The 144,179-nt window shown below is 40.0% G+C and overlaps 6 protein-coding genes and 1 pseudogene across 6 annotated transcripts; 2 read left to right on the top strand and 5 right to left on the bottom strand.

The window, feature by feature from the left end:
- Nucleotides 1-27,397: 27,397 nt before the first annotated feature.
- LOC139709121 (xaa-Pro aminopeptidase 1-like) lies at nucleotides 27,398-51,426 on the bottom strand. The gene is made up of 21 exons (XM_071621082.1): nucleotides 51,310-51,426; nucleotides 49,833-49,896; nucleotides 48,997-49,101; nucleotides 48,165-48,308; nucleotides 47,538-47,807; nucleotides 46,269-46,409; nucleotides 45,540-45,621; nucleotides 45,186-45,280; nucleotides 44,450-44,601; nucleotides 43,557-43,643; nucleotides 42,563-42,628; nucleotides 41,654-41,724; nucleotides 40,750-40,827; nucleotides 40,235-40,306; nucleotides 39,086-39,212; nucleotides 38,255-38,324; nucleotides 37,471-37,575; nucleotides 36,748-36,819; nucleotides 36,240-36,337; nucleotides 28,017-28,133; nucleotides 27,398-27,607 (listed from the first exon to the last, which is right to left on the bottom strand). Exons 1-21 carry the CDS (start codon nucleotides 51,367-51,369, stop codon nucleotides 27,398-27,400), a joined length of 2,286 nt encoding a protein of 761 aa, XP_071477183.1. The 5' UTR covers nucleotides 51,370-51,426.
- LOC139709142 (uncharacterized) lies at nucleotides 29,424-31,164 on the top strand. Its single transcript, XM_071621103.1, has one exon. The coding sequence runs from the start codon at nucleotides 29,623-29,625 to the stop codon at nucleotides 31,162-31,164; it is 1,542 nt and encodes a 513-aa protein (XP_071477204.1). The 5' UTR covers nucleotides 29,424-29,622.
- Nucleotides 51,427-63,345: 11,919 nt separating the features above from the next.
- LOC139709120 (ATP-dependent RNA helicase DDX18-like) lies at nucleotides 63,346-75,824 on the top strand. The gene is made up of 13 exons (XM_071621081.1): nucleotides 63,346-63,358; nucleotides 64,471-64,584; nucleotides 65,428-65,544; nucleotides 66,177-66,327; nucleotides 66,786-66,886; nucleotides 68,497-68,696; nucleotides 69,406-69,520; nucleotides 70,359-70,498; nucleotides 70,781-70,942; nucleotides 72,858-73,010; nucleotides 73,712-73,882; nucleotides 74,796-74,973; nucleotides 75,527-75,824. The coding sequence occupies exons 1-13, from the start codon at nucleotides 63,346-63,348 to the stop codon at nucleotides 75,667-75,669; spliced, it is 1,758 nt and encodes a 585-aa protein (XP_071477182.1). The 3' UTR covers nucleotides 75,670-75,824.
- Nucleotides 75,825-78,189: 2,365 nt separating this feature from the next.
- LOC139709140 (tubulin alpha-3 chain-like) lies at nucleotides 78,190-110,980 on the bottom strand. Its single transcript, XM_071621100.1, has 4 exons — nucleotides 110,807-110,980; nucleotides 87,599-87,821; nucleotides 81,212-81,360; nucleotides 78,190-81,030 (listed from the first exon to the last, which is right to left on the bottom strand). The coding sequence occupies exons 1-4, from the start codon at nucleotides 110,807-110,809 to the stop codon at nucleotides 80,047-80,049; spliced, it is 1,359 nt and encodes a 452-aa protein (XP_071477201.1). The 5' UTR covers nucleotides 110,810-110,980; the 3' UTR covers nucleotides 78,190-80,046.
- Nucleotides 110,981-116,640: 5,660 nt separating this feature from the next.
- On the bottom strand, nucleotides 116,641-125,493 carry LOC139709139 (tubulin alpha-1 chain-like). The gene is made up of 4 exons (XM_071621099.1): nucleotides 125,293-125,493; nucleotides 119,459-119,681; nucleotides 118,669-118,817; nucleotides 116,641-118,186 (listed from the first exon to the last, which is right to left on the bottom strand). The coding sequence occupies exons 1-4, from the start codon at nucleotides 125,293-125,295 to the stop codon at nucleotides 117,206-117,208; spliced, it is 1,356 nt and encodes a 451-aa protein (XP_071477200.1). The 5' UTR covers nucleotides 125,296-125,493; the 3' UTR covers nucleotides 116,641-117,205.
- Nucleotides 125,494-131,656: 6,163 nt separating this feature from the next.
- On the bottom strand, nucleotides 131,657-134,599 carry LOC139709154 (tubulin alpha-1A chain-like). Its single transcript, XM_071621111.1, has 3 exons — nucleotides 134,591-134,599; nucleotides 133,161-133,383; nucleotides 131,657-132,789 (listed from the first exon to the last, which is right to left on the bottom strand). The coding sequence occupies exons 1-3, from the start codon at nucleotides 134,597-134,599 to the stop codon at nucleotides 131,657-131,659; spliced, it is 1,365 nt and encodes a 454-aa protein (XP_071477212.1).
- Nucleotides 134,600-139,448: 4,849 nt separating this feature from the next.
- Nucleotides 139,449-141,229, bottom strand: LOC139709153 (tubulin alpha-1D chain-like; annotated as a pseudogene).
- Between the last annotated feature and the right edge of the window lie 2,950 nt (nucleotides 141,230-144,179).

The raw sequence follows: 144,179 nt of genomic DNA, 5'->3' as shown, positions 1-144,179 counted from the left end.
TCCAAGGACCTAGGGTTAGGGTCATAGGGTAGTTTGATGTGAGGATTAGGGTTAGGGTTAGTTTGTGGGTAGAATATATCTTCTATGTTCGGCTTAGCGCGTAAAATTTTCCTGAGTACAACTGCCGCAGGAATTAGGAACAACTTGAGGGATGTCATGGAACCGTCTCGGGAGCCAGCTAAAAAGATTTGGAATGAAATGCTTCTCATAGGATTGTGGCGTTTTCAGTGCTAAAAGAAATGAAAGAAAGCGTCATGTATCCCATGATATGGACAATCGACTAGCAGGTAGGTCTCCTCGTTGAAAAAAACAAAACAAACCAACACCAAAAAGCAAAAACACCCCACTTTATGCTTGTAGAATAGCGACGTTGACGGAAAAGTGACTTCGGGTTAACTGGGAAGGCTAAAATACTGTGCACAGATCACCCAGATGAACAAAGATAATGAAGAATCTGTAGCAAAGGCACTGGACGCCGCTCTTTTCGTTATACAGTCATTTCTTCTCTGTTGCTGCATTCACACTAATAACAAATCATTTGGAAAACCACAAACGGAAAGTGAGTGACCTAAATAAAACTGGCTTGTAAAAGTCATTCCCAGTGCGAGACATCTTTACAAACTTTTACTTGGCATTAAAAAAAAGCCCCAATAATGACATTTTCGAGAATTTTCGCATTTACACTGATTCAGGTCTATTGAATGCTGTGCACATGCTGGCACGATATTGGGAGTGAAGAACAGATGCCCTATGACGTGTGTGTCTTAACTGGTACAGGCACTCTTGATCAGACTTTTGTACTTCTGTAAACTCACATAAACAACACTTTCTATGGAGTGACCTTTTTCTCCATCGTGGGGTTGTATAGATAATCGAAAATCTGCATGAATGAAAGCTAGAACGAGGTCCTGCGTCTTATAGACGTATATAATATTTGTCGTATTTTTTAAATATTTGTAAATATTTTTCATTGATATTTTCAATTTTGTAACTTTTACAGTGCATGCTTTTATTGTGTATCATTGTATAATGTTTGGACTTTCACTGTGTATATCCGTTGTTACTCGATGTAATATCGATCTTATATAAGGTTCCTCTATAGTCTTTTCATTGTATAGTGTTTTGTTTACCTTATTCTCTGTTACCAAAGAAAGTTAAATGTATATGCTTTTGTCGAAAAATGAAAAAAAAAACTTTTAAGTTAAATCAAAACACAGCCTTGCTGAGAAACAACTTTCCAACTCAAATCTGACTTTTGCCCGTGTATCAAAACTTATGCAGCTCAACTCAACTCGACTCGATTCAACTCAACTCAACTCAATTCGATTCACTCAACTAAACACGACTCAACTCAACTCAACTCAACTCAACTCAACTCTTAAAACATCCGGGTCAGAACTGACCCGGAAAGGGTCCGCTGGGGTCACACCCCGTTCCGGGTCAGAAATGACAAGGAATTTGGTCAGATATGACCCCCATTCAGAGTCATGAATGAGGTCAGGGTGACCCCATTCCGGGTCTTCATGACCAAATTCCAAGTCATTTTTGACCGGGAACGGGGTGTGACCCCAACGGACCCGGTTCCGGGTCAGTTCTGACCCGGATATTTTTAGAGTGACCGATCTACTCAACTCTACTCAACTTAATTCAAGTCAACTCAATATCAATGAAAGCCATTACATGTCGCCAGTGAAATCAAGAGTCCAATACAAGCAATATGCAGAAACAAAAGAGAGATGTCTTTATTATTCCCATAAGTCATGTGTCACTTAGTACAATGTATACTGAATCAACCAAACTTAGCTTCAATTGAATTTCACTGTTGTGATATTCACGAAAATTGTACATGTTCTTTCTCTCACGTGATTTCTAACGCAATTAGCCAAAAAGGGAAAAATGTATTTGTTTCATTAATCAGTGTTGATAGCGCAAGAAACAAATCTTTGTATCGCTTATATACCTTTGATTTATTTCATTACGTAGTTGTGGAAGAAATGATTAATTGTTCAATTCAAGATTTAATTAGCCACTTTAATATCTGACCCTTTTATTAAAATTTGGCTGAAATTTGTATCACTTTTTGCGTGTGACTCACTTAATTGATTATGATAGCAATTAACATAATGTGCTACTGCACTTTTAGTGTACAATGTCGTTCAAGTAATCATAACCGGAACGATAAATGAGGAATACACAAGGACTTTTTAGTACATGTAAATACAAAATCTCTCTTTCTTCCACTGAGAGTAACAGCAGTGTGCAATAATTTAACATTTCGAGTATAATGTACCAAAAAGTACACAAAACAGTCTTTCACAGAGGTGAATTAGATACATCAAATAGCATGAATCAATGATGATAAGTGATACATATAGTCGTTCTTAAAATTGGATTAATCAATGCGACAGATGTAGGAAATGCATGCATCGCACTTACATCTATAATAACATCCAGGGGTATCTGCCAAATGGATTTATACTGCTTTGCAAGTCACGAGCTCTATACCCATGAGTCCTACGGCCCACGAACTAGACACTACGTAAACGGGACCCACGAGGTAGACAGTCACGTAAAGCAGGCCTACGAACTGTGCGTTCCACTAGCTATAGACACTACGCAAATTAGGCCCATGGGAGCCGACACTATAGGCAAGAAGGCCCACGAACTCGACATTATGCACCTACATTGTTAAAGGCAAATAGGCCAACAAGCAAGCTCAACACATTAATATACAGCGCCCTCTATACTCCGATAAGTGCGTACATGTATGTGTACAGGTGCACGTGATGTCGTCACGAGCCGACACCCACGAGTCATACGGCCCACGAGTTATACAGCCCACAAGTCATACAGCCCACTAGTTATACAGCCCACGAGTTCGATACTAAGTGAACAAAACCCACGAGTTCGACATCAAGTGAAATAAGCCCACGAGTTATACTGACGTCATTATGGCAAAAGGGACATCTAAGTTCCGCACGGGGAGGAATATAATCGAGAAAATTCGCTCTTACAGTTTGGACATTTACTCTTGCTCTAGAAGCCATATAGATAGATGCTTGATGATGGAGTTTGTTCTAGGTTTCTGGGGGGGGGGGGGTTTTGGATGCTTCAAAGATTTTTTTTTTTTTTTTTACATTTCTTATCTTTATAAAGTCTTCATCACGCCAGAATTGGAGACAGTTTAATCTAGATACGCCTTTCTGCCAATACAGTCTAGACAGTGTCGCAGCAGTCTTTACTTGGCAAAAAGGTGTATCTAAAGATACACTACACAAATCCCTTCTCTCGCCAGCTTCCCATATGGCAAAATGGTGTGTCTAGAGATACACTTTTGCCAACAGAATCCAGCGAGTGTTGTATTGGTTCTAATATGGCAAAAGGGTGTATCTATTGAGAGATACACTATACCAATTTATTCCATCTATGGCAAAAAGGTGTATCTACAGCCAGATTAACAAGAGACTCAGACAACCCTCATTTTGTCGCGTGACAGCTTTCATCGTGCGGCGTCTGACTGTATCCGTAGCGTAGCAGCACGCATTGATGCAAACCACTAGTGTCAGCATGCAGTACGCAGTGCTATCATAGTAGACAGAGTGGACATAGCGTGGGCTGCTGGACCGGAGGTATTCGTAATTAGATTAGATTTGATTTGATTTGATTTGATTTTATGTGTCCACGTAAAAATCAAAACAGTCATTCTTCTTCCTTTGCAATGGTACAGTTTGAGGAAAATTATGAACAAAAACCACAAATCGACGATGCATCGATGCTATATCAAACGCTTTCGTCTAATGACAACATTTTAAATCATAGTTTCAGAGATGATTGCAAACAATGTATCTAATCACATCGTTCTTTTAATTCTTGACAGTCGGATATAGGATAACCTGAATAATGATCATACTGTAATAACTAGTGAAGCGATGGAGAAGCTGAGGAAAAAAAAAATCTGGCGTAGGCTAATTATCTTCTATCTGGAAAGGTGGCAAGCCTTAACAGCACTATGTATTATTGAAGACCCGCATTTGAAACCCTATAATTTAATCGACATCGACGGTAGAGGGCGTTAGGCTACGAGGGGCACAATATTGGGTCACAATCTTGCGAGCGTAAGCGTGACGAAACGGAACCTCGATTTATTTGTTCTTTCCTCATGCCATTATTGTGGCACCCTGTGCAAAAACCTACTTATAGTTAGCGCAGACGACGCTGTTCATCTTGTCGATCTTGTGGGCCTTTTTTGCCGAGTGTTGAGCTCATGGACCTTTATTTCGCCTATTGTCGAGCTCGTGATCCTGATTGTGTGTAGTTCGTGGACCTGCTTATGTGGTATCGATCTCGTGGGCCGTGTGGCTCGTGAGTGTCACGCTCTTGGGATGTTTGATATATCATTGACTGCTCGAGACAGAAAAGGATAAAGGGAAAATATCTCGATTGTCAATGCTCTTACTACACTATATTCATACTAGACTACTACTACTACTACAAGACTAATAATTACAACTATTTACAAGTATTAGACAATGATTGATATAACGCTTCAGGATCTACAACCAAAAAGACGTATCATAAATGGCCGATACACACGTAGCCATACGAATTTTCACAAACTATGCGTTGACATGAATGATATCGTCTTCCAAAGAATGCCCATAATTAATAGCTTTCCCATTCAGATATATCAACTTTTCATGATAAGATAGTCCACCTCTTTCTTATCATTAACAATTGATTAAGGCTTCAACAGAAAACTTCATTAGCAATATTAGGCTGATAATGGAAATGTCGTTTAAAGAAAAAAAAAAGACGACAGATGAGATTAAGCTTTGACTGCAATACAACGTCTGTCCAGCAAATTAACCCAAAGGTCATGATACATGAGCGAAGAACTCACATACCTGGCGGGGCCACTAACCTTGGGGTGTTTCATCAACGTTTGTCAGCACTGACAAGTTGTCAGCGCTGACAATTTCAGCAAAATCCTTGGTTTTTATTGGCTGGCATTCTCTGGTCACTGACTGTTACTATGGTGATTGTCAGCAATGACAAACGTTGCTGAAACACCCCCTGGACTCCGATTCAATGATCGCCACAAATACAAATAAAATACAAATAAAATTGCAAGCGCTGGCGATACACTGCCCCAAAATTGACACAATATGCATTGATAAATGTAATCTCCGAAATATTCCGTGCATCATTTTTTTCTTTGACTTGCTGTGACAACTAATCTAGGTTTTGTGAAATGTTGACCTTAAATAAGTAGTGAAAAAGACCTCAAAAACAGCAAAATTTCTTTCCATCTTTGTTTCAGCTAAAAACAATATAATTTGAGCCTCTTTTGTCACGATGCGATACTGGAAATCAAAGGGTATACTGCCCAACTTTCTAGACAGTTAAACATACAATTTATCATTCACATGAGGGGATTATGAAAGCGTTTTTGGACCCGTCTAATAACACTCTGGCGCTACCAAATGCTCTCATGCCTCCTCGGTATGGTGTCCTCCCAATCAAGTCGTCATCGGCCAAACTCCCAATCAAGTCGTCATCGGCCAAACCACCGATGAACCGCGTGTAGCATGAGGCAGACAGGTCGGCCGGATACGCGATGTGCTGGAGAATAACTGTGCCGAACCACGATAACCTTGTTGTCTTGATGCGCATGGTTTCGTTACGAAAGGCAGGAGCCATGAAGAAGAACAAATGCACTGAATGGGGTGTCACAAAGCGGAAACAATAATTACGTTATTGACAATAATTATGACAAAAACACAATTATTACTCACAAGTACACACATACGCACACTCACAAGTAAATACATACGCACACACACACGCACGTACACGCGACAAAAACAACATTATAAACAAACACTACACATATAGTTTACCTTCCTAACAATATTCCACGTACACACACACTTGCACACGCACACACATACACAGTACTGCGAGTCGACCTCTATACCATGTTCGAAGTTTGATCGAAATAAAGCAGACGAAACTTTTTCCGGATGATTTTCTGATTTTTACATTGGAACAACTATCAATTAGTTATACTGAGGACAGAGTTTCAGAATTTGTTATAATTGGAATGGAAAATAAGAATATTTTTACATTTTAGAACGACTTGCAATGAACAAGGATGATGACATGGCAGAGTCACCATAAGAATGCCTGAGGTGGGGCTCAAGGAAGCAAAACAAAAGAAGAAGGCATGCATAGATCATACACATGTGAACTCACAAGCAAGCGGTATTGTAATGGAATTACACTGCTACATTATTCTGAAATATGTAAACCTCCAATGTCATCACCCTTGTTCAGTATAATTTGTTTAAGGTTTTCAAAGTATTGTTTCTCTGCTCAAGAAACACAATAAATTCCACAAATCTATACATGGAGTTGTCGATTTATGTACTACATGATGTGAAATTATGAAAATCGTCTGGAATGTCCCTTTAAGTTGAGGAGTGGTACAGTACGGATTTGACATAGTGGTGTACGGTTGTTGATGTTGCTATTTGGCACCTCAAATGAAGAATTAATCTAAAACGATGCTCGATTCTAGTGACAAGCGAAAATTCTTTGACTCGGATTCTGAACGAACAACGTACATCCGTCCTGGTGGTAATATAAGTGCCAATCATGAAAGGATTCGGTTTGTACCACAACTGAGCGGGGAGAATCACGCTAGTCAGAGTGAGTTGAAGAATTTTCAATCTCCTTTCATGTTCGGATTAATTAACTGCATTTCATTTACGGATTAAAAACATCTGTGAACGCATACGGAAATTATGTATTTTGGAAAATCCAACCTTCGGAAAATGATCCTTGTTTCATTTTCCAGAGTAATATCGAGTATTCCCTGATTTTCATACCTCCAAACCTCCTTCATACCTTCGCGTTCAGTGCCGATGCTTCTGAATCGAAACGAATTCGAGGGACCCTTTATCCCGAACTCGGATGAGGTGTCATCTTGACGAAACATTGCCTCAAGTTGTGACCAGTAGATGTACCTGTGAAGCGGAAGATAAATCCAAATTTATATGATTATATAACACAACCTTTCACCAACATACAGGTCGGTGATCCGGAAAATTCCTCGACGTACAGACAACAAACATGACAAAGGCAGTATAACATCGCCTATTCACCCATCACCGGTGAATGCTCGCCATACAGCCAGGCAGAGCTGAAGAATTAAAGCGACTCGGACGAGTCACGAAACTGTTCTCTCCGTGATTGTCGCAAGTATGTCCTGTCGAACAGATTCCATTCACGCGCTTCTTTTCATTGTTACTAACAATACTTCAGGTATTATAAAACCGTGGAGAAATTATGCAGGTAACATAAAGCTACAATGTAGAATGGAGAAGCTATACTAACTCGTACCTTTCATCGCCGTCAACTGTAATGCTCCTGGGCTCCAGAAGAGTGAAGTTCCGAACATAAGCGAAAGTGACGGTCACGATAGGAAAAATGTCACTTGGGAAAGAAGTATGCATAAAGGTGACATAAGTGTGGTAAGTAATGTGAAGTTTATATCCGCCGCCATCTGGGTAGAGGGAGAGAGAGGGAGAGAGAGAGAGAGAGAGGGTCACATATGGTGAAAGACAGTGAATATAATTGCTGACTTCTCGCGCACCTTGCATTTGCTCATTTTTAAGTGAAATCTCTCACCATGCTGCAGTTTAACATTAATAGTAAACCCAAACACCAATCGAATGAAATGAAACGTTTCACCACAACTGGGCTTAAATGAAATTCCATATTCTGATAATACCTCCCCTCCCCCCCCCCAAAAAAAAAAGAAATTAAAAGAAAAGAAAACACGATATCGGTTCCCGCCACACGTGCTCTTTGGTTTAAGATTGTCCTTTAAAAAAATCATGAGATCATTAGCTCATGTTGCACTTTTCACGATGTTGATACAAACTCCACTTTATTTCAACATAGCATACTGATCTAAGTATTCTTTGATACGCGATATCGTCTCATGAATATGTCGGAGATTTATAGATATAATCTTTAACAGCATGATAAATATGTTATAACTTTTAAAACTAGAGACAGTGGGTTACTGAAGCCCTCATTACAGTTGAAGTCGATCGGACCAACTGGTAACCATGGTAATGGTATACGAATGCGGATTCCACAACATCTGAAGTTGACTTTATAGAACAAAATCTGCGTGAGAGAACGGGAAAAGTTGCACTTCTGAATTCTCCTATCAGACATAAATACAATTATACATTGTAGGCTACTCTCAAAATTAGCAGCTGCATCCTCTCTCCAGCTAATTGTCATTGTCGATAGGTCATTTTTAAGACATTACGAATTGAAACAGATGATGCATGTCATACTTTTTTTTTTCTAAGTGAATTAACCATACGGAAATGTAGGGACGATTTCTGTTACACCAGCAAATATAAGACAACCGTTTATTCATGGAAACATGTCAAATTTTACTTACGAACAGGGGCAGCTCCTTAAGAAAGAATGATTAAACAATCATAGGTTCGTCCTGAGTAATCTGATAGCTTTTTATGGTGTGGGTAATAACAAAACATAAAAAAAAATAACGCACGTTCTGTCACCTCAAGTCCTGTTATTGTCATGGCAAGTCATGTTCTGTCTTAGAGTGCAATGTTATGGTATGTTGTGTTAGGAAATACCTTTTGGCTTTTTCCCTTTGGGCCGGCAAGTGACAAGTTGAAGAAAGGGCGGGACAGTCATGCGCTTTATGACAGGTTCCATACTACTACAGTCTGCGCACATCACAGCTTGGCATGAAACAGAAGTCGCAACGGGATACCGCACACTCGCTGTGTATCCAAAATCATGTGGATCATTGACAGTGGAAAGAAAGAAAAAATCAACATACAGTCAATCAAAGAAACGAGAGCGCTTACCCTTAACTCGACCTTTGGGATGAATTCGAAGTTTGTGCCTCGTTTCGTCACGAGACCGATACCCACGAGTCAAGCAGCCCACGAATTCGTGGAAAAAAAAGAAGGTAAATGAGCATTACAGCCCACGAGTGTGGCACTAGGTATACAAGGCCCATGAGATCAGGAACAGAAACAGCCCATTCGACATCGCAACACGGGGCCTATGTGTTGGTCTCATGGGCCTTGTTTGCATAGAGTCGAACTCATTGGTTGTGACTCGTATGCCTACAGCTCGTGGGCTGTATATCTAACTTGTGGGCCGTATGACTCACTGGCTGTATGACTCACGGATGTCGGTCGCGTAACGTGCACCCTCTGTTACTGGTAGACCTATATAGGTATTTTCAGCATCTCTGCACATATCAACATTTACCAACGTAAGTCTGTTTGTGTGTACAGTGCATGAATCATTCAATTGGTAGAGATATGAGGTAATGGCAGAGTAAGCTTTTACGTGAGAAAAAAACGTCATTACCAGATAATTAGTGTTTATCCTAGCAGTGCCTGGCAGGTGATCCTACAATCATGTCCTTAGACATGCCAGGGAGGTGAGATGAAATGCCTACTTGTAGGAGTTGTTCCTTTCTCCTGCCCTGACATGGCAATCTTCAGTAAGGATTTTTTTTTTTTTAAAAAGATGCACCACAATTAATCTTATATCACAAAAAATTGTTAGTACCAAGTGGCATGGAGAGCCATCGTGCTATCGAGGAGTTTATCATGTAGGCCTACAGTTTTACTCTACTCATTCTTAGCGATCGCAGCAAGTGTTATTTGAATTGTTGTTAATTCATTTATTTGAGGGGTGAACCGTGGGCCCAAACGAAATCTTACATAATGTTAATAAAGGGGTGGTACAGTAGTGGTGGAGGTGTAGTGAGGATTAGGCTTTTAACTTTTTGCGAGATGACAAGAAACCACCTATGAAATAGCACAAAGCATAACATTCTAAGAGGAATTCAAAGTTTATTTGAAGAAAATCGATTTTTGAATTGCTGAGACATCACTTAACAAAGTAAAACAAAGCGATCATAATAAAAGGTGGATCCCACCTTTTATTAGTATCACTCTGATGTTTTGGATATCTCAGCCATTACAAAACCATTCTTCATCAAATAAACGCTGAATTCCACTTAAAATTAGACGGTCTTTCATATTTCATAAGCGGTTTCTCATTATCTCACCAAAAAAATGTTCAAACCTGAAGTTACGTACGTCTCAACCAAAACTGTATGACCCCTTTTAATCTATTGAAAATTGACACGGGTCCTAAACACCAGACGTGCCAGAGGAATATAATGTGTTGCTCATGAAACATGTTGTTACACCTGTATAAGCTGAATAATAAACAAATAGCACTCTGGATAGAATGTACTGAGATTACATGTATGTCCCTAACGGCGTTGATTTGTTTGTTGTCTAGTTGCTAAATAATTCAATAAGTTGTGGACAAACTTGAATGAAACTTGAATTGATTCAAAATTCAAAATTCATTCTTTATGAAAATGAAAAATTCCATCAACTTGATACTGACATAATTTATGTTCAGGGTAGCAATCATTCCCCCTGTTTTCTGAAAGCGGTTATTCAAGCGCTTTTTCATTATGCCAGAAAAGTGAGCTTTTGTGGAATTCCCATTATATTTTCTTTATATTGTAGTCCACACATACGTCATAACCTCTAGTAGTCTCCCCATCCAGTGGTTCGAACACCAAAACTTTAAAAATTCATAACTTCTGCATCGATTGTCCAATTTTCCTCAAACTTTCACTGATATATTCTACTAATGTTGCTGCTTTCACTCAATCCACATTGCTCTTTGGGGTTGGGTTCCCTTTAAAGGCACCCCGCACTATACGACTTTTGGTCGCACGACTGAGCGACTTTGGATCTGAAATAAACATCATAATGAGGCTATTAAGATTTATTTCGGATCCAAAGTCTGTCAGTCGTGTGACCAAAAGTCGTATAGTGAATTTGCGGTGGCCTTAACGCCCGCCGCACATTATACGACTCACGACTACTTCAGTATACGACCATAAGACCCAGTCGAACGACCTGCCAACGCACACATTATGACCTGACCTTACGAGTAGGCTTACGACTGTTCTGTCTTCAGTACATATCAATGAGTATTAAAGCGCACAGCGTGCGCTTGCATTTTACTGTATGTTGATTGGCTGACGCCCACGACCGGTCGTGGAAATTCAACATGTCAAATCTCTACGACTGGCGTTATGACCCAGTCGTACGACTGGAAACTGGCACGGCTGGTGACGTCACACTTCCGGTCTTAAGGTCGTACGTCCGGTCGGATCGTATTGTGTGCGGCGGGCTTAAGACAACTGGATTATGATTAAGGGGAGGGGTGACAGGGAGGGGTGGAGCTATAGGAACTCACCCAAGATGCAGATCATCACAAGATAGATTGTCGATCTCATGGTTGAGCTGGTCGTGACATAAACCGGCACACTGTTAAAATGGGAAAACAAGTAACATTTCAACTAATATATCTCACCATGATTCCGTACATCGAGTAACGTATTAGAAGGAGAGATGGTGCCTTTTCGATCAATTTATTAACATCCTTGATAAAGTTATATCCACAAACGTTAATACTGTATTTAGTAAGTCGCTACTTTTACTACTGCTTTCTTTCTCTATCTCTCTCTATTTTTTTTTGTCGAATGTCGGTAAAAAATTATTGAAGTTGGTTAACGATATACAAAAAGAAACGATGAAAAACTATTCATGGAGAAACTATTACCTCAGCGTTGGCATATAATGGCACAGACGTTATTCCCTGCTTGAGTTAAAAACAACAACAACAGCAACAACAGTAGCAACAACACTAACAATAGCAACACTGACATATATACTTTTGCATAGCAAAAACATTCAACATTTTGTAAGCCAAACATGAAACGAGTTCTAATCAAAAGGAAGACATTTCGGAGTGCATTTATCCAACTTACTCAAAGTGAATTTTGCGTCAAATAAAACAAAGAAATCCACAATAAGTTTGATCAGAATTTTAGGACATCAGTTGATGGTAGCTTTACAAGCATCCTCCACCGTGGATGAATATATCGAGATTAGATCTAAGAAAAAAAAACAATCATGTTGAGCTCATTTGGACCAAAACTCATAGAATCCTGTACTTATCTTGGAAGTCTCATATTTATGCATGATAACCAGCAGGGCACTGAGCTCAATTACCGAGATTTTTTAAAGCATGTAACCTGAAGGGGGTAGAACCGAAACATAATCATTAATATATATCAAATTAATCATTACTGTCACAATGTAAACGTGACATCAATCCATACCTTTCCCGGTAATGAGAGCTACGTCAGGTTGTATGATATTATGGGAAATATTCCCTTCCCTATAGTTGAGGCTAATTTTCCATCCAACGGATACAATTTTTTTCGGGAGAATAGGATTTTTTTTTTTTTCTTGTCAAGGAGACAACCTACCTATGAGCTGATTGCAGTCATCGGCGCTTTCCTTCGACACTGATCGCAAAATTTCCTGCCAGACTTTAAATGCACTCGATGCCCTGAGCTACTTGCCAACAGTTCCAATGCCATGTTTTTTTATTATTTGTTTCGTTTCGTTTTGTTTAATTTTCGTAGTATAAATTTGCTTGCCCGTTACGACAACACAATTTCGTTGTGCATATTTTTATATTCATAATATGCCATTAGCGGCCTACCGATAGACCAGACATTCTTTACTAATATATGTGTACGTGCCTTAATCACCGTTTACGATGACCACGTCTTGGTTTTCATAATTATTTTTACATTCGCGTCCGGCCTGCTGTCGCCAGGCACTTCTCATGAGCATTTCATGAGGTCAAAAGTTTATATACGTTACGAGATTCTTTGATGGTAAAGGCCGTGTCACACCATAACGCGGGCTTGTGGCGAGGAGGTAGTTTTCAGCACGTAGAAGATTTTCAGCGGGCGAACAAGAATGTTTGCAATTTTCATTCATGCCTTGTCATACCGTACGGGGGAACTTCTGCGGCTTGACTTGCGGGGAAACAAATTTACTCCAAGGAGCGCTCCGCAGTTGGTCCGCACCTGACAGTATCTAGCGCGTAGTTGCCCGGAGGTGCTCACGCAAGTCCGATTTAACCGCAGCCAAGTTTTGAGCATGACCAAAACTTTTTCCGGGTGAGTCGCGGGAATGCCCGTAGAGGTCCACGCAGAACGCCAGCAGGAGACCCTTAGCGGCAGTACTTCCCAGGCAATTCCCAGGCAGGTACTTCGCAGTCCCGTATGCAGCCAAGATAATAAAATTCTGTGAGAGTTCAGCCATTCCATTAGAGGAATTGTTCTTTGCAAGTCGCACGCAAGGCTGGTGTGACACTACCTTTAAGGCCGTGTCACATCAGCCTTGCGTGCGACTTGCAAAGAACAATTTTGACTACCCGGAGGTCCCGTAGATATCCGCACATGACAGTACCTAGCATGTATCTCAAAAGTAGTCGCCCGGAGGTGCGCACGCATATTTTTTTTACCCGCAACCGTGTTTAGGCCCTGTCACACCTTTCCGGGCAAGCTACTCGGGCTTGTTGCGTGTAGGGATTTTCTAGCATACCGGACATTCCTGAGGGCGGAAAAGGATTTGTGCGAGTCAGCGCATGTGTCTTACTTGCTGGACGCGTTATACTTGCGAGTACCTGTATACTGTGTGACCTTTGTACCAGTCGCGTGGGGGCTGACAACTTAGTGAAGAAATTCCTCTAATGGAATGGCTGAAATCTTACAGAATTTCATTATCTTGGCTGCATACGGGACTGCGAAGTACCTGCGTGGGAATTGCCTGGGAAGTACTGCCGCTAAGGGTCTCCTACTGGCGTTCTACGTGGACCTCTACGGGCATTCCCGCGACTCACCCGGAAAAAGTTTTGGTCATGCTCAAAACTTGGCTGCGGTTAAATCGGACTTGCGTGAGCACCTCCGGGCAACTACGCGCTAGATACTGTCAGGTGCGGACCAACTGCGGAGAGCTCCTTGGAGTAAATTTGTTTCCCCGGAAGTCAAGCCGCAGAAGTTCCCCCGTTACGTACGGTTTGACAAGGCATGAATGAAAATTGCAAACATTCTTGTTCGCCCGCTGAAAATCCTCTACGTGCTGGAAACTACCTCCTCGCCACAAGCCCGCGTTATGGTGTGACACGGCCTTTAGGAAAGGACTTTTGGAGTTTTCTTGCGCATTTTGTTAAAGGTGTGTTTGTTCATTTTTATTTTGCTAGCATTCCGTGCGGAGAAATCCTAAACATGACAGGTATTTAATACCATAAAATGGCGTTTGGATCTATAATTCAGATTATTCTAGACATTTACCAGCATTTTTTCCAAGATGATTCTTTGTAGTTTGAGAACACATATCAATAGCGTACTTACGGAAATCCGCAGTACTCGTATCAAGTTTAAAGCGTCGGTTAATGCATGACATGCATGAGTTACACCACAACCGACTTCTCCCGAATAAATTTGTCAATTTGTACCGATTCTGCCCGAATATGGCCTGAAGCGGATGGATTCGGAACCTATTCGTCTCTGATTCGGGGAGCTCCCCGAATCAGAGAGGAATAGGTTCTGAATAGGTCTCGAATCAGAGCAGAATCGCCAAAAATTAATTGACCCGAATCAATAAATGGGCATCCCGAATAAAGCCGAAGGCCAACCAGAATAGCGGCCAGAATCGAGTCAAATGTGGCCAAAATCGAGCCGAATAACACGAATAAAGCCGAATCTGCCCAGAATGCCCCGAATACCTTCCCGAATTCATCGGAATCATTACCCGAATACAGAGCCGAATAGGTCATGATACGGCCGAATAGCAGCCGAATAGGTCGAATTCATGAGCGGACAGAATGACCCGAATAGCCTCGCTAATATAGCCAGATTGGCTATACGAGTGCAGGGAGGCCCCTGCTTCATTCCGCCTGTAGTACCCGACGGGGAAATTCGTTGGCGTATTCGGCGCATTTGGCCATATTCGTCCCGATTCTGGTCGGCATTTGGGCTACATTAATTTTGGCTCGGTTCTTGCCACTATTTTGGTTGGCATTCGGCTTTATTTGGTATGCCCAAAATTGATTCGGGTCAATTCTTGGCGATTCTCCTCTGATTCGGGACCTATTTGAAACATATTCGTCTCTGATTCGGAATGCCCCTGAATACCTCAGTGAACTCATCAAGCCATATCATTCAGATCGTAATCAACGTTCAGAATTAAAGAATCTCCTGTACGTCTGAAATAAGTGTCAAACCTAAACATTTTGTAGGCCCTATTGTGATAGCGTGGGCCGCTTTCGGGATTTTGGCGGATCGGTGTTTACGACGCCGCTGGTGGAGGTGGTGGTATCGTAATGTCGTCGGGATCTGGGGGTGTTTCATCAATTTTGTCAGCGCTGACAAGTTGTCAGTCTCTGACAATAACCATAGTAACAGTCAGTGACCAGAGCAACTCAGCCAATCAAAACCAAGGATTTTGCTGAAAATTGTCAGAGACTGACAACTTGTCAGCGCTGACTAAATTGATGAAACATCCCCAGGCGACGGATTCTCGACGGATTCCGCGGATTCTTCGCATCAGATGACAGAGTCGTTCATGTCTCCTTCTGCAACAGGCCTCCCAGCTGTCCACGAGTCAAAGAGGGAATCACGAGGACGATCGAGGGAGGAATGCTTTTCACAAGTTCGAAGAACGTGTGGAAAACGTTCCTCGATGCCGACCTGCTCCGCCACACGGTTTCTGCGAGGTGGGTCTCAAAGTTGGTCATGCTGGTACCATATCCTCTTGAAATGGACCTTTGCATGCTTCCACGCCCCCTCTAGATCCTGTTCGTATGCACCTTGAGCACTTCGCCGCTTAGTATTATTGCTGGTTGGGTGTCCAATACATCGACACCTTAATGTTTTTCTATGGAAATATCTCACGATTTGCCTGAAATTGTACTCACGTGTAAAGAAAATACTCTGAATTCACAAGCGCGTATTAACAATACGATTTGCGGTACACGCTCCAAGACAGAACTGCTTCGAACGCGTGGGCCGGGGTGTTATTTTGACGCACTCATTGCGCCGTAATTTTGAAACCGACACGGTCCCTCTATTGACAATACGTGTGAAATGCACGTGATGCCTTTCCAATATGCATTCATATTCAACGGTATCATTATTTTGCTGATGATCTTGTTTATTATCGTATTTTTCAGTAATATTTGGACATCTTCAAAAGCCAGAATCGGAGTTCTCGGCCCCTTTTGAAAATGCATCTCCTACCAAAGAAGCTTTCCTCCAACTCGATCTCTCCACGGAATTTCTCAATCTCTGTGTAATACAGATCATGAACAATTAAACTGTTTGCAGAGGTCTCTCATGTTGTTCGCCCAATTTATAGATGACACCGAATATCCCACTCCCGACATGTTTCAGACTTGCCTCAGGTTGGGATGAAAATAGCGACAACCCGGTGAACAGGAGGATGTCTCGAACGTCGAAGTGAGTGTGAGTGTGTTCGAAGAATGAGTTCTTCGTAACGCAGTATCAAACATGAGTATGGTAGGTGTCCAACACTGGAAACCGACACCCCTCTATTGCGCGTACGCGAAGAACGAAAATGCATGTATGAGACAACGCCAGCGCAGTCGTTAATTGATCCATTCTTCACTGGGGATATGAAAATATCCAAATATTAGGTTCCTCCCGCAGAAAAAAAAAACCGTTAATAAACCATAACAACAGCCGACATGGTATCATTGTTTTGCTGTAAAACAATGATTCCATTTCATATTATGAATACACGATGGAAAAGCATTATACGTGCACTTCACACGTATTGGCAATTTAGAGGGTAGGGGTGTCGGCTTCAAAGTATGGCGTAATCGAGTGCGGGAAAATGACACCCCACTCGTTCTAGCGCGCGCATCTCTAATCGCATTTTCAACACGCGTTCGTGAATTCGAAATATTTTCTCCACGTGATTAAAAGTTCAGGCAAATTGTGTGATTTTTTTTTAAATAGAAAAACTTAAGGGTGTCGATGTATAAGACACCCAACCCTACATTTTTGCCCAAAAACTTCTCAGATCAATATTGACCGCACTACAAGGCCTTATATCCCTTAGCCACTCCCATATCTGTCCCTCTTCTAACAAGCCAAATAGGCCTAATCCAAAGAAATTCCATGGATTTGAAAAATCCGAAAATGTGGTGGTATAGGCATATAGAAGGATCACCCAACCGCGTACTGAAACCGTTGTTAGGGAGTAAGTCAACTCAGTTGAAAGAATAAACGAATGTAAAATGCAATACAATTTTCGAATAACTATACAAAATAAATCACTACCAACCCTTCGATATTTGCGTCATTAAGGGGCAAGACGGATCTCATCACGAACGCATGGTCTTCATCTCATGAACGCATCGTTTCGATAGCGCATCTTCATGTCTTCCAAACGCACTGGGTCTTGCTTTCTCAGTGCAGCTTGGTGAACAAAACTAGGTATCGCGCATTCATCGGTGTCCTTGGTAGCTTAACCAGTCTCTCTTTTATTATCATGCTCATACTTTATGTCCCCCTCCCCTCCCACGTATATTAGTGCAGTAATCAGCACGTATTCATAAGCCCCGTTTCCTCTTCTTTTCTATTCAAGCCGCACTATAAACCATCTGCCTATACGAATTCAGCTTGATAAATATCATCGTCTCTCTCATTTACTTTATGTCCCTCCTCCATACTGTATAATAATGCGGTAATCATCATCATCATCGTCATCATCTTCTTCTTCTTCTGGTTAAAAGCATGCCTTTGCAATAAGCTCTTGCAGACTGTAATAAGCACGTATAATTCATAAACCCCGTTTCCCCCTGTTTTTTTTCCAATTCAAGCCGCACTAACCATCTTCCTAAAGAAGAGGTTAATTAACCTTGACAGATATCTTTGTCTCGTCTCTCTTAGTCTTACTTTATATCTTCACCTCCTCGGCCTCCCAGATCAAAGACGATTTGTAGGGCACGTACCGCGCACTTAATCTTTAATATTGGAAGCTAAAAAAGACCTTTGTCTGCACGTATCCTTGATAATAGCCTCATCTCTTTTATGGTCATACTTTATGCTTGCCCCCCCCCCCCCCCCCCAAAAAAAAAAAAAAAAAAAAAAAAAGATCAGGAGACTTTTCCTTGGTGTTACATGCCGGAACTATTTTCCCACAACCACATCAGCAAGGACATTTTTTGTATTTCATGTTTATTTTTTATTATCATTATTTTCTTTGTCGTTCGGGGGAACATAAAGTATGAGAACGCCGGATTGATATCTATTCAGAAGTACATGCAAAGCGAAAGATAGAGTGCATATGTCAGTTTTGTAATGGCTACAAAATGTATTTACATACAGTAATCATCAGTAGGGCACCTACATTATTCTCCTCTTACATGTCCGTCAGTGTTGTTTATTCTAATTACTTGGCGTATACAGTTCGACCTCGATTATCCGGCCATGCCGGGACCGGCACTCATCCAGATAAGCGAATTGGCCGGATATGGGAGACACAATAGTTACGTTCAGACGGTAGGCCCTAACCTCGAGGTTAGGAAACCTCGAGGTTTAGCTCTTGCCCCCTAACTACGACGTGTGTCCACACGACGAATCGCAACCTCGAGGTTACGAAACTTCGAGGTTAAGCTTCTGCCCCCCGTAACTACGAGTGGGTCCCACTCGATGTTAAAACCACAAAACCGGAAGTTTAAGCCCACATTGCTAACAAGGCGTCTATTTATTCTTTAGTCCAACCCTGTCGGACTCGCTTACAGGTACTCTTTTTCTCTGTCATGATATGCAGAGATAGCACTGCACTGATGACTTTATGCCTTTATGAAGATATTCGTCGAAAACATTTCTTTTTTAGCGTCGGAGAAGAATATAGAATACAGTAGCGAGTTCGACATGTTCAGTTTCAGAGATCAAGCGCATGGGAAGAAAAGATGATGTTGTTGTGTCGTGCGTCATAGGTTTTTCACGTGTAGTGTATTTGTGGTGTACGTTTGGGAGGTTGACCCGGAAGCAGAGGGAAATTGTGGGGGGGGGGGCTGGAGTTTACGGCGAGGTCACTCTTAACTTCGAGTTCGTTGTTTTTTGTGTCCACACGGTGCTTAACTACGAGTGGGGACCCCCCGCGGCTCGTGGTTAGAGCGCTAACCATAAGATTTCTCGTGGCTCGAAACATCGAGCAAACCTCGAGGTTTGCTAACTACGAGTGCGTCTTCACGGTCCCTAACTACAAGCTCTAACCTCGAAGTTTCCTAACTTCGAGGTTAAGGGCTCCCGTCTGAACGTAACTAATGTTAATGTATATAGCTGCCGTCCAAGCTACCGTCCCAGTGCACTGGCACCTAGGCAGGTAGCGTACCCCGCAACGGTGGTGTAATCTATGCCAGCCTGCGCAAAATTGTAGTCCCTTCTTCACAAAAATAAAGTATATCTTTATGTGAAATTCATACATGTTTTACCTCATTTCTGTCGGGAATATTGTAGGTAAATCGTCTGAGTTTTTTTAGAAATTTTAATTGAGTTTAAAGTCACTGTTTTTTCTCAATTTTTGGATGAAAAAAAAAGGTCCTTCACTGCGTGAACGCGTCCGGATAATAGAGATTTCCGGATAAAAGGACGCCGGATAATCGAGGTCGAACTGTATTGATTGATTTTGCAGCGTTGATTCTAGTCTGGTAGATTTTACTCACTCTGAGTTTGAAATTATTGTGATGAGCTTTGTGGGTTTGTTCAGTGCAGCCTACAGCGACGTGTATGAAAGTTTCGTGATTGAGATTAGATAGTAGAACTCTCTCTCTCTCTCTCTCTCTCTCTCTCTCTATATATATATATATATATATATATATATATAGGCCTATAGGTTCTAATGTAGACCCAAACTTTAGTCTCAACTCCTGTGAAAGTTCGGATGACAAAAATCATTTCTACCATAATCTTTTTTTTTTTTAGATGATGTTAGATTGTATTTTAGTGTTGAATGAAATGATTGATTTATAAAGGTAATACTTCGAAATATTGGAATTATACGACATTGCGATATACATCATATGCCATTTAGACGATACTATTGTTCTGTTGGTAGATCCTGATGAAGACTTGATGACAGGCCGAAGGTTCGATTAAAAGGGAGAACAAGATCGAGAACAACATCCGCCTCAAGTCTGATTTCTTTCACTACATATATATGTAGCCCACCTCTCGCTCATTCGCACTCGTAGACCTTAGATGGAGAGAGAGAGATGGCAGACTTCTTGTGGTGAAAAGCAAGTCTTGAATCTTTTATTCCGTTAGTAACCAGATGAATACTCAAATGATAAAACACAAAACAATTTATAACAAAATCATGTACAACAATTCCGGCTCTATGTCAGCACACCGTGTTTACACAACATCTGCTTAGTGCTACCAGCCTGTAATTACGAATGATAACTGCTCACTCTGTGTGAAACAAAACAACCTAATGTGATATACTCTGTTATTTGTCTGCCTACCCTATCCCCAGCTGTAAACAACTGAATTAATACACCCTTCTTTATTTAGCTGTAAAGCGGTTACTCATTAGGTATATGATTTCCAACACAATCTCTCACTGATCCCTTTCCTATCTCTATTACCGATTACATCCCATAGAGCTGTGCGATAGGTAAGAATGCAGTCCTATGTTACATCCATATCAATGCTTATAATTCATTGGCACTACAAATAAACAAATCATGATTAGTCATAAAATTACAACTCACTTAATCTAACTTCAACATTATTCCTATCAATTTATCCTGCCAACTCATTATGTAACTAATTAAAAAAATGTTTGTTCTTTTGCCTAAGCCATTCTGTTCCAAAACAAATAAAAATCCATATGGAAATAGCCCTTAAACTTATTCCTTCTCACTTCAAAACAATTCGATGACTCAAATGACTGGATTCTTTCAGGCTACGTATATTATAATAACACTGACATTTGTTGTAAATTTCTACTACCAATCTGCATTGACTGGTTCTTTTCTAACTTGTCTTCCTGAACTAAAATAAAATAAAACACCTCCTCTCTTTTCCCCAGCACTCTTCGAGATGGCTCCTCAAAAGGAGGAGATAAACTCTCTCACTTTCCCAAGTGGTGTCCAAAACTTAAAACAAAGACTTTGTTTAGGCAGGGGGAAGAAAGTAGCAAGCTATCTACACTGCCGAGGTACAGAGTTATCTCAACCTTGGCGAGAGGCAGGAGAGGAGTGACCACATCACATCAACATCCGACCACAGGGCTGGAGTGAGAACCACTGGCTCGCTGGTGTGCATACCGGTGGTTTTCACTCCGGCAGTGGGAGGAGTGTTCACACTCTAATTCTAGTTCCGTCTCCCCCATCAAATTTGTATACCTAATGATAACCCTACTTATTCCTACTGACACCTACAACACACAACTCAATTTCATTAGCGAAAATACAATCCTGTATTATCATATACTGTAACACTTCAAAACTTTAAAAGGAGGGGTATCTAACTTAGAATTGTATGAGACAGTCACCTATTACTCATCCCTCAACATGGATTGTCAAATTATGGCACACGGTATCTACACTACACACAATTATAACATTCAACACCAGTCTCAACGTATTCCCTCGAGGGACATTCCGCATACGCTGTCTCGTGTGGTGTATTAGTCTTCCCATGTGAAAGTACCCCTAGCCCATCAGACTGTTATCTTTTCCACTGCGTATCTTTCTTTGGAGACCACTGAGGTTTCTTTGTCTTGATGGAGTCTGTTAGAATGAAGCGTACACTGACTTTTGTTCATTGCAGTGTCTAATTCTACAATCTTATATGCCCTGACATTGCAATGCACATTGAGCCACATTATTACACTAGCCACATGCATACCATCACTGCATGCACAGACACACATAACAACTCGCAATATTTTCTAGAATAATTATTGAACAGGCCCACATTATATACCTTCCTGTACGCCTCATGAAGTACTGTATTTTTTAATGACAATATACAACACTATATACCCGGTAGTTTTAGTTTTACTGAGTTATAGGATAATTTGTGAAACATATTTGATAACTGACATAATTATCCCGTTTCCTTCGTCAATTTACAGAGTATACAATATAACCAAGGATATTATTTTCATGAGACAATCGCAAGACACGTAAAGCTTAACTGACCAAATGGTACATTTTTAAAGCAATTAATCTACTGGCTATTCACAATGAAACTATATTAGTAATGGCCAGCTCGGCTGCATTTATCAAATTTGTAGAATTTCTCAGGCTTGCCATTTATGTCTCAACTTTTGTAACCTGGGTAGAGAGCTATCTTGGAATCTATTCTTTTACACTCAACAGCATCTACTCCCGATAAAATGCCTACTTCTGATGATATTAGTTGCTCACTATCCCATTCTTTGCCAAGTAACTGTAGCAAATATACCATAAAATGTTTGAACTCACCTTAGATGGAGAGAGAGAGATGGCAGACTTCTTGTGGTGAAAAGCAAGTCTTGAATGCTTTCACCCCGCAGAGGAGATAACAACCCCAAAGAAAGTGTTGGACTCTTCCATTCGAAGATGGGGTGCCGGGGTCAATCTCTGGAGGGGTTACCTCTTGCTAATATTTTAGCAATATGTGGGCTTGCCCACATATATATATATATATATATATATATATATATATATATATACATATATATATATATATATATATATATATATATATATATCAATTAATCTACTTTGCCTTTTTGCCCTTGGTATAGAAAAATTTGTAACTAATTTGTTACTATAATATGTACTTCAAATTTGATGTGAAAGCTTAGCATTTTTGTTTGATTCGTCACGGTTGACTGCTCACATGAAAATGACCCCGTTGCGCGATGGGATAAAGACCAAGCTCGACAGAGTTATTCCAAAATACCCCCCCCCCCCCACAAGTCATGCGGTCATTCGACAATTAGATAGCGATTTATTAAGCTGATTAGGGATGCAGCCTTGAATTAAAAATAAATAAATTTAAGACACGAACATCATTAGCGGGAACATTTCATTGAATTTATTTACTCTTAAAACAGTACAGCAACCAGTACATTGAATTCAAAATGACGCATAAGCTTGTGCTCCTTCAAATGGAAAGAAAAAACAACAACAACAAAGAATACCCTGGAGAGCCACTGTGAAACAAAAGATGTCGCGCGTTCTGCACTTAATCAAGTAATGTGAACTTACTTACGTCGATCAGCATCATTCTGTCTATGGTATTGAACATTCAACGGTTGACGCAAGTAATGCTCGTATTCTTCCAATATTTTCTGCCGTCACTTAAAATTCCCAGCACCCTGCTATGACTCACTGTCATATTTCCTGGAGATCGGCCATACCTTCTTCAACAAAACTCGTAGTTGACCAAATTAAAATGCACCGTCTACGTAGAAGAAATACCTATAAGATGATAAAGAGTCCAAAAGAGTCGCACATGGGACTTTCATCTACCATTGATTATAATAACCTTTTGACGACACAATTGCAATGCATGTCGATGTCAACCGTAGAAACAATGATGCTATCGATACGAAGGATTAGAGGCTGCGATTGTAAGTAAGCAAATTCACAACGATGAATTTGTCAATGCAATCTTGGGCAGGCAAGCGCGCGTCTTTACCAACCAATAACTTATTAAGCAAGTTGTTTTATAAATCTGTTGGTCTGTGTTGTATATGTCTTTTTTTTTGTATACATGAATACATGATTTTGCGTTTATTTTGGAACTGAAATGCAGAAATCAAACCATATCAAAGCAAATCAAATCAATATTTAAGACAATTGAATAACATTTCCCTCAGTCTACAGGTTACGACATCATACCGTATTAATGCCGATACACACGTAGAAAAAAGTACTGTACTGGTTAATTGACAAGACATAATTATACTACATGAAAAATAGAGTAACTGCATTATCACCCTTGAGCATCGTAAGAAGCTTTAGATCTGCGATGCGAACGCTAAGACGCCGCTATTGGGCAAAAAATGGTGTTCTGCACATGCGCGAAACAGCTGTTTCCATTGTCCAACCTGGAAGGAGCGTCGTGAACAACAGCGTCGCAGATCAAACGCTCGCTGATGTTGCTGCTGTGAACACAGCTGTCTTTGAATGCGTACGCAATAGTAGGCAATTAAATGCATTAAAAAAAATCACACACGTTGTCATCATTTTTGTTAAATTAGCCACAAACAAAATGAGACATAAGATTGAACATTTTGATTTATGATAATATGAGATGACAGATGAGGGGAACCATATTATCTGGTCATTAATAAATGATAAGTCTTGAAACAAGACCACGAGGTTGATAATTCATCATTAGTTCCATACAAACTAGACCTTGTACGTATTACTGACAGGCAGAGCCACAAAGAAGTACTAGAAGCTTCGAGGCACTAAAAAAGACGATCACACATCCGAAAGCAGACTGGTCACATGTACATTCACGTGTTGTTATGTACTTATTGAAAATCAAGTAATGTACTCACAGCACAATCAGCTTCAACAGTAAGACGTTTACATTTCTTTTTATGTCTCAAAGATCTCGGAGGAAATTAAATAACAGGGGTATATCTTGCCAACCAATAAAGGAAAATTCAGCGCACGACATGCACACTTCCCTGTTAGAAATTCTCACACGCACTCAACGCACACGCACTCAACGCACACGCACTCACACACAAGCCCCCCGTACATATGAATATACAAACATACACACACGTATGCACAAATACATAAAATGTAGTGACCTATACATTGGCACAATTGCTTGAAGAGTAAGAATAAGTATATTGATATAGGAAAGTAAAAACTTCTCACGTTTTTGGGACAAACAAAGAATCATTGGTATAGTGACGTCTATGACCACAAATATTATAATACCGACAGCACAGAGTATTCTAGTACATGTACTGTTTTTGTTACACAAAATCAATGAGTTTCAAATCAATTTCTGAAATAAATCCGAACACAATTACTTTTGTATCTAACATGGAACATCAAAACCAATAAATGGCGAGGTATCATTGGCACAGTATACCATTAGCATAAAATTATGACTTGTATTCCTCTGTGACTCCAAACATGGTGAGCACGGAAACCTCGGAAGCACTTGTCAATATCCATGGTGACGTGATTATTTCAGTGTTATGAACATCAAATCAGTCGCCAAATACTCGTGATTTTGTTTCATAGTTCTTGGGTGAACGGAGGAAGGAAAACCTCGAAAGAACGAAAAGTTAACGTAAAATGTCTTCAGTCAGAATGTAAGTGGCACTAAAATATCGAATCCATTCGAATCAATTTGCTAAGGCAAGATGACACAACCACACACGTGCCCGAAACAGAAAATAATCTGTGAATTTAAAAAAAGGTAATGGAAGTCCATGCATTCCATAGATTAAATCCAACTAAATAGATTAAATCATGACATAAAAAGAAAATCACAACCTGTCGCAGTTCAACTAATGGTCACTTTGTTATCATGAAAAGGGGGAGCATTTTCAGATACATTTGAAAAGGCAAACCAGGAATGTTTTGTCTGTAACAAAAATCGTAAAAATTTCACAGAACAAAAAAATTAATAAAAAGCACGCGATCAAGATTCCTCAACCAACAGCAACTTCACAGTGGCCTTGAAGAAAAGCATTTTGAATGTAATGACATCTAAACATGAATACGTAAAAACCTGCGATTCAGCCTAGTTTCAATAGATCACATTTCCTAAATGAATACGGTTGCCATCGAATAAACACTAATATTAATCTAACAATCATTCAATTGTGACTCCTTCTCTACAAGATTCCTACTAGATCACTGAATGAGCACCATAGATATGATCGCATCTAACCGGAATCCATGGTACACATTCGAAAAAATGAAATTAACCACGCTTTTTTCCCTCTTTTCAAAAGGCTAATGCTACAGGCCAGGAAATACACCCTGTGCGTGTTTGAATCAAATCTAATGATTTAGCAGCATCATAGCAAAATTCAACAGTGTTCATAACAAGGTTAACTATTATTATGACCTTGTATCGTTTTCCTTATTGTTCCCCCTACCAATTTGCAGCATGGCTTTGATGTAAGGCTATTATGTGCGCACGCATTCAATAGGGAGTACTCGCAGGTGGAATACCAACCTAGCCCGTGGATCCTGGTCCGTCAGACAATTTTACCATGAACTACAATAACTGCACTTCCATGGTAAAAGCTGAGCAACGACGAATCAGCTCTGAGAATTTCAAGTCTTCATTGAGGTAATTTCATTAATCATCTATTAAACAAATACTGAAGCTAACAGCTAAGCTGAACACAGAGTTGAATATAATTCACGACAATAGGAGAAGAATGTGATATTATCATTACGGCAACCACAGAAGTCTTTGGTCATCAAAAATGCACCCCGCGAGATGTTTTTGTTCTACCATAGGCAAGGGCGGATCCATGAATTCCGTAAAGAGGGTTCGCCTTTACAAAATTAAAGGGGGCGCACGCATCCCCATTTTTTTCTTTTTATTTCTTTTGTTTAAAAAAAAAGGCCAGGTGCACCCTCTGGATCCGCCACTGATATGAAACAAGTCTGATTACAGACATTGTGAGCTCACAGCTACAAGCATAAAAAGAACGAACTTACTTTGTATTCAAAATACCTCTACGGATTCACATGAACCTAAAGAGTGCAATAGTACATCACATTCGATCACATCATAAAAACAACAGTCTGTATCTTCTTTATACAGAAAGCTAAACGATGTAAGTCAAAGATTATTCACGACAATAAGAATTTCACTATACGATGAGAAAAATCTGACAAGAGTCAGGACCTACTATTTTGTTCAAACTCTCTCTCTGAATAACCAGTTGAAGATGTAAAAAAAGGCACAGCCTTTTTACGTGTACATGACAAGGCCATGATGCAGATTTAGCATCAGAAAACTACAGGCCTGCAAGAATTTATATATATATATAAAGAAATCAACCGGCGTATACGTGTGAAAGTACTGAGAAATCATTACTACAGTGCACATCAATTTTCTGTCCAATAAAGCACATTGGTCCCATAAGACTGACTTTAAAAAGTATAATGCCTCATGGAATAATGGGAAAGACAGACAGGTGCATAATATACAAATCATACCATTTTCCATGTCACTAAAAATCTCATTATTCTAAGAGGGGACAGCCACCTTGATTTTGTAGCCTTTTTTTTTTTCTGGCTGTGTTAGATTTATCTTCTGTAGGACCATGGCTCGGTGATTTAAAGACATTACGTAAGAAAGTGTATGAAATATGCAGCCAAATAGAGATTACTAAATTCTTGACACAAGAGACGCTATGATAGAGCAGATGGTCACGATAATTGCAGTCGTTGCCATGGAGACGGATGGGGCGCCCCCAATGTACTCCCACCTGTATTTCTGGAAGCGTGTTCTCCGCTCCAGCCACCGCCGCGCTGTGCCTGAGAGACGATTGCCCAACTCGTTATTAATCTTCTTGTTGTATTCGTTGTACCACGTCAACTGCAGAGAGAATAGACACAAGGAAAGGAGACGAATGCACACGAATTCAATGACGGAAGTTTAAAGAAACTGTTGCTTGAAGCAATCGAGAACCCCCCCCCCCCCCCGACAAAGAGTCTTAAATTTTCACCCTTGGTGGGTAGAATTAAACATCAGGAAATGACGGATTACTGTCAGATTACACCACTGTAGGATAGAGACTACAAATTGACTAATCGATCGACTGATTGATTCATTCATTATTGACTGAAATTTCATTGGTTCCATCTATTTCCATTTTTCCATTTTACGGGTCATGCAGTTCGTGTGCTTATGAACAGCAAATATGCCACAAGCAAGCACTCATTTTTATTAAGAACATGCTCTTGCTTATAAGTGTATGATAAAAGCACGACGTTTTCCTCCTTACCTGTTTTCGAGTAAAGTACTCGAACTTGATCAGCCTTGGCTCAAAGGGGACCAGGGAGACGGTCTCGAACTTGAGGTACTGCACGTCATCATCCTCGTCTTCATTCAGCTCTTCGTACTGAATGGAATATAGAAATGGCAACACCCTTAACATGATTATCCAACTCTTTCAAGGGTGATGTAATTTTACACGTTGGTTTCAAAGGCTGGAGCAAAGCATCTATATGATTTGTGTACACACACAAAAAAAACCCCAACAACTCTTTGTTCCATTACAGTGAATACAGAGAGAGAGAGAGAGAGAGAGAGAGAGAAACATACACGCAGCTAATCACTTCTCCATCTTCACCTAGAAATAACTTTATAAGGTCGAAGTCAAACCCGAAGCAGAATTCGTGGGGCTTGAGTGGATGTAATGATCTTTCAAAAAGGCGAGTCATAAGTGCAAGCTCATCGCAAATTACAGTCAGAATTTTAAATCTAAATTCGACGCGGCAAATAACATTAACGACTGGAAGGAAGACACTGTTAATTTGGAATTTAGAAGGGTTTCCATCCGATCCTCTTGGCAAGACTACGAAGACAGGATACTGTATAAGGTGGAACAATGCCGTTCTCGTATACCACATGTCATTAAGCCGTTGAAGACTAGCCCTGAGTAAAACTCGGGAAGGTGTCTGCATATGGGAAATGTGTGCTGTTCGCGCTGAATTTGTTTTTGCAATTTCGGCTTCTCATACGTAGGCTAGTGTTAGCACATCAAACATAGCGATGATTGTGTGTTAAATGTATGCGCGCGCGCAATATATAGTAGTGTGATTTTCGGCCTTCCATAATGGGCTAGAAAGATGGCGCACGAACCGACGGTTTGCTGGTTCGTGAGTCTAGCAAAAATGCAGAAAATGTGCAAGATTATCACACGATAATCACAGAATCCCGGATGGAAGTCTTGCATCTGATGGTTCTGCGTAAGTTTACGATTATTACGTTGTTCACAGTTCTTGATAAAAGAGAATTTAAATGCCTTTTGTGTGTCCGGATATCATGAACAGTCTAGCGTAAGTGACGCTAGTGTAGGTTATGTACGGTGCATATTGATATAGCGTAGGATTGACAGCTTCGCATTGTGCATTGTACGTTGCGGGTAGAGTTACTGTAGTTGTAGCGTCGTATAGATTCGCATTGGCTCTTTGTGTTATCACTTGGCCGTGAGCTGATATGATGTGTAGAGCAGTATTCACAACTTGATTTATATGGTGGTAATACATTCAGAATTAATTCACAACTTCTGTAAAGATAGAGTTTGATTTATACAGTTGAGCAACTCAGTTTGTTGAGTAGGACTTCCAGGTGAAGATTTAAAAGTAGATATGAGGTTGGATTCGATATTATTTTTCGTAATCTCCGTTGTTCGTTAATATGAGATCCCACTCGTACGCATGCGCAGTCAATTCATTCGTAGCGTGTGTTTCTTAGCGGTCAAGTCGCCATTTTGAGCTCTAAATTTCGCCGATTTTCTTTCACTTTGCGATCTTTCGCGTTCTAGTTTTCGGGGTTTCATAGGTTATTTTACCTCCCCGATCGTTTGGTAGTATTTTTGGAGAGTGATGGAAGCGATTTCGGGTTCTTCCACGAAGCCGAATTTCCCGCACGAGAAGCTGGTTCGCGATGCGGGTTCCACCAGCATCGCCAGCGGACCGCGAGCGGGTCCCTCCCCCGGCAGCGATCCGGGGGGAAAGGGTAAGACGGCAGCGGCGAGCTCGGCTAGCCGCGGTGGTAAAGGCACGGGGAAAGCCAAAGGCAAAGCACCGGCGAAGATTACTTCTCCTCCTCCCGTGATTGCACGGAAGTTCGCCAAGTCGGCTGCTACCTCTGAGGTCTCAGACCTTTTGATTAAGAAGCCCTCGATCATGAATGACTCTGAGATATTAGCCAAAGATTCTCGGGCTGTCCAGGACTGCATTCGTGCAGATCCTATTTCAAAGAAGGACAGTCAGGCCTGCATTCGTGCAGAGCCTCCACAGACCACGACCTCGAAGTCGGGACCAAGCACTAGTGTTGGTGGCTCAAAATTTGAACATCGTCTGAATAAACTGGAAGAGATGCTGGGAAAATTGGTGGATCATTTGCCACTTTCTCATCCACAGACTCGTAGTAGTCATGACACGAGAAGTCTCGGAGATGAGGATGATAATCTCCTTTTATCTGACTATGAGTATGACTGCGATCAAGATGATGGGCCTTTTGGCTGTAAACTTACACCAGCGTCTGACTCACAGACTTCTGATTTCAGTGCTGAAACAAGCACTGAAGATAGTAATGCTACTCCTGCCTCTGGCAAGAATGTAGCCATCCCAGCTATCGCAGCAAAATTCGCAGTGCCTCTCAGCGTGGGGAAACCCTTAGATGAGGATATTGCTGGGTCGGTATCGTACCTTGTCAGCCACACTCTTGAACAGGCTGCCCTAGAGGAGACTGGTAAGAAGTACACTAGCCCAGAAAACTGTCCACTACTTGACGTGCCCAAAGTCAACTTGACAATTTGGGAGAATCTCAACCCTACTACCCGGGCTAGGGACCTGAAGCTACAGCGTATTCAGAGCGCTCTTGTAAAAGGCATCACTGCTTTTGCGCAGACCCTTTCTGCTTCGGAGCTGTCAGAAAAACAGCAGGACGCTCTCGGACTCTTGTGTAGCTCTAATTTTGAGCTGAACGCCTTGAGGAAGGACCTCATTAAACCTGGCTTGAATGCAAAATTTGCACACTTGTGCAAGCCTCAGAACCCTGTGACCAAACAGCTGTTTGGTGATGACTTAGGAAAGAAAGTCAAAGACATCCAGGAAGAACAAAGAGCAGCAGCCGGTGTTGTGAAAGGCTCAAAACCTTTCTCAACAGGTAACTCCCGTCAGCGTCCATTTTCGCAGTCACAGTCTCATTATCACCCTTACCGCCGACAGACGGAAGCTTATTACCGTAGAATGAGATCAGCGGGGTGGACCACGCCAACCGTACAGGCTGGGTCGGTACAGCGGCCTTTTTTAGGCCAGCGTTCGTGGAAGCCACACACTGCCACCCCGATGACCAGACCCAACAAGGGCAGCGGCCGACAGAGCCCTCAATACCGGGGGTTTGCGGGGGCCCGCAAGTAACTGAGCATGTTAAACCAACAGTCTCCTCATCCTCTGCAGAGGTGAGTACACGCCCTCTCATAAATCTTGCTTGTTCAATGGTGGGTGGACGACTGAAAAATTTCTATGACAAATGGAGAAGCCTGACTTCAGATCCATACATTTTGAATGCTGTCAAAGGATACAAACTCGAATTTGATCCTAATGAATTCCCTACTGTAAGAGGGAAAGAGTTGTATAACTTATCTCGCAGTTCAGAGCTTAACAGTCAAATAGAGGAAGAGATTTCTCGCCTGTTAGCTAAAAATGTGATTGAACTTTGCGAACATGAGAATGGAGAATTCATCTCCAATATTTTCACGAGACCCAAAAAGAATGGTTCCTTACGAGTTATCCTTGATCTTTCTGATCTTAATACAGGCATCCTTTATCAGCATTTCAAAATGGACAACATACATACAGCCTTGTCACTGCTCAGCCCAAATTGCTACATTGCATCTATTGATTTACAAGATGCATACTATTCAGTTCCCGTCCATCCATCATCGAGAAAGTATTTGCGTTTCTATTGGCAAAGTAAACTGTACCAATACAAGGCCTTACCTAATGGTCTCAGCTCGGCTCCCAGACTGTTTACAAAAATGCTGAAGCCAGTGTTTGCCCAGCTTAGAACAGAAGGACATGTAGTTATGGGTTATCTTGATGACACTTTGATAATTGGGAAATCTAAGGATGCTACCCAAAGGGCTGTTTCAGCTACCACTAAGCTTCTAACAGAGCTGGGGTTCTTAATTCATCCTGAGAAGTCAGTACTTAGCCCAGGCCTAGACCTAGAGTTCCTTGGGTTTCATTTGAATACTAGGTCAATGCACATTACTTTGCCAAGGGGAAAAACAAGATGACATTTATGAGGTTTGCACCTCCCTCTTATCCCTTGCCACCCCATCCATTCGAAAGGTTGCTAGGGTCATTGGGAAAATAGTTGCCACGTTCCCTGCAGTACAGTATGGCCCACTGCATTACAGATATCTAGAGAGAGACAAGGTACAGGCCCTTAAGGCAGCTTGTGGTCATTTTGATAGGCTTATGACTCTTTCCATGGAGGCACGACATGAATTGATATGGTGGAAAGAACATATTCATGAGTCATTTAATCATGTTGTCAGACAGAAGGTCAATTTGGAGCTACGTACAGATGCCAGTGCAGAGGGATGGGGTGCTACAGACTTAACCTCTCACACAGGTGGCAGGTGGACCACAGAGGAAGTACAGTCAGCTCAAACATCGGGTATTAATTACCTAGAAACACTGGCAGCTGGACTGGCTCTGAAATCCTGTGCAGATAAGAGAAATGTACATGTCCTATTGAGGATTGATAACACTACGGCTGTTGCCTACCTTAATAACATGGGAGGGCTGAAATCAGAAACGTGCAATCAAGTAGTGTTAGACATCTGACATTGGTGTATAGAACGCAATATATGGCTGTCAGCAGCTCACTTACCTGGGTGCCAGAACAACGAGGCAGACTTCATGTCTAGACACTTTAATGACAGAACAGAGTGGATGCTAGATAAGAATAGCTTTGAGAAGATTGTGGCTAAGTATGGTACACCAGTAATTGATTTGTTTGCATCCAGACTAAATGCTCAGCTACCTAGGTACGTTTCATGGTTGCCAGATCCCAATGCAGAGTCAGTTGATGCTTTCACACTAGACTGGGGAAAATTTGCACTCTTTTATGCCTTCCCTCCTTTCTGTTTGGTAGCAAAATGCCTACAGAAAATACAAGAAGACAATGCACATGGCCTGCTTGTGGTACCAAATTGGCCTACACAGGCCTGGTTCCCTCTCTTGACAAGTATGATGAGTGAAGAACCTTTGATCTTGAAAAGAAGCAAATCCTTGCTGACACAACCAGTATCTAAGGCTACCCACCCACTCTGTACTAAACTCGATCTTCTTTGTTGCAGGATTGGCGTTCACAGTTCGAGATAAAGGGACTACAGGACAGGACTGTGGACGTGTTGTGTGCATCTTGGAGACTGTCTACACGCACACAATATGGAACTTACATTAAGAAATGGCAAGAGTATTGCAGACAGGAAACTTTGAACAGTCACTGCACTGCTGTAGAAAGTGTTATAGAATTTTTGAGTTATCTGTTTCATGTACATAAGTTGAGTTACAGTGCTATTAACTGTGCCAGAAGTGCTTTGGCCTCAGTGGTGCTGTTGGAGAACAGCAACTGTACAATTAGTACACATCCTTTGGTGACAAGATTCATGAAAGGTGTATTTCATTTACGAACTCCGCTGCCACGGTACAACCATATCTGGGACGTTAAAATCGTGTTAGATCATCTCCGCAAAATGTCACCAGCCAGTAAGCTATCTTTGTGTGAACTTACTCATAAGCTGTGTATGTTGCTCGCACTCACTTCGGCACAAAGGGCACAGACTTTGTTCTACATTCATATTGATGGCATGGTTTGGAAGTATAATAGCGTAGAGATTCATGTCAGTGACTTGGTAAAACAGAACAAGACCTCCGACAGAGTAGGGAGTACGACTACAATTGAAGAGTATCCTTCAGAGAAGAGACTCTGTGTGGTACGCTACCTGAAAAAGTACATTGAGCGTACAAAAGTGATGAGGGATACGGAAAGGCACCTGTTCATATGTCATAGGAAACCTCACAAACGAGCCAGTAAGCAAACCATCTCCAGGTGGATAAAGGAGACAATGAGTGCGGCGGGTATCGACACTAGAATTTTCAAACCGCATTCTACAAGGGCTGCAGCAGTCTCTACTGCAAAGACAGCAGATGTGCCCATAGCGGACATTCTGAAACAGGCCGGATGGTCTAATGAGGAAACCTTCAACAGGTTCTATGATAAGCCGTCGATCAGGGCAGGACCTACATGTAGGTTCTCCATGGCGGTACTGGATAATCATTGAAGAGAAAGAGTATTATTGGTGAGCTACTATGTCATTCTTATCACCATACATTGCTTGGTTTTTGCAGAAATGCGACCACTTGCTTCAAAATCTCATATTAACGAACAACGGAGATTACGAAAAATAATAAATAAATTAAACGAGAACTTACCTGTTTGAAGTTTGATTTTTATTATTTGAGTAATAGGAGTGTGAGTTAATATGCCCTCCACTCCCACCCTCAATTCAAACTTCAAGGTAATGTTCTTACTCCGTCAATTTACAGTGTATTTCCAGATTGTGGGATTGTGACAGTGGTCGCATTTCCTCATGGATCAGGCAAATCTCACTTGACCCAGTTGGGTCTTTGGTTCAGTTCTCTCACCTAAGTTGACATTATGTATTAGACGTCGGAAGACAGTCCGATTTCTTAGGTGGAGATTTGCCTGGGCGACGAATATTGACTGCGCATGCGTACGAGTGGGATCTCATATTAACTCACACTCCTATTACTCAAATAATAAAAATCAAACTTCAAACAGGTAAGTTCTCGTTTAATTTATTTATTAGTAATGATGAAGATTAGTGATAATTTTGCTGTGTGGACAGTTTCAGTCTAAATAATGCATTTAGACGTCAGGATGAATAAAAGACTGTCTTTTGTGTTTCGACATACGTGCTTTACGTATTCATTCATAAATATGTGGTTTGATGTATGGTAGCGTACAGGCTGAAATATTGTCACATTTTTATGTGATATGAAGTGTAGGTTATCAAGGCATCTTAAGCAGCTCTGGCTTAAGGGAAATTATCATTTACCTTGCTTAAATGTACGAAGGCAAGCGTAGTGCCACACATGTAGGCATATAATGTGTGATGTAAGTTATTTTACATTTTCCATACAATCCTTTGCAACTTACTGTATTATTTCACAGCTTGGGACAGGATCGCAATCAGAATGCATCCAGAAGGGCTAAGCTTCTAGGCTTGGAAGATCACAAGTCTGTAAGTCTGGTTGAGGGTCTTTACATGCATATCACGGCCTCTAAATATTATTTTTCTTGTAGACATTGCAATAGAACATGAATATTGCTACAGTGTCACCTATAAAGTGTAATAACATTGATACAGTGTGACAGTGGATGGATAATGACATTATAAAGCTGCCATTTCATGATGTGTAGTGAATGCATGCATGCCGATACAAAATGTGTATGTATAATGATGCAGTACAAGATAGTGTACTATTGTTTGTTCAGAAGAAGCAAACCTTTTTGTGTGTTAATGGAGAATTATATCCATATACATTCAATTTATTGTGATCCAAGAAATGTATATTTGATATATTCATACAGTGTATCATTCATTGTTTCACTCACAGTTTTACCGTTTCACATACATGCGCACACGCACTTGGGCTTGCGCATAGACAGCAAGGAGGAGAATTGATTAAAGACAAGAGTGCAACGTTCGACTCGACTGTCTTCGATTTTATTCTTGTTGTGCATGTGTATACGGTTAGCTGACTGGATAGGATCTAGTGCTACCGGTACCTAGAAATCCGAGGCCAGCATAAAATGCATGTTCATTCGTAGCAAAAATCAGCTCGTCCTCAACAGGTTAAGGAATAAGATTATTGGAAATTCTTACTAAGTGACTGACAAAGAAGGCGACCTCTTGCAAAATGTTATGCTGCAACATAGAGGTGTATATTCTTGGTATATTAGCTTCTTTGTGGAGCTATACAAAACCTGAAGTTCTACAGAAAACTTTAAGTGTTACAACGTGGTTTATTTGTATGTAAAACAATTTATATTTTTCTGCATGAAATAAAAAGAAATCAGTAGATTTTCGCCAATTATATCAATTTATTTGAAGAGCAAGCGAAGAAGGTATGCTAGACGAATTTATGTATGAAAACACTAAAGGTTTTGTATCTAATACTAATTGGAATCGTATTCATATCTATATATTTATAGATTATACATATTTAGACGTTTTGCAGCTGCCTGTCAAATTGTATTGTCTTTATGTATCTCATTATGCGACTTCTATTTTGTACCTGAATGTTATGTGAATAACATTTCTTTGTGGAAAAAAAAAATCCTTCTTTGTGGTGTAACAATCACTACAGAGTACACAGAGCATAACACCTACCTGAGGATCTATTCTCACGACCTGTAGCACGTTGGTAACTCGAACGCCGAAGTCGTTCTCTCGATTGCCGTCGGGGTCGCGGTAGTAATATCCGGGACCTGAGCGAGAGGGGAGCAGGATATAACAAAAAATTATAACGTAATAATGCATGCGTCTCGATAGCAAAATGAGTGAAGTTCAAACTGAGGTTCCACGGAATATAGAAATCAATAGGTATCGTAAAAGGGAATTAACACACGGAAAGAAATTAAAAACTCTCCAAAACTTTCTTATTTCATGCTTGGTTTCGATAAAACATCTAACATGTTGTACCGTTGATCTGATTATTTCTATCAACTTCAATAGTGCATTGGCATTAAACTCTAACTGCCAAAACTCATGACGCTGGTTAGGCTAGGTCACACATGAAGGCCTTTTCATTGTTTTCATCCTTTTTGAAACTTCCTTTCTTTAAACCAGTACTCTTGACTTTCCTCCTTAAGACAGAATAGATGGGAGTGACACGTACCGACAGACACAAACATGCTCCGGTTGAATGGTTGCTCGTCCAGTGTGTACCCCATATCGATAAAGACCGGACCTGCGGGAAAAAGACAATGGTGGTTTAGAGAACTTATTTACACGTTATACCTGTGTACATCACTCCGACAAAATTAAATGATTCTGAGTATATATCATTTCTGGAAAGATTAATTCATTATGAAGGGAAGACGTGCAGTACAAGCAACTGTTAGAAAAGAAAATTTCTGATGAATTTACAGAAATAATAATGAGGCGTCCAACATTGTCAAATGATAGCGTCTTGCCAAGGGTGCCACAAGGGGCGTGGAGGGGATCAAACCCAGGTCCGTCCCGTTGACAGCGTAGTATTTAGTCCCCTAGACCACAGCATCTTCATCGGAACATGTCAGAGAAGAGCATTCTACTTCAATGATTTAACGTATGTTATCAAATTCTAAATGATTTGTTTTATATAACAATGAAACAAAGATCATTCCTGAATGCTAGACAAGTTTGTCAAGCAGTATTAAAAGTTTTGAAATTAAACGGGAGCAGAATGATGCCTGGGACAGTTCCATTCTAGGGCCTGAATGAAAATAAACGTCCATAAATTGCAAAACTAAACAGGGCTATTCATATGAGTGCAAAATGGCAGAAGGTCGTTACTTGCCCCAAAATGCGAACGAGAAGTAACTAATATGCATTTACTCTAAAGTAAGGTATTTAATACCTTCGTGAACGTTGAGGTACTGCCCGACGCCGTACCCAGTCGGGTGGAAATAGTCGAGGCCAACCTGCCAGAGATACTGGCGCGCCACAGCGTCCAAATCCCGTCCTAGTAAGTCATGGTAGAACGGGAGAAACAGAAGGACGATAATGCTAGTTTTCAGAGAAAAACCTTGTTAATTAGTCGTATCTTCTGCCATCCTTCGTGTGGGGAATAATCTTAAAAATACACTTGTATCGGTATATAAAAGTGGTTTAGGCACAGAGATACATAATACGAGATGCACAGTACGAAAAGTAATCAGGCGAAAAACAGGACACATGGCTTTCAACATCAGTCACTATTGCTAACTTATTATTTACGAGATGTGAAACAGGCGATTTACATTTTACTCGATAATATATTCGTCTGCATGTGAAATCATGTACAAATTGGAAAAAAACATTAAACAAGAGGGCATCGATCATTACCCTAATTTGAGTTGCAAAAGGCAATAAGTCTTGTACTGACATGGCAGCGGCATTTTGGTACTAAAATGACCGAGTGTATAATTCAACTTCAGAAATTTTGTGAAAGTGGATGTGTTGATGCATATTTATTTATTGCACGCATGGGATATTCCTCAAGTCATATCTCCTTTTCATGTTGACAAATGTGCTGTACAAGAAGTCAGTCTTCACAAATACTTTGACTACATGTACAAGTAAGAACGATAACAGTCAATAAAATATTGAAAGAAAACGATAAAGAGGACAAATATGTCAGTGTAAATTGACTTGGCCATTACCGTAGACATTTGACTGGAAAGTAGTGTTGGACAGATCAATCAGCCCCATCACAACTCGAGTGTAGACTTCCTGTGGGGGCACAGAAGAGAGAAAGATGGGGGGGGGGGAGACAAAAAGAAGCATGAGGGCAGTGCAATGATTGGGTAAAAGAAGGTGAATAAACACACACACACACACGGACGAGTCGTAACCAGGTACGACAAGACGGAGGGGGAAATATGAGGATCGACATAAATATATCATGATCTAGAAGGACAACATTGCAAAATTACGTAATCGAGCTCAAATTCAATCGCCTTTACGATATCATGTGTGTGTTAGTGTTTTTATTTAGTAAATCGTCATTTTTTATTTCCTGTAATTTTGACTGCCTGGTTATCGGCACAGCGTTAATCATCTTCTTGGCAACATTACCATCAAAGGCTCAAAGCAAGACATCTCAAATCTCAAATTATTCCAAAATATTACCATCGATCGAGGTGATATGAGCTGATTGGAATCAAATAATATTTTGCTTCATATAGATATACGCTATGACTTTATTGCAGTGGATGAAACAATCGTTGTTCACCCCCTCCCAACCACACGCTCCACAAACACGACGGCAGCATTAACACTCAATCTTTCTTTAAACTCATTCCCTGAAATGTCAGACAAGCTGCAGTCAAGACATTTCAAAAGAAAACAAGCAATATGCAATTCAATGCACTCTCTCTGCTTTTTGTTACTCATGGCAATAACACTATTGTTTGCGTGGTGTCATCCCGGGTGTCATCTTTTATCATGATTGCGATCGATGTACGACTTTCCCTAATATCTCGATTTCTTACCTTTTGGAAATCTGTGGGAATGGAGGGATCGTAGGCTCGGTCGTAGTTATATCGATTTTCGTTCTCATTATCGCGATACTTTTCGATGGCGAAGTAGAACGTTCTGGAAAGTGTTGTTGTTCCTTCCCTGAAATAGAAGGGTAAAAAACGAGTTTCAAGTAATCACGTTGTATGCTTTGGCGGCGTGTTTGAATTATTAGCTCACTCTATATGCAGCATTCCATTAATTCGTGAGAGTTTCTTCACATGCAGCCGAAACATGTGGGTTGGAAGCATCAATTTCCTCGATGCAGAAATGTGAAAATAGAAAGAACTCCTTAATCAGAAAAATATAATCTCTCATAAAGATGAGAGCGAGTGTAAAGCTTTCGTATCCTCCACGAGATATATTACCACCTATACTTCTTTGACCTCTGCTTGTTAAATCTTATACCACTACATCAGCACCCCCTTCTACTCTTGTTAACACTTATTACCATCACTATTTCTTCTACTTAAAGGACAGGTTCACCTTCATAAACATAAGGATTGAGAAAATGCAGCAATATAAGTAGAACACATCAGTGAAAGTTTGAGGAAAATTGGACAATCGATGCAAAAGTTATGAATTTTTAAAATTTTTGTGTTGGAACCGCTGGATGAGGAGACTACCGCAGCTTGTGAGTCATATGCGTACAACAGTATAAAGAAAATGTAAAGAAAATTCAACATATTTTCACTTTTTTCGCATAATAAAAGACCACTTGACTTGTCTCTTTCTAAAGGCAGGGGGAATAATATTACCCATAACATATGTCGGTAACGTGTCAAGGGAATGTGTACTTTTTTTTTTCAAAAGATGAAATTTTGTGAAATTCTCTTTATATTTTCTTTATATTGTTGTACGCATGTGACATCTGAGTTATTCATACACTGCAGTAGTCTTCTCATCCAGCGGTTACTGCACAAAAACTTCAAAAATTCATAACTTTTGAACGGATTGTCCAATTTTCCTCAAACTTTCAATGATGTGTTCTACTAATATTGCTACAATCGCTCAATCCTTATGTTTATGAAGGTGAACTTGTCCTTTAATCCCCATTACTTTCTCATTATCCATCATAAAATGGCACAAACTGATTATCATAAACGAAAGAATGTATCACATACCTGTACTGCCCTCCGATGTCGTAAAGAAACATCTTGCCGGTGGGCACGGCTACGCGTGCTTCCTCTATGGGACTGAGAGAAGGAAATGCAGCGAAATAAGAAATAGAACAGTTTTTCACCTAGCATTTACCTTCCCTTTATGTATCACAGTCAGTACATCGTATTGTATACAAAGGATAATTGCAGTCGAAGATTATGCATCAAGAAATGAGGGGTTATCAAGCAGATACTTAAATGAAATGGATAATTCGAGGGCATATATAAACAAATTGCAATCTATAGGCTAAGATTGCGATCTAAAAAAATAAACATATTGCTGTTTGGATCTCTAGTAGCAGGTGCTTTCTACATCCTTTATTTGAGTACAATGACACGCATCAAAATAGTATTATCAAAGATCATATATGCAGATTATCAGTCTACATAATGGACACACATCCTGCCTGACACCATCCGATGTAGACTACTTGTTATAAGGACAAGAGAGGACCTGTTGCCAATGACACGAAACTTACTGGTAGTAGTAGTCGGCACTGTTTGGTCCAACGGCTGAAATAGTCTCGTAGCTGGGATATTGGTAGGTCGTGTGTCCTCTACATGATGGAACGAAAAGACATAGGAGACAATTAAGATGGCAATACGAGGTTAAAATCAGCTATAATCAGTGATGATGGAGCTGACGGCTGGTATTGCGATTAACACAGAGCCAATTAAAGTCGTCTGTATCCCCCTGTCTCCCCTACTCCTCGACAGAAAGATCCCATAAGAACGTAATTCCTCTATGAAGATTCTTGTTTGCGGCTAATCGCATGACAAATTACATTTTGACAGGATATTTGGGGTTCTGTTTCCTGAATTTACTCGTCATTTGAGTTCACTATACATCAAAACCACTGACATTTCGCGTTGTTTTGGTCATTTCATTTTTGCTGTAACAATAAAACATACCAGTGGATCTTTTGAAATATTACGCTTGAGATTAATTGACAAAAAAAATAATAAAAATAAAAATCACAGAAACCACAATGGTTGAGCGAGAATGAACATCATTTCGAACGCGTCCCTCCACTCACCCCTACCCCTTCTTATTCATCCCATCAAGGACCATACAAATGGTATTTCCTATCACAGCATTTTCACGACAAATAATGATAATAAAAACAGCTATATTCATGTGGTCCTTCTACCCTGTCCTTTGTCTCTCTCTCTTTTTTTTGCATCACGTGATTTTGCTTTTGATGTCAACCTAACGAGCTTATTGAGGCGAATAATAATAATAATAATATTAATATTAATAATAATAATAATAATAATAATAATAATAATAAGAAGAAGAAGAAGAAGAAGAAGAAGAAGAAGAGAAAGAAGAAGAAGAAATGAATAATCAAGATAGTACTGATCAGATGATGAGGGTCTCACTCTCGGAATGTTTCTGTCTTCTCGGCTACCATCCACTCGGTCAGTGACCTTTCATCCCCAACCTTGGGATCCTGGGAATGACAAAGTACAAGAATAAAGATGAATTATATTCTATAATGGCAAAGTCAAATCCATTAGCCCTTTTAGTATTAACGTTTAGCTCTCATCATTCAGATAGATACGATTTTCATTAATACATTCGAGAGAATGTTTAAATAAACTGAATCGTAGCTGACGCAAATGAAATGTTGAAAGCACGACTTAAGAAAGAATCCATAGTAGTACAACTGCAATCTAAAAACTCGCCTTCTTCAGTCCTTTCAAGGTAAGCACCGTTCGTGTTTGTTTTATCCGGTATACATAATCAACGCATTTCTTGGCAGAGGAGATAATATACGTAGATGTCCGTGCTCTGTTCAAGCTTGAACTGGCATAACGTCCGACACGTCTAGTCTATAATGTAGTTATGAGGGTTGCACGTCACGAGACCGACATCCACGAGTCATGCAGCCCACGAGTCATACAGCCCACGAGTCATACAGCCCATGAGTCATACAGTCCAAGAGTTATACAGCTCACGAGTCATACAGCCCATGAGTCATACAGTCCACGAGTTATACAGCTCACGAGTCATACAGCCCATGAGTACGACACGAAGCTAGCAAGGCCCACGAGACCGACACATTAAGCCCCGTGTAATATCTGTCGAACTCTTGGGCTGTTTTTATCTAGTGTCGAACTCGTGGGTTTTATTTGCCTGTATAGTGTCGAACATATGGACTGTATGACTCGTGAGCTGTATGACCCATGGACCTGTTTTCAATGTCGAACTCGTGGGCTGTATGACTCGTGGATATCGGTCTCGTGGGATGACCCCGTTTATGATATTTATCCTCCGCGGCCACTCACAATTTGATTTTGAAGAATGTCATCCATCCAGGCGCCAACCTCTATCGCTGTTACAGAATCGGCGATCTGACGAGGAATTAATATGGCGGGAAATTGAGATTTGTGATAACGCTAGTAAAAATGATGATAACAAAAAAAAAAAAAACCGAACGACAAGGACAACAACAACAATAATCATAACAACAGTATAACCAACAACGATAACATCAGCAGCCGCAAACACAACTGCAATGCTACTATTTGTATTGGTAATAATAATGATGATGATGATAGTAATAACACTGATGATGACAATATTAAAAATAATCAAACAACAATGATACTAATATAATAACAGTAACAATAATACATTTCAATTCTCATAGCACGATATCATAAAGAAAAGATTGACTCTATTGAGAATTACCAGAGTCTTCGTCACACGCATGTTAAATTGTTCCTTTAACAAATATACGCCCACAGCCCTGTTGCGAAGGAAAATTCAAGTGATCGTTAAAAAAAAAATAAAATAACACCTCATCTCTTCTGCTGGTTACTTGCAAAATATACCCTCTGCTTATTTCCGGGGTAATTTTCACTTTTCTTTATATCTTGAGCTGAATCGAAATCCTTATCACATCCAAAGCGTCCCACCAGTGTAGGTTATTGAGCGGCATGGAAGTTATATGCAAAACTACAAATATAAGATGATATGGATGATAATATGCTAGTAAATGTCCCTTCTTTCTAAGCATATCATGCCCTTGATTTGAGTCTTATATACTCACTAAGAAAAAATCTCTCTCATATCTACCACAGCTATGTAATCTCGTCTGTTAGATGTGATTTGCGTTATCAAAACAAAATGATAAACATTCACTCCAAAGGTATATATTTTGTTAAAAACCAAACTAACAATCCAGCAAACTCTATATACTTTCACTGTCTAGTGCTTCCAACGTATTGGGAACGCAAAGTGTATCTAGCTTGAAGAGCTTTTTCATCGCAGACTTACGAAAGCTTTCTTCATGGCTGCAATCTCTACGTCATTCTTCACTGCTTTCATGAGCAGGATTGGGGAAGGTTCAATCAGGTACCGCCGCTGCAGAAATGAAAATGTAATAATATGATTATGCTCCTATAATTGCAGAAATACTCTCTAAAAAAATCGAGTGAAAATTTTCACTCTAAAAAGAGTGAATACAAAAAAGAGTGAATTTCGAGTGAAATTGGAGTGAATTTTGAGTGAAAATGCTCATTTTCACTCATTTTGGAGTGACGTCAGGGATCACTCAAAGATTTTGGAGTGATCCCTGACGTCACTCCAAAATGAGTGAAAATGAACATTTTCACTCAAAATTCACTCCAATTTCACTCGAAATTCACTCTTTTTTGTATTCACTCTTTTTAGAGTGAAAATTTTCACTCGATTTTTTTAGAGAGTATATTAGTATTCAGCCGTGTTTTCTTCAGCATTAGGTTATAATTGAGTGACACGACATTTGCTCCTGCGACAATTGCTCTGGTCTTTTTTTTCTTCAAGGACCAAGAGTCGGGGTTAGGGTTGTGATAGGTTTGTAGGTTTAGTTCATGTGCGGATTAGGATGAGGGTAAGGATTATGTTTGAGGGTAGAATTTATATATGTTTTGCTTAGCGTGCAGACTTGTCATGGGAGCATTGTCGTAGGAACAAATGTCATGGAACCTATAGTTGTGCTCAATTCGCTCGAATTCTGTATGTCAGAAGCCCAGACGAAAAGGGGGACTTTCATTCCTTCATAGTTGCAAATAAGAAAAACAAATGTGTCGATAACAGTCATTAGGAAAGGGCGTCATCGAAAGAGGCGGATGAAGAGAATAATGAGGTAAGACGTGGCTTTTTCTTTTTCATCGTTCTCCCACTCTTACCCTGTCGCCGTTGACACGGGTGACGACGGCGTCGTAGACGTAGTAGTTGGTGGAGTTGCTGAACCAGATTTTGGAGCTGGAGTGAAGAGTCTTGAGGTCCTGTGCGAAGGAGGAGATGTCCCGGGCTGTCACACAGCTGGTCGGTGACGAGGCTGCAATGGGGGTAGGAGAAAGGGATTGTATCGCATTAAACAGAAAGGAAGACTACTACTTTCCTTTTCTATTTTGTCAGGGAATGAAAAGGTCTCAAAATGAATGGTATAGTTTCGGTTGAGATGGGGGCTTCAGGGTTCCAACTTTATTGTGACATATAGCGAGAAGCCTCGTATGAAATACCTTTAGGAAAGATCTCACAATTTTAAGAGAAATTTTAAGTTTATTCGATGAAATTTGGTTTTGAAATGGCTGGGATATCCAAAAACAAAGAGATCCCAATAAAAATGGGACCCATTTTTTTTTAATATTTGCACATCGTTGTTTACAACAGTCCAAAATAACTGGCATGGAAAAGGTTGAAATTTCGTTCAACAACATTTGCTCCATAAAGTTTCAACCAGTCGGGCAAGTTAGCAAAGACCCCAATGCTGGCGAGAACATAACCTCCTGATCGGAGGTGTACTCAAAGACAGTTAGGCAGGAACGCTTGTTACAAGGAGCACACCAGCGCATAAATTGAATGTCAAAACGAAAACTATAACTTGTAAAGTCATTTCAAGACATCGGTATGAATACGTACCTCCTTGACACCGCGAACTCTCTAACTCGAGGTGTTCCCTGATATGTGGATACCGTTCTGCGTCAAGGCGACGGTTGGCCTCGTACAGATACAGACTGCGAGAATGGCAAACATGGAGAAATGTGCATGAAACAAAAAAAAAGCAACAACAGTTAATTCGAAGTTATTGAAGTTTATGCTTTGTTATTTTTTCTGATAAAACACCACACACACACGAAAAAAAAAAATATAATCTCCTTTCTGTGTATGGATTTATTTTACATTGATTGCATTGCATAATACACAATATTACACAATAGGTTCGCAGGATGTACGGACCTCTTTCAAATCTTTTGACCTTTATATCGAACTCACTTGATGTAGGTTGTTCCGATGATCGCGTACGAGATGAATAATGGGTTGTACGGGATATCTTCGCCACGCAGGTTGAATAGCCCTGGACAGCAACATTGTTGAAAACACAAAAACACATTTTTAGGTAAATCAATGGTTCTCTTTCATTTTCATATAATTATAATGTCTCTCCTACATATCTCACTATCGATTTTCGGTTAAAGAAAAGTAAAAAAAAAGAAGAAGATATAATTCAAAATAAATAAATCAATAAATTTGTAACAAGGTAAACAGTATAAGACCACGCAGTATCATAAACCCCAACCAACTATACTGTTGTCTCTTTCGTGTGGAACATTCATCTTAATTTGGCTCGGGGATAAAGCTCAATTGGTGGTATAATGATAGATATGGACAATACTAGAAGATAGTCGTTTCATTGAGGCATATGGTGACGTGTAATATTTTCATAGGGCCTACTGTTCTCAAGTTTGATGTTCAACAGGTCTGGTTATAATTTCACAGTTGTCAAAACAAAAAATGAGTTTGTGTCGATCTCAGAATAGATGTTGCGATGAATTTTAGGGAAAGAAGAAATATATCAGGGTCGAATGATTATGTTAAAAGCAGCAAACATGCTAATCTCAGCCCAGATGTGGACAGGTTTGTGCTCGCCGCACTGTGAAGACAAGTGCGATCGACAGTCGTGATTTCTAATACAAAGTAATGGGATAAATACGTTGAACTTACACGCTATCTCGTCGAGCTTGGTGATTACCAACATATCGACGTCTTTCTCAGACATGATTTCTCGCAGAGTTTTGAAGTACAGGATGGGACTTGTCACGGAAGTCTGTCGTCTCCTGAAAATCTTGTCCTGCCAGTAGTACCCTGAGGTGGAAACAATATTCATAACTCCAGGTAAACGTGTCGTTGTTTTCTTTTAATTTAATAGTCTTATCGTTTGTTTTCTTCCACAAAAGCTTGACGATTATGACTAAGTGATATAATATGTCATGGTGAAACATCACATCTCCAAAAGTTCCATTACAGGGACGGATCCAGGAATACTGTAAAGGGGGGGGGGGGGCGTGACTTATATTTCTGGTGCCACTTCCGGGTTTCATTTCATCTTTTTCTTTTTATTTCTTTTGTTTTTAACGAAAAATAAGGGGGGGGGCGTGCGCCGATTGCGCCCCCCTCTGGATCCGCCACTGCATTAGAATTCTTTTGCTATGCCCAACAAAAGAGTGTCAAGAACGATTCGAATGAAAAAAGTAACGTCATATATTTGTTCTCTTTTGTATATCCTACGGAATAAACATTGTTCACAACAGAAGTCAAATAGGGTTTATTGCACGCTGATGATTCTCGTGTGAAATTAGAATATCCTATACGGTAATAGTGTTCAAGAGCCCCCATCATACGCGGTAATGTGCACAACAAAGCACGTCGATGACAATAATAATATTAATGCAAAAATGCATGTCTTTGCATTGCCAGTAATCCTCTAAACCTGCTGGCCACACCATTTAAATTTTCATTCCACTGCGGTTTGTTGTTCTCTACAGCCTAGCCCTGTATGATACTATAATTTTGCCGGCAAAGTCAAAAAATCATTTACGGAACTTAATTAAAACAATTTCAAAACACACACTCAAGTAAACAAATATCAAGGAAACAATGAACATCTGACTAGCTTACATTGTTCTATTAACTGTGGTGAATATCATTACCATTTCAACCTCTGTTTAATATTTCGCCCCAAACATAAATTCATGCGACCATTTTAATGCCCTTCCTATGCTGTTGATACCCTGTTATTTGTTCTTGAACGGAATAGTAACGCAGATTTTGTTTTCTGCTAATCAAAATATCTGAAATATAATTATAAGATTGTCGATCTACTTCTGTGTAAAGAAAAAAAATCAAAAGAAATCAAAAGATTTAAAGTTTTAGAGGAGGATGCCTAGAAAAACAAAAGGATGACAACCAACAACGACAACATCCTACACACACCGGCATATAATTCTCTGTCTTGGATGAAGAGTTCGACTCCAGGGTATTGCAGACCGTACGGGTCTCGCGGATTGTTCCCGAAGGTTTCGTCCGTGTTGGAGGGATCGGTCTGCAACCTTCCGGCCAGCTCTATCCGAGTCCTGTCCACTAGGTTGTACTGCAACTGGTCACTGGTCAGCGTCTGAGACTCGGGGTTAGGCACAGGCGTCGCGGAGAGATCGATGGTTCGGGGTTCTAGAATGTTCGTTTCCTGTAGCTCATACCAGTAGCCTGGAGTGGTAAGAGAATGGACTTGCCTTTTTAAACATCTGTGCAATTTTCGACTTCTTCAAACTTTTAGAATTTCATTTCTGTAAACACAATTGTGATTGAGGAATGCGTTAACATGTACACAATCAAGTACAAAGTCAGTGATAAATTTGTTGATAAGCACGTTCATAAACACAAATGCAAAACGAAATAGTTGAAGTTCCAATCCGAGCAAACAGTTGCAGACACTTAGATGTGTCTCAACATCCAACGTTAGAAAGAATAATTGACAGTAACAGCGAACCATGGATATATATATAAATCATCTATTTAATCAAACAACTATTTAGAGAGATTATTGTGGTAACCATGACATACCGTAAGGCATAAGCAGCGGGTCGAATCCGACACGAGCGCCGTTCTCGAGTCCGGCTCCCCGGAGCTCTCCCGCCAACAGCTCCTGTTGATCGAGGTCGTACTCCCTGAGAAGCCATTGCCATGGCGTCAAGTAGTCATTGTCGTCTGCGTGGAAGACAGTGAATAGACAGGCCATGAAAATGGTGATAAGTTGGAATATTGGGGTTGATTTAAGGGTCCCAAGCAAGTAGAGCTGCATTTTATTAAAGTGGCTGAATATGGGAGAATGATTGGGTGCACGTCATAAGCTCGACACCCACGAGTCATACTGTCCACGTAGCTCATGAGCTTGACAATGGGTTTAAAACAATGGCCATGAGATCGACACTGGGCAAAAAAGGCCCAGCACGATCTCGACACAATGATGATAATAACAGAAAATATATTCTAGACGAGCTCGACACAACATCACGGGGGGTTAATGTAATATATGCATTGTCCAGCTCATGGCTCATGAGCCTAATTTTTTATTATTTATTTTGAAATAACACGTAACGCAGACCTATGAATTTGAAAATTAATTGTGTGGTATATTGATTCCTTCAGCCATCTGACAAGTTTCTCGTGTCGCCTATCCGTTTCGATCTAACCACTCACTTTCATTGAGTTCGGAAGCAAATATCTCTTTCTGAAAGTGTCGACGACACTGTGTTGTCCTTGTTTCCTTTTTTTCTCATACAGTAGATGTTCAATCTTTGCTCAAATCTTGATTTTTCAAACAAAGAGAAATATCATCATTAGCTATGTCATATAAGTGAATAATATATTTAGTTTTCTGCTGTGTTATACCTACCTAAAACCATGACGTCCCAGTTACAGTCGATCTGCTGTTTGGCCAAGAGCTCGAATCTCTTCTCTGTCCAGACGGCAGCTCTTTCCATGGTAACTATGGCAACGCCTGATGAGAATCACACGATATATAAATTACACAATGATTATCTGCAGTTTGCTCGTGAAATCACAGAATTTGATACGGTGCCACCAGGCGGTCTAGTGAAACAAAGCATGATATATTATTCGCTGGTTGCCATTTCATATTTTGCGGATCGATGATTATTCCCGATGAATAACTGATGTCCCATTTGTATATCGTCGATGTTACATATCACCCCGTTAACACATGCTTTTTATTCATGCGAAATCATCACTATACATTATGATAGAACATTATGAATTAATCAAAAAAGTTGTTCCCTGCGAAAATTAAGTGTTCTGTCTCAGGGAGATGCTATCATTTTATAGTGGCTATAATGCTTTATTAAGTGATAGCATTTTGTCCATTAGATACATGTAGCCTATCACATATAATTAATGATAATTAGTTTCAACACACATGCTCTTTATTTTCGATGACAAAAAAGATCTGTCTATGTCAATGCGTAGCCGTCTCAATAAAAGAGAGAACCCAGGAAGCTCAACACTATACGTTAGAATTGATTTCTACACTCAGAATAATCGGAAAAGCAAACCGAACTGAAAATGCTTCTTCATAATTGGACGCCGAAAAAAATGGCAAAGAGGGCGCCCCACACTATCACCTACATTGAAGTTTAATGAAAGAGCAATAAAGTAAACATAACTGAATGGGCTTCTGGTCGGACACCGAATAAAAGAACTGTGATGACATACCTCCTGTTCCGTTGAAGCCAGTCATGTACCAGATCCGTTTATCAGGGTCAGCTGGATACTCACTCTGAAATTATGAGATATAAGCATAGAATTCACAGACGTATCTAGGCAGTCCAATGTTACTATATATCAAACTCTGATTAATTCATCTGCAACATCAGCTTACCACAATAAGTATGATGTTAAGGAATTATGGCAACATATTTGTCCAGGGTAGCATTTTTCGTGTTGTCACTGTAACAACCAGAGGACCTTGTCATTTTCATCCAATTTACGTTGTACAGTACATACATACAAATTAGTATAGCAGCTAATACTCGTACATATGCAAATAATCATTGGTACAATATATCAACATCGTTGACATCGTTTACATTCATAGTAGGATGAAAATCGTCCATGCACAACTGATATCGAAGAATTCATTAATTTTTCACCGCAGTCATTCTTCATCGTCATAGGAAACGCCTTGCAACATGAACAGCAGAAGCAAAACAAACGTCGTCTTTATCAACGCCATCATCATCAACACATCACATCAGCATCATCGTCGACACCAAAACCATTGTCGTCATCATCACCGTCAATGTTACTACAGGAACAGATTTACTGTTGTCAACACCAATGACATATTCAACCTCACTGACGACATTACGAAGTCGTCGTCATCATAGTTTTTCACATCACATTTACTGACCTCTTGGTCCTCGTCATCTTCATCACCACCAAACGTCTACTATATAATTACCACCACCATCACCATCATCACCTTCACCACGCAACTACCATCATCATCACCATCACCACCACACCACCATCACCATCACCATCACCATCACCATCACCATCAACATCAACATCACCATCACCATCACCATCACCATCACCATCACCATCACCATCACCATCACCATCACCATCACCATCACCATCACCATCACCATCACCATCACCATCACCATCCCCGTCACCGTCACCGTCACCGTCACCGTCACCATCACCATCACCATCATTAACACCATCATCACAAGCAACACCTCTACAATCACCACTAATACAACCATCACCACCTCACAGCCACCACATCACCTCCACCATCATCACTTACCGCAGCACCACCATCTCCCCACTACCGCACCATCGACACTATTATACCACCGCCACTACTGCTACCACCACCTCACCGCCAAGACCATCACTATTAATTCAGCACCACCACCTCCCCACTACCTCACCATCAACACTATACCACCACCACCACCACCACCACCACCATCCATCCATCCATCTATCCATCCATCCATCCATCCATCCATCCATCCATCTATCCATCCATCACCATTATCACGTTATAAGGTTACCACCATCTCTTAGATCATCTAATCAACATTCTCGTCGCCATCATCAAAATAACCATCCCTCTACAACAAGGACAACATCTTTATGCTTCTCATTCTCTGCCATACAGCCAGCTTACCCCGTGTGAGTCGTAACCTGGGATGATGTAGGCCTGATAGTTGAATCGGCCGTTTCTCATCTGTCTCCTCAGCTCTGTGATCCGCACATCGGAGAGGAAAGTGGTTCCTGGGTAGTCCTGCACGAGGTGGCAGGAGGATGTGACGGCATAGATTAGTGATAATGATTATTTTTTAACGATGGAAGTCGACTTTAGCTATAGTCTCTGTGCATACATGTGAACACTTTTCTTTTCGAAACCTTTCGTAATTTTAAGCCATAATTATGTTGTAAGTGTACTCAATGTAATTAACAAGTGATCAAAACGATTTACAGTGTACGTTTCAAATGCAAGTAAGTACCAATCAGATAAGATACAACTCGCATCAATACCAGAAGTTACCAAGTATACCTAGTTGTACAGTACATTATAATCTGGTATTATTCTGTATCAAACATAATGGCTTCATGATAATGAACCAAGCCTAGGTCCCAAAAATAGCAAAGCTCTACATCGACTGAGAAAACATCATTCGCTTGATAAGCAGAAGGCACACAAATAGTGAAAAGTACATGCTCCAATATAATAACGACACTCACTTCATCTGGGGTGTCGCAATGAAGGACATGCTAATTCACAATGATGGAAGCAATCGGGGGAGGGGGAGGGGCCAATAAGAGTTTGTGATTGACAGAACAGCGGGGTAAATAAGAAACAACTATGTAGAAATGCGATTTGAACAAAATCTGACGAGACATCATGCAGGAAAGAAACAAGTAGGCCCTAATTGTAAATTATATGATGAGTCTTTGTTGACAAGGCTTTTATTATCAGGTCTGAGAAAAACAACAACAACGAAAACAAAAACATAGAAATGACCGATTTGTCATGTTAAAATTATAGGGGTACAAAAAAAAAACCCAACAACAACAAAGTAAAAATTTCACACAGTTGGCAATTTCATCGCATCGAAATATTCAGAGTTCGATACCGCACTCACCGGGGGGTAAACTTCGCAGTTTCTGACGGTCAAGGTGGAAGCCGTCTGCCGCTTGGACCTTGATTCCGCATGGGCTGCTGACACATATTGCACGGCGACTGGTTGGAATACAACAAGGATAACGAAAATTATCGTACACTCACTTTTTAAACCTTTAAGTCAGTCTTTTCATGCCAATTCTAACTATGCAGAGGTAGGCCGTCTACTACATAAGTTTGTACTTCTCTGTCTCAAAGTTATTGGCAGACATTTTTATTTTGTAATTCATCTAATTAGGCAATGATAGGAACATAAACAGTACAGTTGTCTACACTGTGAAAGGGCAAATCATTTTGACGAGTTCTAAAACACAAATCCGTGCCAAAGGATATGTCTGATTTGTAATGGAAATATACCGGTGTATACAGTACATGTACTACCGGATGGCGCCATTTTCATACTGTTGTACACCGACCTGTGAGAGCATAACGGCACAAATAACAAAGCCACTTGTATAGTGATCTCCAGCTGTAATAATAACACTCTGCACTCTAATGATAATTGTTACATCTACACGGTCAGGACTGACTGGGTAGAAGGCATTTTTGTAACAAAAAAAATGCGGGTTTTCATATCGTACTTACTGTATATATCACACTGTAAACATACAGACCAATTGCAACATATTTAATCTACAATTTTGCGAAAAGCTATTCGTGTGTGCGTGGTGGTGCTGGTGTGAGGGTGTATAGGGATTGCGATTTGTAGACTGTAAGCTCAAATGCTGATGTTACAGTGTATCTTTTCCATGTTGTTTTGTGTGTTTTTTTGTAATTCTATATTTCATTTTTTTATGATTTTAATTGTGTTATGTTCCTGTTACATGTTTCTGCACCATGTGTGTATCCAACTGTTTTTCAAGACGCACGGATCCTTGTGGAAGAACAACCTGAGGCTGAAGCAAGTACCCACATGGAAATGAAATTAATAAATGAATGAAAGAATGAACAATGTATGCGTAAATATAATGCAGGTTTCAAGTCCGACATGAAACATTATGATGCATGTCAGTCCTTCATAAGCCTTTCGTATTTTGTAGATCATGTAAACTCTGAGTGTGCAGTAAAATTACAACCATAATGAAGCTAAATTTAAGAAAATGTTTCATTGTGATACATAGAATCCTACAGCACATGTTCAAACTGTAAATGCAACAAAAATACAATATAATACTGTACACTGCTTACTACAATTATATCAACATACAGTGTACAAACCATGGAAGGTACATGTAGTTACCCTGGTGTCTCCATAGGTTGAGAGTTGTTATGTTTATAATTATCCCAAATGTTTCTCTTGTCTTTTTTCAAATTGTTGCCAATTGTGTGTAAATAATGTGATTTTAATTTGATTTAATAAAACATATAAATAGAAAAAAAAAACCATACTGTGTACAAAAACGTACTGGTGTCAATTTACTAGTTATGAAATAAGACTGTCTTTAACCCTCTGCATGGGTTTATATCTTCTCCATGGTTATACTGTATGTGCGTGAAATTTCTGCACATTGACTCAATTGGCACAGAAAGGATTAGACCTTTATTTTTGTGTTTATTTCCCCTTTTGTTCTGGTGAGTACAACCTGCAGTACACTCTATTTACATTGTAACTGTATGATACGTATTTCTGTTACACAAAATGTCAGTATGCTCCTACTGTAACACGGGCATGTCTTCATCGGCGTAAACATCATTCCAGTATATATGATATGTATTACACCGTATATTTCATGATTAGGTGCACTGCAAACACAACACATGTATTTCATATCATTATGCGGTATGCCATTACAATACTATACAATATGCAGAAGTGTCTGACTCATTCTACGTGGAATTACAGTGGTATATACATGTACATTGTATGTACACTTGACATTGCATCATATCGTTTTAAACAAAGTCAAAATAACTGATGAATCATATACATTATGAATTCATACTAAAATAAATAAATCAAAATAAAAAAAGAAAAGAAAATAGAAATGTGTGATATAATTGGACATACAAAATAATGTACACAGTGGTGGCTTGGTCGGTATGAGAAATTTCCTGATCAAAATGCGTTGCAAACGCAGCACTTGCAGAGGAAATGTCGACAAAAGGCTCAACCTGTTGGTATGATTGCAAAATAATGATTGCCGCCTTCTGACTAACATTTTTATATACAACGGAATAACGGATATTCAGTATAAATGATGATGCTACCAGAAATGTGCCTTTTAAGTTGTATCATATACATGTACATTTGATATCAAATAAACAGAAGGTTGCAGGCTATAAATGGATAACTTTCCTTTCCGACACTGTTGCCGACACTTGATAGATAACGTCGTGGCAAACGAGTACACTCTGTAGATTATATAAAACTCAGAGTCAGGACTGTAATAGTGCGATATATCTAAATACACGCAAATCACTCACCTGCTTTCACCTACTGTATTTTGTATAATATGCACCTATAAGATATACTGTACATACGACGTGTATTCGGTATGGCAGGTTTCTACCATAAACAATTGCAATTTGAGTGACTGAATGATAAAATCCTCCTTCCCTCCAACATGTCTGAATGATGCGGAACCAGTCTTACCAATCAAAATCCCGACCAGAACGCCGGCGTAGTAGATGATCCTTGCCATCGCCATAGTTTATACTCCGCCGACGAAGCCGACTCGGAACAAAATGGCGATCCAAAACCCACCTATGAGGGTTGTGAATACTGCAAAAATGCGAACTTTTCTCGAGCAATGTTCTTGCAGAATACAAGCTCTCCTCACGAAAATATATCGCCAAGGCAACTGAAGCCAGAGTCTAAGGTCAAGACGCCGAACTCGAAACGGATATTCTGCATTCGACAGTCAGGGTTTCGCCCATTACACGGAGAACCAAGTTGACGTGCGGCAGATTATTTCACCAGAGTATAACGCAAGTACCGATAATTCACGTACGCATGAATCAACGGTTAGCCAGCATCAATTCTTCTCGCTGAGGCATTGATTTTAACAAAAGGCTTTTCAATTCTGTGCCCCTCTCTGTTATGGGGGATGGTGGGGCGGTTCGTGAGCCCTGCTCACTGAAGCCTAAAATCAAAGACTATCAAGCGAAGCCCGTGTCAGGTACGACTTCTCGCTCGGGAGTGGTGAATCATCGGTCTCATTCTTTTAGCATGATTGGTAAGACTATACCATAAGAAGAATAGAAAAACACCAAGTTTGACACAACAATTTGGCTCTTATACCATCGATACAGAGACAGGCCACTCGGACAAGTTCGGTTTTTATCTAATAATGAGGAAAATAACAAAATGTACTAACTTTTTATCCCCCTTTCCAAGTCTCTCGAGTTATGAAGGCAAATATGTAAATGTTTGCCATTCGCGAGTCAGTATGTATTCCCCAAAAATCTTTTGTCAGTGAGAGAGAAATTCATATTTGCATTATGTTTCGTTTCGTGGTGCGCAAATAAAGACGTGAGAGTTGGGCAATGGAACACCTTGTAATACCAATAGAAACGTTGCTTTGGACCAAGGAGGAATTGTCAGGAAAATAATAACCCGACAGCTGCTATCATTATTTTCATTTTTTTTTTTTTTTAAATGGAATATGCATGCTGGTCGCGCGTATATGGTTATGATATATGTATATTTTCGGGAAATGTTTTGATCTGCTTGCGTCCCCATTTCATTACACTCATCCTGGTAAGTTCGACGTCCACAAAATACATCTGATGTATTTTGTGGACCTCGAATCTTATGATTCATTAAATATTTGCAGGGGCGGGTGGTTCTTGCAGACCGACAGCAATTTACAACAACGAATACTGATGGGGAACATGCATTACTTTGTAGGCTTTTGATTTCGTTTGATCGTTACATACAGAACATCACATATGTTGCAGAAAGACATTACGCACTGCGGAAAGTCTACTACTTTAATGTCTTGATTTGATTTTTATTTGATTTATTTATTCTCCGTATGGCATCATTTACATTTTTTATCAAGATAATCAAACATAATATATACAAATATGATACTCATTATAACTAGTTTCTACAATTTAAATAATTTTGATTATACATACTGTACATCTGTGACATATAATTACAGTACATGTGTTATGAATTACCATACAGAACGGTCGCCAATAATAAGCTATAAGCTTGACCCTTTGGCAACCGATGATACAATACGTTAATGAAGTAAGAGAAGGGGGGTCCAACATGATGCTCGTGAATCATAAGGGGGGGGGGGTAATATGGTAATGTGAGAGACAGTTTTGTCTTGTTTAAGTTTGTGGGTTTTTTTTTTTCATCAGTACTCCGGATCGGGATCCATCCATCAGAGGTATTATAATCTTTGTCCAAGGAAATAGCATAAAATAAGTGATTTATATCTTCCTATACGAAAGTCACAGTAGTTCTTGGATGCCTACGTTTCCTTAATCTCTTTATAGGCTGTTGTCTTCGATTTGTCCCCCCACCATATCCATGGCTTGCCTATTAGAGTTCCGTCATTGCAATCGTGTATTGTATCCTGTAGACTACTTGTAATGTACAAATGGATAGAATTAAAGAATGAATAAGTGGATTGAATGATAAACAATTTTTATTGAATTACTCAGTAAACAATGTACTTATAAACGGATAAGAAATATATCTAGATGAATGATATATAGGCAAAAATGTAAATAAATAAACGAAATCTTGACTTTACCTATATTAAGAATTAATACATAATACATAGTCCTCTAGAAAGAAATACAAAGAAGCAACTTTTTAAGTCAGACATTGAATGAAATCAGCACCAATGAAGGATAAACATATCGGGAGAATCGATTGCGAATATACCGACCAGCAGAAAAGAGCCGCAGTAAGCCATCAACAGTCAACGATTCTTCTGTGTGTCATTTTGTCTGCCATTGAAAATTCTACTGAAGTTTCATTTTTCTTGTTCTCAGCGAGTCATTGCCACCTTACTTCAAGAGATGAAGAGACAGATAACAATTACACGGGGATGGAGAATTAGATAGACAAATAGATCAGTGAAGGTAAATAATGAAATGAATTTGACTAAAAATCAATCAATAATGAGAGCAAATCACAATATCTGGTAATCAGGTAGTGAAGAATGAAAGTTATGTATATCAATAATAATGATGATGATATTGATAATAATAATAATGATAATAACGGTAATAATGATAATAATGATAATAGTGATAATAGTGATAATAATAACAGGGGCCGCGGAACGTTTTTCAGTTTTTTTTTTGGGGGGGGGAGGGGGCTGTGCAGCTGGAGGGGGGGGGTGTATCAAGGTCAACCCCCTCCCCCCCCCCCCCCCTTCCCCGCTAAGACGCACTGGCGTGCATGGCCTGGATAATGATCTTGTGATCTTTGGAGGGTGGCGGTTACTATGCGAGGAAGCCAAGCGACCGAACCCGAGCGAGCGGAGGGAAGTGGGGGGGGGGGGGGGGGGGAGGGTGTGGGAGGGGGATGTTCCCCCTCCCACGGGGAGAACTTTTTGCATTTTGATGTTGTAAATGGTGCGATTTGATGCATCTTTTTGCGTCTTTTATCGACTTGAAACCCCATGCTTAGACGCACCGGCGTAGCCTGGATAATGATCTTGTGATATTGGGAGGGCGGTGGTTACTATGCGAGGGAGCGAAGCGACCGAGCCCGAGCGAGCGGAGGGAACGGGGGGGGGGGGGGGGGGGGGGGAGGGGAGGGTGTTAGAGGGGGGTGTTCCCCCTCCCACGGTGAGAACTTTTTGCATTTTTATGTTGTAAATGGTGCAATTTGATGCATGTTTTTCCGTCTTTTATCGACTTGAAACGGCCCCACTAATTGTTTAAGGTAGCAGGATATTTTGATGTGGATTATTATTGAACAATTTGTCTATAAAGTGGTAGCATTTAAATAAACTTCTTGTATTAATCTATTGTTACAATTACTTTCATGAACGTTGTCTGTTAAGCAATCAAACAGAAAAGGCATGCTCACAAGGATGTATATACAAAAGGGATATTTCTCCTCCCACACGAAGGTGATTTTACATTTTCAGACCTGAAATTCAACGATCTGGTGCAAACTTTTGGTGCAATACTTGGATTTTTTTCTAACCCCACCCCCCCCCCCTCCCCAAAAAGAAAAATATTTCTGGAAATAATTTTGACTTTTGTTAGGAAAGTGTTAATAGCAAAATCATGGCATTTAGCTCTTATTCCGCGTGTGCATCATCTATACGTGTATGAACAAAGTCTAATGAGGTAGAGGGGGCGGGTGTGGGAGGGGGATGCCCCCTCCCACTCGACGGAGCTTTTGCGTTTTTAAAATCAAGATAAAGCGATCTGAAGAACATTTTTTGTGAGAAATTCGGGTAGTGTGATTTTCCCCCCGATTTTTCCCCTTTCTTTCTTTTTTTTCTTTTTTTTTTCACGATCCAAAAGTGTGTGTGTGTGTATGTGGGGGGGGGGGGGGGGTGCAGCCCCCAGCCCCCCCGGTTCCGCGGCCCCTGAATAAGTCGTAGTAGTAGCAGTAGTAGTAGTAGTAGTAGTAGTTAGTAGTAGTAGTAGAAGTATATAGTAGAATGACATTGTTCCTCCTGTCTTTTTCTTTTATGATCCTAGCCGCGATTTAAAGTGTACTTCAAACGAATAATTTCCTCCAGAGCACCACTTCAACATCGTTCATGATAATGTAATGTTTTGTCGATTTACATTTGAGTCAAGAATGCAATACATTAATGGCCTTTTTGAAAAACAAAAGAAGAGGAGGAGGAGGAGGAGGAGGAGGAGGAAGAGGGAAAATGTTTTTCACCTATATATTCTGTATTTATTTTGATGTCGCCTTATGTTATCATTCACAGCCGGGTCGTATAGTTATTAGGAGGTTTTGATAGGGCCTATTACGATTTGGATAACTTGATAAAATACAAAAATGTATATATGATGTTGGTTTTTTTTTTTTTTTTTTGGTTATTGCTGCACTCGATAAATGCTTGTTGAAGCAAATAAACAGAATATTGTGCCTTCTGACTTCTGCAAAATCGTTTTTTACCAAGTATGCTAGATTACTCGACCTGCAGTCCTTGTTGTAGACAAAGATAAGCAATGATTATCGCAAAGTTTACAACTACGACGATGGCGGTGACGATGAAAACAAAAACGATGAAAACTTATTTAAAAAAATAGGCCTACATTGTATCTAGACAGACTGCGAGTGTGAGAAAGTGCACGAAGAGTTATTCAGTAATGATGGGTCCGATAATGAAAATACAATAAAGGAACGAGAAAATAATTTCGGAATCATAGTTAGGTAGAGTTTCGTTCCTTTTATCACTAAACGGTCTAGCGCCACCTTCCATTCATCGACGCACATGCAATGCATGCTATTTTGGTGTTTCGCTGTCTACACACACTACACGTGTACTAGTGTATACATATTACACATGTGGTTTCGGCCCTGTTGCAGTTCTAGACGCCAGAAGTGGTTCCAGATACGACGAATTACTTTGATGCTAAATATCAGGTGACAACTCTGTTGAGTGTAAATGACAGCAACAGGTAAGATATCTATGAAGGCTTACATTCTTTTTATATTTACAGTCTTGGTTGATATTCAAGCACGACTACAAGTTGCGTGAACCTTTGGGTTTTTGTGAAGCCAGGTATTTTGCCATGGTCCCATGTATGGAAAATAATGTGTGTGAGAACGCTGTAGTACAGTGCGCCTCGTGCTCGACCCTTTAAAAATCAAGAGAATCTAGACCCAGTGCGAATTTCTGATACACTAGCGCCTGCTGCTGCTTTGTGAAATGTATTCTGATGAATATTTGTGCATGTTTCATGTTGTGTCCCTCTTTCTGGACATGGATTTTGTAGATCTAATCGTTAGACCCGGCCCAGGCCCAGTTACTAGTTAGCACTGGAACTTGATTTCTAAGTTAACGTTAAATTGCTTCTTTAGCGTTATAGCATAATTTAAATCTTACATTTTAAAATTTATTTGGATTCAAGGCCTAACGTTAGAGGCTAGGACGTAGGCTAAGGGCCTAGCTAGATCTAGGTAATATACTGGATAAACCGTACTACATGACTAAATTTTACAACTTAACTTGAATATTACATTAAACTTAAAGCATACTTGCCAACATTTTGAAATCTTGAAGAGGTAGATTTTGCGAGGGAGCGAAGCAACCAAGCCTGAGCGCGCTTGCGCGTGAGGGGGGTTTCCCCCCTCCTGCGTTGTGGACTTTTTTTGTTTTTCAACATCAAAATATGAGATGTGGTGCATGCTTTTTAACCTTTTTAAAGGGTTCTTGGTATTAATAAAAAAACATATAATCCATGTGAATCTATGAACTGTTTTGTAGACTATGCATATAAAAATAAAATCAGACATATTAGTAAATAATTTTTGTAGGTTAAGCATATGTGAACAAGTAATCAAACATATTGGCAAATAATTTATCCCCTAATAGTGTACTTTCTATTGTGGAGCTAGTTTGATGAGTAAGACATAATGTTGCCCTCCCCAAATCTAAATTAATTAGCAGATGACCTGGCTGTGAGATTCCTGTACGTGGCATATTTTGCTCTCTTCTGCAGTGTTTGGGAGGGTTTCCATTCATACTAGCATTCACTCTTGCAGAATGTATTGATCTTAGCTCCCCATTAGATTGCACAGAGAGTGTTGGGGAGTCCTGTCGTTGATGCATACACACCATCTCTTGAGTGTCCTTCTTTACCCTTACCAAGTTGCGATCTCATGCTTGTTGCAGTTTTGTTGACCATATTGAAAATGGTCTCGCATCTGGCATTTGAATGAGGAATGAGAAGAAGGTACTTCGCTCGTTTTGACAGCTTAAGGGAACCTTTGGGAAATCCTCCACATTCCTAGGTAGGCTAAGCTCATGCCAGAACTTGTCTATGTGGTCATCCTTTACTTCTGGCAAGTCAGTGGCACACTGAAAATCATATAGTTCAGATGACAACAAGTCAAGTTGGACATCTGTAAAAATTCACATGTACGTTTTATACAATCATGTACGTACATGGCCGGCTGGGATCATGCCACGCCGTATGCCGCATCGGCCGCACCACGCACACGTGAGCTACCAAAACATTACTATTATGCATGGTTCTAACTACACATACACGTGTACAGTTAGTCTTGCATGCACGTACAGCTGTAGATATGATAGAGACTAGTGCGCCACTGCAGTGTGCATACATGTGTGCATATTAGAAGGCTGAATACGGCGTTTTTTGAGGAACGAGTTCCTTGAAATTATTATTAGTATTCTAATTACTAGCTTATTTTAGGGAATCAATGCACAATGAAGGGAAAATATGACTTCCATTTCATTTAATGGTAGGTTTGCTACAAAATCGGTAGATCGAGAAGAGAAAATCGGTAGCCGTTCAAAACCTCTAAAAAGCGGTAGTCTACCGCCCAAAGCGGTAGAGTTGGCAAGTATGCATTAAGGCATGCCATGGTATGGCATCATCTGATCTACACTTGGAAGTTGTAAACAATACCATGCTGATGAGCAGAGACTAGGGAAAGACTTCCTTTTGAGACATCCACCCCAATCACACTAGTACTAAATAAGTGCAGATTATACAACTCTACCTAACCTAACCTTGCTTGTGATACGCATGGATGCACGCACTCACTTTTGGGTGGCTGTCTCAAAAGGAACTCTTGCCGAGACTAGTACTAGTAGAGTGCCTGCTGAGCATGCTGAGTTTGCTGAAACAGTTAATGCAGGAGGATGAAACCCAAATAAGGTGTGGATTGGATTGAGTGAATGCAGCAAAAATAAGAAAACACATCACAGAAAGCTTGAGGAAAGTGGGACATTCTGATGAAAAAAAAGTTATGAATTGTTAAAGTTTCAGTGCAACCATCACTGGATGAGAAGACTAGACTCTAGAGTTCTTCTTGTACTACATAGTCACATAAAGTACAGTACATGTAGTTACAGGACATGATGTCATGTCATGTATGAAAAATTCTTAATTAGTTAAAAAAAAATTAAGTGAACAGATTATAGAAAAAAAAACAACATTCTTCCATAGACTCCATAATGTCACAAGATATTTGATGGCAGCACCAAAGTTTAAAAAGTCATAATGTTTTAATATATTGTGTGATTTTCCTAAAACCTTCAGTGATGTATTCTTCTACAAGGTATTGCTGCATTCCCTCAAGTCACATATAAACCATCTATTTGGGTTTCATTTTCCTTTAAGACAGACTGTAAAAAACATGTCTGTATACATGTGGTCAGATTACTGTAAAAGTGGAAATTTTCGCGGTGTGGAAATTTTCGCGCATTTCGTGCAACCAGACGTTAATGCGAAAATAAAAGCAGGCAAATATTTTTGCATGCCATATGTCCCAGTACAATGTAGTTAATGTCCTGATTTCACGGAATTAAAAACATGCAAAATCCACTCACCTGGCCAGGCGCGAAAAATTACCGGTACTCGCGCCAAAATATCCACTATTACAGATGTCCAGACATACATACAGGTACAGAATACCGTGTGCTCTGGTACAATGGTAAACAATGTCAGACATGTTGGAAAGCTGATGTCATGGGAAATACTGTACATGTATGCTGAACAGTTTAACAACACCAGATTTTACTCATTAACTACAAATATATTTTTAAATGCTTTTTGTCCTCCCTCTAGACAACATGCATGAAGAAGAGATAGGTGATGCCTTGGGAACAAATCCTGCCACCACTCCACGACCATCAGTAAAAAAGAAGAAAAAGAAGCAAAAATTGCAAGGTTTGTTTGCTTTCAGCCTTATTTTGCTGTTGTGTCATTCACAGTGCATGAATTGATGTTTAATTCTGAAAGTCCAAAGTCAACTGTCAACTGTGTCCATGTTGCTTTGTAACTGACATACAATTGTATGTCAATAAGATCAGAGCCTTCAGAAGAATAAAAAAATCACGAAAGAGGAAAATTTCCACCAGTGTTCTGAAGTTCTCAATGCTGTACCAGAGCGAGACTTTAAAAGAAGCAGAAGCTCTCATAAGCGATGCAAAGAAATGTTATGTGTATCTTTTTTTTTCAATTGTTCATGTTTTGTCTGGAGAAACATGAATGATATAATTTTTTAGTAACCTGTTACTGGCAGGTATTTATATGGGGGAAAAGTATAAGATCTTGTAAATGCACATGTAATAGGCAGGCTACTGATATCTTTGTACATGTACCTACAGTGTACATGTAATACATACAGGACTTTTCACACATTGGAGAAGTACAGTGTACATTACAATGTAGGTTACAGGGTTGCAACCTGAACGTTCAGACATTCCAGAGGTGTGTATTATGTGACCGTGCACCTCAAAACGAACATAAAGTCGCACACACTGATTTTGCGTGGGGACTGAAAATAAGTGAAATGGGTCAACCTAGCCAAACTTGACTTTTTCATATTTTCTGAAAGAGCGGGTCTTCTTTTACATTATGCTAAAATTTGGTATCATAAAACGGCCAGGAAAGTGTGTTTTTTAGCAGTTTATCTCGAACATTTTTGGTAGAATAGTGTGACTAGGTGTGTCTTTAGAATCCCTTTTTCATTTCTGAAAAACTTTGTCCACACTCTTCACTTTCAACTCTAATAACTTTTGAAAGGATAATGGTGCTACTTTGAAAGTTGGCATTAATTATGGACAGAGTGTGTTAATGAGGCATGCCTAATTTCAGTTTAATCTGATAATCCCTTCATTGTTGTTACTCTGGTGGTTTACTTCCTGTTTTTTGTCCCATTCATTGCACAGCCAGCACGGTTTGGTAAAGATTAAGTGCTTGAATAGACACTGTACTTCAGAGCCTCTTTTCTCAGTTCACACTTTTCCTGAGTTTGTGCATTCTTTCCAATATTTAGATAGGTTAGGAGAGTCCATTTGATTTGAGTTATACATCATTTTAAAGCTTAAAGTCTGCTCTTTCAGAATATGGTCTTTACTAAAAATTAATGTCTGGCGACTTTTGTTTGTTTTGAGGTGCAGGGTCACATATATATATTGCTTTTTTGTTTGTGTGTTTGCTTGCTTGCTACCACACTGGCAGTTTATTAAATCTCCTCAATTCTGTGATACCATTCAGAGAATTCAGACACAGCCAAGGACGAGGTAAAAGAAGAGGAGCCTGTCTCACAAAGCGTCAAGAAGAAAAAGAAGAAGATGAAGAGGAAAGCTGAATCAGCAGCTGAACCTCAAGGTAATCATCAATCTGTTTGTGTAGTGGACATGATTACATACCTAGTAATCTTAGTCATTTGCCAATACCTTCACAAGAGAGTATTATCAAAGTCATTTGGCGTCTGCCATCCAACATGATTTGATTTCTCCATATCTTTCTGTACACAGAATTTAAGTGAAAGTTATGAAACTATCATTTTACATTATTAAAAATGTCATGTTTATATAAGTAGTGACACAGGACAATTGACTACTGGTTTGATTTGGAGATTAACTGTAATGATGCTCAGAGATCAGAGTAATGCGTAGCAGTCAGCAATATTTCCATTATTACAAGTGTCCCATGCATTTATGTTTTAGAAGTTTGCAGAACATTGGTGTTATCATACCAAATGCTAATTATGATTAGCTTGCAACACTGCTATCCCAAATAACCTGTTGGGACACAAGTTTACTAAGTAATTTCAATGTTATATATCTGATGATGAAAAGAGAAAGAACAAGTGTTGCCAAACTCAGCAGAGTTACTTTGAAGAAAATTGGACATGGTATACAATCATGTATTTGCAATCATGTCAGTCAACGCATTGTTACTAGTAACCTACACTTGACATTTAGTCATGATTTTATCGATAATATGTCATTTTGTCCCAGGCAAACTATGCGTATCACATGTTTTATTACAATTCTACCAAGTTAATGATAAGGCAATACAAAATGACTTCTTGTGTGATCTCTCTCAAATACATTTTACATGTACATGTACCTATTTTGCCAAGAATAAAGGCAAAAAATAATGCTTAGAAGTCTGTTAATAGAGTGAAAGTTGATAAATCTGATGCAAGATGTCAACTTTCTACAGATGCTGCAAAAATGAGGAGAACTGAGGAGTCCACAGAAGCCCTGGATGATGGGGAAGAGAAGGAGAATGATGAGGATGATGATGACGCTGAAGTAGACATTGCTGCAGAAGCAGAGTGTAAGGGTTTGCAATGAATTGGAAGGAGTAAAAATGAAATGGTGTTGTCATTGTGTACAAACATTGCTTCAGCTTTCTCTGTTCAAATATTTAGAACTTTATGTTTAATGCAACTGAGGTACAATGAATGCTTAATGAGAGAGGAGTAAAATCCAAAGATAAAAAGTTCAAAAAGGCTGCTATTAAATTGATTTAGATATATTAAGACTCATAGCTGATGTCAGGAAAGCTGAAGCAATCTGTACTGAGGAAGGACCTTCAGATAATGCATGATACATTTATAACATATACTCATCTTACAGTGTATCTTGTGTGTGAAGAGGAAAAAAATACATTTGGCCTTTGTGCAGATGAGCAGTGACGTACTTCAAATTTTTGTACAGTTGATCTGGGTAAGCTTTACTACAAAATGTGGCCAGAAATTTTACTTTATTGTTGGAGAGAATCCTGTCTTTCAAGCCAGAGGGATACGGTACCTGAATATTTGATGTTATTGTAAGATCGGTTGTGCTGTCACTCAGACAGATGAATGATATCAACATCCCTGAGCATGAACAGTCGTCACTTAAAAAATTGTATATAGATTTTTAAACATACATGTAGTTTAGAATTATGGTGTTCTGTTTTCCCAGTGCCAGGAACAAGCTCAGTATCGTCGGACCTCAGCTTTGCCTCGCTGGCTGACAGAGTCTCGGAGCTGACACTGAGAGGTGTGGCGGACATGGGGTTCACCCACATGACAGAAATCCAATCCAAGGCCATTCCACACATGCTTGAAGGAAAGTGAGTATGCTGTGATAAATTACATTTATTATTGCAGTCATTAAAAAAAAAGGAAGACAAAACAGCAGCATCTTCTACTACTGTACATACCCATTAGATGTTGAATTCTGGTCGTTTCCCTATGCCCCGCCTCCTCCCGCTTGCACTTCCAGCTTGCGTAGGTTGGTGGACATAATATTACTGCAGAAAAATGCCATACCTTGATTTTGCCACTGGTGTAGTTGAGCTTCACACACACACACACATGCTAGATTATGCATTTATAACTTATTTCTTGCATTTCTCTACCAAATTACAAGTACCAAAATTGTATTATTGTGTGTACACTGTGGATTTTGTTGCATCGATTACGACAAGATTATTGATTCATGTTGGAGTTATGACATCTATCCTGGCCATTTTATGTAATATGATAAACATTTAAAGCATATTCCTTTTATTTGTTTGCTTGCTCACAGGGATATTCTGGCTGCTGCAAAGACAGGGAGTGGCAAGACACTAGCATTCCTCATACCCGCCATTGAACTCATGTACAAACTCAAATTTATGCCAAGAAATGGTAAGTAAAACCCAGCGTAGAAAACTTGGTCTCTGAACAGTATTGTTGTCCCCGCTGAACGAGTTCGAGCAGGGGACTATGAAACGGGCTCCGTACGTGTGTGTGTCCGTCCGTCCGTGTGTCCGTCCGTGCGTCCGTCCGTGTGTCCGTGTGTGCGTCCGTGTGTGATCAAAATCTTCAATTTGCTACTTCTCTGTCATTTATGAGCCAATTTTGATTCTGTTTGCTTTTATATATGATAGCACTACATGGGAGCTTTGAAACTTCTACACAGAATTTCAGTCGTGACCTTTGACCTTGACCTTTGACCTATATTGTACATTTTGCTACAAAATGCTACTCCTTCGCCATTTCTAACCCGATTTCAATTCCGTTTGCTTTATATGATGGCACTAGGTGAGGGCTTCAAAACTTCTACACAGAATTTTGACCTTTGACCTTTGACCTTGATTTTTGACCTATATTGTACATTTTGCTACAAAATGCTACTCCTTCGCCATTTCTAACCCGATTTCGATTCCGTTTGCTTTATATGATGGCACTAGGTGAGGGCTTCAAAATTTCTACACAGAATTTTGACCTTTGACTTCTTTGACCTTTGACCTTGATTTTTGACCTATATTGTACATTTTGCTACAAAATGCTACTCCTTCGCCATTTCTAACCCGATTTCGATTCCGATTGCTTTATGTGATGGCACTAGGTGAGGGCTTCAAAACTTCTACACAGAATTTTGACCTTTGCCTTCTTTGACCTTTGACCTTGATTTTTGACCTATATTGTACATTTTGCTACAAAATGCTACTCCTTCGCCATTTCTAACCCGATTTCGATTCCGTTTGCTTTATGTGATGGCACTAGGTGAGGGCTTCAAAACTTCTACACAGAATTTTGACCTTTGCCTTCTTTGACCTTTGACCTTGATTTTTGACCTATATTGTACATTTTGCTACAAAATGCTACTCCTTCGCCATTTCTAACCCGATTTCGATTCCGTTTGCTTTATGTGATGGCACTAGGTGAGGGCTTCAAAACTTTTACACAGAATTTTGACCTTTGACTTCTTTGACCTTTGACCTTGATTTTTTACCTATATTGCACATTTTGCTACAAAATGCTACTTCCGGCGGGGACATATATTATGCACCGCGTAATTTCTACTTTTCCTTGTTAATTCATGAAAGCACATTACACTTCTCATTGTATCATAAACAGGTTTTATTACCCTCTAATGAATGGTATTTGATGTAAGAAACCTGAATTTAAAAGCTAACAAAATATTGCTTGCTGTTCCTTTGAGATGAACTTCCACTACTTCATCCCGCTTTACATGCTGATAATTTTAGTGCCTTGTAGTACTGTTTTATGTGCTGTGCAAGTATGTCTGCAGGCATTTCTCCAAAGTTATTGTAATAGGCCAACTTTTGATTGTCCTGTTGAGGATGCAACATTGGAGACCCTAGTCAATTGTAACTAATTGTTACCTAGTAAATTGTTACCAATTGTTACAGCTAGTCTGTTGTAACATATTTATTTTCTTAAATGTGGAAGGCAATTATGATGCTCACATAGTCCCTGGCAAACCAGTGTTAATCTTGTTGGACCCGCAGGGACGGGCGTGATCATCGTTTCGCCCACGAGGGAGCTGTCCATGCAGACCTACGGGGTGCTGAAGGAGCTGCTGGAGCACCACTACCACACCTTTGGGCTCAGCATGGGGGGCACAGACCGCACCACCGAGGCCAAGAAGCTGGGCAAGGGGATCAACATTCTGGTAGCCACGCCCGGGCGTCTCCTGGACCACCTGCAGGTGAGGATTGCAAAGGCTACCGGGCGTGTCTTGCTTTGGTTGGAACAGAGTCCAGAACCCTATTTTGCTGGTGTTTCAGCTTCAGTCTATTTCTGAAAGTCAGATGAGGCATTTTAATCATGCAGTCTTTAGAATGTTGATGCTATACTTTCAGGCATCATTGCAATGAACAAACTGATTGACATCATGGATTTTATATCAACAAGTTTGACATGCTTTGGTGACCCAAGTTCATTAGATATTGTGCTGTCATGTGATGAGGTAGCTTTGTGTTACCTGTCACCAGGTCAGGTCATATGTGTTCATTTATTGCCTGTGATGATTTCTTAGTGGAAAGAAAATGACAAATCAAACAAAAACGAGGTGAGAAGTCCTGCAATTTCTCACTGGCAAACTTGAAGAGAGTTCGAATTTGGATGGTCCCTATTGATGGGAAAGCTCTCAGCCACTGAAATTCAGTCGTGTGATCATGGCAAAAGAAAGGAGGCCACAGCTTTTGAATAAGACATCTTCCTTCTCCCTTCCTTCCACCCCTTCAAAAACAAAAGAAGGAAATCCTCTCTTGCTCTCTCTCCCTCTCTCTTCTTTTCTCTCCCTCATCTCTCTTTGTGTACATGTTTATTGATAGGTATACAATTGTATGTTTGTGTGTGTGTATGTATGTGTGTACAAAATTTGACAAGATAATCTTGATCCTTTTGCTTTGCAGAACACACCTCAATTTATGTACAAGAACCTCCAGTGCCTGATCATCGATGAGGCTGACAGGATCCTGGATGTTGGCTTTGAGGAGGAGATGAAGCAGATCATCAAGCTCTTGCCAAGTGAGTGTCAAGTTTAAATGTGTCATCCCACGGGTTCTGTGATGTAGTCCTGTTCTTGTCTCCATGGCAACAAGTGACAAGATGATGCAGGTTGCTGTAGCTGGACCTCTGATGTGTAACTGTGTATGGGAGGATCTGTGTATTAGATTTCATAGTATGACCATTCAGGGGAGGGCACACCAGAGGGAGGGTACATGGGAGGGAGGGGCTGGCTCTTTGAAAGCTGGCTTCCCACCAGTTTTGTTTGTGGAGAGAAGTTGAAAATCCAAGTGACAGGGATGAAAGAATTTATGAAGCAATGAAAAAGATTCATGTATTGTGCAGGGTGAAACCCCCCCCCCCAAAAAAAAAAAAAAAAAAAAACAACAAAAAAACAAAACCTAACAAATCCAAATAATATTTTTTCCACTTGCCCTAACAGCCCACGTTAATAGCCTATCCAGCTGTGAGTCCACCAGGGGGTGTTGCAAGAAAGTTGCAATCAATTGCAACTTTCTTGCAACACCCCCTTAGTTTGCCCAGACAAACAGGCAAGGGGGGGGGGGGGGGTTGTACAGTGCCCTCCCATTATAACGAACACTATTATAACAAAATGCCGGTTACAAAAAAAAAAAAATCAGGTTGCTTGCTATATCATTTGCTCTATGTATTTTATTGTTTATTTGTTCAGTGATAATGAAAATTTCTGTATCAAGAAAGAAAAAAAACCAAAAAACTGAGGACTTTGTGTAATACAGGAGTCCTCTGTTGCACTCTGTTATTCATGATCAGTCTTGATGCAATCCAGAAGCACGGTCAGATTTTCATGCCAATGTCGCTGTGTTCACACACCTCACAGAGAGGCGGCAGACGGCATTGTTCTCTGCGACCCAGACGCGCAAGACGGAAGACCTGGCCAGGATCTCGCTCAAGAAGGAGCCAGTGTACGTTGGCGTCGACGACCACAAGGAGACGGCCACTGTCGACGGCTTGGAACAGGTACGACAGGGAGTCACATGACCTGATGACTGTGGGAATGACGGTGTATGATGCACATTACCTTTCCATCAAATTGAATCTTTCCTGGATTGAGCTATGAATCAGAAATGACAACGTAAATGATGCTTGTAGATTTCAAATGCTACACTGCTATATGATACATGTATGCTGTTATTGCACGTAATTAAAACATTCGCAAAAATTCAGATACGCTAAATACGTAGCGTATATAGAGTAACTCATCATTGTTAATGTCATCTCATACCACGTTTCCGTCTCCAGGGTTACGTGGTATGTCCATCAGAGAAACGCTTCCTCCTCCTCTTCACCTTCCTGAAGAAGAACCGGAACAAGAAGGTCATGGTCTTCTTCTCATCCTGTATGTCAGTCAAGTACCACAGCGAGCTGCTCAACTACATCGACCTCCCTGTCATGGCTATTCATGTGAGTAGTCACATAATCCTCTACAACACTTGTCCTAAATGTTCTGTTTCATAGTGGCGTTTGTGATGTTTGTACAGTTCGACCTCGATTATCCGGCCTCCTTTTATCCGGAAATCTCTATTATCCGGACGCGTTCACGTAGTGAAGGACTTTTTTTTTCATCCAAAAATTGAGAAAAAAACAGTGACTTTAAAGGACAAGTTCACCTTCATAAACATAAGGATTGAGAGAATGTAGCAATATTAGTAGAACACATCATTGAAAGTTTGAGGAAAATCAGACAATCCGTTCAAAAGTTATGAATTTTTGAAGTTTTTGTGCAGTACCCGCTGGATGAGAAGACTACTGCAGTGTATGAATAACTTAGATGTCACATGCATACAACAATATAAGGAAAATATAAAGAGAATTTCACAAAATTCCATCTTTTGAAAAAAGTACTCTACAACACTTGTCCTAAATGTTCTGTTTCATAGTGGCGTTTGTGATGTTTGTACAGTTCGACCTCGATTATCCGGCCTCCTTTTATCCGGAAATCTCTATTATCCGGACGCGTTCACGTAGTGAAGGACTTTTTTTTTCATCCAAAAATTGAGAAAAAAACAGTGACTTTAAAGGACAAGTTCACCTTCATAAACATAAGGATTGAGAGAATGTAGCAATATTAGTAGAACACATCATTGAAAGTTTGAGGAAAATCAGACAATCCGTTCAAAAGTTATGAATTTTTGAAGTTTTTGTGCAGTACCCGCTGGATGAGAAGACTACTGCAGTGTATGAATAACTTAGATGTCACATGCGTACAACAATATAAGGAAAATATTAAGAGAATTTCACAAAATTCCATCTTTTGAAAAAAGTACACATTCCCTTGACTCGTTACCGATAAATGTTATGGGTAATATTATTCCCCCTGCCTTTAGAAAGAGGCAAGTCAATTGCTCTTTTATTATGCGAAAAAAGTGAAAATATGTTGAATTTTCTTTTATATTTCTTTATACTGTTGTACGCATATGACTCACAAGCTGTAGTAGTCTCCTCATCCAGCGGTTCCAACACAAAAATTTAAAAAATTCATAACTTTTGCATCGATTGTCCAATTTTCCTCAAACTTTCACTGATGTGTTCTACTAATATTGTTGCATTTTCTCAATCCTTATGTTTATGAAGGTGAACTTGTTCTTTAAAGTCAGTTGAAATTTCTACAAAACTCACATGATTTACCTACAATATTCCCAACAGAACTAACATAAATTCACACCACATTATCATCGTAAAGGTAAGCAGTCATGATCTATAAATTCACCATAAGAACATGGATGGAAAACTTGTCAGTAAATCACAGTGCAGTCGAGGCCATATCGCGATCGGTCGTTGAGAAAGCTAACAGAAAAATTAGGAGCGCAGACACAACACACAGCATTGTCACTATATACATTAGCATTGTGTCTCCCATATCTTGCCAATTCGCTTATCCGGATGAAAGCCGGTCCCGACATGGCCAGATAATCGAGGTCGAACTGTAGTAATGTTTTCTTTTCTCTGTTCTCCCTCTCATTCATTTGGTTTGTGTTTTTCTTTCTCCTCTGCATCACTGTTGTAATCATTGACATAGATTATTTTTAGTGGTAGTAGTAGTATTATTATTTTAGATTACAGTCAACTTTGCCTAAGTTGAATCTATTTGGACTGAAGAAATAGCTTTGACTTAAGAGGAAATTAGACTTACAAGGGATTAAAATCAATAGAATATAAGGAGAAGAGTAAGCAAGGTTGACTGTATTATAGTGTTGATAAAAGTGGTGATGATGACGATTTTGATGATAATGATAGTGATGATGGTGATGATCAGTATAAGTAATATTATTATTTCCATGCTGTTACTATTGAGATTTGATGTTGTTTCTGGCAACAGGGGAAACAGAAGCAGAGCAAGCGGACGCAGACCTTCTTTCGCTTCTGCAACGCGGAGACAGCCATCCTGCTCTGCACAGATGTGGCCGCCAGAGGGCTGGACATTCCGGCGGTCGATTGGATCGTCCAGTATGACCCTCCAGATGACCCAAAGGTGAGAGGTCAACGATAATTTCCGGGCACAAGCAATTAAACATATCCTTGTTGATGGACTGATTCCACGCCAATTTTAGAAAGGAACTGATGGAAACTATTCTTTTGGCATGTGATAAGAGGTGGCAAATGTCGAACAAAAACTTGAAGCTCTATGCGAATCCATGTTGGTGCTACATATATTTTAAGGATTTTTCCTACTACTTAGGCGCCAGTTTTTAAAGATGCTATGGAAGCAAAGTATTTTCATTATACAAGAAAATCAAAAAAGGGGGAAAAACACCTTTCCATCCACTGTTTTGAAAGCGTATTTGTGTAGTGGTCACTGTTAGTGGTGTCAATGTTAGTGGTCAGATTGTGTGATACATTTTGGTCTAAATTGTGGATTTATTTATTCATTTTTTATTTTATTTTATTTTATTTTATTATTATCATTTATTTATTTATTTATTTATTATTTATTAATTTTTTGTATTATTTTTTTTTATTATTTATTTGTTTTTTTTTGTTTTTTTTTTTGGGGGGGGGGGGATTTTGACTGTTGGAATGATGGTAGTATTAGAATGAAACTGTGCAGTATAGGGGCCCAGCTTCCAGTGCACATTCATTCTGTATATGTTCAGCACATTTGTATAATGGCTAGTTATGGCAATGGGAACTCTGAATATTTTTTCATTGTCTTGTGTGTATGTGTGTATACAGGAGTACATCCACAGAGTTGGTCGGACTGCCCGGGGGTTAAAAGGCAAAGGTCACGCCCTCCTGATCCTGCGACCCGAGGAGCTGGGATTCATCCGATACCTGAAGCATGCCAAGGTGCCCCTCAACGAGTTTGAGTTCAGCTGGAGCAAAGTGTCCAACATACAATCTCAGGTAGAATACATGTATATTTTATCCATCGTCCGCAATAGTTAACTTTCGGGGGGGGGGGGGGGGGGGGGGGGGGGTTTCACCACACTACAAATATGTTTGGCCTTCACAGAGTATAATTAAACAACAATATGCGCATTAAAACTGCCAATTTAAAGTTCATAACTCTGTGACCCTCCAATCTCCCTCCTGTTGTCATGCCGGGGTGGAGTGGATAGGGTTTGGGACTTGTTCACTGAAGGTCATTGGTTCAAACTCACGCCCAAAAGAGAATATGGTGTCAAATGTCTGTATCTCTTTCACCTGGGTGAACAAATTGGTCCCTGACAATGCAGAGGTAATGATAATGACAGAGCATGCTGGGAAAGTTACTGTATATGCTATATATACTTTGTGAATGGAACATTTTGCAAATTTGAACCAGTAAGAACAATAATTTGAGAGGTTGAATTCACAATTAAAACCATGCACACTGAATGAGAAATATGCGTTATCCGTTTTCAGCAGAAAAATTTGTGATTTTTCACCTTGATGATTATATGCAGACAGTGCTTTTATGAGTTGTTGATTTTGTGAATATCAATTGACTCGCTGTATTTATGAAAGTGTAAACACTGAATATTATACCATGTTATTAGTGCTGACGTCACAGGGGCTGCCCTTACATGTATAATGATGACCCCTTTGTTATTACACCCCTTTTGAAAAGGTGAGCATCAAAGCGTCATGCTTTTTTCCCCGTTTTTTATTTGGTATCATTCTTACTTGCAAATCTGATTGGAGAGGCATGTATCAAATTGCTCATTTGCTAATTGTTTTTTCATTTTCTAAATTGGAGGGAGAGAGAAAGAGAGAAAGAGAGCATAAGAAGAGACTGTTTCTGATTTTGACTAATTCCTGGCTTTCTTTCCGGCAGCTGGAGAAGCTGATTGAAAAGAACTACTTCCTGCACCGGTCAGCCCAGGAGGCCTACAAGGGCTACGTCCGCTCCTACGACGCCCACAGCCTGAAGAAGATCTACGACATCAACACACTGGACCTGCAGAAGGTCGCGAGGTCGTTTGGGTTCAAAGTGCCTCCCAGCATAGACCTGAGTATCCTTTGACTTCAGCAGAGATAATTTTATTTCATGCATTCATGCAGACATTCATTCATTCATTCATTCATTCATTCATTCATTCATTCATTCATTCATTCATTCATTCATTCATTCATTCATTCATTCATATTCATTTGTTCATTCATTGGTTTATTTGATGAGTAGAGGGAAAAGAATCATAGTCTGGCCAAGCTTGCAGAATAAAGTGCTTATTTCTACTTTGCCATTAGTTACTAATCTCCTTGAAGAAGCCTTGCGATGTATTTCAGTGTTTTCTACATCTCAGGGTCTTTATGAAGTATTCTAAAAAAGAAGCCAGCCAGCTTGGCAATTTTTCAGAGGATGATAAATAAGTTTTTACTAGGCTGGGGTGCAATTTAGTGAAGTGATGGCAAATATGTAGGGTAACCCTGTTATGTAATGTGCTCTTGCAGAACAAAAGACCTCTGAAAGCAAAGTGTGTCAATATTCCCTGGCACTAAACACAAAGAGTGAAGTAACTTCCTTGACCCTGACCTTTCCCCTCTTCCTCATCATCGCCGCACCAGTGGTGAACTCCAGCAAGAAGGCGCAGAAGATGGCGAAGCGGAAATTCAGCTACGCCGAGCTCAACCAGAAGATGGCGCAGAAGACCAAGATCTATCGGCCAATGCCCTCCAAAGGCAAGGACAGGAGGCAGTTCTCCAGATAACGCCAGCGGAGGTTCCGGTGGTACATAGTACCCCCCACGTATGCATTCACAGACATCTCGAAACTGCAGTATTTTCCAATGCAGAGAGACCACAGGATCAAAAGAAAAAAGTGCATGCCTTGGTGGTGGCATACTCATAACGTGGGCTTGGAAGTGACAGGGGATGATTTGAATTTCAGTTCTTTTCATTGATATCTAGGGAGAACAAACAGCTCTTCTAAAGAGTCACTTCAAAAGCGTCTCATGCAAGCCTACCCATCTCCCCCCACCTCACCCACACTTGGTGACTTGGACCAGACTGGTTTACCGATACACATTCAATTTGTACGTATATCCTAATAGCTAGCCAAGGCTGTTACTGACGATCAGTAGCCTTCCCCAAAGGCTTTCCTGGTGTAGCAAAAACTGATCTCTACAAGTTGGGTTGGAAGTATTGAATTGTATTTGGTCAAAACAACTGAATTGATTATCTGGATTCTGCATTCCTATCAAATCAGAAAATGAATAATTTAGTGAAATTGAAAATAATTACTAACAGATCTCTTTGGAAGACTTTCAAATTCATAAGAATATGATTATGAGCACTTAACATTGAATAAATAATTGTTTTTCCTTCCAAAGTCATAGAGTATTTTTAGGCCCGAAATTGCATTCAAGCAAATTTAGCTCCTTTTTTTGTTCTTTGTGATTACTCATAACCCATAGAGTTAGTAATAAGGATAAGAAGAAGAACAGTAGCATGTGTAGAGTCCATCTTTTCCCAAAGATGCGTGTACGTACAACCATGACCTGCGTAATAAACCTACTTGGTTCATATGTATTTGTGTTCCTGAAGATTTGGGAGTTGATGTCTAAATTTTTACAGGTATGTAATCTTTTATGATGTAATGTGATACCATATGATCATCGGTCACATAATGATAAAAGAATGGTGAAGTGTCTTTCCTTATTTCCTCTAGCATGGTGTTGTCCCCCAACTTTCCTTGTGCTGTAAGATTATCAGTATGTATTTATAATTGTCATTAAGGGGTAATAAAATTGATGGTTTGTCGTTTTGCTTACCATAACTTGTTAGAGGTATGCAGCAAAATTCTCAGGAATTGTACCTTTTTATCAACATTGATTTCATCAAGAACTACTTCAATATACTTTTCTACTCTAAAAGAAATACATAGAGAGATAGAGAGTTAAAAAAAGTCATTGGTCAGTTTGCTGAGTGTTTGTAGAGAATCCAGCCCCTCTTCTGTAGTTCTGCAGCCTTCCATTGCCCCTAGGCCCTCACCCCCACCCCTCTCCATTTTCCCTAGCAACACACAAAACCAGCAGAATACATTTCTACTTCACCTGTGGCCTTTCAATATCATCGGAACTCCCTTTAGGAATTTAAAAACTGTTTGATCAGAGTTCTGTCATGACCCCTAGCAACCACAGAAAGTAGAGTATGAAAAGTATAGTCACCTCTTCCAGTAGCTAAAATCTTTCTTTTTGTTTTGATAATAATGTAGTTTCATATTACTAGTATATTTCATTCATGTAAAAAAAACATTGACCCTTCACGGCAGGCTTGAAATTAAGAAGTACTGCATCAGAAGGAAAAATTTTCATAAACTTAATTGTGTACAGACTTCTGTAATGGAACAATACCGTCTCTGAGACAAGGCTCAAGTTTGTCAGCAGGAGACCTGTCACCTTTGCTCCAAAAGTAAGAAAATAGGATGTATTGATGTGGTGATTATTCTGTACTGCATCCAGACTGCTTTACCATTATCTGAACTGGTCAAGCAGCTTGAATTAAGAACAAAAATATCCTTAATCAGCCGGCCGTATTGTGTACATAGACTACATTTCCTTATGAATAAATATCCATCACTTTGCGCTAAATGAATATTGTTGTTTTGTATAATTTTTCATTTTTATGGCGACTGGTGTTCCTGTAGATAACTGATGATTCAGAGCAAAGTTATTGGTGATGATGATGGTGATAATAGTGAAAGTACATGTAGTTACTTTGACGTTAGCTTCGGTACATATAGAAGCAATAGCAGATTTCTCCCTTTCCTTGGGCATTATCACTCTGCTATCGGTTACTGTAAATAAAACGTGGCATGTATCAGTCACCATACTCTTTTGAAATGAGGAATATTTACTTTTCTTCCGTTATGCACATTAAAGTTTTGTGTTTTCTTATTAGGTCACAATTATATGGTCTAAGTGTGAAGGAATATTAGGGTATTTACATCATCCATTGAAATACTTAAAAAGGATTGGTGTATCATAAGGTGAAGATGAGTGATTGTGAACTCGGAAGGGATTTTGGGGTGTATGTCGAAATCTGCAAGAACACTTTGCAACAAGAGTATAGTAGAATGACTAAAAGTATGTTTCATTTTGAGTTGCACGATCAGTAGACTGTCGTTCATACACACATCAATCACACATTGAAGCGAAAGCACACACACACACAAAAACCACCAGTGTGACGAGGGCAAATTTGACTTAAAATGAATAATTTAATCAGCAACTCTATAAGCAAATGTCACTTACACATAAAATCTATTTCAGGCACAGCGTAGCCGTCAAGTATTCTAAACACATCCCGTCAGCGCAACCGATGCACCAACCCAACCTCTTTGTAGTCCCATAGCATTTAGCGTTATTCACAACCGCGACTGCAGCATTCATTCACACCTGTGCAAACGGCCTTATCTTCGGATCTGATTCGTTCTGCTCGTACGAAAGGAAGTTATGCCAAGCCCTCAGAAATTGGTTGTAAAATCAGGTGATAAAAATCCCCACGCTGAAAATCTATCCCTACGTTGTTGGCCGGAAGTGTAAATTAGTCATACTTATCAACCATATAGCACTTTTATTTTAAACTAAGCATATTTCACACAGCCACACGTTATTGCTCACACACCGTTCGCTCACACCGCACAACACGTACACGCTACCAAGCATCCATATCAAAAATTAGCGCGCGCAATTCAAACTAACTTCTCAAGATCATGGCGCTTTGGCGATCATTGGTCAACCAGTAGCATTGCATACGAATGAAGAACATGAAGAAAGGAGTTTCCGGTCATCCTGTATCACGGATCATAATGTATCTTCATTTCCGTAATATTCTATAAAGCACTCCCCATGGCCGAATGGAAGCTACTCTTTTTTTTTTTTCAATAGAGAAGGCAGCATTGCCGCCATTTTGTCTCAGAGTTTGACAGGAGTGTGTGTCTCTGTAACCTCCTCGCGAAAATGTACATAATCATAACGTAAACAACAATAGCTCATCGCTGTTTAGACCAAACGAAGTGAGTAAATGCATCCATAATACAATACTTTGCAAAAAGGCACCCAAGATAATTATGTACATTCATACCAAGATGAAATGGCGAGTTTGCAAGATAACGACATCTTTCTTCATGGAGAGGACACTGATAGATACAGCGACAAAAAGCGCGAACATCGGTAACAAATCTGAATCGCTGAAATGAAATTTCGGAGGAGTAACAATTTATCAGCATAACCTACAATTACAGCGTGAATGTTTCAGCTATGCAGACATTATTGTCTTAGAGCGAGCAATCATCGTATTTATTTTTATGAGAAGTAAATTACACTGTATCTACCAGTGTAATTTTTGGTGCCACAAAACGTTTCAAAAAGAAAATAAAGAAGAATTAGAGTTCACGACCTTTCCATGACTCCAGGAATAAATATCATATTTCAAGTACTATCATAGATGGAATGAAATTCAATCCTCGATGAAATGATTATAGATTATCAATACTGAAAGTTTGATTAAAAGATAATGAAGAATTCTTGCTAATATACTGTCGACATACAAAGGTGAAAAATTTAAAGTAATGCTCACCACGTAAGCTTGGTCATGAGATGAAACAGCGACAGGTTTTTTTTTTTCACATGTTTCAAGTAAGATTGCATGATAATTTGTCATAGAAAAAGTGAGACATCGTACAATTCAAACATATGACATGATATCAACAATATGTAACAAAAAAAAGTTTGCATTAACAAAGTGTGAATTACGTCCGCCAATTCATTACAGTCAAGTCGAATGTATGATAAGCAGCAAAATAATTACGGTAAACCTAATTTGAACCTACGCATCAGACGTGAGTTCATCTCAAACACTTTAAAACTGAACATAATATTGTCAAAATCTAGAAAAGCTCTTAAACAGCAAATTGATTAGTCATACTATTGATGATCGCAACGATCAATTTACTGAATGTAGTTTATAGCTGATAATGTGCAAACTATGATCCATCGGACACAGCGATAGTCCCAAGAACAAAAGATTTCAAAATGTAACTTTTTACACAGAAAAAAAAATGGATCACAAGTTCTTTTCAAGTTTTAGTATTCTTCGTTCTCCCCTTCATCAGCCGCGTCATCCGTCGAATCGAGTCCGACTTCTTCGTAGTCCCTTTCGAGGGCGGCCAGATCTTCCCTAGCCTCGGCAAACTCTCCCTCCTCCATACCTTCTCCCACGTACCAGTGGACGAAGGCACGCTTGGCGTACATCAGGTCGAACTTGTGGTCCAGACGAGCCCAGGCCTCGGCGATGGCCGTGGTGTTGCTCAGCATGCACACGGCACGCTGGACCTTGGCCAGATCGCCACCGGGCACGACGGTTGGCGGCTGGTAGTTGATGCCGACCTTGAAACCTGTTGGGCACCAGTCGACGAACTGGATGGTGCGCTTGGTCTTGATGGTAGCGATGGCGGCGTTGACATCCTTGGGGACGACATCACCACGGTACAGGAGACAGCAGGCCATGTACTTGCCGTGACGAGGATCACACTTCACCATCTGGTTAACAGGCTCAAACAAAGAATTTGTAATCTCGGCCACACTTAGCTGCTCATGGTAGGCCTTCTCGGCAGAGATGACGGGAGCGTAGGTGGCCAATGGGAAGTGGATACGTGGGTACGGCACCAAGTTGGTTTGGAATTCCGTCAGGTCGACATTGAGAGCGCCGTCGAATCGAAGCGAAGCAGTAATGGAAGAAACGATTTGCCCAATGAGACGGTTCAGGTTGGTGTAGGTGGGGCGCTCGATGTCGAGGTTGCGACGACAGATGTCGTAGATGGCCTCGTTGTCGACCATGAAGGCACAGTCGGAGTGCTCGAGAGTGGTGTGGGTGGTCAAGACAGAGTTGTATGGCTCGACCACTGCTGTGGAGACCTGAGGGGCGGGGTAGATGGCGAACTCGAGCTTGGACTTCTTTCCGTAGTCAACGGAGAGACGCTCCATGAGCAGGGATGAGAAGCCGGAGCCGGTGCCACCGCCGAAGCTGTGGAAGATGAGGAATCCCTGAAGACCGGTGCACTGGTCAGCCTGTTGTTAGAGAAACAAGGGGAACAGCAGATTGAGTACCAGAACATTTCTCCAACAGAAGCATTGCATCTTGCGACAAGACGTGCTGTGAACGCTAAACGTTATTTTTTTTATAAACATTTTTATTTTTCTTCCATGACGCCAGCCCGAAGCAGGTTCGTACCAATTAAGACCAACTCACCAACTTCCTGATCTTGTCCAGGACTTGGTCAACGATCTCCTTGCCGACGGTGTAGTGACCACGGGCGTAGTTGTTGGCGGCATCCTCCTTGCCAGTGATCAGCTGCTCAGGATGGAAGAGCTGGCGGTAGGCCCCCGTTCGAACCTCATCTAGGCAAAATGGAAACAATGTTTATAATATCAGAGTGACCTATTCGTCACGCAATTAATAGTGGGACAAACACACACACAGACACAAATACAAAGGCACGAACAGAGAAACATATATACATACACAATGACGTCCTGTCAACACATGAGAACAAAACGGATATCGTGGATTCAGGTATCTCCCCATGATCGCGGTTCCATATGACATCCCCTCCTTTTTATATCATGTCAGTTGGCTTGGGCCATCGCTTTTCGGGGTCATCGCTGCTCATTTAAGCAGAGGTATTGATGAGGTTAGAAAGCAGGAAGGAGATTGACTCAATACTTAATTATGCAGCGTCGACATCACATGTTTGTCTTAACTTACGGTGCTTGTCTGTAACCGAGTTGGTCAATATCCTATGTAAAATGAACGTCATCTACGCATCATCCATGGATATTGCCTTTGTACTCCTTTTGCTTTCAAGTGGAAGTTCATAATAGGGAGGTGGAATTATATCTCTTCCACCTCCTTGGTCAATAGTCATCGGCTTGGAAAGAGGTTTTACACGAGTGGCTTAGTTTAACAGCGTTATGACGCTGTACCCATTGTGCCTTCTCAAGAGCTTTTTGGATAGGAACTTCTCACATACTTGTAATGGTACTTAGTTTATTTGCATTAATCCATGGACTTGGTTAGATTCATTCACGGAGAGGCACGGATGAGTTCACATGGTCGTGACATTTCGATTGTGTGGTTTGCTTCAACCACGATTCCGAATTCAGTTTAAAGGGAACGTATAGTTCTGGTTGAGCCCTAACTTCAGGTTTGTAACATTTTTGGGTGAGATGATGAGAAACCTCTTGTGAAATATGAAAGAGCATGTAATTCCAAGAGGAATTCAATGTTTCTTTGATGAAAATTGGTTTTGAAATGGCCGAGATACCCAAAAAATAGCAATCCTAATAAAAGGTGGGACCCACCTATTATTATGATCGCTTTATTTTACTTTGTTTTTGAATGTCTCAGCCATTCCAAAACCGATTTTCATCAACTAAATTTTGAATTCGTTATTTCATAACGGGTTTCATGGTATCTTACAAAAAGTTAAAAGCCTAATCCTCGCCTCCATCAATACTGTATCATCCCTTTAATACAATATCATTCATTTCCTGATGTATATTACCGTCCTAACAACGGCCGATAAGACTGATATGCCCAGCTAAAATCATGCAACGCTTGAAGCAGGGAGAAGAATCGTCTCCACGCTCAAGTTGACTGCACGAGTGTTTTGACAACAGCGAAGGAGCCGACAGTCTCCTTTACGTAAATGTGACTATGTTGTCGTGGCCGTGATAGTCTTCCAGTAGTCTCCCATTCAAGCGCATACATAATTTATTTTTCACTAAGCTATACTTTCATATATGACATATGAATTCATGAGGCAAAATTTATCTCTTTCCTCTGGCTCATACGGTTTAAGAGTTGTAATGACTTGGCTTTGGTAAGGGTGAAATTAACTTAATTGACGACAAGAAGATTGACAATATATTAATCATCATTTATATTACGGTAATATTATGATGATTATATTTTCAAATTTAAGGGAGAGCTGTGAGGAAATTCACATGGCCGGTTTATTTATTATGCAATCATGTTTCAAGAAAACAAGCACTGGGATTCCATAATTTTCGAATTTTTGTTTGGTTTATTAAATCGTTACTGCTTTGTTTTATTGGCGATCTTTATCAAATCAATTTGATCACAGAACGGAGTTTGCCTTTAAACATTGATTTCAAAGTCAGGAATTGTATTCACCACGCATATCACAGGGAATGTAAGGCAGGGACAAAATTAATATGCCTATAGCTGTACTATATTGTGACCAATATGATTCGCGATAGTTTTTAACCATAACGTATGTCTCGAGAACATTTAAGCGGTCGTTATAGGCGCTGAAAAACGTGTGATTGTGTTTATTTGGGTGTTTGTTTTTGTACGGCAGCAGTAATTTTGAAGCACTGGAACAGAACAGTATTGGAAATTATTTGAAGAGATGTGTGACGCAGTGTCACTGCAGTGATCGGGCATACGTATAAACGGGCAGTACTTGGAGTAGATAACATGACATGTTCGTTTGTTTGTTTGTTTGTTTTGGGTAGTGAAACAGATAAGAAAACCTCTGTCTAGTCTAGAACCAGCCCAGGGTGATCATGAATAAAAATGGTAGTAGTAAGAATGATAATGCTCATAATGATAATGATAATGACAATGACAAGACTAAGAGGAAGAAAAAGAAGAAGAACCACAGCTACAAAAACGACAACGACTGATACAAAAGGCTTGTTTCCAAATTTTGTTTGTCTTATATGTGAAGTGACTATAGAGCTGGTGATAAGTTAGTACTTGTAGCCTTTAACAAAGACTACGCCTACTTATTTTATGCTCAGTGGGATACTCTGCGGGATTAACCTCAATTTAGAGAAAATGGTCTTCATTATGGCTTGATGTGAGCGCTAATTGGTTTAAAGGAACTCGTAAGTAGGAACTTAACACCCACTGTCTATAGAAGGCAATGCAAGGAAAGTGGTGACGGCGATATTACATCGGACTGTACAGAGACCATACGTCCAGACAGAAGTTGTTTGTATCGCCTTCACTGCATGAGCGATAGCTCATTTGTGTGGATACCATACGGATTTGGAAAAGGTGTATGTTACACTTCCTGAGTTACAGGAAATAGACTATGGGATTTTTTTCTTTATTGTTTGTGCTTCAGTTTTCTCCGTTAGCAGAGACGTCCATTTAAATGGGGAGTCAACCAAACATGGATTCAACGAGTTACCAATGCAGAAAATGTAGTGAAACAGTCAAAGTCGGATATGAATGATATACACCAAGTGATGTGGATGGATCAGTATAGGCCTATAGTGTAATATGAACGGAGTTATGACTTGCGGTGAACCCCTTTTTTTCACCCCCAAAGGAAACCCGGAAGAGCCTCTCACATGCATGAATGAAAGTTTGGAGTGATGCGATCATCATCTCATCTTCGCTATTAATCATCATCAAGCGCACGAGGAGGAACGGTCGGGAGAAATACGACCAGCGCCCGGAACATAATTTCACCCAACAGACTCAGCAACATAACATGCCTTTACCAGCATTGCATTATATTCGGGCTGTTATTGACCTTGACGAATCTGTTATCTCATATTCGTTCGACAGACGATCACATTTCGCATTCCTGATGCGTGAAAAAGGATGCCCCGTCGCTAATCGTCATTGGCAAATGATTTCGACCTCAGATATCACCTATCAAGCTATAACCGGTTGAAGAGCTGATATAAGTCATCACTTAAGAAGTATTGATGAAGGTCGCTATATAGTCACTCCGATGTCTGTTTAACTAGTCACCATCTTCCGATTCTGCGTATAGATGTTGATGCGAATGATTCGCTTCTTAAAAGCGTTGCAGTCCGTTTTGTAGCCAGATGGGCGTACTGAGGTCCGTGAGCTTATGGGAGGGGTTGTCACTTCAGCTTTTGTGTGAACATCTCCCGGCTAGCGGCCTCAACGTTTTGACTCGGGCTTTACTCTATCTTGTAGGCCTACCATTTACAAGCGTGAATGTCTCCCTCTGTTCGACGTGATTATTAAGAGCAATCATAATTCAGCTCTTCTTCCAGTAAAATTGCACTTTCTTTCTTTCTTGTTTTACCTAAACGTGTTTACGTTTACTTTTAAATGAAGGAAAAAGGGTGCAATCACTCCAAACGAACGAGACACTTCCATCAGACTCGAAATTCGAACGGAGAAAGTTACCGGGGAAACAAGTTTCAATGTTTTCAACCACTTCTGTCTTTGTCGAATATAAGGTATGCGGAGTTTTACTCTAAGGTCACACACTTCTCTGCATAATAACCGGAAGTCATGTGAAAGGAGAACTCAGTGAACACTTTCAGTGCTCACAGCTAGGAACATCGGTTGTTATAGACCATAGTGTCACAAAATAATGTGCTTTTGTTCCTAGACAGTCAAGTGGATCTTGTGAGAACGTGTGCCTTTAAATACTCGTGATTGTTTCATAAGTGCGATGATTGCGAAAATAATTATCGCTCAGGATGTGGCGTAATCTACATAGAAAACACAGAAATGTGGGAATGAAGGTTGAAGCTATTATACAGGCATCCTCATCACCTTAAGGTGCAATAGCCCCCCCCCCCCCCCAACGTTAAAGGCGGCTCCTCGAAAGTTCTGTAGAATGGAATTTTACAGAATGAGTAACCACAGAATCTGGTACGCGGTATCAGGTATTCTTTCTATCTCTGTTTTTCAGACGTGGTCGTGACAAATAAAACGCGGTGACACATGATTTGGGGGCACATCGCAAGAAGAAAGATGTCGTAATGAGGATTGGGCAGGAGGGGTGTAAAGAGTCTACCCATTACCCCCCGTGTCATCCTCGGCGTATACTCGGGCTCTTGGTGATGAAGTGCATTGGTATGCTAGGAATCCAGGAGCACTACACCAGCACGGACAACGACGGGGAGACACGCGATGTATTTTATAACGACTGATTATCCCCATGGCACGCGTCGGGCATCAATTATCATTTTGAGTTCTCATTTTTTGTTTCTTTTTGTTTGGTGAGTCTAACTTGTTTTCCCCCTCCGTTTCATATCAGATAAGATAATGCCGACTGTTGGGAGACCAAAATGACTTTATTGAATTGTGTTTACTTCGAATTTTGACGGGCGATCTCTCTCCTTTGCGGAGAAAAGCAATAAAGTTATTTCCCCCCAACCTCACTTTTTTTTTTCTCATATGTTGGATAAGATCTGCTCGCCTGTCTAACAGTGTCTGCCTGTCTCTCCCTCTCTTCCTCTCTCCCTCCCCCTTTTCCCTCTCTTTCCCCTTTCTGTCTCAAGCTGCACTCCCCTTTGATGAGTCTCAAAGAGAGTAGTCTAGATGTTGCTCTGGACGATTCATACCGTCCCCTCTTTCTCTCTCTCGCGCGCGCACGATTAAACTCATCATCTTGTTTTCACACCACAACAAGGTTGTGTTTCTCCACAATTTGGAACAATATATCTTCTCCATCTCTCCCCCTTGTCCTCTTTCTGAGCTTCTCTGCCAACATCTTTTTATTCTTCTCGTGCATCCACCTAAATACTCTATCACATATCTATTATCTCTTCTTCTTCTTCTTCTTCTTCATTGTTGTCGTCCATTTTTGTTTTTTTCTTCATCCTCCTTCCTCATCCTTGCGTTCCTATAATACCTCACGGTCAAATTCAAAATAGATGTATAATATGTCTTCTTGCATGCTATCTACAATGTCATCAGTGCATTTCGCTCAAACGGTACCTGTCGTCATCGAGAAGTTCGACAGTTCCTCAGACCGGGTATTTCATTATCGAATGTCGGGGGAAGTTGTAAGGATAAAAGAGCGCGGAGGATATTCGGTGGTCTGTGCTGATATGGATAGTCGCGCATTCGTTGGCATTGCTTAGCATGGCGTTTCCGCCCCTCACATGTTATGTCGAGAGACGAGTCCTAGGCATCAACATGGATTATTCACATCGCTCTTCCCTCTGGGGTTTTAAAGGGTATCACGCTATCACTTAAGATTATGAAAGAATGTCATTGTATGGTTTACTGCCATCAGACGGGTAAATACATATTTCTCTCAGCGTTTTTTTTTTTTTTTTTTTTTTGGGGGGGGGGGTACATAAAAGCGCTATCCTGTATCAATGAACATTCGCAGGGAATTTCAGTAATCTAAAATTTGTCTGGCAAATATTATGATAAACCATCACATTACCATCTCATTAGTTTTGCCGATGTTCCAAAATAGATTAAATGGACTCGGCTGGTTGCTGTTTAGGTGGATATGTATCAACAACTACTAAAACAGTACGTTATATGTGTATCGCTTATTTTCTTTTTTTTTAAATTATAGACATAATTCACGAGACGATTGTTGTTTTAGTTTTGAAGATATAGCGTTGAAATCATGCATTATGTAAGAAAAATTACGATAATAGAACTTCATAGGATTGTATCATGTTTGATATCATCATAGATTGCGTGTTTTATAGATAATTGAAGAAAAAAATGGATATAGGTGGATATTATAATAGATACATTAGGTATACAAAGTATAATAGTGGCAGCCAATAAGACAATCAATCCTAACGTCAACTTAGCACATTGAAGTAATCGTTGAGGGCGGTGTTTTTTTTCTCATCTCACCAATGACAGTGGGTTCGAGGTCGACGAAGATAGCACGCGGCACGTGCTTCCCGGACCCGGTCTCGCTGAAGAAAGTACAGAAGGCCTCGTCCGGAGCCTTCACGCCCTTGTCCGTCGGTAGGTAGCCGTCGGGCTGGATGCCGTGCTCCAGACAGTACAGCTCCCAGCAGGCGTTGCCAATTTGGCATCCGGCCTGGCCCACGTGGACGGAGATGCACTCGCGCTGTGAGAAGGAAAAGATTGACGTAGAGATAATTTGTATCAGAAAACAATAACAAAAAAATTAACCACGAAAACAACAAATGACTGCGGAGGACGGCAGAAAGAGAGAGAGAGAGAGAGAGAGAGAGAGAGAGAGAGGGGGGGGGGGGGGGGGGGGGGGGGGTAGGGATTTCAACACAAGCGGTCACTCGTGCTGAGATCCGGCAAAGCTCACTCAACAAACAAACAAACAAATAAATAATCAATCAAACTTATTTTATAATCTGTCATTGGATGCAATGAACATATGTTATCAAGCACTTTACAGGACCAATGGACGGGGGTACATGGCAATGAGGAAAAAAAAGTGTCATACGGTACATGATAAAGGGGAACAATAACCGCAGCCAGCTAGGGGACTCGAACTGAGGACCTCAATTTAACAGTCTGTTGTCATATGTCCACTGAGCCACAGCACCTCGCGATCCACTTATCAAATATAAACAATAACCTACTTTATACAATCTTTGTAAGGAAATCAAAGCAGCTAGCACAAACACATAATATATTGCGTATACGCCTAAGCATTAATTAAAAAAGCATCGTGACCTGGTAGCGTGTACTTTCTCTTGTTCCGATACCCTGGATAACTTGTAGTAATTGCATTCTGCAGCAATTTCTTGGAACATGATTAGTATCTACTACTACAACGTCTGAAAATAAAAATCGAGATATAGCGTAAGCATGCAGACCAAGTGCAGACAGTGTGTAATTGAGGCACTTCAAACATGTTCAGTACGTGCCTGGACCATTTTCAGTCGTGCACATCAAAACCAACTGGTCACATCCTGGTTTGAGGTCTTTGACTCAGTTTCATTTCTAGGACCAGTCCAAAGCTTTGTGTAAGCAGAAAAAAAAAGAAGAAAATCTTGGATTTATTCCAAACTATTTTTTTTTCTTCAGTTCGGGGGAAATCACATGAAAGTATTACAATCCATAACTCCCTTTTCTCACACATACAAACTAAAATGACATATTCTGTGTATATAACAGTACAACAAACTCACGTAAGAAGTGACTTGTATTCTGACCTTCTGATATTAAAGAAAACTTCGAACTTCAAAGGTCCTAAGTTTAAAAACGTAAACTTGAACTTGCAGGCCTACTACAGGGCTTCCGCAGAATTTAGAGCCTTTACCCCAAACACTACACAGAGCTTATGACAATCTTGCTTCTGTTTACTGGTTTTTGGCCTAAATTGTCCCTAGAACATTGTTAGAATTTCATTTTCATACTTTTTTGTTTTTGTTCTTTGTTTGCGAGTGTTTGCATATTAATCATCAAAAGTTTAAGTTAGTTGATTTAGTTCAAGAACATTACTTTAACCACTGACCATGCTGACTGTTAAAAATCGATTTGTTTTGTTGGTACTTCTTGTCAATACTAGCAATTTGAGTAGGCCTACTTTGTCGTAAGATATTATTCAAAAAGACATTTTGAAACTTCATAGTAGGATATCATAATCAATGGAAATTTCGCTATCATCATTTCAAATGCCGAAGTCTGTGATGAAATGCGCGGGACTGAAGCTGCAACTCATCAAATTGAGATGAGTTGGAATCTAGTCAAATGTGGTATTGTGTTCACGATTTTTGTGCGGCTTTTATACAATAAGAAATGCACGAGAAATTCAGCTGTCCTTTTTCTACCGTCTAGTTCCTGTAACAGCTCATGCCTTTTTACTTGCATATTTTGTATCTGTAAAGACGGGGTTGGGTCCTGATCTAGATAACGTATTCCTTGCCGGACGCGCTCCCCAGTGAAAAAAGAAGACAAAAACTATTGAGTGCATTAATGTCAGACTTTCGATAATGTCGATAAAACTCTTCTCAATGAAAACCAAGACGAGATATGAGGCACAATTACGGTGACATTGGTATAATAATAATAATAATAATAATAATAATAATAATAATAATAATAATAATAATAAGGTCTTATTTATCCAGGGTAGCCTCTTCAGTGTTGCCACTGCTCTACCAGAGCCATAGAAATGGCATGGCTTCCACAAGCTTTTACCAAGAATTATGTTTTTTGTTCCACCTGATCTTTTGTTGTTGCATGTTTTTGTAATCTCTTGGTCAACTGGTATGGCTTAATTGCTATTAAAGTATAATGTAACTAATTTTGGGTACCATGATTGGAACGGGGTCCTCACCTTCCATTGGAGGGGCAATTGATTGCCATAGCGGTAAATTCACTGCGGCTTTTTTTGTTCTTTTAGTTGCCTTGCAAACTCATTAAAATACTTATAGGGCTGCCAGATGAATTATATAAAAGACAATTTAGGTTCCTCATCAAGCCACATTGACCTCCAGTCTGACAGAGATGGCGAAGACAATGAAAAACAAGTAGTGCTAATTGACATGCAGCAAATGATCGCCATAGCACGTGACTGAACATCAGTATGTAGCAGGGAGAAGAGACAGATCTAATTGGTGCTTGATCGCAAAAATAAGCTTCAACATCTACATTAGATGTAGAAGTAGCGGAGGTACGAAATCTTTGGTAGATACATGTATGTCTTATTACAACGCGTCGCGGAAGAACCCTTGAAACAACACAATGTGCCGTCTTTTCCGATGTCGTTATTAACTGACAGCGATTTCGACTTGTTTTTGCTACCAAACTCTTCATAAAGGTACAAAATTACATCAATTAAGCTGGACTTACTGTTTTAATTCCGAGAACGGTTTCACGTCCGATCCTGGACGCTTCATCAGCTCGTCTGATTTGATGGCGGGAAGGCGTCACGAGCTGATGAAGCGTTCAGGATCGGACGTGAAACCGTTCTCGGAATTAAAACAGTAAGTCCAGATGATTTGATTTAATTTGGTACCTTTATCAAACGTTACCTGGATGAATCAGAACTTACACCATGTTGTCAAACTCTTCATAATGGATAAGTATACATAATCGACATCATACAAATTCGACGAAATAATTCTGATTTCGGTCATTTTGAAAGTGCAATTAAGTTATTACCTCTGAGAGCTGGTAAGTAACTGTTTATAGTTTGACGCATCAAGTGGCATGATTGGGTTCCAGTAAGCAATGAAATAACTTGTAGGCCTATCCCGGTTTCCTGTCTTGCTATACGCCGCATCTTTTCGGTTTTCTCTCCCAGTATTCCAACAGCCAGCGTATTATCTCATAAAGATCCTTGACTCCAGTTTGACCCTCCATTCCTCTAATCATCGTTAAACTTTATATCGACAGAGCATTATGCTTTTACTGTTTACTATGCTCGTCATGTGCTCTCAGAATTTGTAATATTGAAGCAAATAGACAAAACACAGGTGTTACTGACAGCAAGGAGTTCGAGTCAGATAGAGTTGAACTGACATCAACTCGTTTTCCCCAATTGAACAGACACTATTTCTAGTTTGACGATTGATGACAACACAAGCTGAATTATGCATTCGAACAATAGACGGTTGACTGGTATGAAACTTTCACAATACTTAGTACAAAAGCTTAGAGAATTAGTATTTAGTACTAAAGTTTATAGTAAGGAAAAAGCAATTAAAGGAATAATTGCTGAGGAATTTTGAAAGCCATACATGATTAATACTGCACACGGTCACATCTAATTACAAGCACTGGAAAAAGAGTGTGGTCAGTCCTATATAATCAAAGAATTAGGCACTTTAAATGTCAATTCCTTACCGGATGCCCAACTTTCATTTTGAGTTGACACACAGCGGGTGATATGGAAAACGACAAGAGCTGACTCGTTGCAGCTATACCCGTAGGGGAACAATATTATGTTCAAGTTGTCGAAATGAACGGAAAAGTGCTGTCAATGGCTGTGCAACCTGTCAATCACTACCTGTCAGAGACAAGTGTCACAAAAGGTCAGAGCCGTGTCAGAAATCAGGTCATCAAAATGAGCGACAGTCGATGACCATCAGGAAAATAATTCACCAGTCAGATATGGTTTCTCGGCATGTCGATCCACTTGAGATGCGTCCTATCGTGGAGCCACAATGGTCCTAAATCATGGAGTTACAGCACATGGAGCAGCCATGGTCCTATCAAACGCAGTCGATCGAGAATCATAGCCTTCCGTGTGTTGAAAATATGAAAGACACTCCCCCATCACCATCCTCTCTGTGTTGTTATTGTTGTTGGGCTTTTTTTCATGGTATATACAAGTGTAGTGTAGTCTATTCTTATCCTATGGATATTAACGTTCTGTCATAAAAGTGTAGGGGGAAACGAAAACGCCTTCCTCACACTGGGGTGTCACACTCATAAACCGAGCCACCTGGGTCCGCACGAATTAATCGACCGTTCTGGTTTAATCACGGATGTTGAACAGAATAAGCAGAATCTTAGTGGTGGATAAAGAGAAGGGATAGATGAATTATGAAAAGCAGCAATAAGTGAGGTTAACGTGTTTTCCAGAGATGAATTTCACAGTTCTGTGCCTTTCATGCATGCCTTTGGAGAGGGTTCGGTTCGGCCCTTACTAATATGCCCAAATTGGTGTTTCGCTTTTAAAATGTTAAAATTATCATAATCAAGACATGCTTATTGAAAAATATTCAGAAGAATAATACTTGCAAGATTCCCTGCAGTATTTGGCCTCTTTGCAGAAGGCCATTTATCTCTTTGCCTTAAAACGAAAACAGTTTTTATCTCTTTGTTATCTCCGTATTAAAATAATTCATCTCGTCTTATCTCATTTAAACAAATGTAAAACCGAAATGCTTCAACGAATGAAAACATCAAGACAGAAGAGATTACTAATGACCAAGTTGTGATATTGAAAATAAAGCAGACACATACATAAATATTATTCCAAACAAATTTTCTCCCTAATTTGCGAATAAGAATGACCAGCTGGGTTACTTCTGTTATTTCGGAGAAATCATTCGGAGAAATCAAATATTTACGCAAAGTATCGGTCGATATCAAGACGACCTGCAAACTCCTTAAAAAAGGTAACTTCAAAATTACCTCTCTGAGTAATTTCTGAGTGAATAATTAGTATGGCCTATGAAGAAATGGAGAAGAAAAATTGGGGTAATTTTCATAAGTGACCACACAGTCTTATTACTATAATATGCTTTGCATAAACCATTTTGAGAGCGTACGATCTTACTCGCGTCGGTTCACTGGGCGTGTTTCCGTTGTGAACACAATTATCTTGTCCCGGATGGCCCCCTACACCTGTGTTACCTTTGGGTCGGTGCATCACTCGGCCCGGTCATATTAAAGACGGAAGCCTCTAACACCCCGTCTGGGGGCAATGCGAGAATCCAATAATTGATGTTGCTATACCTGTCTACCAGCTGGATGCGGAGTACCGCGTAATTGGCAGCGGCCGTCCTCTTCTGGGACGGGGAAGGAGGTGTGAACGCGTAAGCGCACGAGTTGTCGTGTTTCGCGAGATTTCGAAGCATCTGCACTATAGCAATAATGTACACCCTGTTAAAGAGGAATTCGTGGTCCGGACCATTCAAAACTTAGTCTGATAAAATAGGGAGCAACTTTATACGTACAAGAGTAAAAATTTGATCAAAATCGGATATAAATTAGGGAAAATATGAAATTGTGATGTTTCACAAATTCTTTCAAAACATAATCGAACATTTGATGTCATTACGCAAATAAGTGATATGATGACGTCATTACTTCACAATTTTCCATCGATCGTGTAAAAAAAAACCCACAAAACAAAACAGACATACATTTAAATGTGTATATCATAAGAGAGTATAAAGCTTAAAAGTAATCCTGGCTGAATAAGTTCAAAATAATCAGTCAGATATATTGGGATTTGATACTGGAGAGGGGGCCCCTCCCCAACTCAACTTGTCATTGTTGGTATCGAATTTGCATCAACAGAAAACAAAACAAAACAAAACAAAACAAAACAAAACAAAACAAAACAAAACAAAACAAACAAAGAAGCAGATGAGCCCTCCCTGTTCCATTTCTTAACATAAATACAAATTGTTATTTTCATCAGTCGTCATTTGTCGTTCTTAGTGCATCACTCGATCAGCATACGAACAGGCATCGAACGCGGATGCTATCCTTTCGCGCCCGGTATGAAGTGACCCATCTTACTGTCAACAAACCCCTGGTAAGGAGAAAGTAAAAGGATCCGTAACGCATCAGTGACGGATGCGCGTGTTGTGTGCGTCATCTCGCCATTACGATACATACACGCGTCTGTTCCGCTTTGTCACGGAGGGGAATAACAGAGCACGCTGTGATTCGACGAAAGAAAAGCGAAGCCTTTACCATAAACTTGCGGCGACCCACCCTGGAGCAATATAGGAACACGCGACTGCATGGGGTAGTAAAGCGCAGTGGATAAGGGGATACCATGTAGAAGACTATTTCAGTACAACGATCTGATGATGACGTCATTTCATGGAAAGGCATTAGGATCTCTGCTTGTGACTCAGAGTTCGCAATGATAAAAAAACAATGATACTTTTAACCGGTTATCATCACGATAGAAGGTGGAGCGAGGATGAGGTCGTTTTTGTCAAGGTTTTTGAGCTGGTATGAGGCGGTTCCCGAGAAGCGGGGATACGGGTGGGGTGTTTGCAATTAATACTTAATGATTGGTTGTTGGTATTGGATTTCACATAGTTTAATTTCTACCTGTGTCTCTATCGTTTTTAGTAACCAGCTATAAATCCTCACGTTTCCCCAATGATATCTTTTGCATATCATATTGTTATCGTGTTTGATTCTTGTCTGAACTGCAAGTGTACATCCTCGTGTGATGAGCGCATTTCCAATACTTTACTCAGTGCAAACAACTTTCTCTCCTGTTTACACTCCCTATACACTTCCAGAGCGATAAACAAAAGGCTGCTATTTGATATGCTCTTATTGTGAAAACAATTGAAATAGGAGAAATTCGATATCGCTGAGAGACAAGAAGAGCTTATTTCGCTGATTCACAAGGTTTGCAACCCTATCCTCATTTGGAGCTGCAGATGGTAAATTGGCGACATAATATTGTAGACGGCGCAATATCTTAGCTTTCATGATATCAGAGTTTAGACATGACTATTATGACATGAAAACATTATAATCTATATCTATACCTATGTGATTTATATCTATATCTATATCTATATCTGTATCTATATCTATATTTATATCTATATCTATATCTATATCTGTATCTGTATCTATATCTATATCTATATCTATATCTATATCTGTATCTACATCTATATCTAAATCTATATATCTATATCTATATCTATATCTATATCTATATCTATATCTACATCTATATTTATATCTATATCTGTATCTGTATCTATATCTTTATCTATATCTATATCTATATCTATATCTTTATCTATACATTTATATATATATCACATTCTTTCTCTCTCACATTATTTCTCCATATATTTCTCTTTCTTTATCTCTCCTTAATATAAACCATCGTCCCATAAAGTAATGAACTTGATGATTACTTCTATATGACCTTCAAATGATTGCTACCGGATATACCATCCTCGCAAATTATAACGTACAGCTTGGTTAAATTAGTACTTTGTTTTGCTAATAAAAACAAAATCATACAGGAAGACTATTTTGAAATGAAGGTTATGAGCGATAAAACGTGAAGGTATTAACTTCGACAGTGTAAGTCTGCGATCACCATTTGCAACCTATCTGCATGCAATGTGTATGAGATATTGTCGTCTGGTGTCGAGGGGGTTAAAGCGACGCAGGGTTGTCGAACGGAAATGCACACAATATTCGTTGGCATGCTTCCATTTTGACATCTTGTAAGACACGTGCAATTATTTGTTGATAGTCATAACTCGAAATAATGAGATGATGACGATTGCATTTGTTGATCATTTATTTTTATCATTATCATTTCATCAACATACTTCCTGAAAATCTTTATAGTAAATGAGAATTTCTTACACTTTGATTAAGTGTCAAAATGGAAGGATGATTTATCCATAACTGTCTTTGTTAATGTAACTCTATTCTACTGCATGATGCTCATTGCAGGATAGTGATGGTAAATCACGTTGTTTTCCGATTTTTTTAAGGGAAAAATTTTACCATGGTCAAAACGCAATTCAGTTTCCACGCTTTGTTACTAGTACATTAAGTAAAAAAAGAACAACAAGACGAACATTGAGTAAAAAAAGAACAAGACGAAACACAAAGAAATTTGCATTATATTGTACATATCTACACACACACACACACACACACACACACACACACACACACACACACACACACACACACACACAGACACACAACACACAAACACACACAAAACACACACACACACACCCACGTTAAAAGATGCAGTCGCTGGCAAGCAGTGGTGTACACGTGGTGACGCAGGATGGTGCATAAGGGAAGACGAATTCGGCGGTGTGGAGAAACTAATGTTCTGGTGAGATCATCCCTTGAAATTCGCCCTGCCTGCTCGACCAGCAAGTGTTTTATCCCAGCAGGTGTACTGAGAATCGCGTCATAATGAGCAGAGACACAGTGAAAATCCTCTTACAAATAGCATTAGCCTCCCCATATCATAAGGACTTATTGCGTTAGCGTTGATAATGCGTTTTAGATTTCAAGACATAAACATGTACGTACAGTAAGTACCATTCTACATCCAGAACAGATAAAATGTGTACACAAACATACGCACATTAATTGATATGCAGAATGCCCTCCCAACTGTAAAGAACACAGTGTCCCATAGTGTGTGCACAGCGTATTCGTATAGTAAAATATGTGAAAACGCTCGAATTTAACAGTGTGAAGATGATTTCACACTGTGGTGTGGTTTTCACAGAGTGTTCACATAGTAATGCTTTGTTTCACACTGTGAATTGATGACTCACATTGTGTTCACACTGTTAAAACGCTCGAATTTAACAGTGTGAAGAGATTTCACACTGTGTTCACACTGTGTTCACACTTCGTTCTTTCCAGCAGGGCTATACAGTATATATATACATAAAAATACGGGTAAATAGTTTGAATGCAAATAGACGCCATTTTCAAATTTGTTTAAGTGAAGTCGTCATCAAACATAGAAAAATAAACTTTATAAATATAATACAATAAAATTGCACTCTATTTATCCATACGTATAGGCCTAGACATATCCATAATTGTAAGGATAGTTTCACGCGAGTGTTCATATCAACATAATTTCATCTGTTCGGGGAAAGTTCTTCTTTCCTTATAAGGAAAGTAAGCAATCTTGATTGTACCAGTAGACATACCGCAACGAGACGTATATATTTGCCAATGAAATATTGCGACGGGCGAGCATTCTTTATACTGCGTTATCTGAAGAGAATGCGGGAAACCAGCAACAGAGAAAAAGACAAAAGTATCTACATCAGGTTTGCTTACGGATGAGAGAGGGGGAGAGAGCGTGCGAGAGAGGGAGAGAGAAAAATCTTTTTCGCTGCGTCCAAATAAGGTCGCGACGCGTGTACCGGAATACGCGTCACAAAGCGCCGTCAATCATCAGCAAAAAGATACGAAGTCAAACATGCTATCACGAAATCGTTTTGTGCCGATTTCATATAGATGTCCTCAGCACAAAGCGAGACTGCTCGTGTATAGAAAACATACCAACTATTCCAGGCATGTGGTGTTTGTGTAGCTGTTTTTCCGACAGCAAATGTTATAGTGGAGAGACACATAAAAGCTATGAATTGTTAATATAGGGTTGCTCTCTGGGTTTTCTTTTTTTTTTCAGAATCTCGCTTTGCTTTTTGTCTGAAAGGGACTGTACTGACAGATGAGAGCAAGGGACATGTGTTTATTCAGTGCTTTGTAAAGCTTTACACCAAACAGTCGACCTACCGTCTGCTTGCTACTTCTTTTGCATGCATTTCCTTATTTGTCTGTCACTTTTTTTCTTTTAATTTTGCTTTTATCTCAATTTCCGGATTACATTTTGTTTGTTTTTTCTCTTTTTTTCGTGACGTTTCATTGCATCGCTTTCAAAGCTGTATTTCAAGCAAAGTGCTTGGCAAAGTGCTTGCTCCATATGAAATGATATCATACAGATGAAGTTGCTATCTACTTTTTCCTGTAATCAAGCTTTCGGCCTGTCATGATCTTCATCATGATCTACCAAGAGAACAAATGGCGCCAGGTATACCTTCGATATTATATACGTAGGTATAATTGGAAGTTATCGCACTGGTTGCTGATCAGTCTCTCGCTTAGTCTCATGCAAGGCTAGGACAACTATGTGTTCCAAACTTTTCCTTTGTAGATCCTCCCTTCACAAAGGAAGGTCCAAGGAAAATAGACGGCAACGCACTCTCCAGGCATGGTTGCTCTGTTTAGCCGGCGTGAGCTCATGCATCCACCGTACACGACTATACCCTCTCTCCTTTTTCCTCGTCCCCCTCCCCCTGTATACCTAACTCCCAATGTCTATAGTCGTGCTTCGTGCTAAATTTTCGCCAACTTTAAAGTGAGCTTTTCCCAGTCTCGATAATTACCCCTCATGGATCCAAAACGAGCTGCCCCTGCATCCATCATAGTTGTCGCTTCCACAGAAGAGATAATTGGCTCACTTCACGCCGCATTGCCTCAAGTTTCTCCGTGATTCCCTCTTACTCTTGTTGTCGTTGTTGCTGACGTTGTTGCTGCTTGACTGCCCCTACGACATTTATGGCAAGAGGTATCCTCTCCATTCATCCTCCTTAATCTATAACGAGAGACTCTCGTAGCCCAAAGGAGCATCCAGCCCTCATTATTTAAGGAGTGTGGCGTTTTACAAAGTGCGGGCCATTCATCTTCCGGGAAGAGCGAACTTCCCGAAACTTGGGATTGTGGCTTCTTATGGTCATGTTCCACGCGTGCTTGTGTGTCAGTGTATGTGGTGGCATTCTTGTGATTTTTCACCATCTTCTATTCCCAATTGGCAATTGTAATAGGACATTTTTTTTCTGCATCACTTATATCTTATCATCATTTAAAAGTATTCTGAAAAGCAAATCATGAAATGGTACGAATGTGTATTTGACTGTAAACATCTGGCAAACTAGTAATATTTTGGTTAGAATGATGAAGGTACAGGCATAACACAAGTATTTCCAGTAGTAAGTATTCAATGTCACGCCGCTACGTCATCTTTCAATGTAGTGTCATGAAATTTGATATCCGACCCTCAAGTTTACTCCCTCTTTCTCATATTTCATTCTCATCATTTTTTCAAGTCTTATCATCAATATTGTTGTCATTTCGCTCTTGTTAGCCTCCACTGGTCTACAGTAGTCCTCATGTGAATACATTTTCTAAAACCCCTCTACCATGTCCTTCCCCGTTCGCCTCTCTCGCTCTCTCTTTTCTCTGTCTGTCTGTCTGTCTCTCTTTCTCTCCAGCTCTATCTATTTATCTCTCTATTTCTATCTATCTATCAATCAATCTATCTATCTATCTATCTATCTATCTATCTACCAATCTATCAATATATCAATATACATTTTTCTTTATAATCTGTCGACATGTTTATATTTATGTATCATCCATCTCTCTTTCTATTTATCTACCAATCTATCAATATATATCATCTATCTTTCTTTATAAATAACTTATTGACATGTTTATATTTATCTATCCATCCATCAATCAATCAATCTATTTATTTATCTATCTATCTATCTACCTATCTATCTATCTATCTCTCTCTCTCTCTGTCTATCTATCTATCAATCTACCTATTCATCTATCTATCTATCTATCTATCTATCTATCTATCTATCTATCTCTCTATCTATCTATCTATATATCTATCTATTTATCTATCCATCTATCTATCTCTCTGTCTATCTATCTATCTATCTATCTATCTATCTATCTATCTATCTATCTATCTATGTATCTATCTATCTATGTATCTATCTATCTATCTGTCTATCTCTTTCATCCCCTTCCCATCGTCTGTCCCTCTCCTTCCTCCCCCAATGTCTATGACGCGTTATCCGTGAACGATGATTCAACTCCGCGGAAAATATCGGTATCCATGAAATCGCCTGCGGGAAACATCAGGGTATGACATGGATTGCGTGGCATCTAAATGTCTCCTCCATTCAGTTGCCGTTTGAGCGCCTATCCAGATGTCTTCGCGCTTTAATTTTGGCCCGACTAAACAAATCTTTGACCCTGAAGGAAGACAGTCATGAACACTAGGTCACTTACGGCCCCACTATACGATACAATGACACTGGGTGGCTTTCACTTTTGTAATCCTCGATTCTCATATAATCACAGACAGACACAGAGACACACAAAGACAGACATACACAAACGCCTGCACACAAATGTAGTGTATAGAGAGAGTAACAAAGATAGGTAGATAGATAAGATCAATAGATTGATCAACTTTGACATTTTCTGAGAACCTTAGAAATTCAGACGTGTCTTACATTTCCCCCTCCAGTGACATTCATTGGCAAACAGTATCAATCGAATTTATCTGACGGTCTTGGATTGAATCAGATTTTTGTTTTACGTTAAGATTCGCAGTGTACATCCCCCGTCCCTGTGAAAACTGACGTACATAGAGGAACGGCAGTCCCCGCTTCATGTTATCTCAAATCAGTTTGTACACAGAGCGTTTGATACCCATGCAATGTGCACGCTATTTCAATGTTCTGAATGTTATGTCTACGTTGGATATGAACTGTCTGCCCACACTCGCAGTTTGATGTGGCTCCCGACATCTTCATAGAGGGGGGGGGGGGGGGGGGGGGGGGAGGGGTTAGATTGCGGAGCGCGTGATGTCATAGATGACTTCTCATTTTCTCTTTTTTTTTCCTCTTTTTACGTTTATATTAAATCAACATCTCAGTGTTTTTTTGGTCCCCATATATAAACATTTCTTTTCGTGCGGTTATAGCACTACCAAGTTCAACTCTTCATTCTTTTTTTTAGTAATACCTTTTGTATAATTGCGGATTTTCGTATAATGTCTTCTTTAATCGTACTCCTGAAATGATGGTGAATGAATTGAATTGTATTGAATTGCTAAATGAGAGTGTATTCCAATTTGAAGAAAATTCATGTCTGTGTGGTTTGAATAATTGACGCACTTAAGCAGACCACGGAAGGAAGTACAGTATTTGTTAGACCACTCGTGAACACATTAAGATATTTACTGAAGAAAAGAATTAATGACAAAACAAGGGAAAAACTCTTCAAGCACGTACGCACGTGGCGAGATGGACATCGTTATGTTCAGGAGAGCAATTGATAGTTTCATTTCCGCAAAGAAATTGATGTTACATTCCGTCAGTCTCTCTCTACAAAATGTATTGATGAGGTTTCTTGATTTATGACACCTCAATAATGTCTCTTTCAATATCACTGTAGAATGAAAATTATATTGTTTTCTTCAAGGCGTACCAGAACGTCTAGACAGACTTCAAAGGAGAAATTTCTTTTCTAGGAGAAATTTACAGCTGTCTGTTCCGCCATAGCATAGCAGTGAAAAACCCAAAACAAAGCATCAGTGATGAATGAATCTAACCTTGGCAGAAAAAAGGTGATGCGGTATAACATTTGTTACTATCTACTTTTATGTATGGCTCTCGTTGCCGCTCTTTATAACTTCTATGATGGATTTTTTTCCCCTTTTCGTCGGTGAGCATTTCACCGAGCTCCTCAAACGTTTCCATCTGGAGGCCGACTATTCATGAGTCTGGTCGATTAATTCGACTATGACACATGAATGCCACCTCACCTGCAAAATACATTACGGGGGAAAACGACGGCTGAACTTCTGAGCCCCCGGTAAGAAACGAGTTGCCATGGCAACTGAATGTTCAAGCCCGAATAATGTTAAGCATGTCTACAAATACCCGTTGATTATGTGCACTGGTCTGCTGGTGAGCTGGCAGTCGGCAGTGATATTAGTATCTTCTGCGGCTTGCTCATCTTTCTGTTCTTCCTCCTCAACAGACAGAAAGACAGACAGGAGGACACACACACACATACACATTCCTCTCTTTCCCCCTCTCTTCCTCTGTCTTTCTCTCTTTCGGCTATCTCTGTCATATTTTCTTTCTGTGTCTTTCTTTCTATGTCTCCTTTTTATCTTTTTATGCGCTGTGTCTTTCGCTCTCTTCTGCTTCGGCTCCTCCTCTTTCTTCTTCTTCTTCTTTTTCTTCTTTTTCTTCTTCCTCCTCCTCTTCTTCGTCATCATCTTTCACTTCTCCTTCATTTTCTTCTTCATCTTCTCCTTAATTCTTCTTCTACTTCTTATTCCTCCCCCTCCTCCTCTTCATCATCATCATCATCATCATCATCATCATCAACATCATCATTTTCTTCTTCTTCCTCCTCCTCCTCCTCTTCTCCTTCACCATCATCATCATCATCATCATCATCATCATCATCATCATCATCATCATCATCATCTTTTCTTCATTATTATTTTCGTTCTCCCTGTCTCTATGCAATGGTATATATATATCTCTCTCTCTGATTTTCTGTCTATCTATCTCCTTCTGTGTTCCCCACCCCCTCTCTCTTCCCTTTCTATATCTCTGTCTGCTACTCTGCCTCCCCCTCCTGTTCTCCGTTTGCCTCAAAGCCGCCAAAATAGAAAATACAGAGGAATTACAACACGGCATTCTACGGATCGATGCGATTAAGCAGACGGACTTGTCTGTCTAGACAAAATGAGGTGCAGATTGACGAAGTATAGTTGAATAATGCATATTATGTATGTTGCATGCACTCGTGAGTGGATATCATATCATATAATGTGTGTGTGTGTCCGTTTATGTTCAACTGTCGCCGTTTGTGCCTCAGTCTTTATCCCCTTTTTTTCTCTTCTATAAGGGACTCTAGAGATATGTGATATTAGATTTTAGTAGGTTCCTACCACACACACAGTTACGCACAAAATATTACGTTATGTCGAATTCTACAGACACATTAAATTGTTTATTCTCCCCGGTTTATAATTCATGTTATATATATATATATATATATATATATATATGATATTATATAATATAATATACATTATAATATAATATAATATAATATAGTATAATGTAATATAGTATAGTATAATATAATATTATATAATATAATATAATATAATATAATATAATATAATATAATATAATATAATATAATATAATATAATATAATATAACATAATATAATAAAACATAATATGATATGATATATTATAATATGATATAATATAATATAATAAACCTATAATATATACCTCCCAGATTATGACCTTTGCGTAGACAGATGGTAGTATGCTCGCTTACTTTACGGCTGGTGCTTTACATATTGCTATGCATTACCCATAAACCGTTATGTTCCAAACTTGCATGTGTTCACTTTGTGTCTGGTCATGTGAGAAACGTGGATATATAATCTTAAACGAAGGGAAAAGTAAATTGAACCATCGTTTGTTATAGGTTATATACTTTATTTTCGATTCCGCTGCACGCTATCTACTGTTTTTCATCATCTCATATACTGCCCAGGATCGAAATAAAAATGTTTTCAGTATCGTCGGCTCTCTCGTATCCAGCACTACAAAAGGTGATTAAGAAAACAAAGCACACACACACACACACACTCACACACACACACACACACACACACACACACACACACACACACACACTCACACACACACACACACACACACACACACACACACACACACACACACACACACACACACACAAGAAAATATGCCGTTATTTCAAAAAGAAGTGTGTATACTATCCGGTAATTCAAAAGTACTTTCGATCTGTTTTTGTGCTTGTGCATTTTGGTCGCAGCCATAGCCCACCGCTCTTACTATAATGTTTGTATCGATGTGTAATGTTCGTTTTGTGCCGTTGGGGAGGGGTGTATTGTCTTTCGCAGGCTGCACGCTACCTACGTGTCGTGTCTGGGACAATGCAGAAGAGCGTGTCCTATTAAATGTTCCATGCATTGTTTCACTTAAACATCGCGTCGGTTCAGCACGTGTCGCCTATCTGCCTATATCTGATATCCAATCGCAATACCTTATTGCGTGAGCAATTTGTTTCAAATGTTTGCTTTGGCATATCCTCAACTGACACATGATCACAGCAATCACAATACATATCATTGGCACCTTGGTTGTTGTTTGTTTGTTTGTTTTTGCACAAAGTATACATATAGGCGTATTTACTACTATTTATTGTAAGTTTTGCGCGAGGAAGAAAAAAAAACACCTCTCTGTTTAATATTTGAGCCCATTCTTGGTCACAAACAATCAATCATTAAGTGCGGTTGCAAAATCATAATTGATCCTTAAATCGGCAACATATTTTAAAAAGACTACAGTTCATACTGTTCTCTCACATTGGCAATTTTTTCTTTTGATTTCATGCAGACTTGATGGATTTATTTGGTCCTGTCTGGTCTTTCTCCAATATAGGATGTACGCATTAGATTTTAGAGTTGCCAATTTAAATGAGTGTATAATGATCTTTCTGCAGCAGAATGACATTCCGACTTGCTGGGTTCAACTGTTGTGAGACAACACCATTCTTTCTGAGAACCCCATGTTGAGGATGCCTTTAATCTTGAAACACTCTTTACTGCCATGAAATTATGATTATTTTCCCATTTTTTCTTAAATGTATCTGTATTCACCTATTCCCTCCATCGGCTGTTCTGCATTGGCAAACACTTGCGAACAAATAAAATGTCAATAACTACAACAGATGGTATCACGCCAGCAAAAACATTATTGGATTCACGCATTAGATTTCAGAGTTGCCAATTTAAATGAGTGCATAATGATCCTTCTGCAGCAGAATGATATTCCGACTTGCTGGGTTCAACTGTCGCGAGACAACACCATTCTTTCTGAGAACCCCATGTTGAGCTTGCCTTTAATGAAACACTCTTTACTACCAAGAAATTATGATTAATTTCCCATTTTTTTTAAGTTTGTCTGTATTCACATACGCCCTCCGTCGGCTGTTCTGCCATTGCAAACACTTGCGAACAAATAAAATGTCAATAACTATAACAGATGTGGTATCACGCCAGCAAAAAACACTCTGCAATAAACGAGGCGAGCGCCTGATACAAAGGAATGTAATCATTGTTACAAAGGACTATTAAATGGAGAAGGAAAACGTCTGGAACAACTTACCCGGTTAACTGAAGCAACGTATTTCTCCTTTGTCTTTCGAGGTATATTATAGAACAAGAACTTGTTATCGAAAGCCGACGAAGCTCTGCTTATTATGGCAGTCTCCTGTATAATTTTCTTCCTTATTTACGTATTACATAGTATGAAATGTCTCTACATTCTTATATGTTATGAAGTATTGTTACGGGATTGACAATTCCATATTTATTTGTATATTTTACTTTTCCTTCGTACTTTGTACCCCATTTGCTACTGCAACCTGGAAAAAAAATGAAATACCAGAATAAAATCAAATCGAACAAACTAAGCAAGTTTTGATTTTGTTCGAAATGTTTGCAAGCAAGTGTATGATGCCAAGTACTCTACTCCGTACAGAGTACAGGTTCTACAAGCCAGAGATTAGCCGGGGAGGTATAGGCCTATATACCTATTTTTATGAGTGGGTTGCACGTGTCTGTCTATCTAGTAATAAAGTTGAAAGACTTAATCGAAGATGGTGTAAACATCTATCTTATATTGGTCTGTCTACGAAGTCTTTTACAAAATGACATGCAGCACCGCCCGCGATCAACTCCTTTTCATATCTTTCTATTTCGCACATAGGCAGCCATCACGGCGTGTTGAATAATATGGCTCGTGGTACTGACGTGTTTAAGGGTCACTGAAAGTAATCATAATCTAAATGCTTAGTTCTATAACAAGATGAACCATAGCCAATTTATCGAGACATAGTGTGCGTTGCAATAACAACGAAACTCGGCCGACGCATGGAACACGGCACGGAAATGTCATGGCGGATATTACACACAGACACATATAGACAAACATACATGAAATACAGAAGGGGGATGCTAAAAATATTGTTATTGGTATGACCATTAAAGTGTCTACGTGCTTTAGGACCTCTTCTGCGGGTAACTAAATGACAATGATAAAATGATATTATAGCTAACTGTCGGAATGCTGTCATAACGAATGTGTATTGCTGCACGATCCATCTACTCTCGACGTCTCAAGTATTGAGCTCCCCCCCTTCCCTCCTCTCTGTTTAAACCTTTCTCGACCAAACAGTCAACATGATCCTGACTTTGTGCACAACACGTTGGCAGCGGTATACACCTGGAGGTCACAATCCGCGCCGATTCTATTTTTGCTTTTGAATGCCAATAAGCGCTGGTTCAGACTGTAAAATGATATCGTATGAAGACACCCACCGTGTGCATGCAGTACATAGTAGCTGCTGTGGCAGTGTGATGTGACATATGTGAAACGAATCCTCCCCCCCCCCCCCAAGTCTTTAGTAATTGAAAGAAAAGGAATAGGTATGCACAGCAATTTAAGTCACAACAAATATTGAATGTTGATGAATTATGAATCAAACTCAATTGATTTCTTCTCATCCCATTCGTTTTTGTGGTTAAAATGTCGCTTTCTCAGAATGACTGTCCACGATGTTTCCCTTCTGACTAAACGCGAAGGCTGTAGCAAGGATACTCTATTATATCGTTGTATATTCAGGGATATTCTATTTTGTATAATTTCAGTGGAAAGAAAAGATGTATGGATCTTGGTACAGAAATTAAAGGAAAGTAACGTATCTGCATGTAGTTTTACTCACACAACGAATGGAAACTTACACGGAAGTGACGCTTCAGTTATGTGACCAAGAGGACTTTTTAGGTGACCATCGGAAGCAATTTATGTGTCTTGAAAGTGAATGACTCTTCATGTAAATCTTTTACCATATTTGCTCAGAAATTTGCGCGAACACTGGCTAATCCTTAGCTTAGAATTCATCGACTTCAGTTACAGCAATTGACATGATTAATCTACATTAGGAAAATTTTTAAAATAGCATTTGCACTCACACACCGCGTGGCAGAGTCTCTCCACCAATCAGGAGATAGAACAATTATGTAGAAAGTCATTGTTTCAGCCACAGACTCTTTTGAAATAGATATCGAGTTTCCTGGGATATTTGCAGGAACTAAGACGATAAGAGCCACTATGTAATATCCTGTGCTATAATACAAACAGTTTACGTCGACTATCACTACACAGATATATCATTAATTTTGTTGGCGACGCCCTTTGTGTATCAGAATTGTACATTATAAAGACACTTTTTTAATGGCGCTCAGGTTAATTGACTCCGATCGGTACATTATATTAGAGTTAAAACACATACACACACACACACACACACACACACACACACACACACACACACACACACACAAGCATTGAATGGACATACAGAATGTGAGGAAGATGATTTGAAAATAACATTCAATAATGTTTTCCCATCTTCGTGATCTTAGACACTAATAGTGTGAACTCGACGTTCTGTGGGTACCTCGCGATGATGACTACCTTGAGATGTAGTGTGACGTCACATACGTATCACCTCCGTGTGTTCTTCAACACTAGCATGTATCATATACGGAGTATCGTTAATTGTATCTATCGTAGGACCAACTGAATCTTTCTCACAGGAAGGATTAGTTGTGTACTATCGCGCAATATCCTTCGTACATTATCTCGCCCATATCATGGTCATGTATAGGGCAATCTTTGTTTTGAGAAGATTTGAAAGCCAAAGAGGGACGTTTTTCGTGGGAATAAATCGTGAAGATTAAAAACAAGGAGAGCCCATGATCACGTGGCATTGGTCAGCCACCTTTTGTAGGCCGTATAGTGTGTAAGCTAATGGCTGTAAGTCTACCGTTCCTTTTGCTATATTGATTCGACGGCCACATATCAGCATCTTTTTTTTGAAATTCTCATTGTCACACGAGTTTGTCCGTGATATCAAACGTTTTTATTCAATGGTGTAGAGACAGTTTCTCTCTTACAAAAACAGTCATCATCAGCAATCATTACAACTCTACAGTAACTCAGGTACGATGGATTTGTATGCTCTTGATTCTTTAAGAGAGAGAGAGAGAGAGAGAGAGAGAGAGAGAGAGGGAGAGAGAGAGAAAGGGGGCGCAGAGGGAGAGACGAACTTTACAGAAGATATTTATGCAACCCTACGAGATGCTCGAGACAAGGGATCTGGATCTGGATCTTGATCTGGATCTGGATCTGGATCTGGATCTGTTACTCTGAAAAGCTCAGGTTGAGCATCACTCAGAACGTGACTGTGAATGGGGTGCCGCTAAGTCCAAATGCAAGTGCTTTTGTAGAGCTGTTTTGAAGGCATTTGTGCTTATTATTGATGTAAGCTCTTTATTAACTAGAGAATAATATACCCACTCTCTTGCCCTTTGGGGAAAATATGAGAATAGATGAGATTGAGCGTTGGATTGTGGAATAACCAGTTGATTGGGTTTACCTGCTTCTAGTTCTTGTCCGGTTATTTGCAAAGAAGTTTTATAGACTCAAAAAAGCATCAATATCTAAGTCGATGGAAAGGGATGTGAAGGGATGTGAAGTCGTCATGACATTTGCTTCTATATGATTGTGATAGATATTACTTTTTTTTTTCTTGAAGACGCCTGGAAATTTCATGACTTCTTCTTAATCCTGACCTATCAATAGACTCCAGGGAAGAGTTCTCTGTTCCGTTGGAAAGGGTTTATACCCTCTGTATCAAGTCAACTGGAACAAAGAGAAAAGATCTTTTTTTTTTAACCCTTTGCGTGCTTTGAGTGCCGGTTTGGGCAGAAAGCCTCGTAGCGTTGTATACACAGCCAAAAGTTCCTGGCATATCAAGGGTTAAGCGAGTCTTCTTGCGAGCTATACAGGTTCTAACCCCACCCTTCGATCTTTTTATTTTGATGGAAACATAATAAAAGCGAACAAAAGTACGTGTAAAACGTTAACGAGTTTGACCTTTCTATAATTTATGACATTGGACAAAGTTCTGATAATGCATTTATTCAGGTATTCATAATATCGTATAACATAACGATTAAAGACGCTCGGCGAATCCGATAGACATGTGACCGACGTGTCCTGTATCTAGCATTATCATTGTGATGTCACAGTGTGGAACACGACGTGGGGGTCGGACGCGTCCTCAAGCGGGTCACTTAGGACATTACACACTATTAAATGGTGGCCCTGTCTCGCCAGTGAAAGACTGGTATTAAAGAGACGCGCTATCGCGAAGAAAATCGCAACCTCACCTCCAGGTGAGTCAGGGGGTTTACAAACACCTGACACCAAGGTGCGATCCAGACAATCAACAAATTATACACCAATGTAAACATTGACATATTTAATCCTTCCATAAACATCGTCGACCATGCAGCGTTCGCATTCGACGCGTGGATTCTTCAACGTTCGTTCCGTTCGCTCATGCATAACGTTCTCCTGAATATCTAAACGATGTGTGTACGTTGAGTGATGTTCTTGATACATTTGAATCTATTTGAGTAACAACTCTAGAGCAGTCATAAGAAATATTGGTCCACCATAAATACCACCCGTAAGGATCTAGACTGAATGGCGTGGAGTGATCATTCGACCAATGATCGCAAAGCCGCCAACATTTCCCTGAAGCACTTTTGCACACCATTTTCCCCGTTTGGATATCAAATTCTCTTAATCAAGGAATTCAAGTAGTACCAATAACCCTCCAAAGTGAGTTCCCTGAAACTTTAAGTCACAACGAGGAAGCAGTAACTATATAATATTTTTTTTTAACTAGTCATTTTAGTTAAGGGCCACCTATGTCGGGTCTGGACGTTCAATGAAACTAATTCTTCTTTTCCTAAATTTGCCTCTTTCGAATTTTTAAGCTAGCTCTTCCCTGAACTAATTTCCCCTATAACCTCTCAGAAATTCCGGTGAAATGGTAGAAAACTCTTTTCTGCTTTCCTTCTTCCCTATCCAAACAAGGAAGAAACATGCAAATAAGCGTCGTAATTTGATACATTTATGGCGTCGGATTCATGCTCCGAGGGACTTGCCAAGTCTGGAAAAGACATACAAACAGTACTTGTGGTTCATGGAAGAATACGATTCAAATTTGTGTTGCATTTTGTCTATTCTGATGCGTTAACAATGAAAATTATTTTGTAGTTTCTGTCTGTGTTTTAGGCTGTTTGTCATATGTGCAGAACATACTGAATTCACCTAATACCTGATGATCATATTCGTCGATTTCTTAATCAATATTTACTTATATAGCTACAAAAGCCATAGTAACCTGATACCACAATGTAAGCTTTAATTTATTCTTCGTATTCATACTCTCCTTACAATTTATCGTTAGGTCATTACACATACATAAAGCAAACCTCTACGAAATTGATGACGGCTTGGAGGAAAAGAAGGCCAAAATGTGATCTCAAAACTACCAACTCTAAAAGTCTCGAAAACTCCAATATAATATGTATAAAGCTGCAGGCAATAGACAACCACAATCAATGTAGATAATAATGAAGAGTAAATGAAGACGCAATTTTAACAATCTTATTGATCAGAAAGAGGAATGTGTTTTTTGACAAAACAAAATAACAACAACAACAACAACAGCAGCAACAGCAACAACAACAACAACAACAACAACAACGATTCCAAAGCCTGAATTCCTACTTAAACGCAGGATGGTAACGGCTGAGAAATACACAATCGTGTATCAAATTTTCATGAATGACTGTTCATCTTTACTGAAGCGTCTTAAAGTCCATAATATTGGATGAATGATCACTGCACATGCGCCTCACTTCAGAACTGACGAAGCGACAAATACAATGATGGTAACAACGGGGGAAAACAATCCAGTAGAGCAAAAACAATGCTCAAAATAATCTACTCACCATTGTGTTACTATTTCGGAATCAATTCACTGAGAAGGAAGAAGAAATCGGTAGACTGACGATCGATGCAAATTTGTCTCAGGATGCCGTGATTCAGTGATTCAATTTTGGCCTGAGAGATAGAAAAAAAAATCCCAGCTCGATCCAGTAGAGTAAAAATGATGATATTGGTGCCTGTGGATATGTTTCTGTCTCTCTTCTCTTCCTTTCTCTCTCTCCCCCTCTCTCTCTCCTTGTTCCGTGGCTGCGGTAAAGAACGGCAACGGACTTCGCAGAGGTAAATGAATCGGGAGTCGCAGCTGCGAAGATTTTTATATCTGCTGTTCCGTGAAGAGTGCGGTCCTATCAGGATTGGAAGGAAGCATAGTCTCCATACTCAGACACTGTTTCCGCCATTCCCTGCAGATATCAAAATGCATTCAAAGGCAAATTGCGTGATGCGGTCGATAGCAATCGATATCAATGTCTGTCTATTTATGTATAAGCATTTCTCGTATGATTATAATCTCGCTATCTATATCTAATCGTCTATCGCGGTTCTATCTCTACATTCAGGTAATCTTATTTCCCTCTTCTGCTCTTAATTACTCTTGGATAACCCCGAAAAAGTGCAGTGACCACATACTCGCATTACATTGTGTTGCTGTAATACTCTATGGTGGCAGTTCTGATATCCGTTTATTTAGGTACGGTCGTACGAAGTTAGAATGATTGAAAGATCTGGTTGAAAAATAATACATCTGATTCAAAACAAAGAAATGTGTTGGAAAACGCACATGAACGGTCAATTCTTCCCATGTGTCTGCAGCTTCGTCAGTATTGCATTTCTGCATGACGGGTGATATTGTGCTTATTTTCAAAGACTAATGTTATCCACGATGTGCTCGGCTATTTCTGATTGGCTCCGATGAAAACGCCGTCGGAAAACACCCATCGAGTACCGAGTGGTTTGCTGCTGTCAGTATATAGTCAAAGGGGGCGCTCTTGGGAATGGTGATCCCACCTCGCATGAGTAATGCATCAACCACGTTCAGTAACACTGCGACCAGTCAGACCTGATTCAACTCGAAGGTATTGCTGAGCGCGGCATGTTTCTCTTCCATCTCCCTGATCTCACCAACACAAATGAGATCAGAGGACAGGCATCTCTAGCCTAACAAACAGGGATAGCTCTTATAACTGAATGGAATTAGTCTGAGATGACCAGCCGGTGTTGACGACCCACCATTGCTGTAACCAGCCCTGGCGATGTCGTTAGTCGGTCGTGCGCTCGTCGACAAACCTATAATGATTCATAATCAATGTGTCATCATCTGAGCTGGTAGATAATAGTCGGGGTCAGTACTCTGAGAGCAGCAGCTGATCTCATTTACAACCCTCCCTTACATTTGTCAGTCGTTTGTAGATTATAGAGGGGGCTGGTATGCATTGTTTTACTTCCAAATGTTTGCTTAGGGTAGGGTGTCTGCCAAGAAATTTTGCACTAAAATTTGACACTTAACCTTGGCCAGCTAGCATATCATCAAATGACGAGGTAATATGACGCTCTAGAAAACACCATCCTTTTCAAATTGCAGTTCATCGAATTGTAACCCTTCCCCTCGTTATTTTGCTTTGCTACGGGTGTAAACAAATATTTATCATCAATCTGCTACGTATTTGAATGCCTCATATCATCTGATAATCATCGTAGATATTCAGTCCGTTCGATGCAAAACCACGGAGATATTAGACACGCCCTTGGTATCGTCTTGGTAAAACATAATCTACCAAGGAGGTGCCTCTCTGAATCTACCCAGCCCCCGTCCATTTTCTACGGCTTACAGGCATGAGACACCTCAGTACTCTGCCATACTCCTTGTCTTCACATTGAGCACAGAAAAACAATAAGTTCTAATTTGTCTCTCACTTCGCGCCTACTTTCTTACTTTCGTTCTCATTTCACTTTCTTTTTCTGTCTCTCTTCCCGTATTCTCTCTTTCTTTCTTTTTCTCTCTTTGGAAATGACGTCATGCACTATTCAATTAATACATTTTATATGCGGCATTTATATTTGTTCTTCTCTTGCTTCTTTCTTATGTCTCTATTTCAATTATATATATATATATATATATATATATATATATATATATATATATATATATATATAATTATATATATACATGGTGTATATATATATGCGTGTGTGTGAATTTTCTATCTGTTTATCTATCCATCTATCTATCTATCTATCTATCTATCAATCTATCTATCTATCTATCTATCTATCTATCTACCTATCTATGTATCTACTATCTATCTATCTATCTATCTATCTATCTATCTATCTATCTATCTAGCTATCTATCTATCTCTATTATGCAATATATATTTACCTCTCAATATAACTTGGAACATGCATTTCAAATTTGCATATTACCAAGCTGTAGGCCATACATTTTCATCAGCATTTATCTGTGATTCATGATAATGATAATAATCCTAATTTTGGAATCTAAATCTGCATCGCTGGAGAAAATTAGTAGATTGAAGATGCTACTAAGCCTTTGTATCATATTATCATGGGCGTCACCAGGGGGGGTGCGTTGGGTGCGAACGCACCCCCCTTCAGATCCTTTAAAAAAAAAAAAAAAAAAAAAAAAAAATCAGTCTGCGAGCGACCTCAACGCCGGACGCTAAATAATTATTCTTTTCTATTTTAAAAAAATATATATTTTGCACCAGGGACACACACACACACACACACACACACACACAAAATCGTCGGCAAAAGCAATTCGCACCCCTGGTTCTGGCAGCACTAATTTTATACAATATCTATTAGTATTCTACAGTGTTTACTATTTATCGACCGTACTGTACATCCGTACGATACGGAGCACTTATACACGTTTGCATGTACGTATGCTACTTACAAGTATGTAGGGTCTATGTACGTTACTTCTGACCAATCCATATTGCCAGCCCAAGAGCAAGCCTTAGCCTCATTAAAAAAAAGAAAAAAACATGGAGGGGCAAGCATATTTTAGTTCCCCCCCCCATAATTGATAATTCCCGAAATGAGAAGATTTTCTTGCTTTTGAAAGAAAACAAATGTTGCCCCCATAAAAATATTGGAAGGCAAGCGCACCATTTGCCCCAACCCACATAATCATAATTCCCGCGATGAAAAGATTTTCTTGCTTTTTGTTAGAATTCAAGAAATCTGTCCAATTATTTCACCCAAAAGCAGTGGCGTAACTACGGAGGGGGGGGGGGGGGGGTGCGCCCCCTCCCAATCCGCTGGTAAAAAAAAAAAGATTTACCGAAATAGTAGTTCAAGTGTTAGTAAACTGCTTTTGAATGAAAGGGTAATCCAGAAATAAGATATTTTTCTATGATTTCTTTTAACCATAATTAAATAGGTATATAGTGTGAAACATTGTTCAAAAAGCCCGGACCCGACAAAAGATTGTGATTCCTGGTTGGCATTCTGCATAATATAAGCAGGATGTGTGCAGTGTACTCAGTACATCCGAACGAAGAGTCGCTACAATGTTGCGCAATGTGATGTAGAATGTACACCTTTGTACCTTACGCTTCGTTATATCAAAGCTAGATCATTGATTTTGCAGTGTTGCTTTACATACTAGTCTATATGAAAATGTCTTGCATTGCCAATAAAAAGACTTGACATGGGCTAATTCCTAACTTTTCCATGTATACAATACACACACACTAACAAACACGCACAATTAGTTTAGGGGATGCTCTAAAGTGCAGATTTTGGACATCCTTTCCCCGCTTGGTCACTTCGACGCCACCTCGCTGGTCATACCTCCCCCAGTCATGAACATAAACCCACACCCTTGACTACCAGTGGCGGATCCAGGGGGAGGGGCGCACCGGGCGTTCCCCCCCCCCTTTAATTTCCAAAGCGAAAAAAAAAAAATAATATAGCTGCAAACGGCAGTTTTTGGACAGTAAAATGTCAAAATTTTCAAGCTCGCTCGCTCCTCTCGCTTGCATTTAGTCGTAATGCCATTCTCCCTGAAGTTGCCGCCAGTAATTGCCGGCAGTTGCGCCTGGTGCGCCCCCCCCCCCTTAATTTCCAAAGCGAAAAAATATAGCTACAAACGGCAGTTTGGGGACTGTAAAATGTCAAAATTTTCAAGCTCGCTCGCTCCGTTCGCTCGCATTTAATCTTTATGCCATTCTTCTGATGTTGCTGCCAGTAATTGCCTGCAGTTGCGCCCGGTGCGCCCTCCCCCTCCCCCCCCCTTAATTTCCAAAGCGGAAAAATATGGCTAAGAACGGCAATTTTTGGACTGTAAAATGTAAAATTTTCAAGCTCGCTCTCTTCGCTCGCTCGCATTTAATTGTTATGCAATTCACCTGATGTTGCTGCCAGTAATTGCCAGCAGTTCCGCCCGGTGCCCCTCCCCCCTTAATTTCCAAAGCGAAAAAAAATATGGCTAAGAAAGGCAGTTTTTGGATTGTAAAATGTAAAATATTCAAGCTCGCTCGTTCCGCTCGCTCGAATGTAATCATTATGCTCTCCTGATATTGCTGCCAGTATTTGCCAGCAGTTGCGCCCGATGCGCCCCCTTAAATTCTAAAGCGAAGAAATATAGCTACAAACGGCAGTTTGTTTGTTTTTTACTGTAAAATGTCAAAATTTTCAAGCTCGCTCGCTCGCTCGCTCGCTCGCATTTAATTGTTACGCAATTCTCCTGATGTTGCTGCCAGTAATTGCCGGCAGTTGCGCCCGGTGCGCCCCCCCCCTCCTTTATTTCCAAAGCGAAAAAATATGGCTCCAAATGGCAGTTTCTGGACTGTAAAATGTCAAAATTTTCAAGCTCGCTCTCTTCGCTCGCTCGCATTTAATTGCTATGCCATTCACCTGATGTCGCTGCCAGTAATTGCCAGCAGTTGCGCCCGGTGCGCCCCCCTTAATTTCCAAAGCAAATAAATATGGCTAAGAACGGCAGTTTTTGGACTGTAAAATGTAAAATTTTCAAGCTCGCTCGTTCCGCTCGCTCGAATGTAATCATTATGCTCTCCTGATATTGCTGCCAGTATTTGCCAGCAGTTGCGCCCGATGCGCCCCCTTAAATTCTAAAGCGAAGAAATATAGCTACAAACGGCAGTTTGTTTGTTTTTTACTGTAAAATGTCAAAATTTTCAAGCTCGCTCGCTCGCTCGCTCGCATTTAATTGTTACGCAATTCTCCTGATGTTGCTGCCAGTAATTGCCGGCAGTTGCGCCCGGTGCGCCCCCCCCCCTCCTTTATTTCCAAAGCGAAAAAATATGGCTCCAAATGGCAGTTTCTGGACTGTAAATGTCAAAATTTTCAAGCTCGCTCTCTTCGCTCGCTCGCATTTAATTGCTATGCCATTCACCTGATGTTGCTGCCAGTAATTTAGTGTCAAAACGCACCCCCCTTGAAAAAAAGCTGGTGACGCCCCTGTATTATGTTTATATAAACAAGAAACCCAGACTATCTAATTCTTATATTATGTGATATATATATATATATATATATATATATATATATATATACATATATATATATTATATATATATAGGTATGCGTGTATCATGTATTCATATATACGTATGTATCTGTATACATACATAAATACATACATACATACATACATGCATAATTATGAGTATAATTATCATGTACGTATCACAGGTAAATATGTAAATATATGTTTATGTGTGTAAAGTTGTGTGTGTGTCTTTGTCTGCGTCAGTATATTAGTATCTGTTTACGTTAATAAGCGTCATTAAAGTAATGTTTTCTCATTATTTTCATGGATCAGCGAAGGTAAATCACACGGCACCAGTGTCTTTCACAATACTTTATTGACTTTTGCCCATAACAGGACATCACGAAACACACGTAGAGTCAACACTTGCACAATATTTCAACATAATACAAATCATAATAATTGCATGGTCACCGTGTTTACACAGAATAATCATTATTACGTTATTGCATAATTTTCAAAATGCGATCTTACGGAACGTAGAGGGAGTCCTCACAAACTGAGCGGGAAGTCGTAACAGACTGCGCCGAATGTGGGGCCTCTAGGTTACTCGTAGAAAGACATTGGCAAGAATTACATAGCATTTCTTCTTCTTTCATTTTTTTCTTCATGATCTACTGAACACTTAAGAACATCTAAAAACGTGAAAACAAACAAACAAATAACTAATCAGATGATCTGAAAACGACTGAGGAGGCACAAACAAACATGCATATGTGACGAAGAATGATGTAATGACTTTGGTGCAGTATGGTTAATCAATTCAGTGCAGGTGGTTGGTTTTAAACGTGCAGCGTTGTTTGTTCAACGAATGGCGCAGCAAGACTTCCTGCGTTCCCCCGATGAGATTGTCAGGCTTGATCTAATAGTCGGTGTCATCGTCTTCCTCTCCGCCATCCATGGAGTCGATTCCAACCTCCTCGTAGTCCTTCTCGAGGGCAGCCAGATCTTCCCTAGCCTCGGCAAACTCTCCCTCCTCCATACCCTCTCCCACGTACCAGTGGACGAAGGCACGCTTGGCGTACATCAGATCGAACTTGTGGTTGAGGCGAGCCCAAGCCTCGGCGATGGCCGTGGTGTTGCTCAGCATGCACACAGCACGCTGGACCTTGGCCAGATCGCCGTCGGGTACGACGGTTGGTGGCTGATAGTTGATGCCGACCTTGAAACCAGTTGGGCACCAGTCGACGAACTGGATGGTGCGCTTGGTCTTGATGGTAGCGATGGCGGCGTTGACATCCTTGGGGACGACATCACCACGGTACAGGAGACAGCAGGCCATGTACTTGCCGTGACGAGGATCGCACTTCACCATCTGGTTGTTTGGTTCGAAGCATGCAGTGGTGATTTCCTGTACGCTGAGCTGCTCGTGGTAGGCCTTCTCGGCGGAGATGACGGGCGAGTAGGTGACCAGCGGAAAGTGGATACGAGGGTAGGGCACCAAGTTGGTCTGGAACTCCGTCAGGTCGACGTTGAGGGCACCATCGAATCTCAGAGAGGCTGTGATGGAGGACACAATCTGGCCTATGAGACGGTTCAGGTTGGTGTAGCTGGGGCGCTCGATGTCGAGGTTGCGACGGCAGATGTCGTAGATGGCCTCGTTGTCGACCATGAAGGCACAGTCTGAGTGCTCAAGAGTTGTGTGAGTAGTCAGGATGGAGTTGTATGGCTCGACAACAGCTGTGGAGACCTGAGGGGCGGGGTAGATGGCGAACTCGAGCTTGGACTTCTTGCCGAAGTCGACAGAGAGACGCTCCATGAGGAGAGCGTTTAGCCCTGACCCGGTTCCGCCTCCGAAGCTGTGGAAGATGAGGAATCCCTGAAGACCGCTGCAGGCGTCAGCCTGGGGAGCAAAAACAAGTCAAATAACATGTCATTGCACTGTTACGGCTTACATACTCGGTAACCAATAACTTTTGTTCATCAATTTGAGCAATATTGAGCACTATTCTTCCATATATATCTGATCATTTCCCGTCATCTATAGTGCTTCGGAAAATGCGGCTGTTCATCAGACCCGTTAGCAAAGTTCTTATGACTCATGGACAGCTAAGGTAACATTAAAGTTGACAATACCTTAACACTTAGAGGAAGGAGACATGATACACAATGTGAAAAACAATAAGTAACAGGCTAGCATATTGACCAACTAAGAAGCAAGGGTATACAAATAAAAAACCCGGTCATATAGAATTTCTCACTCTGGAAATCGAAATCATCGTGCAGGTAAAGATGTTGGAATCCTAGAACGTGAAGGCATGGAGGAGGACGAGGAAAGGAGGAGGAGGAGGAGGAGGAGGAGGAGAAAGTCGTGTATCGACTCACCAGTCTCCTGATTCTGTCCATGACGGTGTCGATGTGCTCACGTCCCACGGTGTAGTGACCACGGGCGTAGTTGTTGGCGGCATCCTCCTTGCCAGTGATCAGCTGCTCAGGGTGAAATAGCTGGCGGTAGGTTCCGGTACGGACTTCATCTAATCACGTAATTCAACCATGCGAGAAAGAGAGAGTGTATCCATTTGATATCATACCATTCCGATATATTATGGAACATCAATTCTGTTTATCCTGATCACAGAGAACATAGATCGTATGGACATATTCAATGAACCTCTTATTTGAAAAAAACCCACCAAAACATAGCTAGTTACATAAGAAATAAAGGGCACCAGCAAAAAGGTTTAACCTTCGTATGCATTTAACTCATTGGGATGTATTTGATCTTTCTACCAAATTTGACAGCCTCATATCTTTATAAATGAATACTATCTTTTTATGCCTTGACAGCAACATACTTTTTAAAAGTGAGGACATAAAAGATTAAAACCAACAACAACAAGCCTACAAAAATGACCTCAGCTACTAAAGTAAGCCATGAATCTAATGTAATGGCAGTAAAATACATTTAGAAAGTAGATGTATATGTCCCTAACATACAATGCACCAGCGTCCTGTTATGCCGTTCTTCTATTCGATTACCGTAACTAGCAATTTGACTAGAAATATTCCTGAAGTTCCAGAGTTGTGTATAACCACTTGTCCATTTATATGCGTTTTTTAAAAAATGAGTGTGTGTGTGTGTGTGTGTGTGTGTGTGCTTTTCAATACAACTCACCGACGACGGAGGGTTCGAGGTCGACGAATACGGCGCGGGGCACGTGCTTGCCGGAGCCGGTCTCGCTGAAGAAGGTGTTGAAGGCGTCGTTCTCGGCGCCCGGCGTGGAGTCACTCGGCATCATGCCATCGGGCTGGATGCCGTGCTCGAGGCAGTACAGCTCCCAGCACGAGTTGCCCATCTGGACACCGGCTTGGCCCACGTGGATGGAGATGCATTCGCGCTGTCATGGTAACGAAGGATGATGAGGAGGATATTAATCGGATGGCGGACAGTGAGTCTCGTAACATTTAAAGAAAAAACAAACTCAATGTTCGACTCAGAACTGTTTACTCTGAATATAAGTAACATTATTATCCTTTCGACTTAGTGAGAGGCGCAAGTTCTTCATACATTGTTAAGTTTTGTTCAATTCACTAGTAAACATTTTTACCTTCAATTTGACTAATTCTCTTCAACATCAAAAAAATAAAAATAAATGGTGACACGCTTTCTTCATCACATTCCAGGGGACCTTCAATATCTCCACGGGACTTGTCTTTAAAAGGCAAATTCGAAATCCTAAATGGGTGTTCATAAAACAAAATGATGTCTACATTCGAGCAAATGGGACAATGTATAGAGAGATAAATAAAACCCAAACCATCCTATGTACAATGGAGTTATGAAATCACTGAGGTGAACTAGACAGCATTCTGGAGTAGGAGGAAACCCGTGGCATCCGGTCACGGCCAGCCAACCCATGTTACCCTTCGAGAGAGGGCGCACTTGAATTTCTGATTGAATGCAATCATTGACGGTATTGTCATTAAATTTTGCGCGTTGACAAAGATGGGAATACAGGCTTTGTGATGTTTAAACTTTGGTTATTTCCTTGATAGTCTCGGGCATGTACATCCTGATGCAAATCGCCAAACCACAATCATGATTTTGCTCTGGCTATGCAATGTTGAACAGCGCAAAAACATTTTCTTTTCTTTCTTTTTTTTTTTCGAGCGGTGAGCGCGGGGGGGGGGGGGGGGGGGGAGGGGGTTGGCATTATCCCCACTCATAATCACGCCAAATCCTCTCATCGTCTATAGCTGAAACTTGTCAGAGATAAAGTCGTGTACTGTTACAAGTGCAAAAGTCGAAACTTTAAATTTATCAGCATTATTTGAAGGAAGGGAGCATGTGAGAGACGAGTGGATTCATGAAAGCGTACTTCGTCGATTTATGGTAAAAGCAACGCGTTCTCATTATTGGACCGAAAAGTCTGTCAAATGATGGCGCTATTTCAAATTGCCTGGGTGTCTACAGCGACTGGAGACCTCCTATAATAAAATCCAAGTCTTAGTCACATAAGATGAAAAGACAGACAATCAAAACGATGCAAAAAAGTTCGCACGAACTTTCGGCAAAGTTTTCAGAACGGACACCAAGACACACACAATGTGAAAAGACGCACACACGATAAGATAAAACGAACGCGCGCACTAATATAATGAATATGCACAGTTGTACCTTATCGCTATACTGAGTATACAAACAGCAGTGCAAATGGATGAACACACATCAAATACATGAAATTGATAGGCAGGCGACATAGATGCAGAATACTCATTGCTACATCACTCCCATCACGTTATGATTTAATGTGAAACCGAAACGCATTTCATAAGAGTTTTGTTAGCGTGTAAACTGATGCTCGCGAGCTCTTTACCTGCGGGGTTTGCTGAGTGTAGAGTTTCGTTATCTTCTCCATGATGATGAAACACACTAGAAAAAAAATGTTTCCTCCAAAGTACTATCAAATATCAACGCCCTCTCGACGTTTTGGCAAAGTAGAACTGTGTATCCTTACGAAGTAATTCGATGGCAAATTTTGCGTAAAAACGGCATAATCCGGGCACGGGTAGAATATAATAATCCGTCGCACAAACGTTCGATGTATTCGTGCAACGCGAAAATTTGTCAGGACAGCAAGCGGAGGATAATCTAGCGGGTGTTCATGGCAGATGTTGTGTAGGGCGCAACTGTCTAGGCAAGGGGCATGAATAAGAACTTGCTTTCTTTTTAATTTGGGTGCATTGAATCACTTCCTCCACACACTGTGGGACGGGGCCAGACGGGATTTGCCTAATTACGGCGAGTTGGATATCTATCCGAACTTTGTGACAGGTCCCCTTTTCTCTGTCGCCTACCACATGCCATATGGCTTGCTGCTGTGGTACACATCCAACCTATTCGCCCCGTAACATAACGAGCAAAAATAAGGACAGTTGCTAGAGTTCAGTCCAAATGTTGCAGCTTCAGGGTTACCGATTAGTATTCTTTATGATACTTGACAGATTACAAACAATTTGTTTTCCTTAAATTTGGTTTGAGTATCTTGGCGTTTGATCGGTGAATGTTGAATAGTACGGTAGTGAGTGAGAGTGTGTAGTGCGGTTTAGCGTACCGGACTTCTGAATGTTGATAACTTCGCAATTGAAGCTTCTTTTTTTTTTCCTGTTCCACAGATAGATTCCACAACATATCAGACTTTGATATCTATGTAAGTCTACGATGTAGCATAGCTTTTTGAAAGACGTATGGCGAAGAGTAATGGCTCGCCATTTATTGATACATTCGACAAACTTCATCTAGTCAAGATAGTATCTTTTCATGACATAGTTCTTCACGTTTTCATTCATTTTCTAGCAATAATGAATTATATCATACCACTCTTTGAAACATCATGTAACATCAACAGGATGACATGTTAAAGGTCCTGATTACCTTTGGGAACGGTAATTTAAAAAATGTTCAAGATATCACATTTGATGCATATGTGTAGGTCTGTTAATTGTATCACAAAACATCCTACCATATAGATTTTTTTGCGATAAGGCCTAAAATATAAGGGGATATCGGTATTTTTTCTCATTAAACTAGAACTGAAGTAGGTGGCCTCTCGCGACGATTTTACTGCATACATTCAGACGTGTTCTTGTCATGTTTTAACCCTCTCTGTGCAACGGACATTGGACAGTTTGTATAATGCTATGGGGTTTACTGTGGGAATTCAGCACTCATAGCACCCAAGGGGTTATGGTTAAAGAGTCTTAACTTGAAGGATGTGTTATAACCGCGGAGGACGAAACATGCGTATTCAAAAGATACCTTGGAAGTATAATTCTTTTTTCTTTTAGAAATATCAAACGCGTTTAAAAGACCGGGAAGCCACGTCGGATCTGAAGAAAAAAAATAAATCGCTGTTCTTGAACCACACAGGTCATTGTTCTGCTCTTATCATTATGTTGGTGTTTATCACGGGTGTTTATGCAGTGTGTTTTATCTATTCAGTAGAATCAACTACCCTTTCCAGTGAAATTTTGCAATCAAAGTCTACTTCCTTTTCAAATTAATCATCTAGCCACCTGTGCGTCCTTTAATCCGCAAGCATATCCCCTAGTATCATTGTGTCCCGGCCCCCTAACTCTCGTGGCAATGACTTTATCATATCCTGCAGATTCAACTAGGATTTCCTGTTGACGGAACCTGCTCGATCGAACGCGAGGAGCAGCAGTTGCAATAGTTGCAGGTCACGTGGTGTATCCCAGGGTACCTTGGGATTCGAAAAATGAGGCGGTTCCGGAAGGTCGGAAGGTCAGCGATGTTCGTCCTCTCTCATTCTTCGTGCGGGGAGATTCGGGTTAGGGAATGATTATTGTTTTCTGTGCGTGATTTCGAACTAACTTGCTAATGCGTTATCGATATCAGTGGTACGCCAAAATTGAGCCCCAGATATAAATAAAAAGAGGTGACTATTTTGCTAAATTCTTAATCAAAAAAGGAATGATTAATGAGCCATTGTCATAAAAACACAATGTGAATTAATTCAAAATCATTGCTATCACAATCTGTGAATGAAAAAAAAAATAAAAAGGTCAGTGTAGTGCTGTTACGGTTATGCAACTGTTCTCTAAACGAATTCAGTGGAATTTGTCACTGTTAGTATACAGTTCGTTATACAACAAGATTTGGACACATCGATGTAATTATTCGACGAAAAAACAGGCCAAAGAGAGTTGATTGCTGCCATTATAAAAATCCATTTACAGACTTAGAATAGTAAGGCTTAATGAAAAATAACATTTTGTGTAGGTTATGTTATTTCGAGGACCACACTTACAAAACAAATATTCAAGTCATTCTCATAAAGCTACAAAGCCTTTCTAGACTCATCTTTTCGTTTTATTGAGAATCACAGGACTTAACCCATAATTCCTTTCGAATAATGTCTGGCCTAAAAGTAAAATGAATCGACTTTTTGATCAGTAACAATTGCATGCACTCGTCACAATCCGAAAGCCATACGCAGGCACGCACTGATGTATTCAGATCATTTTTTTTAAAATTCTTTTTTTTTCTTGTGGTGTCTCCTCAATCACAAAGTGTCCTTTTCCTTTTCTTTCTTTTCTACAAATTATGAAGATTCGGAAATTCACCACTCGATGATCACAATCATTTTATAAAGTGCAAAGCATAGGTCGGGTCTTTTATCCCTTTTTTTTCTTGCAATCCTTCCGCATTACTATGTCACATAAATTCGTCTTTATTACTCATTTTCTGAATGGATGGGGAGAGATGAAAAAGCCCCCCTTTCACCGTTTTTCCGCATTACCTGATTAGTCTTGTACTTAGATCGTGTGTCCCTTTTGCAATCCTGAAATATAGATTTCTTTAATAAGCTGGAATATTTTAGAGGTAAGTAATTTAGACCCTTCCTCAGAACTATTAAACTGGAAACTCTTTTATAATGGAAGGGGAAAATTGATTGTACTGTAGATTTTCCAAGAATTTGTTCAGACTCCGAAAAAAAAAAAAAAAAAACGTTATTCGTTTTTCCCGGTACAAAAGAGGAGTGTGTTCGTGAGTGACATGGAATTAATTTTCAATTTCTTTCTTTCTTTCTTTTTCAAACTATGAGGTGTATTACAGTAAGATTACATACTCGATGTTGGGAGGCATTATTCTTCAACCATTCAATTTTTCGTGACTTTTGCAAAGGGGATATGCGGCCTTTGAATTTAAAAGTTTTTTTATCTGGACTTTTCTTAGCTCCACGTTTTTTTTTTCTTTATTTATTTTTGTTTTTTACTGAATCGTCAATATTCCCGCATTTTTTTGATACGCGGAAGTACATGCACAATTCATCTGAAAGACAACGTGAATATCCATTTACATTAACAACCACGCCCCCAACGTGAAAAGCTATGATCAGCAATAGATCAATGTCACACGTACAGAATGGAATATACTCAAATCTGTGTTCCATCCGGATTGTAGCACAACAAAAGGTGTATAATGCACGATGTAAGAACGAGAAATCTCTTGCAAAGAACCAGTATACATTTTGCGATGACCAACAGTTAATACTGGAAACACCACACCAGACAAAAATTTTTCAATCGGAAGTTTTACCAAAGCCGTGACTGTAGACTACCCGTGACCACGTTGCTCTATTTAAATAAAGATATTCTGGTGAATACCAAGAAATTACTTGATTGAAGACTCTCAAATTCTTGGAAGCATGTTCTTTTCTCAGTGTTTGGATAAGATGGGTTCTTGACCATACCTTGCAGTAATGCATGGTCGAAATAATCATTGCAAAGATTGACATGATTATGCTTATATTTTGCTAAATCGACACCAGTTAGCAACGTCTACAAGGGCCCACTGCACACACTGCCCTCCACTCTCATTTAAATTCAGCCCTGGGTGCATTCTAATTGATTTTAACCAATTGATAATTGGTTGATTGATTGATAGTTTAAGTACTTCTACGCTTGGCGGTCTGACACACTTACCATGTTGACTGATTAGGATGATGATTACACCGACTGGAAAAAAGACAAGGAATTGCTCAGAGTAAGATGATGATCGCCTGGTCTGGTTAATTCTTCTGCTTCTCAGCGCCGAGTTCGATGCGCGGACCAAGAAGAGAGAAGGCCAAACGGGTAGGAAAGTTTCCAACCCGACCGATAAGTTTTGTGAAAGATAAGTGAAGCAAAATCGTTGGATCGCGTCGGTTTTATTGCAACTTCCGGGGTACAAGCAACGTGCGCAGCGCGCTCGGCGTGCCCGCTTGTATTGTCATATGATTTGAGGATGCGAGGGAGGAGCGCGTACGGCCTTTCGTGGTAAAGCGGGTCAGAAAGGAAAGTTGCGCCAACAGAACAAAAAACTGTATAATTGAGGTTTGTAATTCTAATGAGAACAACACAAACAACGAAGGAAGCAGGAACGGCTGACGCCATATAGCCGGAAATTTGATTGCAAACCGACCGACCACGTTGGCGGAAGTGACAGTAAGATTTAGGTGTAAAGCAGGAGACTTTGCAAGACAGCAGGAAAGGAGTAGATGAATATACAGTTAAACATAAGAAGGGGATATATTACAGTGTACTTGCTTAAACATAAGGAAAGAAAGAAACCAACAAGGTTAACTGAATCGTTGACCAGTAAATTATTTATTGGAAACAGAGTGTGAGAGAAAGAAATAAAATGATGAAAAAATGAGAAATGATAAGAGGGAGAGAAGGAGGGTGAGTAAGTGATAGAGAGAGAAGAGAGAGAGGGAGAGAGTTAGAGGAAATGGATTGGTTTAGCAGACAATCTGGTAGTGGCATAGCCATACCAGGAAGAGAGTCCCGTTCCTATGATAATTCATATCGCATCGCAGCTGTACCGTGTGCCAACGAGTCCGATACCCTCCCTTTCCCTTACTCAAGCTTTGCCGCCCTCTGTCGTCCATATGTTGTAAGTGCAGTCATACATCATCTTTGCCTAACTGTGATGTGCAAGCAAGTCTCGTGTTGTACATAGACAGTGAATGGACATTACAAGTGGTGCCAATGCAGCTCAGAGAATGCAAGTATTCCATTGAACATTTCACACACTTGCATTGTGCATGGCTATGGTAAAATACAACGCTCTTACGTCGGTTCGAGTTAAGGCTTTGGAAAGTCATTATTTTGTATATCATATCTATCAATGGGTATCTGTGTTTGAGGAACCCACAAACAACTGAAATGAAATAGCTTGCAAGTACACAAAGAAACTCACAAAGAAACACACTGTCACTATCTGGAAGATGTACTTCAATTTTTGTCTTATTAGTGTTGTTTTTAGACAATATACATTGTTTATTCTGTTGAGCTTCTTATTAGTACCGTCTTATAAATGTCGTTTTTAGACAATATACATTGTTTATTTGTTTTGCTCCTTGTTAGTACCGCGGAGCTAAGTAGATCCATGTCAGTACAATGGTTGTCTTTATGCAGTTAAACGACACAGAAGCAGATAATACTCAAGACTTAGATTGAACAAAAATCACTAATACTGTTCATTAAGTTAAAAATAATGCTCACCCCTCTCCAATCACAGGTACTCAAAAGAGTGTAAAGCATAAGTTGTGGAAAAACAATAACTACAACTTGCTCTATAGGCCTAATGAGCAGCTGTTTCTGTGCCAATGCAATTGAGTATGTATGGAATACAATGTGCTATACCACACACCATAAGTACGTGTTGTTGATAATAGGAAGGCAGAACTCCTTCTTCTTCCATCTTGCGGCAGTTTATCATTCTTCACCTGTTCACTCTCCTTTTGTCTATGCATCGCAGATGTTTAAAGGGATGGTGCAGTTTAGGTTGAGATGGGGCTTCAGGTTTTTCAGCGTTTTTTCTTGAGATGATAAGAAACCCCTTATGAAATATGAAAGAGCATACAATTCTAGGAGGTATTCAAAGTTTATTTGCTGAAAATTGGTTTTTGAAATGGCTGAGGTATCCCAAAAAGCATCCCTAAAAAGGTGGGACCCACTGAAAATCGCTTTGTCTTACTGTGTTTTGGGATATCTCAGCCATTTCAAAACCGATTTTCATCGAATACTCTTTGATTTCCTTTTAGAATTCTATGCTCTTTGTAGTATTCATATAGTGGTTTCTCATTCTCGCAAAAAGAGGTAAAAACAAAAAACAAACCCGTAATCCTCATCTTAACATATGCCATCCCTTTAAATCCCTATGAACTGAGTATCCTGCCGATTTAAAACACCGTTGCAACACAATGCAATTAAAGGCAGTTAGCAGTGATAGCAAAAGTGTAAAACCCAATCTTGATTGGCACGTCTTCCACGAAGAAAGGCATACAACACAGCGAGACACATGAGAGTTTACAACTCGAGTAATAGTGCCTGGTACATAATTATTATGTACAGTGGACTCCCGTAACAACGATGCCCTCGGAACTGATTTCTTTCGTTATATCAAAATTTCGTCATAATCGAACATAGAAAAAAAACAAACAAACATAGAGAGGATAGTGTTGGAGCCTGAATTCCTATTTCGTTATAACCGGAATTTCGTTAGACTGTGTTTGTTACAACGGGAGTGCGCTGTATTACAATTACAATTACAATTACATTTCCATTGAACTGCACGAATGCAGTTCAATGGAAATGTACGACAGTACATTATCCAGTAATCATCGTATAATATAGTAAAATTGATAAACGCAGTTTAATTGTTACTTTCGTGAAATACAGGCAGATAGTGCACTTTCTTCTGATCTAAATTTATATTAATTTGCCAGAGCCAGCAAAATAGAAACCAAAACCGTCTCTTAAAGCGGATAAGTATCTCGGAGACTGCTGTGTGGTTGGAAAAAAGCACCTCGTTCATATTCAAGGCACTATCATGACGTGGAGGAAGTATAATTATACGTTGCAAAACAGCATAGTCAATTCGTCCATGTTGATTAACGATTCAATTTCACTTCGCTAGTTTCGATATCATAGGATTATGATTTATGGAGAGCCTCGACGCGGGGTGTCGTCTGACAATACCGATACAGGATTGCATGCCGTGTTTATGAATTAGCATGATTTGTGTCTGTACAATAGAGTGTGCGTCTAGGCTTTCGTTTGTGTTTAGATATAAACCAGGAAGTTATCTTCAAATTCGTGGTTCCATAATGGCGGCAATATGCATGATATATTGTATCAGTGCTTGTTTGTTGGTGAGATGAGTCACGTTTTGTATTTCTACTAAAAGTCTCACCACTCTATCCGGGGTATTTGTTATACAAAATTCATAAGAAACAAGCAGAATAAAACACAAAAGCGGGCAGATATGACATGTATGATAATTTCTGTTTACTGTGTGTGTGTGACAGTGTGTATATCATTTGAATTGAACTACTATTGAAAAAATAAAGACTATAGTGTATGTATGGTGTGTTATATAGCTCCCTTATCAAACCAAACGCAGTATGTGTATAGGGAGGGGGGTCCAGAGATAGAGTCACCTATGGCGGGCAGATAATTCATGCTGTTTAATGTTTTTGTCTTTGTTTTTTTTTTCTCTCATTCGCGCTGTAGCAGTTCAGAATATTATCGTGTTATTTTGAAGATGCATTAGTGCTTCTTTTTCTTTTTGCTTTTTGTGTATAGGACCTGGAGTATAGGAGTTTGGTATCGCTATTATAGTCCTACTCTCAACAGCAAATTATGTGATTACAATGATTTCCTGCAATCTCCAGACATCACTTGTTATCATTTAGTACTCTAAATTTAATATTACGTTTGGGAAATGCAATGTGTTTTCATGTTTTTGTTTCTTGTCTCTTTTTCTTCTTTGTTTGTATCATTCCTATAACACAGCATTCTATATCTGTTTTATTCTAGAATATGTCTGAAATGAATGAATGGTCGTACAAGTGAACAAAATCATCTTTTATACAACGGATTAGATAACATCAACATTGGATATTATTATAGTATACAAAGAGAGGCAGGACTTCACTAGACCGGTTTGGAGGTGAGAGCAGCGGATGTGTTAACCGTTGAGTGTGGTTAGTAATCTCCTGTATATCATAGCACTAAAGGGCAAGTTGATGCGGGATGTGCTTTAATCACAAATATGAAATGTTCCTCGAACAAAGGAATGTTGACTTGATAGTCATGAAAGTATGATACTATTCCCCTGTGAGACAAAACAAAAATTCTGCGTTTTAAAGTTATCATGTGTCATCTTTTCAGCTTAATCAGTCTAGAAAACCGCAAAGGTTAATGAATGGCACTGAGTTGCAAGTTTGAAAAACTGCGGTTAAAGAGCAGCGTGTTCTTTTTGGAACCGGAGCTCTTATCCATACGACATCCGGTGTGCCCTAATGAGTGTACCTAATGAGAACCGAGCTGGAAAAGCAAATTACGCCCTCTCGTGGCAACTATGTCTCCAGCGTCTTCCTTTTTGCCTGTCTGTACGTTTTTACTTGAATTAATATTTATTTTATCATAAAGTTTATCAACCTCAAAGCGCCACATTACTTCATTTTTGTAATATTTTCCTTCTTACTTCCTAGTCACATTATTTGGTATTTGCAGCACTTTATTACGTCTGCCATTTTTTCTAAATCATCATGGCGAATTGCAATAGTTTAGTGCTGTGTTAAAATGGTTGTACTCTTCTCTTTTTTTTTTCAGGCCACCAAATCATGCATTGTCTGGCCACCTGAAAATAAAATTTGATGAATTTGTCGGCCAAAAGGGCCATGGATATATATATATACACGGTTCTTTGGCATTTATTTATAATCAATATCATTGTATGACGCAGTGTCAGGTAATTATAGATTATGTCAAATGACTTGTTTTGTGTGCATCAGGTGGCTTAGACGTCAACTGATACCATCAGTTGTTATCACATCGAAACCATATACTCAAAAAGTCGGACGTCAGTTTCTTTTATCTTAACTCCTGTAGAAGGATAATGTAAGCCCACACACACATACACACACTCACTCTGACAAGCACTTGGGTAATGAATATTTCGTCCCCGAGTCGAAAATTAAAAGTCTTCCTTCACAAAGGGCTCATCTACTGCGTTGGGTTCCAGCTCGCTCACGTTTTGTATGCGTATGATAGCATCAGTTCGATGATCCTACCAAAATATTATGTGAAATAATTACACAATTTATAAACAAGTGGCACATTTACACATCACAGGATTTTATTATCGGCATTAACACAACACCAACTGGCATAAGACAAGACAATGATGAATAAATAGATAAACAGGAATATTGATTTGAAGAAACACAGAAACTTACAATACCGAGTAAACTGATCCTGCATTCATTCACGATATTGCAATACAAGAGATTCTATGTACGAGGCAAGTTTTCCTTCTCTTTCCAAGGTCTGTCGTGTTTTGCGGGGTTTTTTTCTTTATAGTGAATCATCTAACAGATTATCCTGTAAGCCTGTTTGGGAAGCATAACATTGAACATGAACACTAAACCATGGGATGTAAACTCATTACGTAGTGAATTAATGAGTCTTAATCTAGGGCGATGCCATGAAGAATTTTACCCGATCTGAGTCGAAAAGTTTCTCTAGAGCATTCTGTGGTTGCGTTTCAACATAGACTGGTGGAATAAAAAAAGGGTACGTTTACGGATCAGCAGAATCGGGCATAAAAGAAAAAGGGCAAAGTACCAACTCTTGACCTTGAAGGCATACAAAGTCGAGGAGTATGTCCGCTGGGCGCAATTCCACAACGGATTAACAGGCAGTGTCGCTTGGAATTAATGTGAGTATGCTCACTTGCTATGAACATGGAACTGGAACTGGAAATGAATATGATAATCTTTATATTAGGATTTCTCGAAAAAAGAAAATATTTCTATTTTTCAAGAATCGCGCAGCATTTTAGTATTTACCCACCCTGAGAGACAGGAAAGGTACATTCCTGCATTAAAATATTAAATGAAGGAAAACACATTTTGATACGCATGAAATAATGGGTAGGCCCTACTCCAATAACGTTAGATTTCGTAATTATTGACGTTCAAATGGTCAAGAGGGTGAATATTGGTCCTTTTTGCAGTGACTGAATAGAAGTTATTTCACCTTCTCCACTGTAGCCATTTCGTAAATGGTAGTTAGCAATAAGAAAATAACAATAGTCAAGCCAATTCGAACATAATGCATGAGAAATTCGAAAATTGCGACTCTTACAATACAATTAAAATGAGGGGCATGCTATGCGAGGAACATACATTTGCGCGTGAACTCGGGCGCTCAACGCTTGAATAGGAGCTTGCAAGAGCTTCTAGTCGGGTAAAGCTGGTTTAGGTACAAGCTTTTCTTAGAAATCATAAATGGTCTAGTACTCATCGCCTTCCTCCTCGCCCTCGGGTTCCATGCAGGAATCGACACCGACCTCCTCGTAGTCCTTCTCGAGGGCAGCCAGGTCCTCACGAGCCTCGGAGAACTCTCCTTCCTCCATACCCTCTCCCACGTACCAGTGGACGAAGGCACGCTTGGCGTACATCAGGTCGAACTTGTGGTCGAGACGAGCCCAGGCCTCGGCGATGGCCGTGGTGTTACTCAGCATGCACACAGCACGCTGGACCTTGGCCAGATCGCCACCGGGGACGACGGTTGGTGGCTGGTAGTTGATGCCGACCTTGAAACCTGTTGGGCACCAGTCGACGAACTGGATAGTGCGCTTGGTCTTGATGGTAGCGATGGCGGCGTTGACATCCTTGGGGACGACGTCACCACGATACAGCAGACAGCAGGCCATGTACTTGCCGTGACGAGGATCACACTTCACCATCTGGTTGGCGGGCTCGAAGCAGGCGTTGGTGATCTCGGCAACGGTCAGCTGCTCATGGTAGGCCTTCTCGGCAGAGATGACGGGAGCGTAGGTGGCCAGAGGGAAGTGGATACGAGGGTAGGGCACCAAGTTGGTCTGGAACTCCGTCAGATCGACGTTGAGGGCACCATCGAATCGGAGGGAGGCGGTGATGGATGAAACAATCTGGCCCATGAGACGATTTAGGTTGGTGTAGGTGGGACGCTCGATGTCGAGGTTACGACGGCAGATGTCGTAGATGGCCTCGTTGTCGACCATGAAGGCACAGTCGGAGTGCTCAAGAGTGGTGTGAGTTGTAAGGATGGAGTTGTATGGTTCAACCACTGCGGTAGCGATTTGTGGAGCGGGGTAGATGGCGAACTCGAGCTTGGACTTCTTTCCGTAGTCGACGGAGAGACGCTCCATGAGCAGAGAGGTGAAACCAGATCCGGTGCCACCGCCGAAGCTGTGAAAGATAAGGAATCCCTGAAGACCGGTGCACTGGTCAGCCAGCTTCCTGATCCTGTCTAGGACCATATCGATGAGCTCCTTGCCGACGGTGTAGTGACCACGGGCGTAGTTGTTGGCAGCATCCTCCTTGCCAGAAATGAGCTGCTCAGGGTGGAACAGCTGGCGGTAGGTTCCGGTTCGGACTTCATCTGCAAAAGCAAAAGACAACCATAAAATGTGAAATTCTGCAGGACGAGGAGCCGAATGTTAATGCTAAATAGTGTTCATGCCACAATGACTGCTGCTGACATAAACTCGATTTCAACGTCGCGTAAACTTCAAGCACTCCCCTTCAGTTGCTTCTCATCGTGTAAAAATGCTGATTAAATTTCTCTTCAGATCATCGGCTCATTACATCATAAATACTTTAAACAACAATGAAAATTGTATTTTTGGATACTTTTGATAAATCACTGAAGTTATCGAAAAGACAACAAATATATCACATCGTGATAATTATTCAGTTGTTTGATTATCATGATAACATGACAATGTCCTTTCCCATGCAACAACGTCTTACCGACAACGGTGGGCTCGAGATCGACGAAGACTGCACGGGGAACGTGCTTGCCGGCTCCAGTCTCGCTGAAGAAAGTGTTGAAGGAGTCGTCACCTCCTCCGATGGTCTTGTCAGAAGGCATCTGGCCATCGGGCTGGATGCCGTGCTCCAGACAGTACAACTCCCAGCAGGCATTGCCGATCTGGACACCAGCTTGTCCGACGTGGATAGAGATACATTCACGCTGCAAGATAAAAAAAAAGGATAACTAACTTGCTACTTTTTGATCGGGAAGAGAAGGGGCGTCGACGCGAAATCTTATCAAACATACATAATCATTTGTGTCTGTCTGATGTAGCCATATAGCACTTGTAGCGAGGACATTTTAACTGGCTACTAGTTGACAGTGCTGAAATGTCATCGCTAAGAACAGATTAGTTATTCTTGTCATTTCAGCTCCATTCAAAACATGTCCCATCTTGTATGTTTGGTGTGAGCAGATGAATTGAATACATTTCTCGCTTGAATCTATCAGTGGGCTTATAGATTCGACTCTCAAAGACCATGGACTTAACACGATCAAAAGGGTTTCATGATGACACGAATTGCACGGAAAACATCATCACTTCATAAAGCATGAAACTACAGCTGATGACATCTTATGAAAGAGGAAATCTACTCCAGAATTTTATCAATTTCATAAGAAGAGAAAAAAGTCCTTTCACTAGAACAGTGCAAAATGATTGATATCGGATAAGAAATACGGAATATATGGCAATCTGAATTTACACTCTTTTTTTTCCGGAAAACACTTCTTGACCAGTCATTATGAATAGTTAAATCAGAAAGTTGATAATCTCATGCCCTCACAGATTCATTTTCGTTTTATATACAGACATGACCAAAATGCCATGTTGCAGCTGTGTAAACATAAAACGAACAAAATGTTAACTGTGATATACTTTGGTATGAAATTATGTTTTTCACCTGTATTATCTAAAAATACCATCTTTCCCCCCGAATTTCATATGACATACATGAAAAATTGTGAGGGCATGACATCATCGACTCGTTCACTTAGATTCATAAGGACTGGTCAAGAAATGTTTATCCCAAAAATTGTGAAATTTCAAATTGTCACATCTCCTATATTTCTTATCGGATTTTTGTCATTTTTGCAAAATTCTGTGAAGAAGTTTTTTCTCTTTCTTTTAAAGTATTATATTTCTTAGGGTGGATTTCCTCTTTAAGTTGACGAACTGATTATTGTGCAAATATTTCAACCAGTTGTAGGCATAATCCAAATCACCGCTCTGAATGTACGTCATGAATCGTTATGTATACCGAGTAATATCATGTGCGCAACGAGTTGCGAGCCGTCGACCATCGCGCTTTCTGTCTCACAAGAGTATGAATAATTCAGTACATTGATTTGCCCTTCACCCTCCCACCACTCCCATTATACACTCATACGCACACACAAAGGCACACATAATACTATGGTTGCCATTGGCGACCATTAGCAAAGTGGTATGCTGCACTTATGTGAGTGTATTTGATATTTAGTATGAATACTGGATAAATAGCATGTAATTTGATCACCAGACGATGGTCATAAACACGCCTCACTAAAGTCATGCGTACAGAATACTTCGTACTTAATTGCATAGTATAGTTCTCCCCCTCCCCCCCCCCCCCCGCATTACCACCACAAACAATAAATTAATATGCATTGGTTGCTACTGGCAACAGCCGACCCGGTGGGATACTTATGTGAATGTGTAGAATTAATGCATTCAGTTTACCACACAATATCGACTAATTGCACATAATTAAACGCCCTAATGAAACCTTATGCAACAGAATATATTACATGCACAGGAACACTGCTCCCTAGATGCTGAACACACGCACGCACACACACACACACACACACACACACACTCAAGGACACAAACACACTCATCAGCATTACCATGTACATGTACACCCATGGTGGTTGCCAGTGGTGACTAAACCACTGACTTTGAGTAATCGCTTCTGGGAATGCATTCAGTGAGAATGAATGGTACTACTAGTAATCAATACGGATTTAAGAAGCCATTAATCGCAGAGTAATCTTTGGACTTGCTTTACACGTATCCAATAATGCATTACCAAGGAGGTGCTCGTCTTATGCCTCCTCGGTACTAGACCCTACTCATCCCCATATTCCCAATAACCAAATCTTCATTCATTCATGCATTCACACAAACACCACACAAAAGCAAAATAAGAATACACGCAGTGGTTGCCAATGGCAACCACCAAAGCCGGTGCAACGCCACGCTTCAGAAATCCCACGATGACTCACGCACGAGTTACCTACCACAAAGAGATATACAACTCGCACCGTGGTACACTGTACAAACACACTGGTTCTCAATGAGCAATTTATGTACACATGTGAGCCTCAAGTCTGCCAATGCACATATTACATGGATTTCTTTCCTTCTATATTTTGAGACAGTAAAATGCTTAGTTCCCAGCCACAGGGCAGGTGTACTGTACCACCAGGAGTGGCGACACATCCTGATATGGGCGTTAAATGTGGAACAGCTGTAATTTACATGAGTATACAAAAAAATTGAATCTAATGATAAGACAAACTGAAGGCCAACACTTGTGCTCCGAGTTCCAGTAAAATCGGAGTAACCATGGATGTAGCTTTATTGAAAACTACAAACTATAGAAGAAGTGTTTGTCTTTTGAACGAGTGACTACACAAATAGCATTTGACGGTTTCTTGTGTGTGCCGTCCTATCCCAGTTGCTGGTCTGTGCTACTACATACATTTGGGAATATTTCCAATTAAATTTAATATTTCACTGAGGCGAAACCTCTGAAGAGTCAAGGCAGCCTAAAAGACCAACTCACCATTGTTCCTGACGATTAGTACACTCCAAGAAAACTAGAGTCAAAATGCTGAGCCGAGGGATTTTATAAACGCGAAGAGCCTTTTCCTTCTCCTGTGTTGATGGCAGGGGCTGAAAAGAGAATCTGTTCGGTACTCAGTAAAGTTGTCTGCCGAATCACAATCATTTAGCCTAGGTGACCAAATCGATCCGTGTGCAAGTCAATGTACGTGGCGCCTTCAAGCATCACACACACACACTCATATACACATAATAATACAGACAACCGTGCGGAGATGATGCTCATCTGAATGGCAATAGTTCATTAACAGGTGTTCGGGGATCCCAAGGCGCGGTGGTGTCGTTCAGTACATCTGACTCGATGGGCCAGCTCGATGATACAATTATTCAAATTTAGTCTCCATTCTTTCTTCTCACTCTCTCACAATCATTATTCGTTTTCCCCGATCACTGGGAAATAAGCAGAGAGACATTCATAGACTGTTCGGGTAATGTATTCAAATTCATGCACATTTCTTTTCTGACAGCCTCGTAAGAAATAATTCCATTCACCTGCTCCCGCCAATTATGTTTGTTGGGCAGGAATTCACATAGCAAATCACTCGTTGTTGCTAGGTATAGACCGATCAAGCCTCCAGCAAGCTTTGTGGTTCTTATTAAAGGCAATTCTTATGAACAAAGAACGTGAAGAAATATTTGCCAGTATTCTTTACAGAAACGGTCTGTCCATTCAATACTACCTTGATGATCAAATTGACGTCATTAGTAAGTTGCTGCGTTGGGCAAGCTTCGAGTAAGCTTCATGGCTAGCGGGAATGACGTTTGTTGTAAATGTATGCCTGGAATGATAATGTTTTAATATAATTTATGCGATAACAAACAATGACGATACTAGGCGTTTTCACATCAGCCCGATAAAAAGCCAAGCTCGAGATATTTTTCGCAGAAAATAGTCAGCAAAATAGCGCGCTATTTCGAAACATCGGGCTGATGTGAAAACGCCTACTGTAGGATACTATACTACTATAGGATAGACGTCTCTAGTTAGCTTGTAATACATGCACACATTTACAACACAACTTCTATCATGGATGGCCAGAACTTAAGTCTACCTGAAGGTTTGCCCGACATGGAAAAGCAAATTAATTGTGTAAGCTGGGTTGCAAGTATTTTAAACAGGATGCAGTTGAAAAGATGTGGCAATGAGCATGTCACACATTCTGTGTAGTAGGTAATGAAAAATATTTTTAATAATAATATCAAAAATGTAATTAAACTCACTTGTAAAGGCATCCAATCGAAGGAAATCAGGAGAATCAAACCAAATTAGAGTACTGCTAATCTCCAGTGGTGTAACAAGAGTGTCTTTTTCAGTTATGTAGACATTGCAGTGTCTGTAATTACAAGTGAAATCCGACGAGTGGATTGGCAGAAGTTTTGTCACAGTCAGACTTGAAATAAAAAGGTTCTGAAATTGTAGACAATGGTAGATGTTCAAATATGCTGTCATGGATCAATGTTAGTGAACATAATTAACTGAAGTGATGACGTCATCAACTAACAATTCTCACATTCGTTTACGCGTACACACAAAAGAAATAATAATGAAAATCATGTTTTGGGAGGATTATTATAAACAGAAGCGACACTTCTCCTTGTACGGTCATCATTATTAGACAGCAAAGATTTATTGAGTTGGATTTTTTTTTCACGCTATCATTGGAAATTTAGTGGAAGTTTTGGTGAGCCGAGACCATGATACTGACACACTTTTGACGTCATAATATCATCCATCACCTTTATGTTATTTCGCATAAATTGGCATTCGTCGTATATTAGATGTCACTCTTTCGTAAGTTAATCATGTGACAATTGGAAAATTCTATCACTTTCATAGCATCATATAGTACCAATTTTGATGGAAACTTTACCATTCTTCTTTGTTTGATTTAACGCCATCAAATTCACCTTGAATGTGGGGCGGAATTACACTTAATACACACACACACACACATATGATATATATATATATATATATATATATATACTCCTAGATGGGTCATTTGGAAGACATTTCCATTTGTTTTATATGCAAATTTTAAAATACATGTTCAATGGCAATTTACGCAATGGAGACACGAAAATTGTCTCCTTAATGACCAGTTGTCTCCCTAATGAAGACACTTCCCCCCAATATGTCTTGCTAAGGTGCCAACTAGGGATATATATATACATATATATATATATATATATATATATATATATATATATATATATATTTATATTTATATACACCTGAGTGTGTGTAGCATTACTGTGTTGAGGTATAATACTGATATCTGCAGCAATGGATTTTGTCATCTTTGGAGCGTATTTCATCTGTCATAATTATAGTGACTACTGTACTTTATTTACATATATGTATATATGCACATAAATGTACATATATATATATATATATATATATATATATATATATATATATATATATGTGTGTGTGTATGTGTGTGTGTATAATTGCATTTTCCAAAAAAAAAAAACGCCACTCATTTCTGACATATTATGGCGTCTGTTTTATGACATGTTCCCATCTGTGTCCAATTATATAGAACTATTTTGTTTCAAACTTCCTCACGCATTTATCACGCGATTTCTATTTGAATGTTAATTTTGTTTGTTCAATTGTACGTAATACATTACCTCTCTCTCTCTCTCTCTCTCTCTCTCTCTCTCTATATATATATATATATATATATATATATATATATATATATATATATTGTGCAGTATTCTGACAATTAGCAATTCATTGTTTGGTATGACAATTATCACTTGACTGAGGTAGTGGTCCTTACAGTTTCATTACTTGTCGGACATTGGCGATCACTTGCATTTGGTACGTTTTTGTTTTGTTTTGTTTTGTTTTGTTTACACTTGGCCAAAATCCAGCAAAGCTATAATCATGTTCTTAATCTACAGACCATACACACAGCGTGGCCATCTCGCATCTCGCATCCTTCAATCTTCCATCTAAATTTCGCGTTAAACTTAATCATACTCTCATTCTCTTAAAAAAAAACAATGTCCACCATCACGCAAATAGAACACACACTTATGACAAATTATCACTGTAAAAAAAAAAAAAATCCAAAGAAACGCACTAAGCAAAACTTCTGATAGCACCTGAGCAGCTTTATTCTCTTCTTGGGGGGGGGGGGGGGGGGGTTGACATTGCCATTTATTGCGTATGTTATCACCTGAGCATTTTCATTTTAGAGTTTACGAAAGCGTTTTTTTCAATCGTTGTCGTCATCGTCGTCGTCACAGCCGTGGTAACTTCAAGTCATTCATCAAACGCTGTGAAAAGTCACTGTCACTGGAATTCAGCTGTCGTCTAATACTCCTCACCCTCCTCCTCCTCCCCTTCACCCTCGACGGAATCGGTACCAACCTCCTCGTAGTCCTTCTCTAGGGCAGCCAGATCCTCACGAGCCTCGGAGAACTCTCCCTCCTCCATACCCTCTCCAACGTACCAGTGGACGAAGGCACGCTTGGCGTACATCAGATCGAACTTGTGGTCCAGACGAGCCCAGGCCTCGGCGATGGCCGTGGTGTTGCTCAGCATGCACACGGCACGCTGGACCTTGGCCAGATCGCCACCGGGCACGACGGTTGGTGGCTGGTAGTTGATGCCGACCTTGAAACCAGTTGGGCACCAGTCGCCGAACTGGATGGTGCGCTTGGTCTTGATGGTATAGCGATGGCGGCGTTGACATCCTTGGGGACGACGTCACCACGGAACAGCAGGCAGCATGCCTTGTACTTGCCGTGACGAGGATCGCACTTCACCATCTGGTTGGCGGGCTCAAAGCAGGCGTTGGTGATCTCGGCAACGGTCAGCTGCTCATGGTATGCCTTCTCGGCGGAGATGACGGGAGCGTACGTGGCCAGAGGGAAGTGGATACGAGGGTAGGGCACCAAGTTGGTCTGGAACTCGGTAAGATCGACGTTGAGGGCACCATCGAATCGGAGGGAGGCGGTGATAGATGAAACAATCTGGCCGATGAGACGGTTCAGGTTGGTGTAGGTGGGGCGCTCGATGTCGAGGTTGCGACGGCAGATGTCGTAGATGGCCTCGTTGTCGACCATGAAGGCACAGTCGGAGTGCTCAAGAGTGGTGTGAGTGGTCAGGATGGAGTTGTATGGCTCAACAACAGCCGTGGAGACCTGAGGGGCGGGGTAGATGGCGAACTCGAGCTTGGACTTCTTTCCGTAGTCGACGGAGAGACGCTCCATGAGCAGAGAGGTGAATCCAGATCCGGTGTCACCGCCGAAGCTGTGGAAGATGAGAAATCCCTGAAGACCGGTGCACTGGTCAGCCAGCTTCCTGATCCTGTCGAGGACGAGATCGATCAGCTCCTTGCCGACGGTGTAGTGACCACTGGCGTAGTTGTTGGCGGCATCCTCCTTGCCAGTGATCAGCTGTTCGGGGTGGAAAAGCTGGCGGTAGGTTCCGGTACGGACTTCATCTGCAAGGGTAGAAAGAAGTTCAAATCATCCATGAAATTATTTATTGTGTCGGGCAATCGTTGGGTAATTGTGTCACGATTGTTATTTAAAAAAAAAAACTGTAATGAGAAAATCATTTATTTAGACCGTTTGCAATCTTTAAATATTTTCAGTGTACCCTGATGAATGATCCTAAATAACGACATGAGTTTTCACTAAATTTCATAGATGAAATGACTGATCAATCTCCTTGACATTGATATAGCTAAGAAAAAGAAAATAACAAGTAATAATATACTACACATAAAAACAACATATCCCATTGAAAACTGATTTATTGAAAATATGATTTCATCAGTTGTATGATGATCCTAAAAGCATAAAAGTGGTTCTACTCCACCCTCTTCTACAACATGACAGCATCAATGGATTGATAAGAAGGTCTTCCCGACAACTGTGGGCTCGAGATCGACGAAGGCGGCACGGGGAACGTGCTTGCCGGCTCCAGTCTCGCTGAAGAAGGTGTTGAAGGAGTCGTCACCTCCTCCGATGGTCTTGTCAGAAGGCATCTGTCCATCGGGCTGGATGCCGTGCTCCAGACAGTACAACTTCCAGCAGGCATTGCCGATCTGGACACCAGCTTGTCCGACGTGGATAGAGATACATTCACGCTGTAGGGAAAAAAAAATTGGTAATCAAAGAATTGAATTGAATTGAATTGAAGTTTATTTGTTCAGCATAAAAGACAGCAGCTAAAGACATCGATGAACAATCATGACAGACAGAGTAAAAACAGAACTTTGGAATACATAAAGCCGAAGGGAAGCAGCCAACGAGGAATTAAAAATTTCATTAAAATCTGGCCGACTCAGATAATCAATTAAAAAAATGCATTGGTGGAAAATTATTTCATATTTATAAAAAAAAAACCGAGATGAACAAATATACAGTTGCAAGAACAAAACAAAAAGCAATACAGCATGTTACACAAAACACTACATGTACATTACGAAGACAGGACAAACAAAGTGAGTTACAATCATTAGATAGAATTCATGTAATGCCAGCCAAGCATGTCAAGAACTTAGGAATGATAATTTTGTATAAAATCCTCCTTAAGTTTACGTTTGAATACATTAAAAGAGGTAACTTTACTATTTACGAACATCATCTGGTCGATGTAACTTCGAGAAATTGAACAAAAGCAGCTAGGGCCAAAAATTGCTCTCCCCCTCTCTTATCATTAAGGCAATGTCTCCCCCATGACGCTGTAAATTGCTTTATGCTTTGGGTTGTTCATTTTTTGTCTTTTTTTGGGCTGCAAAATTGACCTCGATGACATATGAGCGCCGTTGGAGAAGGGTTCACACCTGACATTGTATTGCAGCTTAAAATTGACACAAATTACCCAAAAGAGAAATCATTACACCGATATCAATTATCAAATTTTCCAAAGACTCATTTAAGAATTCGTTCCTGAACCCCCCGCCAATAAAAAACACAAACAAACAAACAAAAGAGAACAAAACAAAGAGAAAATAATGGCACTTGTGCTGGAAGAAGAGTAAGTTATATAGGGATGCACTATCACAGAGAAGGACTCGGTGCCAATGAATAACTGAAGTGGACCATGTTTAGATACCATTTATTTCATAAGGTTTTTGTATTTTTGTCTTTAAAATGGGGAAGATTTTCTCCTATGCATCTTAAGCCATGATTTATCGTATGAAGCCATCAATATTGAGCGACTTCTATGCTAGAGGTATTTCAGTTTCAACATTTTGCTTGCAATCTGAGTACGTTTTTGTTTTTCAACCAAAAAAAAATGATGAAAACGCCTGAAGGCCTAAATTTCTCAGGTTCGTTGTTTAGCAGCTATGGAGTCCCGTATATTCTTAATATGACAGCTATAGGTCATTGGAAATTGTCAACGTTTCATGAGACATACCCTCAAATCCAGCTATAAACCTTGAGGCATTCTTTCCACAAAACACAAGAAATTTGCAGTGATGATACTTACTTCTCGTTTGACATTGCATTTCATGCATTCTTCTTTAGATAAATGACACCCGGAGAGGCCATAACCTTTGCCGATTACGCTTTATGGTAACTGCTCACGCAACCCTTCCAAAGTTTACATTAAAGCTGATTTTTATACTCACACAGTACCGGGTAAATTAAAACCTGCACAGGTAGGTGAATATTTCTCCGATGACCGAGATTTGTATCCATAGTTGTGTGCGTCATCTGTCATTCAAATACTGTGAACTCAGTACAAATACTTAAGCTACCAAACAAACAAACAAACAAACAAAAAACACAAGAACAAATAGTACAGATTTTTGATCATTGGAAAGCAAAGGCCCTGCAAGGAATATAAACGCGATAAACTTGGCCCAATAGAACTTCTGCCAAGGTGTTACATAATCTGTAACTTAGCAAACCAACGTGCATATACAGAGCGTATCAAACAAAAGGTAATCTAACTTTGGAGGGCTGTCATTTCTCAATTGTCAGTTATGAAGAGCAAAATGATATTTGTAAGGAAAGGGGAACTCTTCTTCTTTCCACTGATACCTAATTATGTTGACAATTGCCACGCATGACTGAGCACATGGACTTTAAAGACAACAATGACAAATTGCACTTTTTCCAAGTTTGCGTGTTGACTGTTATTGTGTAGGAACAATGCATGTCCGTCACTGCATGGATGAGATCTGCCAATGGAAGTTGCCAAATAGGCCAGCCTGTACGAATGCAGGTTTGTGTTTAGGTTTTGTGTTTAGATTTTCTCCTAACACTTTAAGGTCCATAACCTTTAATATGGCCTTTTGTCCAATAACTTGGTCGCTCCTACAAAGGCCTATTGATTGGGTTGGAACGGGGACGGAGTGATTTAAACTTCCGGAAGATCGCTTGGCAACGATACTCTTTTGTTTGTTTCTGTTTGATTGTTGACAACGTATCACTCGGAAGCAAAGTAGGGAATGAAAAACTTTGAAGTTGATCTTCAGGAGCATAATACACAGGATTGTGACCCAGCTTGTCCAGTGTTTCTTACGATAGAACTGCTTAGGAGTTCAGAGACATTTGAAAGGCGCGTATCTGTGATTTCATTCAGACTTGTCTGACACATAGCACCGATAATGAACAAAATTTGCATCGAGATATTCGAAAAGAACTTTTTCCTGATGCGTTAAAGGTATAATAAGTGTTTCTGCGTTTAAAATGGACCGGTTTCATGAGGCGTACAAATTCCATACGCACACTTTGATATGAAAAGGCTGTTCCAGAAAACCCAAAAGCTTTCCCCGAGGATTCTGTGCCTTATGTAACCAATGATAACCAAGTAATGGCCAAAGTATGCAAACTAGTTTCTGATTAAACGAAAGAAAGATATTATTCAGAGGGGTGAAGGTTCCGATGCGAGTTTCGTCACTTGTTGTCTCCCTCTACAAATTAAATTTGTTAAGATCGCAACTGAGGTTTCTGACTGCTCACCCCCCCCCCCCCCATCTTAAAAATGTATTCCAACACAGCCCAACTTGAGCTACATTTTTGGCGTTTTGTACGCGATACGATGTAAGAAATCAGAAAATCCCACAAAATTTCTTCT

The sequence above is a fragment of the Diadema antillarum genome, unplaced genomic scaffold, assembly GCF_040938485.1.
Source record: "Diadema antillarum isolate AM-2024a unplaced genomic scaffold, OU_Dant_1.0 seq00001410_RagTag, whole genome shotgun sequence".
In the NCBI taxonomy this organism is placed as follows: Eukaryota; Metazoa; Echinodermata; class Echinoidea; order Diadematoida; family Diadematidae; genus Diadema; species Diadema antillarum.
Note: the sequence above shows the minus strand (reverse complement) of the source record. Positions and strands in the feature narration are given on the sequence as shown.

Coding starts and splice junctions, on each gene's coding strand:
- LOC139709142 (XM_071621103.1), top strand. CDS start 29,623: ATGGAAGCGATTTCGGGTTCTTCCACGAAGCCGAATTTCCCGCACGAG.
- LOC139709121 (XM_071621082.1), bottom strand. CDS start 51,369: ATGAGAAACGGCCGATTCAACTATCAGGCCTACATCATCCCAGGTTAC. Junction 38,325..39,085: donor TTCCCACAGATTTCCAAAAG/GTAAGAAATCGA, acceptor GTGCCCCCACAG/GAAGTCTACACTCGAGTTGT. Junction 27,608..28,016: donor AGTACTTTACTCGAAAACAG/GTAAGGAGGAAA, acceptor TTCTCTCTGCAG/TTGACGTGGTACAACGAATA.
- LOC139709120 (XM_071621081.1), top strand. Junction 69,521..70,358: donor GATCATCAAGCTCTTGCCAA/GTGAGTGTCAAG, acceptor CACACCTCACAG/AGAGGCGGCAGACGGCATTG. Junction 73,011..73,711: donor ACCCTCCAGATGACCCAAAG/GTGAGAGGTCAA, acceptor GTGTGTATACAG/GAGTACATCCACAGAGTTGG.
- LOC139709140 (XM_071621100.1), bottom strand. Junction 81,361..87,598: donor CCTCGAACCCACTGTCATTG/GTGAGATGAGAA, acceptor CATTTTGCCTAG/ATGAGGTTCGAACGGGGGCC. Junction 81,031..81,211: donor TGGACAAGATCAGGAAGTTG/GTGAGTTGGTCT, acceptor CTCTAACAACAG/GCTGACCAGTGCACCGGTCT.
- LOC139709139 (XM_071621099.1), bottom strand. Junction 118,818..119,458: donor CCTCGAACCCTCCGTCGTCG/GTGAGTTGTATT, acceptor TTACGTGATTAG/ATGAAGTCCGTACCGGAACC. Junction 118,187..118,668: donor TGGACAGAATCAGGAGACTG/GTGAGTCGATAC, acceptor TTTGCTCCCCAG/GCTGACGCCTGCAGCGGTCT.
- LOC139709154 (XM_071621111.1), bottom strand. Junction 132,790..133,160: donor TCTCGAGCCCACCGTTGTCG/GTAAGACGTTGT, acceptor TTGCTTTTGCAG/ATGAAGTCCGAACCGGAACC.